The 121896-nt window shown below is 42.5% G+C and overlaps 1 protein-coding gene across 1 annotated transcript; it reads left to right on the top strand.

Moving 5' to 3' along the window:
• Positions 1 to 55906: 55906 nt before the first annotated feature.
• LOC138607115 (neurocan core protein-like) lies at positions 55907 to 121627 on the top strand. The gene is made up of 15 exons (XM_069679673.1): positions 55907 to 55979; positions 61195 to 61424; positions 61543 to 61711; positions 63388 to 63562; positions 64911 to 65038; positions 66293 to 66586; positions 68229 to 69062; positions 73930 to 75039; positions 89890 to 90006; positions 105584 to 105697; positions 112576 to 112734; positions 113429 to 113511; positions 113616 to 113760; positions 119958 to 120140; positions 121052 to 121627. Exons 1-15 carry the CDS (start codon positions 55907 to 55909, stop codon positions 121192 to 121194), a joined length of 3957 nt encoding a protein of 1318 aa, XP_069535774.1. The 3' UTR covers positions 121195 to 121627.
• The last annotated feature ends 269 nt before the right edge of the window (positions 121628 to 121896 follow it).

Here is a 121896-nt window from a genome sequence, read left to right on the forward strand (position 1 = left end):
ATTGGCCGTGCAAGAGTGAGATCACAAGACATGAAGCCAGCGATTTGCCATGCATGATGGGGTCCCGATAGACCTATGTGAGGTGTATGCTGGTCCGATGACCTGATCGCGCCACTAAGGCTAAGTGTTAAAGTTCATGTGACCCTAAGCTGATGGTGGCCGAATAGCCCAAACCTGAGGTGCGTGATGAAACCTATATTATGTGTTTTAACCAAGTGTATGGTGCGTGTATGTGCCCTCCCCCGCCATGAGACCTTGTGACATGACGCAACAGTGAAACTCCACCCATTAGCAACACCGCACATACCATCACCACCAGTTATATGAAAAGCTTACCAGAATTCAGGGTTTCAGAGATCTTTGATTTGCAAGAACAGTGCCGATATCAGGGCGAATATAAGATGTGTAGGCCGAGGAAGACCAACGCCCAAGTTGTTGCAGAGAGGATGATGAGATGCCTTGATTGGCAGCAGTAGAAGCAGCACCTATTCTAAAAGAATGCCCTGAATAATGCTGGGGGGATAAATTGATTTTGAGGAGCACTTGTTTTAGATGAGAATTAAACCAAGATTTTGAAAGAGGGGAGTTCCCAGGTGTTAGAAATAGAGGAGACTTGGCATTAGTAGGGGGTCTGACTAAAAGGTATTTAATCATGGATTTAAAGGGGCAAAAGAGTGTACCTGTGCGAGCCACAGCTACTGAACAGGACCCATTACATTTAGTATCCTTAAGATCTACACAATAGTGACTAGAATGAAAGGCTAAATCAGAGAAAGAAATATTCTTATTGGGATTGAAAGATTGAGAGGAAGTTGTAGTGAATTCACCAGCTCTGAGAAATGCATAAAAAGCCATGAAAATACTGCTTTGAGCAGAGCATCAACATAAGGAAATAAGAACCCTTTTCTAAGTACGGATATCATGCTATGAAGAACAGACAGAGTAATAGGCCTCCTGCGGTCTGCAACAGGAGGGGAGACTTTAGCAATGCCCTTTAACAAAATTTTAATAGCAGGATTCAAAAATAAATTAGGAAAAGAGGGATCATAACATCTGACGTTAAACTTGATTCCTGCAAGTAATCCTCTAATGTACTGAGGTTTAAAATGTCTAACATCCATACAATAGCCTATGAAAGCACAAATGGTGTTAATGTGAACAGGTTTGAGAGGCATACATATTGAAACACAAAACAAGGCAAAAGTACTCCATGCAAAATCATACATTTTTAAAGTGGAAGGGGCTAAACCTTTCCTCATATAATATTTGGCTGACTGTAAATATCTAATCATGGGGCCATGATTTAGAAGAGAGTTAGCTGATGAAGGGGCGGAACTTGAATAGGAAATGGGCTGGCTTCGGCGCAGATGCTCCGATCTGAAGATCTGAAAGTGGAGAGAGAGTCAGCAAGTTTATTATAATGCGTGGCAATCGTACAGCGCTGAGGACTGATCGAATTCGGAGAAAGCGGAAGGCCAGTGATCAGTGAACCACTGGCCTTGAAAGAACCCCCCAAACCCACGGATGGAGCGGCATCTGTGAAAAACTTCAAGGAGTCAGAAGAATGTACCAAGTCATCATAGAAGAAAGTTATGCCATTCCAGTGCTCGAGCAGCAGGGACCAAAAACTCAGGTCAGAGCGGCACCCTTCATCTAATGAGATGACGTCATGTAAATTATGCACTGATGATGAAATCTCTAGTAAACGAGATATGAAAGAACGCCCTTGAGGGATAACGCGCATGGCAAAGTTAAGATGCCCTAGAAGGGAAAGTAACTGCTGCTTTGTGATGTACTCAGCTGCGCAATACGATTTTGAGATATCACAAATGCGCTGTAGCTTTTCGGCTGGGAGCAACGCTTTCATTTCGATAGTATCCAGCATGATACCAAGAAACTCAAGACGCGTGTCGGGACCTACAGTTTTCTCTTCTGAGAGAGGAACACCGAGAACCTGGAAGCAATGTTTTACTTTTCCTAGAGAGGAGCCTGAGCCATCGTGAGGAGGATCTATCAGGAGGAAGTCATCAAGCAGATGAAGAACGGAGGGAACCCTGAATTGGTTTAACAGGATCCAGTAAAGCACCTCGGAAACAAGGTTAAATATACATGGGCTACTTCTACACCCTAATGTCAGGCGCACGGTGAAATATTACTTTGAATCCCACCTGATGCAGAAAAGAGGCCATTGAGACGGATGAATGGGGACAATTTTAAATGCGTTGGTGATATCTGCTTTGAAAAGCCACGCACCTTGCCCTGCTAGCTTTATCAATTTGATGGCGTTATCGACTGATGCATAGTGAAAAGAAAAAGGTTCAGGCAGAATAAGACTGTTAACATTTGCAAAGGGGCCAGAGCACGGCGCGGACAGGTCGAAAATGTATCTTTTCTTCTCTGAATATTTCCTTGTAGCTACAGCTATGGGGCTAGTGTGATATACCGAAAATAGGAAGACTTAAATGGACCTATGACATACCCTTTATTAACCTCTTTCTCTTTTAGTTGCAAGACTATTTCTGGCTCTTTCGCTGCAGACTGAAGATTTTTTGTTACGTATGTAACTGAGGGAGAAGCTATAACTCCAACCCGAAAACCCTGGGAGAGCCCTGTAAGAAGGTGATCCACGAACACTGAATCAGGATGAGATGACAGTTCAGCTGCTAAATATTTAACATTTATTGGTGTAGAAGGGTGAAAGTTCAGAATGTCTTTGAACCACGTTGGTTCTCTTGCCGTGCAAAATTCTGAGACGGAACGATGCGACTTGGGCAGACGGACCGGGGGTGTGCATCCCTGCAACAGCTGCAAACGTGAAGAAAATGGCAATTGGGAAATGAGCCATTGAAATTGTTGCAGATCGGCGTGCTATTAAAGAGATGCACCTGACGGCCACGTTTGTTGGTGAGAGGTAGAGGCGTGGGTGGAGGATGGGGTTTGAAGAGAGACTGCTGAAACGGCACTGAGGGGCACAGGGAGGCGGAATGACCTGAATTCCCACATGAGCTGCAGGTAATGATTTGGTTTCCTCCGGCGAACATCACTAGGAGCTTGGTGTCCAGAATGGGCCAGTCCAGGTGGATGTTGTACTGAGAAATGTTCAGAGCGGCTTTTCTTGGGAAAGATTTGTGATACTGAAAGATTATGTTTTTGCCATACTTGAGATTGAGATCGCTGATAAGAGACAAATAAGCATCGAGTTCTTGTCTTCTCTCAGGGAAAACGGAGCACGTTACATCACAGTATATGCCGAAAGCTGCCACGAACTGCCCGAAACTCAGATCATTATTAAACCCGGGGATCAGCGGATTTAAAGACAGCAGTTAAATTTTCGCTTGTGGCAACACTATTAGCGCACTCTGGTGAAGGCAGGATGAGGCTGACTAGATTAATGTCTTTGCCATCTAAGATTTTAGACCTTAACCGGGGAGATATGTACGCTGATTGAGGAATCTAAGGCCTACCTAAAAGAGGAGTTAGAACAGCCTAGGCGAGTGAATGTGCAGAAGATTCAATCCGAGCGATAGTGGATGGCTGACTTGGCGTAGTGACTGCCAACATTGAAGTGCCTGAATTTGCAGAAGTTATTGCAGAGGAAGAAATGGCAGATGAAGCGTTCTCCAGAGAACAAAGGCGTGCGTCAATATTACTCATAGATTTATTCAGAGCCTGTAAGGTGGAGACTAAGAAACTATCAGAGGATGAGTGGCTTGGATAAGTCGGCTCCATGTGACAGGTGTGACAGGGGGAATGGCAAGACACATTTCTCCTCTTGGGCTGAGGAGCTTGCGAGGGACCTGATTTCCTTGTTCTTTTCCGTCCGCGAGTTGGTGCAAGTGAAGAAATGATGGAAGCAGCCGGTTGCTCGGCGCAATATGAGCATTCTCCCTGTTCGTAACTGTATAATTCCGCCAACTCGCAGAGCTGGGAGAGAGAAATACCTGGTGCTGGAGTGATGCCACGATCATGAAGCTGAGACATAGAGATTCCTGCCTCGCCTGTTGATGAACTGTCACAAACTGCAAGGCGAGCGCTCCTGCGCTGGCTGTCCGGGGAGATGGAAGCTATCTCCGGCAACACATTGCCTCCGAGATCAGGATCCTCCACGAGCTGATCGAGGTCAGAGTCGGACATTGTTGCATCTCGTTGTTTCATTTTCCACCAAAGGGTGAGTAGGAAATGTTCCACTCACAATAATCGTCTGAAACGATGAGCAGACTGCGGAAGAGAGGGGAGCACATTTAAAGTTCACAGTAGCAGTAAGATGATTGGTCCATGTTGCCAGATGGTGAACTGGCGGTATGCGGAGTACTGAAGCTCCCTGTTGTCGGCATCTGGGTTCTGGCTGTCATCAAGAGAAAGAATGTCATTCCACGTCTGGCGAGCCAAACGCCGGATTCCCTCATCCAGACAATAAAGTTCCATATGGGCCCTCCTGTTGAGACGCCTCGCTGGATCCATATGGCAACATTTATTTTCCAGAGGCGTTGGCATGATACGGCAGTTCTGGCAGGTGCACCATGCTGGTTTTCCTCTTATAGGAGGATGTACTCCTGGAGTCGCTTGCCGGTAGTCCATGATGTCTAGAACAACCCCTGGCAGACGGGTGACCACCATCTGCAGTACCTCATTCCTTTTTCTTGGGACAGTTGTTGTAATTCTGACTGGAAATTGAGCAACAATATTTGTTTAGAACAGCAAAATTTTGAATTGAAGTGAGTGTGAACTTATATACTGTGTATATATATATATATATATATATATTCATACATTTTATCTGACCAAAGATGACTTACCAACCTGCGTCACTGCTGTTCTGGCAGCAGTCAGCTCAGTAACCCAGAGTCTGTCCTCTTCAGTGAGAGAACCATCTCATGCTCTCCCCCTTCCCCGGCCTGTCCCCCTCCCCCGTATTCCACCTCTACCTTGGGAGGAGGATTTTTTTAAATTTACATATAGCACCTTTAAAACTTACCCTTGAGCACACAATGTGAAGCTTTTCCTTTTTTATTGTATACCTTTGGTGTTTTGTTAAGCCCTCTGGAAAGCTGTTAGTTTTTTTAATGAGGGTGGCTTCCATTTTTTATCTGACTTCTTTTTCTCCTTTTTTTCTCTTTTCTTCTCAAATCTCTTTCTGCCTACTCCCAACAATGATGCAACTTCCTCATAATTGGGTCCTTCTCCATATGGCTAATTATGTGTGTTTGAATGAGCTGTCAATCAGATCAATGTAAGCAGATGTTGTTCATTCAGTAATATGTAGTATTGTGGGTGTTAACTGTGAGAGACATGAATGAACTCACTGAAATGTGGGCAGTGATGTAATCCTGACACAGGTCACTACAACATCTATTTACTTTCCACATGTCGGCTGTGGTTTAGAGGCAATTGGGAGAATGTAAGAAGTGACCGGATCTGTCGCTGCTGCAGGTTGGTAAGGCTGCAGGCGTGTGTTTCTTTTTCTGGTGTGTGGCACAGAAACTGACTGGGAGTATTCTTGCATTAATCTGCGTTTTCTTCCTTGTAGCTGAGAAAAAATATTGTCCCTTAATGCCCTCCATAGCACCATGTGAGATGTGGGTGGCATTTACTGGTTCAAAGGTTCTCTGTGTAATTGATCAGACTGATGTTTGATCTGTCCGTCTGGCTTTTACTCTGCATAGGAAAATGCTTTTCCTGCTCTGTTAGGACAAACCGACTGTTGCCTGCAACCAACAGAAGAAAACAATTATTCCAACACATAATGAGCTTTCAGTTGCTCACCTTAGTCCTCATGTTTGTGTTTCTGTACATGTGTTTTAGCATAATGAATCCACATCATTATCATACATGTATTCACAGAAACACTCATTATTGGCTGAATGTTAAGTTTTTCCTCATAATTTCTTTCTTTCTTTCTCTCTTTAACTCTTTTTTTGTCTCCTTAACTTGTTTCATTGTTGCTGTCCTCTTCCTCTTCTCACTTAATGGAACTCTGTTTGACAAGGTTATTCACAATTTCTTGAGGCAATTATGTCTGAGATGTTTGCAGAAACAGGACTCTCACTCCTTCAGAAGTTTAACTCAAATGTTGAATAGCTCTGAAAAACACAATTTAAATGTCAGATGTGGAATTAAATTCCACTGCTCCCACTGCAGTCATTACGCTGACTGACAAAAAGCTGCAAGCTGTATCCTCACTATATGTGTAGTGAGCTGTCATCTTTACTCTCTCTGCTGCACTCAGCTACATTACAAACACTTCAACAACAATCACTTATAATCACATTCAGAATGAACCTCATGAGAGGAAATTGTAGCTATTTTTGTGTCAAAGCCAACAAATGCCAAGAAACGAATATTTGAAACGCTTCTTGCTTTGACATTTCTTTTATTTGAATTTGTGGGTGAATATTTATGAGTATTTGGAGGAGAGAACAGGATATTTAAAAATAATTCACTGCAACATGATCAAAAATATAACTGAAAGTAGTCGGACTGCAGTCAGTTAAGTTTAACGAGCAGACGGAGACGGGAAAAAGCAGATATTGAAGACTGTGGCTTTTATCAGTGAGCTAAAAAGGATGTCTCTGTGGAACTAAATATACTTAACATCATGTCCCTGGTATTCGTATATTGACCTCTGACCTCATAATCCTCAAAATAGTTAAAATATTTAAAATTGTAGTTCTGATCATGCCTCATTATTTAACTGTGCATAAAAGTATTTTTCTACTTTGATTACAGTTCATACACATGTTTTCTGAGTAGAATCAACGGATATCCATAGACTGGCTAAGCATGCTGGAGATTTCACCATGTCCTCTTAAAGAATGTAAAGAATGGCTTATAACACCAAACCTGTTTTGCATTCCTCAGACAAATTAGGACCGAGATGGGCCTGAAGGACGCGTTTACTTCCACTCAGATGGCAAAGAAGTGGGACAATCTAAAAAGAAAATATAAGGTATATGTTCATTTTTAATTCTTTGTTTGTAGTTTAGTTAATATTTAATGTGTCTTTCCTCTAATGCTTATGTAGTGAAACACTCCCTTCCACAGAGCCATGCCTTACACTTTTCCCTTTTACAGGAGCTTAGATGTCCTGCCACAGGGACGGGGACAGACAGAGGGGAGGTCACAGCAGCCACATGGCCCTGGTTTACCCCAATGCATGAGGCCATCTATTGCCTCCTGTCCTAGCGGACTCTTTTTATGGGGACTGGTTGATGCTGTGGCCTCTGAAGGCAGTGACCAGCCCTCCTCCACAGCCACTGTTCAGCCTGAGAGCGAGGAGGAAGAGGGAGCAGGGCCGGCCTCCAGTAGGCCTACTCCGACCAATGATGAACCCTCCACTTCAGCCGTCCCCCAGCCACGGCCACGCAAACGAGGGCGAATCAAACTTTTGCAGCTTCTGGAGGAAGAGGGCAAGAGGGAAGATGAAAACATGAAAGATTTTTGGATTTAAGAACTCGTTCAAAAGAAGTTTCTGTACCACCCAAAATTGTAGGTTAGTATATTTTATGTCATTAGGGATGGGTTTTAAGTTCTATTGGGTAAATTTATGTTTAAGTACATGTCAAACCTGAATAAAAATACATTTGTGTTCCTATCTCAGTCAGTATAGTGCTTAAATTTCTCAGTCACACCATTTTTTTCTAATCCCACAAAGGGAAATTAATTATGGAACTTGTTGTACAAACAAGAAAACAGAGACCAGATAAAAACAACAACATACAGCACATACTGAGAGAAAAACACACCTTTTTGTTGTAGGCTACAGTGTGAAATAAAATTGATGCATTAAAAAAACACAATGAAAAGTCAACAAATCCGAGTGCCCGTTTAATTAATGTCTAAAAATACAGACAGGGCACAGAAAAAGCCTACAATAAGGCATCTTGACAATTGAGCACAAGTGATGATTGCAATAGGACGGCTAATGCAGGAGTAGCCACCATCACCCACGATGAAAAACCCTTGGGGAGGGTTTACAGAGCATCCTTGAATATGCCGCTGTTCTTCAGGACCCTGGTGTCGTGGACGGACCCTGGGAAGTCCACGAATGTGTTGAGGAACTTACCCCGAGAGTCACATACAGCCTGTAGCTGGATGGAGGGGAACAGTTTTCTGTTGAAATAGTCGTGGCCATCAGGTGCTGGAGGGGTTTTTATTCGGATGTGGCATCCACACTGTATGTAAGGCCGTGGGCAAGCCAGTCAACAGTCATCAATATCGAAACAAGGTGTCTCCCAGCCACAGCCCCCCTCAGGTGGCAGGAGGGTCATTAAAGTCTCGACGGAGGCTCGGGTGAGACAGTTGTCCTGCATTATCTCCACTTCACCATCGAAGTCCATTTTAAGGACAGGCATAGTCTGGTTTCTCTGCATGTACAGGGGAGCTGGTGGATTTTCAGCCTACAAAAGAAAGCAGTGTATGATTGCAGTGTTTTGAGTATTAACACATTACATTGATTTCTGCTTTTCTTTTCATGCATAAATCAATATTGCCATGAAATGTGTTCTTCGTGTTGCAAATTACAAATTTTTAAAGCGTATTTTGCTGCATTGTAGGATTCATAATATCCATAATATTTACAACATTTTCACAAAATGATGTTGGTTACATTGGAGGCGCTCTTCTGCGCCTGCATGCATTTAAGTTACAAGCCAGTGTTCTTCAAATGATCTTTGAATGGACGATCCGACTGAAAGGATGTGCCACCCTTTATATCCATTAAGTCGCTCATCATTAGAATGGCATAAGCTGGTCCAGAGGCTGGGCAGCTGTTACCAATCAGATGATGCAGGAAGCCTTATTGATCCACCAGCTGACATTTATTGGTATTTCTATTTTTGGCACGATGACTATCTAAAAAACATTTCTCTATTCATATAGTTTATCCTCAAGGGGCTTACTCTGCCGCAGCCAGCTTATAGTGACAGATTTATCTATCTATCTATCTAAAGGTGTTCTGTGAACATTCCTACAGGTCGGTTTGACAGCTGATACAGCTGTGCAGCACGTCATCAGTAAAAGATGAATGCTTCAGAGTGACGCTATTGACTAAAGGATTTCTCATTTGGCAAATTCATCTCCGCCGTCCTCGTGCCTCTTCCTTGCATTTCTCCTTAAATTCCTCGCTGGGAGGTGCTAAGACGCAAGGAAACGACATGAGTGAGGGACACAGGATGTGCAAATTAATGTAATTAAAAGCACCCTATGTCTCTCTCTCTCTCTTTCTACCTTCCACCTCACTCTGTGATGATGATTATGAGGAAAACAAACCAGTGAAGGAGGCATGTGGGGGGAAGGGAAGGAGTATGAGGGTGCAAAGGAGAGTAAGATAAAGGTAGACCAGCAGGATGTGCAGACAGAGGTGGACAGAAAACAACAGAGTTGAGGGAGATAAAGTTCATGAGGATGTGTTAACGATAAAGGAGGTGGAAGAGGGAGGATGAATGTAAAGTGGTTGAGGAAGAGGAAAACCCTTTGGAATAATGTATCCGGTTCATACAGAACACCTTCGCCCAGCTGCCTTCCTCTCTCATTAGGGGACTTCCCCTGTATGAAGGAGGCTGTTCACAAACTGCCACAACTATCAAGAGTTTGGACATCAATTGTATTTTTTTTTTCTGTGTCTGGCTCTGCTTTTGACCACTCTGGTGTGATGTGAGACACTGAGGCCAGAGCAATCAATAGACAGAGGGGTGAATGTCAAGAGCCAACCTGAGCCCGACTGCAGGGTATTTATAGATGGCATAAGGAGTTTTAGCCAGTTCAAACAGACAACATCACATGGAAGCAGAGTAAAACTAAGCTCCAAATGACCTCTTCACTTTACTTTGTGTGCACTGGTCGGTTGGCTGAACTACAGTAGTTTGGTGCAGCAGCCTCCACAGAAACATCAGCTGCTGACTGTTTCTAAAGGTGACTGCGTGAAAAGCTATTTTTATTCATCTCCTTTGTTTGTCTGCACTAACATCTGTTGCTAAACTCTCCTGGCCTGGAATTCTGGACCTCAACAAGGTGGTTTGATACGTGAGAGAGGATTAACTGAAAAGGATGAATGATACATTTTAGACACGTGTGATCTTTCGAGGGGTTGGCTTGGGAATGAGTACTAAATAATAATAAGAATTTACTTCCCCCTCTTCCTCTTTCCACGACACGCACACACCCACACCTACACACATCTCTAAACTCAGCAGGTCTGACTGTGTACATCTGTAGTCTCTGTTTTCTGTTCACTTTTCTCTCGCTGCTCTGCGTCCACAGAAAAAAAGGATTCAGCTGTGAAAAGTACAGTTCACAACAGGCGCCACTCTGCCATTTCAGCGTGATCTCACTTTGATATCCAGAAGGGGTTCTGAACTGTGACATGAACGCTGGAAATGAACTCATTTGTTCCACTGAGGCTTCCATCCGTTTAAATGCCATCCAGTCGCTCTCTCTGTCTAAAACTGTCCAGCTCTGTGCCTCACTGTGTGTTCTGGTGTATGTGTTATAAGCCTTGGATGTTGGGTAGATCCAACTGGATTTTATCTATAACACAGAGCTTTATACTTTTGTATCTTTTATTCATAAAGTTTTCTGCAGCATTTATTTTATTTTGATAGTCAGCACTGTAGTTGTAGCTGTGAAAACAACTGAATTCGTCCCCTATTATTACATCAGTTGTGTATCAGTAATGTTTATTTGTTGAACAGAAAAGACAGTTGTGTTTAGAGTAACAGAGACATCAGTCAGTTGTGTCTCTCTGGTCTCAGCTCTGACTGATTGTGGAGCCGTCCTGCGGTTCTCTCGGCTCGCTGCCTGATCAGTGGAGGCACAAACCAAATCTTTCTCAGCCTGACTGAAGGGAAAAGTGACGGAAAAAGCATCAGCTGCTTTCTTCTCGTCAGCTTCTTTCCTCCAGTCTGTCTGGATTTGTAACTTCCACTACAGTACACACCTCTGTTTTTTTTTCTCTCTCTCCCTCTATGCTGTCACTTCCTGCACGTCTCCCTCTCATCTCTGGTGCTCTGTGGGAGGCTTTGTCACACTCTGAGTGTGTTTGTATCTCTGAGTGTCTGCACAGGCTGCATGTGCTGTTTTGCAGAAACTGTTTGTGTTTGGGTGTTTGTGTGCTGCTTTACTATTTGTAGTCCTGTGAGGTTGGAGATGTTTCAGATATGATGTCCCACATTCCCATGTTACCTTACCTTTACCTTATCTTAAAATCAAGCCTTAACCCTGTGAAGTCATATTTATCCTCACAAAAATAGACGTACACAACACATATTTCCTCTGTTTCTTTTCTTCTTTGCTACCTTACTGAAACATAATTTTTTCCTCATACTCAAACAAACAAAACTCAGACTACCTACCCCTTGTACCTTTCCAAATATCAAAAGATCTTCTCCTCTCTTTACTGAGCAGTAGCTCAGATGGTCGTCTCTCACTGTGACTCCAAGCAGTGAAATAACAGCGGGGTGCAATAACTTGTAAGTTACAAAACAACCAGCTTGATAAAACAATAATCCAATCCACAGGAAATGAGCTCTCTCTCTTGTTGCCTCTGTCTTTATATCTCTGTTTCCAATTTGTAGACTATTTGCTCTGCTGGGAAACAAACAGCTGATGTGAAGGATTGTGTTGTGCTAACTAATCCCAATGTGTCTGCTAATGTTTGGTTATCGGTGAGGAATGTGCTTTAACTTTGCCCTGCTTTCATGCGTCAGGACGACAGTGGTTATTCATCCTTATTCAGCTTTTGGCTTTGTGAGAAAAATCTGTTGAGACTAATGTGAATCCAGTATAAAAACCAATTCTTCCAGGCAGGATGGCTCACTCATTGTACCGGCATGAGGTGCTACTCTAACACATACATTGTAAACAATACACCTACCTGCACAGACACAGCAGTGAGTGGAGTTTGACAGGAAAACAAAAACTAGACAGCGTTACAGAAACCTGGAGCAGAGTAGAGCACAACTTCACCCTAAAGAGGACGGCGGCTGAATCTGGGGCAGACAGATACGGAGAATTTTAAGAACATTGACGCCAACGGCACCAGCAGAGCTTTGGATTGGAAGCAGGCAGCAGATGTAGTGAAGCCGACACACTGAGAGCAGGCTAAGCTGACTAACAGCAGAGGGAAGAGTGTGCAGCACCAGATGAAAGCCTAACGTCACTTTGTCACTGTGGACTATGCTTGTCATCAACTTTTTTTTTTTTTTTTTGCTTACCATAAGCTCAAAACTTCCCTGACATTATCCTTGTATCTAGTTGCCTGACAATTTGCATTTCCTAACATAGGTTATTCAACTTCTACACTATTCTTCCTAACCTTTGGTAAGACTTACACGTACACAGGTATTTTTCAAAGCGTAGCCTTTTCTCCACGTTTTGGCCTTTTGTCCACACACAAACGCCGTTTTAGGTCACTCAAAACGGATCTTTTGTGAAACTCTGAGACTGTTAGAAGACTGTTAGAAAATCCGTCACCGCGGAGACATGTAGATGGGGTAAATGGCGTTTTTGGCTCGTGGCGTCAGGCTGTGCGGCGTTATTGCCTTTTGTGAGGCGTCACAAATGAGGCGACATTCCTTGCAAAGTGACGGCCGTGACAAAAACAGAGATGCTTAACAGGACTTTTTACATGTTTACATATATATGTACAATTACTCGTCTACTACACTGAGGAACAAAGGCGTAGTGATAGATTTTTTCAGATATTTGATTGGCTGCGATTCTTCTTCTTTTTTGCATGACCGGGTTATATCGCCGCCTGTTGGTGTGGCATTCTCATGACAGCCTTTCTAATGTGTTTTCGTTGGGACAGGATTTTTTTGGGAAACGAAAGAGGCACAAACTCAGTTTTCAATAATACCTGTGTACGTGTAGACATGGCCTTAATACCTGCGAAAAAGCGGTATTACCGTAAAATCTGGAATATAAGTGGCACCAGAATATAAGACGCAGTCTGTTTTGGGGGTTTCTATAGCTATTTATTAATAAAACATGTATACAAGTTATTTTAACACTATTTCAATTTATTTTCATTTGAAACACATTCAAAACACACACAAATTATCTGTTTTCACTATGTTGAGTTTGCAATTGTGCCAGCTACCGGTGCTGTAGCTAGCGGTAGCTGGCAGCCTACTATAGCGTTGATTGTTGTGAGGGTGGCGGCTGCAATGACGATCATGACGGTGCATGTCCGTGATGAAGAGTTACCAACAATCAAGTTAGTTTTCCTCGCTTAACCCTTTGATGCACAAGCTATGCAAACCCCTTCTAATGCACAGCATAGGTCAAAAATGACCCATATCTATTTCCTATGTTATTTCATGCGTGGCTGAGGGTTTCTTTGCTATATCTTTCAATTTATTTCATCTTTTAATATTCCAAGCATTGATACAAAAATTGTTTTTATTAAAAAAGTAAGAAAGAAAAAATTAAAAGTATTTGTTATCAAAAACAAGTTAATTGAGGAATACCTGGAATATTGATTAAATTAATTTATTGCAAAGATATAGACAATAAAAACGTACTCGCATCAAAGAAATAAAACAGCGAGCAAAACTCAAAACAACACTGTGGCGTATTGTAAATAGGAGACGTTGTAGCGGCTTGGAAACAGTTTAATGCGGAGATGTGATGTCACAAACAACCGACAACTTTAGCTATAGCGCCATCGTCTGGGTAAAATACAGTAACACAATAACATACCTCTCTCTGCATTTTATACTGATGTATTATTCATTTTACGGTAATTAAGTTGTGTGCCAGAATATGAGGAATTCATGTCCATGTCAAAAAGGCAGATGAGCAATCAATGAAATTCAAACAGCAATGAACGGCACCACAGCATCACACTTGTAAATCTCTGTAATATAAAAACACTTGTTCTTTTTTATCTCCCAGCAGCGAACGTGTGCCTGATTTGTGTCAGAGCTTTGTGTTTACTGTATGACAGAAATTACCTTCTGAGCACAAGATACAAGTATATCGTAACATGCTATTGGTTTGTCACACTGTGGGCTTCTGTATAAAAGTCGCTTCACTTAAGGTCTGCTTTGACCCAGTGCATTCACTGTATTTAGTAAAATGGTGTCATTGCACTTCACTGCATCGAACCTCAACAACAAAATAAATGAAGGAGAGCTGAGTTTCAAGGTTTTCAAGTTTCAAGGCCCTTATTTCATATTACAGTAAAGAAGAGCTTTCATAACAGACTCCTGTCCTCCTCTTCTTTCCACAGCCAAAACTGTGTCTCTGCATACTGAGCAGGGCCCCATATGGCCCAATTTGCACCACCCAATTTACTGGTGTCGCTTCAGATTTGTTGGAGGAGAGGCTGAGGCCTTTTCCCTTATACCGACACTACAGGGAGGGAGGAAGGGACTGGGTATGAAAAGGAAGCAAATATGGGGAATCTGCAATAGGCTTAGCTGCCAGATTGAGCCTGAATCACATCAACTATACATACAATACAAGATGGAGTCACAGTCACACAGCTAGTCCGATGAGGGGCATGAGATGAGACTGAGGAGGGAGGGAGAGCAGACTGCTGACAGCACTGTGACTGCGCTTCATTATCAAGCCAGCGCTGTGCACTGGAGGCTATTTCTGAGGATTGTTGTCACTGGAATAGATTAAAAACCCCTTTCATGGGACTAAGCAGCACCGGTTTGCCTCTGCTGTGGAATTAAAATCAAATCAAAGAGAAGACACGCAGAGAGATGAAGGGATGGAGACAGAGAGGAGGGGCTCAGGCTCTCTTGCGACTTAAGAATTGAGGAATTTGCTGTTTGTGGATTCAAAAAGAAATACCAAAAACAAAAGTCATATCCGGCTCCTTAGTTTGTAATCCATCTCCTACTTTCTTGAGAAATGCTATTTGTTCTCTTGCATCTGTGGATGTTTAAAAATTAAGGAAACCCACATTTCTCATCCCACATGGATTTTCCATTCACTAATCACTGTCTTTTCCACTGACCTCCCCCTTCTCTCCCCGGCCCCCCTGTACACCCACAGACACTGAGGGCTGCAAGCACACATGGAGGAAGTTCCACGGCCACTGGCCGAGAGGAGCTTCATCAGAGTAAACTTTCAGTGAACTAGCCAGGTTCATTTTCAGGTTCATGTTTGTTGTGAGTTTAATAAATTCAAATTCAAATTGCGTTATTGGTATGAACAAAAACATGTTTTGCCAAAGCGGTTTACAGAAGATTTATAGATTCATATTTACGTATTACATATAAGATATGGAAACATACTTAATACAGCAGCTACCTTTTTCTCCCCAGTCCACAAAATAAATGTTCTACACTTTTTACTTTCACCTTTGATGAGGGTTTTCTTAAAACCAACATCAGCTGAAGCTCGTGTGTATTTTAGCCAATAGCCATCCACCACAGCAAATTAACCAGAAAAAGAAATGTATATAGAAAACATATTTCTAAATTGAAAAAAATCGGAATTGACTGCCAGCTTGCTTTCAACTCTTCTATCTTATTATCACTATACGTGTCCACGGCAGCTCTTATGAGTATTCCATAACTCAGTGCTTCTGAAGTGAAGTGGTGCTCCAGGCTCTGACACAAGTGTCTGTGACAGAACATTTAATATACTTTTATATTTTTGAAAGATGTCATTTGTCTTGAAATCCTCACAGTGGGTGAGTTAAGTCAACTTTGTGTTAGGTGCTGTTTAATGTGATGCTGAGTCTGCTTGTTTAGATTTTGAAGCCTGCTGTGCTGAATTATTTTGGCCTGAGAGAGCAGTAAGAAACATAACTACTCTTAAGTTTTACTGCACATTGCTTGAGTCTTCCTCTGGCAATCATCATCGACTTATATATCTGGCCACAGAGAGCAGTTAGTCTGTGCCAGGCAGCATTACCATCCCAATATCCATTCACTCTTTCTTTGGAGCCTCATAAACCTGCATCTCTTCATACTTAGCTTTTCACCCCCTGGCAGTGCTCCACAGCCACATGTGTTGTAATAAGGCCAGATCAGATCAGTTAAAGCAAATGTCTGGAACCTGCGGAGCTCGTTCTCAAGCAGCTTGTTGGGGATCGGTGATCCGCTTGGAGGGAACAGCTAGCGGGGAAGCCTGCACGTACAAGTCCCTGACAATTATGCTGCTCGTGAATCAGCTGGTGCACCAGAGGCTCATCTTACACCGTTATTCGTTCTGGATGCATCACACAGCTCATCATGTCCTACCTGCTCTGCCACAGCCAGCAACACCTCCTCCACCATCACAGTACGGCACTTTCAAGAAAAATCGCATTTTGCAGAACTTTTTTCTCAGCTCTCTGTTGACACCGTAAATAGTTTGGGGCACGATGTGAAGTGACATATTTTGGAATGAGTTTTTGTATAACAGAAAAATAAATGACATACGAACCAAATATTTAAAAACAAAAGATCACAATGTATCAGTAACAAATTGCCGAAAACTATTAGACCTAAAATAATAAGGATTACTGCTGTCACAGCTGGGTCACTTTTGGCCTCTATCAACAAGAACTTATTTCTTGCAGATTTCTAACAGACATTAAACAAACCAAGAAACCAGCTATACGTTACTTCATTCAAACTTGGCAACAGTCAGACAGCAGTCCCATTTCAATCATTATTACACCTTTAACTTATAAATATTTCTAATATTGACAAATGTGAATGTGGGGGTTCAAAACATCTCATGGGCAAAACATTCAGAAACAACATGAGTTGAGAAAGAGCACAAATCTTACATTTGCTTTGAAAAGTCCTTTGGTCAGTGGCAGTCGGTCGTAAGTGAAGGTCCAGATGAAGAAAGTCGTCGTTTGATGTTTCCTGTTTCCAACAAATCGTTGACTTAAGGCAGCTTGAAATGTGTGTGTGTGTGTGTTTCTGTCAGTTTGAAGGTTTGTTTGTGTTTAATGAAGATCATTTCAAAATGATGCACCTGGTAACAAAACGGAATGTTCCGGTCCGTTCTAAAACCATGTCTGTTCTAATGCTCACTTATCTCACCTGAGAGATCAAGTCCATCACTATGAATGACTTTTACATGCTGACTCCTCTGACAGTCTCAATGATGCCCAAATTATGAAATAAAACACTGAAAAAGAGCCTCCTTGATGCCCCTCATGATTCAAGAATAGGTTGTGCAGTGAAATAAAACAAAGGCACACACATTCCCATTGAGGCTGCATTAAATAATAATATAATAATAATAATAATAATAATAATGCTTCTACATATATTTATTTATAATGAACTAAAAGGCAGATGTGTGGTTAAACCTTGAGATACATTTCTTTAAATTATCAGCAAAAAACTTAATACAATAATAGGGTCCTGTGTTGTCCTTTTTGTCACTGGATTTTGTATAAGCCGTAGCATAAAAGCCTGAAAGGCCTCACTGACGTCATTATATTGATGAAGCCAATGATAAGGTTACGCAGATGTTTACTCATCTGAGCCCACAGGTGTAGAAAGCAAACATCCACCCTGATCCTGTATGAAAGGAAAGTTATTTCCTTCACAAACAGGGTGTTGCACCACCTTTGATGCTCACTGTCACAAGTCCCCAGCATCCAGCCCACCTCTGACCGTAATCAGTCAGTTACAATCACCGCCATCTTTTCATCTCCCCTTCTCTTCCCTGTCAGCCTCTTCTTCACTCTGAGTAACCCCATGTAATGTCTCGTCTTATCAGTGGAGTTTGTCAGCTCCATGCTGTGTATTCTCCTCCTGCTCTCTAAAGCTCACAGCTCATGTGATCTGTTTGTCTGCTCAGCAGCGGCTCCTACGTCTGATGAGGTGATAAAAGCACCATGTGAGCTTATCGAACACCTGAATCAGTCACACAGGGACCAGTGAGGGTGATGTGTCAGGCAGATGTGCATGATGATCTTTAAATCTCTCCAGTCACAGACAAGCAGGAAAGAAGAAGATTCACCAGGCCCACCTGAGCAGCCACAGACCTCCGCAGGACCCTGTCAGGTCATTTAATAGACATTGCTGCTACATGTAGTTACACGCTCCACAGGGAGGTGTGTTCAGGGACACAGCAGACGTCCAAAAAGCTGCTTGCTCACTGAACTAAGCTGTTGGCTGACTCAGACAAAAATGTTTGACCAAATACTTTCTGTGTAATCCTGCTGCAAACAGGTAAAACTAATAACTTGATGTCAATGGTATTTTCATTTTTTACTACATTTTGGGGAACAGCTCCTCCCGTCTCTTCTAATGCTCACTAATATTAACATTTTATATTTTGTTGGTTCAAGACCTAAACAAACAGAAATGTGCAAATTGCTACACATCTCTCATAAAACCACAGCTTCACTTGAGTTTAGTGACATTTTATTTTATCTCTACTTCAACACATTCTGACTTTGCTCATCTGCAATGTGAGATATCATTCAAATGTGCAAAGGTGAGAGCTAATGGAAAACTTCAAGCCTCCGTTTGTGTTAAGTAAGAGATTTTCTCAAGAGAAAGAACAATCATGGATGAAATTGCAGTTCAAGGTTGTGACTCAACATATTGCCATAATTTTGTTGCACGTTATACCGAAAGGCGGTAAGAGCTGGAGCCAAAGGACAGCGTTCCCACTCACCTGCTGTCTCCACAGGGAGACTGACACCCTCTGACAGGAGAGTTAATGAATCTGTGAAGTGAGTGAGTGTGGGTCCTCTCCACCTCAGCTTGTGTAAACATTTTCTGATTCTGCCTCTTCGTGTTCACACACTGTGTTATTTGGATGACCGCCCACACATTCACAGACCTGTCCTGCAGAGCTCAATCCACATTTTGATGTTTGTGCTGTGAGAGGTGTTCAAGCTCCTTCTAGCGCAGAACAAAACAATACGTACAGCTGGATGTCCTGGGAGGGAGAGAGGCAGAAGCTCAAGGCTCCTGGCTTTTATGCACTTCTACCCAGGTACAGCCAATCAGCAGTCCCAGGTGGTCGGAGTCACCAAACAACTAGGAAGTCAGAAAGAATTGCATGTGCTAAATAATCTTATATATTTCATTCATCATTTAAGCTACCCCTTATTTTAGATCAGTTTAGTTTAGATCAGCTTTGATTAAGTTTAATCAGTGATAACAGTAATTTATTATGCAACTTCTCAGCACCATCTACTTTGAGCCCTAAAATAAACTTTATATTCCTAAAATAATTTAAAGGACTCTCTCAGACAGAATGGATGTTATGACTTTTCAGCATCATCTCTTTCTTGAGAGGAGGTATAAAAGGTTGGTATGTAAATATTCAACAAACTGCTCCTTGTATTTGATTTCTCTCAGCTCACAGTGTGACAGTAATGATGAAACACTGAAATAATGTAGCCTCTGTTCAAAGTGATTAAAATTATTTTTCTTACGACTCTCCGTCTTTAGACAGCGTTTTTTTTATAGCCCAGAGTTACAGAGCCGTTATCATTCATTACAGGCGACACTTCTTTGTTGGTGAGATGCAGAAAGGGACAGAGCAGCCTCGTTTGGCAGATCAGCCAAAGGAACAAGCTCATACTGAGGCTGTGAGAGGGCGGCTGTGGCTCAGTGTGCTCTTGTTGAAGGCGCGTGAGATAAAACAGATTCCCTCAGAGTGGAGACAGTTAAACCTTCTACAGAGAACATGTGGCTTTGACCTGTTTTTGATCCCTGTTCCCTCGTCTCTTACCTGGTTTCACCTCTCAGTCACTGTCTGTGTACGATACTATCGTCTCTCTCTTACATCAGTTTTACACTCTAGCGTTTATCCCTTTTTATTTATCTATCTCTGACTCATTTCTTAATAAGCCCCTGCCCTATCTTAATTTTGCCACTTCCTCTCTGTTAGCTCCTCCAGCCCGACGAGCCCATGCATCATCACCGGCGCCACCACGGCCAGGGCAGGAGGGAGCACAGGAAGCACAAGCCTACCCCTGAACTAAAAACATCCCCTTTCCTTTTCTTCTCTGCTGCAGACTGAATTTGACCTGTTTCGTACTTGTCTCTTTATCTTGCTCCATTTCCCCCAACAGTACTTCACATCTTACAGCCCAGAACTCTTTGCCCAGGCCCTCTCCCTGCTCCGCACCACCCTTAGTGCCACCCCTGGCTCTCTGAGTCAGCCTGTATCATAGTGAACTCTGAGGCCTGCCACAGAGCTGCCAGACATCACAAGGACGATAACAAAACCCCTTTGTTTTCTTTTACTTTCCTTTTTCTGTTTCACTTTCTTGTCTTAACTTCTCTGTCTCCTATACGCTCTAACTCAACCCAGTGACTCTCCCTCCTAGCTCAACTGCATTACTCAGTGTTTATTTCTTGACTGCTTCCTTTGGTTTTCTCTTTGTGTAACAATGTGCTTCACTTAAAGCTTTCCTGAAACATATTTAGTTGATTTTCTCTCAATCAGAGATGTTTGAACTGACTTATTTGATGACGCATCAGTCACTCTTCAAAAGTCTCCACCAATCTCAAACTGCTCTTTGTGTCAGACATCCACCCATCATTGTCGAGGGTTAATCTGAACCTTTGAGGTCAGTTTGTCTCAATACAGCTCAACATTTACATGTTTGCTCTGCAATAATAATTGTGGTCTCAAAATGTGTGTCGCTGTAAGAAAGTGTGCTGTGAATTAATGAGGGTGATGCAGCAGGGTGAGGATCCTCTTACTCATCTGTCCTCATCTTATTTAGCCTACAGACTGAACTGAAACTGAACTCATACCCACTAAGAAAAACCCTGTTGCTCGCTTACAAAACAACAACAAAAACAGCTCCTGTCTACCTGGTCGATTCACTTGATCTCAATCAGGTCAAAACCAATTAAGAGTCTTTCTGAATGGATTCCAGTGGCAGCCATAAAAGCCGGATTTTCATTTCAATGCATTTCAAACAGTTTCAATTCTCTCCCATCCCAGGGCCGAGCATAATGTGCTCCTCTGCTCTGGTCCTCCTCCTCCTCCCCCAGGTACACCCACCACACAGGAGATGAACTCAGCAGACAGGTGCCACACTGCTCAGAATGACTATTTGCCTTTTGGAAATCAGCCTCTGGCTCCATTGTGTTCCCTGAAATTGAGTTAGGCCATCAGCGGACACTCAGCAACTCCCTCCTGCTCCTCCTCCCACCTCCCCATCTCTCCCTCTGTTTGTCTCTCTGCCTCTGTCACGTCCTTTATAATGTCAAAGCTTGCTGTGGACAGTGCTTCCATTTGAAAGTTTTTATAATAGAAGCACATTTTAAATTGGAAGACCACTGCATGTTATGCAGTTGTGAGAAAGATGTGTGTCATAAAGGTTGTGATGAAAAGAATGGACCAGGTGCAGGTGAGCAGGCGGCAGAATTCAATTTCATGAGAACAAATCGATGAGTGAAGTCTGATTTCAAAGTTGGACAGATACGAGAGCAGTAGAAAAGCTCAGCCATGCTTCTGCAATGACATAAGAACCACTTTTAAAATAATTAAGCTCCACTGCTCTCTAAATAAATGCTCCCATGGTCTCCTGAAGCAACCACCCAGTCTATATATCTCCAGCAGACCCGACAATGAGCAACCTTTGAGACATTATTTATGATCAGGTCAGACAGTATGCACAGATCTTCGGGTTGGCTGAACACACACGCCCTCCTCCTTTAGTTGGCTGCAATCAATCTATCTCAGGTCATCCTGACAGAAACCCTCACAGATTTACTGTACTGCACAGGCAGCACAAGTAACCTAGTCACTGATGCAGTGAGGCTTACAGTAGAGCAGTGATGGCAGGAAGGTAGAAGCAGGAATCTGCTGCACTCAGTTAATTACTCAGCCGAGTGAGAGATTACAATCATATCTTGAAATAAGAGTAGAACTTATCTGTAACTAGGAGCTTTTACATCGGGGTTTGTTTAACACCGCGGTTCTCAAAGTGTGGGGCACGCCCCACTGGTGGGGAATAGAGACGTGACAAGTGGGGCGCGCCAAACGGGAGGAAATTTTCCTTTTTATGCCTATCTTTATCCAGACATCCCAACTCTCCCGGAAGTTCCGGCAGTCTCCCGCATATTGATAGCGGCTCCCTGACACCCGCAAATGAGATCCTATCTCCCGGAATCTGGAGCAAGACCACGCACTAGACTAGAGAGTGACTGCGCGTGTGTGTTTGTGTGACTATAAATGCAGCGCGTGTGAGAGCAAAGCGTCCTTATAGCTGTGTGTTGCCGGTTATTAGACCGATCACCCACACGCCCACCCCCGGGGGCGACACCAAGTCTCATTCTCCCCGCTGCTCTAGACATGGTGTCAATTATGCTTGACGAGACAAGCGCAGCAAAATTAAAAGCTGTCCCCCTGTCAAACGACACAGTTGCGAGACGTATATGCGACATTTCAAGTGATCTTGAGGAACAACTCATAGAAAAATTAAAAGAAAGTCGTTTTGCATTACAAGTGGACGAAGCTACTGACAGCAATAAAGACTGCTTGTTCATCTCGTACGTCCGCTTTGTGAATTGCGAGTCACTGTGCGAGGAGTTGCTGTTTTGCAAATACATAAAAATTAGAGCCACAGCTGATGAGCTGTTTAAGATCATGGACAGTTACCTCAAAGAACACCGCCTTAAATGGGAAAACTGTGTGGGCTTTTGCTCTGATGGCGCACAGACCATGGCAGGGTCAAGAAACGGGCTGCAGGCACTAATAAAGAGGGTTGCGCCAGATGCGCACTGGACGCACTGTGTCATTTACAGCTCGCGTCAAGGCAGCTCAGCCCTGAACTAAATGAGGTTTTGACAGAAGTTGTGAGCGTGGTAAATTTTATCAAAACCCGACCCCTGAAAGCGCGACTGTTCTCCGCACTTTGTGAGGAAATGGGAGCTGATCACACATCTGTGCTGTTTCACAGTGAAGCAAGGTGGCTCTCCCGGGGCAAAGTGCTGTCGCGCGTCTTTGAGCTCAGGGCAGAGATTCGGATGTTCTTGGAGGAGGAGCGCATGTATGAGGCTGCAAGCAAGTTCAGTGACGAACAATTTCTGTTTAAACTGGCCTACCTCAGCGATGTGTTTGGCAAGCTGAATGAATTAAATCTTCAGCTTCAAGGCAAAGACAAGCACCTACCTCACCTGGCAGACAAGATCACTGCATTCTCCCGAAAGCTCGAGGTATGGGGCAGGCGCCTCGATCAGCAAAACATAGATGCCTTTGAGAACCTGAGTGAAGTTGCTGAAACCACTGATTCTGGAGCCACCACAGTGATCCCATGTATTAAGCAGCACATCTCTTCCCTGAGAGGATTGTTTCAAAAATACTTCCCAAACAACAGTGCTCAGTATGCCTGGGTTATGGATCCATTCAATGCAGCAGGTTGGTATTTTGACATTTTATTGAATATTATATTCATATATTATACATGCATTTTATTTATGTTGTATGCTACTTACTAACTGGAATGGATTGTTGTCAAACAGATTTCTTTGTGTTTATTATGCAATGACAAATAAAGTAAGCCTATTTATTTATATTCTGTCTGCAGCACCTGCTGATTTTAGGTCTGCTGAGGAGGACCAGTTTATTGAGATAACATCTGACTCCACCCTGAGGCTGAGGTTTAAAGCTCAGACTCTTAGTGAATTCTGGTTTGGAGTGGAGAGGGAGTATCCGCTCATCGGGCAGAGAGCTGTGTGCATTCTTCTTCCCTTTGCCACATCATATCTCTGTGAGATGGGCTTTTCAGCTGTTGCTTCACTGAAAACAAAGTACAGATCTCAGCTGAACATTGAGCATGACTTGAGAGTGGCAGTATCAAGCCTGCAACCCCGCTTTGAAAAGATGTGCAATGCAAAACAGGCTCATTGCAGCCACTAATGCAGGGATAAGAATCATATGTTCACTTGCTCACCTGTCTTGCCAAATGCATTGCTCTTCTTTTCTTTTTTTTAACAGATTGCAAAGTGGCACTTTTATTTTCTCTATTTTTGAACTTGATGCAAGTTATGACACAGCTGCACTTTTATTTTCTTTATTTTTGAACTTGCTGTTATTTGATGTAGTTAGAATTTAGATATAACATGATGTTACTTGATGTTACTTCAATAAATTGAAACATTTTAAGCTTGCAGCTTTGCAACCACTAATGCAGGGATAAGAATCATATGTTCACTTGCTCACCTGTCTTGCCAAATGCATTGCTCGTGTTTTTTTTTGTTTTTTTAACAGATTGCAAAGTGGCACTTTTATTTTCTCTATTTCTCTATTTTTGAACTTGATGCAAGTTATGACACAGCTGCACTTTTATTTTCCCTATTGTTGAACTTGGTTTAATTTGATGTTATTGAGTTAGAATTTAGATACAACATGATGTTACTTGAAAATGTTAAGCTTGGCGTATTTCATTAGCATTGTGATGGGGCGATGGGGGCAGGTGGGGCTTGAAAATTCCCCTTTGACCAAAGTGGGGAATGACTGAAAAAGTTTGAGAACCACTGGTTTAACACTTGCTGTGAGTTACCAAACAGTGACAGGAAAACACACAGCATAAATTAACATGGCTGTTAGATGTCACATCAAAGACGTATCTGTGTGTTTGTAAGACAGGTCAGGGGGTTTAACTGAATTCTGCTGCTGTCAGTCATTACAAGGAAGAACAGAGACTTTATGCTGCTGTTTAATATTTGATCACACTAACTAACCTCACGTACAGAATATGAAGATACAAATGGCATTTCTGATAATACTGAGAAAAATATTAGAGGAGAAAAATTGTTAATTTTATTGTTTAGAAAATAGACCATCAGCTCAGCAGGTAACTCTAAGCCCATGGCCAGCCGCCCATTCTTGGTCTTTGTCCAGTCCACCATTCAGATGTGTGCATGTATGTGTTTATCATGGCCACTTTCTTCTATTATACACAGCTATTCAAAATAAAAGTTATGGATCTTTGGCATTATTATTCCTTTTGAAGATCAAAGTGCTTATCCTTAAATGACATGTTTCAAGCGATTCTGCTGCTCTCACTAAGTGGTCATCCCGGTTATGAGGGGTCTTTCATGCCAGCTCTCTACATGAGGTTGGAAGAGGATGCTGACGGACGGAAGGGTCTGGGTTGGAAACATCGTATAGATGAAATAAGCTTTGAGACAGTTGGCCAGTGTTTGTGTTTGGGCTTGGGTGCCTTGTGTTTAACCCAGTTGACTGTTATGGTGGTTTGAATCTTCTTCATATTGTATTTGTGTGCTCCTACAGGGCCAGGATATCTGAAGGTTACAGTGTAATGAACCACGGTCTCCACCCGGCTACATATTCCTTATGTACAGGGAGTCTGTAAGACACCTCGCTAAGAAGAGGAGCAGTCTAACGCCAGGGACACACTGGACGCGGAAGTTCCGCAAAGCGCCGAGAAGCGGAGCCAGTTTCCTTTCTGTGCCCACGTTAACCGATTGTGTCGTTCACACCAGACGCGCCGCGGCGCGCACCTCCGAGGCCGGCTCGAGCCCTGCAGTGATCGTTTCGGCGTCTGGTCTAGTTTTTGTGCGAGCTGCGAGCGATCGCGTCAATCCTGGCAGGAAGTCACACATGAAACAACGAGAGAATCCAGCCATTTTTCAAAATTAAAACAATTTTCAAAATAAAACACCGCGATTGACAAATGGATTGTTATATTTGTGTGCTTTTATATATTTGTCAGTATCTAAACAGAGCGCGAGAGAGATGAAGATACATGCACGCACGCACACACACACACACACACACACACACACACGCACGCAAGTATGTAAAAAATCATACTGAAGCAATGCATAAATAAAGTTCAATGAAGACTTTACTGTAACTTTTATACATGCAATTCCTATTTCAAGAAGAGGTTTAATGACAGTGTCCTTGAAATAATGACTAGTAAATGGATTGTCATTCAAATTTATTTCTAACACACAATAAACACAGCAAAACAATGACCAAACTGAAACACACACAATGTGTTCACATACGTATGTGTCCTCTCAATTTCAACTCTATATACATGTAGCTGTGATTGGCCTATCCCTCTACAGCATCTGGTCCTGCCAGGGCACACTGCACTCAGGGGAGATGAAGAATGCACTGAGTTTTTCTCTCACGCTATATGTATCCCTGCATCCTCTGTTGCCACACATGTCTCTGGCATCCGGTAGCAGTTCCCCTCGCTCTTCTGGCTCCTCCAACAACCTCTGATTGTCAGATGGGTTCAGTAAGTAGTTGTGTAGAATGCACACAGCCATAACAACGGCATCTGCATTCTCTGGCTTCATTGAGATGCATGTGTACAGTACTCTCCATCTTGCTGCCAGAATCCCAAAGGTGCAGTCTACGACCATTCTGGCCCTGGACAGTCTGTAATTAAAAATCTTCTTCCATCGTCCAAGGCGTTGTCCAGGGAATGGCCTCATTAGATATCTCTTAAGTGGGAAAGCAACATCTCCAACAATGGTGAATGGCACTGGCCATTGCTGGCCCGATCCTGGTAGAGGACAGTCTGCAGGAACTTGCAGAGTTTTATTTTCCATGCCGATTCCCACGTCAGAGCCACTGAACAGACCTCCATCACTTGCTCTTCCAAAGTCCCCCACCTGGATGTTGATGAAGCGGTAGTCAGCATCTACCAGCGCCAGCAAAACGATAGAGAACGTCTTCTTGTAGTTGAGGTACAGGCTTCCGTATTTGGGTGGTGCTGTGATGTTGACATGTTTCTCATCAATGGCCCCAAGGCAGTTTGGAAAATTCCACTTTGTCCAGAAAGTAGAAGCAATGTCTCTCCACATCTGCTCTGTGGGCCTGGGGAACTAGGTTTCCATCATCCGCCTCTCTATTGCCTGGCAGGTCATGTGTACTGAACTGGCCACATTGCTCTTGCCTAATCTATACTGGAATGCCAGGCTGACAAAGGTTTCCACTGTGGCATGGAATCTGTGGAAATAGGAAAAATAAAGTTTTAAGTCAATTATAAATAATATATAAATATTTAATACAGTGATAAAAGCAAGAAAACATGTGAGCCTGATAAGTTGCCCAGGAGGAAATGTGTGGAATGTACTGAAATAAGCATTATATGACTTAAAAACAGCTCCTCAAACTGTAAGCCCTGTTAATAATAGAAATGTTATTATTATGTTATAATCATATCAATAATTAATTGGATTAATAGGAGGTGGAAGCAATTACGGGACAGTTTTGTGAAAAACAAAAATAAAACTGTCCCGAGTGGGTCCGCTGGTGGCAGCACAAAGGACTGGAAATATAAAAATATTATGTCCTTCTTGCTGCCACATATGCAGCCCAGAAGGTTAGTCATTGTTTTTTCTACATGAAATAGTACCTTTTTCAAGACATCTTTTTAAATATAGTCAAAACTACATATCCATACAACATATAGCCTATATTTGACACAAAAACAATTCCATTGTAATCATAGTTGTATATAATTGTACTATTCATGATTTTGTTGAATCCAATATTTAACAACACACACACACACACACACACACATATATATATATATTTTTATTATATATTATATATACATATATATATATATATATTTTTAAGCTCTAGTTGTTGACAGCAGAGCAAGTGCCAGTACCACCAGATGTCCCAAAAGATGATGAGGAGATGTATTTTTTCGCCCTCAGCCTTGTCCCCAGGTTGAACAGACTGCCCAGCAGTACCCAGGCACGCGCTCAAATACACATCCTGCAAAACCTGACGGACTTGGAACAAGATCAACTCACCAAGGCTTCTCCATCAGTCAAGACCAACCCCACTACACTGGCAGCAGGCAACACAGCCACAAACATCCAGTTTTCAGGCGCACCCATCTACCTCCCATTACCAGCAAGGTGACACCTCACCCCTGACAACATACCAACCGGCACCACCCCCGAAGTCCCACCACCAGCAGGGACAATACAGTGGAATGCAAACCCCCACCCAACATTGAGGTGCGAAGAGGTCTAGGTCAATAGTAAAAGAGCTGGAAGACCCCTCCTCCCCCAAATCATTCCACCATTTTCAGTGACAAAGAGAAAAAAAAAACCTCTTGAGCCTATGTAAATAAATCTTTGTATCTAGTCTAATTAAACAGTTCTTTTTTTATTTTTACATGTTAATATTTAAATAACAGTGTCTTGTTTTGTTAAACTTTATTGTTCTAAATATTGTATATGTAGGTTTTAGATGTATGTATGTAGTTTTTCAAGTTTTGTACATTACTTACTTGTTAATAAAGGTTTCACACTGTACACTATGCTGAAAACAGTCATTGCTTTGTTATCTTGGTAGTCATAATAATTACCTCAGTGAAACTGCAAGCCGTTGTTTTGGTTGGATGGATTCGTGGAAATTAGTTGTTTGCGTGGTCAGATCAGGCCCAATCAGAGAGAGGAGATGAGACAGGAGACATTCTGAAGTATTTCAGATGGCGATCTCTGTCCAGGGACACAAGACGATGGAACGCACCAAATTCCTGCCTTCTCTTGTTGATTGGATGGACCCACATTCTTCTTCTCTGCCGACGCCTGTGAAGCAGTATGTACAGAGCAAGGACTCTCCTCCTGTCTACAACTCGCACTAGGAAACAGGAAGAGAAAATAACAGATTTAATAAAAACTGTTGAATAGATAAACAAACATGTATTTAAGATTTCAGTATTTGAACTGTATATCTACAGACCACAACTACAACTACACAACGTAGTTACATACACTCCTTGTCTGTCTGTGTGTGTGTGTGTGTGTGTGTGCGCGTGTGTGTGTGCGCGTGTGTGTGTGTGTGTGCGTGTGTGTGTGCGTGTGTGTGTGTGTGTGTGCGTGTGTGTGTGCGTGTGTGTGTGCGTGTGTGTGTGTGTGTGTGTGTGTGTTATAATTCTATGAGGTTATTTACTTACCCATGATGAAAAACAGCTCAAAATGTGAGTAAACGACAGCTGAGGAGCAGAGGCGCTTGTCAACTGGCGCGGAGAAATGCGCATCTGGTGCGAACGGGAGTGCTCCGGCTCGTGCGCAATTTTTGTTCCGGGGCGCTTCGCAGCCCTTCCGTATCCGGTGTGTCCCCAGCGTTAGCATCCCGAAACCATCACCAGTGCTCTATCCCAAATGAACTATACTGTATACTTAATGTACAATATTTACAAAACCCCTGGCTTGCAGGACAGTGAGACACTGTTTGCAGATGTTAGGTGCAAGATGCAACGTATAGCCTCACAGGCCCTAGAAAACACAGTCTAATAAAAAAAACAACATTATAAGGGAATGTCATGGCTTGTTATGCATTGTCTTGATGACTTTGTTCATGTGCATTCAGGACGCACACCCAGCCACTATACTTTGATATTTTCACTGAATTTGTGGGGTTGTAAAATGCTATAAATCTATTAAAGCTGGGTTTTATGATTTTGACGCCTTTAGAATTGAATCTTTGTGCAAACAGAAGCACAGCTCCTGTCTCAGAGGAGGAGGCAGGAGTAAACTTTATTTATAATCCCCTCAGGGACAAACACGTCTCTGTGCTGTGCCTCATTATTCTGTTGGGTTTTAGGGCGGCTGGACAGTGTTTTAAGAAGCCAAATCTCCAGGGATTCATTTCTCTCATGGTTTGTCTCTTTAAGGTATTAACAAAATGTAATAAACTACTGTCAGAGGATGCTTCTAAGCAGCTCCAGCAGCACATCAAATATGTATTTAATCTAAGTATAGATTGCTGTAAAGCCCAGGGATCGATATAAGCTGCTTCTTTGTTTACTCTCTTGTTTGTAGTTTGATGCCTTCTGGTCATTCTGTGAGGTGGAGAAGCAGAAAGAGCAGAGAGGTGAGGAGTTAGAAAGAGAAGCAGAGAGAGAGGAAGCACTGTCTCTGTAGTCTTTATCATCATCTCCAGCATCATCATCATCATCAGAAGGTCTCGCCCTTTGAAGAGTTTGTGTGTGAAGAGAGCTCTGGCTCTGTGACGCTGGAGTCCTTTTGGTGTCAGAGGCACTGGAGAACACTTCAGCACACAGCCAACAACAGTTCTCATGAGCTGCTTTGAACAGGACACCTCCAATGAGCTGTCTGCAAACATTACATAATTAAGTGATGAGCTGTGTCTCTAAAAGTCTTCTCCCAGCAGTGATCATTAAAAATGTGTCTCATGTATTTTTTGTATCCCATCTTAAATCAAATAATAGTATTCCCAGTACCACTCTATGATATATATCTGCTGTATGCTTGTACCATTATGGACATTATGTCACAACTGAACTAGAACCCAAATGCACGACTGAATTGACGTAAAGCATAACATGGAAGTGGCGTAGGTTCTCTGACTGCATGGGACAAGACGAACTCGCACAGAACAAAGGGAAACGCAGACAATATATAGACAAGGTAATGGGGAAAAGGTGGAAACAATCAGGGCAGTGAAGACAATCAGACCAGCTGGGAACACACAAGGGGAAGGGGCAAGTTACCTGAAACGAGAGGAGAGTTAGATTTCAAAATAAAACAGGAAGCCACAAGACAACATAGACACAAAACAAAAACTAAACATAACCAGATTTCATGGACATGACACATTATTATTTGGATTTCACAACAATTTTACTACAACAACAACAACAACAACAACAACAACAACAACAGCATAATCAGTATGTTTGGGTAAGGTGACTATGAGAGAAACCTTGAATATATTTTATTTTATTTATGAGTTGGTTCACTTTGATGATCAAAAACAGGTTTGTGCGCTGTGTTCACTAACAGCATTTTTTTTAGAAATTCATCCTAATTTTTATTCCGAAACTGGTTTTAGAAATAGGTGCTTCAACCAGATACTGAATAGGGCTCAACTAAGGAGGGTAAACTGAAGTAAACCCCTTCAGCACCACGGACAGCTCCTTTAGCATTGAGAGGCAGCATTAATACACTACTTTTTCTTCTTTTTTGTGTGACTATAACAATATTCCACATCAAGTTACACCAACATACATGCTACTACTAAAATAGACTCTGCCTATAGAACAAAAGCAGCAGCCCAAGCAATGCTGAAATTATACAACTCCGCTGAACAAAGCGGTGGGTCGCTGACACAATGTATAGCCTGCAGCACCTTTTTCAAGCTCTTTATATGACTGCAGGCATCATTCCCAAAGTGCGCTTTTTACAAGCGCCATGTTAATGATTTTTATGTAAACTGTCAAGCTAAAACTGCAGTAAGGCACCAAAGATTAGGACTAGATTGTAGACATGTTGAGCTCGAGGCTAATCTAATTTAATAATAAAGTCCGTGGCAAGTTAACCTCAGGCCGGGGTCATGGCGTTTATGCAAAACAAAGTAATTTTCCCTCTAATCATGGTTATGTATTAATTACAGCGCTCAGACTAAAGACAAACCCGGAGTATGGAGCTATGAAGCAGAGATGCACAATCACGTCCGAATAAATAAGCCCTCTCCCTCTCTCCCTGTCTCATAAATACATCACGTGGTCAGAACTAATAGCTGTGTGGGTGTTTGGTCCCACATGTGGTCATTTATCACACTGAATAATCACCAACACAACATCGGCGGATCATCTGTCAGAAATATAGATCGGTTTTGTGTTCAAATTTGGTATTTGATGTTCGCTATAGATGCATGAAATAAAGGTCTTTGGGTCACCCCCCCACTCCTCCCCGCGCCTCCCTCTCCTGCTGTATGAATAGAGAGCGGAGCGGAGCGCTCTTTTGTTAAGTAGCGCTCTGGAGAGGTGAGCACCGCTCTGGCGCTCCTCCACTCATTGCGGCTGCTGCCTCGGCTCCTCTCCGACAGAAGCGCGAATACTGCTCGAAATAGTGGCATTCATTGCATGCAAAAGTAAACAGTCTGCCTCCTTACCCAGCATCCAAATCTGCTTCGTTGTCCGCCGCACTTGCAGGGATTTTTACGCGTCGTTGGACGCTTCAGCTCCCGGTCTAGTGGCTCTACCAGCTGCAGAGAATCACAGCGGCTCCTGTGAAGCTGCAGCATCGCTCTACATTCCTGAGGACTGGACTTCGCTTCATCCCAAAGGTGAAGGTGAGTCATTCAGCCGCTATTTTCGACACATACATAATCTACTATATAAAAAGCAGATTGTCTTTGACATGCATCGTTTTGTCCTTCTACAAGCTGGTGTTCACCACAGTCAGAGATGAATTTAAGATGAGCTTGTAAATCCTGTTCAAGATCTGTGGATATTATCAGAATTACAGGTGCACTGTAAGACACACCTGTGTAAGTGTTGTAAGAGATGGTTCATTCAGTCCTAAATTCACTTCATATTGCTGTAGTTAATGTTTATATTGGGCTGATTCAGAAAAAGTAAATCATATTGTAATGTTGGAAATTAATTTTAGTTTCATTCTACAGACTGGCTTAGGGAACGAACAGCTTCTATAATAAACACAGTCTTTGGCTTTGTAATTTCTCTGCCTGTTAGCATGATGTCATGACTGTAAGCTGTGTTTATAACAGGTACAAATCTTAGCAGTCTGAACTATCATTCCCTCTTTTAGTTTTATCTGTAGAAGCTACTTGTGTTGAGCAGCTAAAAGAGGTTCTGCACGTGATTTTTGAGCTGATTTCAAATGTATAAAAAATGATGTTTCATGAGTTGAAAATGGCTTTATAAACTGTCTTCTGTTATTAATCAGCCCTGAACCTTGCTATACAAAAGGGGGCTTAACCTTGTCATGAAGTTTATGTAAGAAAAGAATGTTAGAGTCCTCTAATGTTGCTGAGAATCATCCTGCCTCACACTGCCACACCCCCCCTCCGCTCCTCTTCAGCCCCTTGTCCATATTTTAACATTTTTTCTAAATCATTCAGTGGGAGGAGACTAAAAGGCCCAGACTTGGGGGTAAAGTTAGATGTCACTGTAAAATCTGGATCAGTATGACCATCATCCCTCCTCTTGCAGTAAACAGCCCTTTTCCTGCCGCTGTAATCCCCAGATAAGGCAGATAGAGACAGAGGGAGCTGCCGGATGAGTAGAAGTCGATGGCAGTGAAGCCAGGCTGTCAATGCTGTCAGGGAACCAAAGAATGAAACCAGAGACGTTATCTTGGATGGCACTTACACTCTGCCACACGGGTCTCTTAGTTATCTCTGTTGGAGAAAAGTTTGCAGCCACACAGCAGCACCTCAAGGCTACACAGGGATCAGAATGGAAGAGGTCTTAGCATGGCTGCACAGTCAGGAGTATATCACAGTAGGGTTGAAAAGAAAACAAGGCTGGACTTGGCTTTCTTTCTGTTTGTCTTCATTGTGGGATCGAATGGCAGTGTGTCCCATATTAGATAAAGAATGGCAATGAGAGTAGGAGCAGAGTTGCTAATAACCCCAATGGAGATTAAGCAGAGATTCGACCGAGCAGTTTGTGGAACAGTTACTATTCTCTCTTGCTCTCTGTTAACCCTTTTTCTTGCTCTCAATACATGTGTGTGTATTTGCACAAGCTTCAGGTAACACGCACACACACACACACACACACACTTTCTACGTTATCTATCTATTAGCTGTCCTTGGCACAATTGATTCCACTCTCCTTTTCTCTGATATTTTACCTTTCCTACGCTTGCACCATTTCATCATTCCTGTATTTGACCGCATTATAGGCAAAGTGATCCTTAATGTTGGAGGCTGAGCCGGTACCTGCAGAGAGGCTGACTGATGGATCAGGAGCTTCTGTTTCCCTGCAGAGCAGCTCCCAGCTTCATTTTCATTCTGAATCATACTGTAGATAAAATGTTCCCTTCTCACTGGTTGAGCAGCCGTGTGTGTGTTTAACTTTCTATGTGTCTGTGCATGTGAGCTGCTGGTCACCTCTGTATGCTATGTCAGTGAACTATGACCCTCTTCAGCTCCTGTTGCACTAACAGGATCCGGCTCCACATTCAACTGCTCTTTAAGTCATTCCGCAGCTTCTGCTTCTTCCTTCCTCTCGCTCTCTCTTGCATATTGTAGAAGGTCTCTGTGTTTGTCTCTCTGTCTCTCTCTCCTCTCATCCCTCTCTTTCTTTCTCTCGTCTCACTCTGTTTAAACTCTATTACTCTTGCACTGGATCACAGGCTCTGCTGTTTAACTCCATTGTTCTTAGAAGAGGTGCTCCTGTCTGTGCTATTGCCACTTCACCGCCGCTATTTTCACATTTCCTGTGTGATGAGGCGTTACAATGGATGAACAACATTCCTTCAGAGAGGGGTTCACTGCTTCTTCTGCTCCAACTGTGACAGAAAGACAGGAGGTATCAGACTGGGACTGACTGGGAATTTTCCAGAATTATCTCCTCTGTGCATGAGGTTGCGTCCTCACATATTTCCATAATGTGTCTTCTCTGCGTGGCTGTGCTCAGCTTAGTGCAGACACTTGTAGCTGAAGACGTGAATGGGCAGGAATTCAATTCTGCTCTTGAGTAGTGTCCAAGCAAGTGAACGGGAAACTGTGAATTCTAACAGAGATTTTGCAAACAGAAGACATTAATAATAAACCCTTCTGCCACTCTAAGAACAAATAAAGCCACCCTGGCTCAGGATGGAACAAAGGGAGAGCAGCCAAGTAACTGCTCAGTATCAGTACTGAGGATCTGGCTGGAGTTAGGCGCTTTGACGGGTGAGGGCCTCCAGATACAAATGCTGTAGTTGGAAGTGTGTGGTGCTGTGATCAGCTGTGATCCTGCTGTTGCTTAAAGCTGCTTTAATCCTTGCAACTTTACCATAGAAAATTAGGCTTTAATCATCGTGTGGTATTTTTCAGTGCTGAAGGCCCACTGTACATGTTACAAATGGATGTAATTGTTTTGGCTCTAGTGGTAGACATAGTAATAGGAGTGCTGGAAGATTCCTGCAGAGAGAGACTCATATATAGACTTCTGTTTGCATAAATGGTGGAGAGAGTGAGTGATTTGTGCTGTCTGTAAGGTGTCTTTGCACACCTTTGCCCGCCAGAGGAAGCCAATCTGCTTGATTGACAGCTCGGCATCCTTCCACTTTTTCAGCCAGTTACCTAAGAGAAGATGGACCAATGCCTCAGTGTGCTGCTGCTATCTTTGCCTTGGCTAATAGTCTGGCATTAGTCATATTGAACTAACCACAGCACCGAGAGCCATGTAAATGAGCAGCACAGCTGGGCCTTCGTGAACAGTGTCAGAGCAGACAAAGCCCAGGAGGCACAGAGGCAGAAAAAAAGGTAGATTTCCACAATCCCTTCAGACGCAGCTCATGAATATTCATCAGAGAGCCCCCCTCCTCCTCAAACAAAGCTCTGCACCCCTCTCCCACCAAATGTATTATTCAAAGGAAGCATTTTCCTTATTAAATACTATCAATAAATAATGACATCTGGTAACCGTTTTTTGTATGATGAATTAATGACAGGGAGACATTAGAATATCTTCATTGATTGGAGGAGGAGGTGAGGGTCTGGTGGGTTTCCTTGCAGCTACCTGTCCTCTCCGGGCCTCTCCTTTGTCTCAGCAGTTGGGTGCGATGCTTCCTTTGTTAAAGTCAGGTGGACCGTCAGTAGATCTGAATTGGATTGTGTCTCTATCAGTCACTTCCTAAGACAGCCTGGAGGAGAAGTAAATACTACACAGCTGTTTGTTTTGCCATTATGCCGGTGTTTTCCTGTCTGTAAAGAAAGGCTCTCTATATGGTTTCAGCACCGGACAGCTCCCGAAGCATTGCCGGTTCAGTCTACATGACAGTTTTCCCTTTCTAGTTAACAAAAACTCAGCAGGGTCACATGTTCACACACAGTGAATGACTGAAAGATGCCTCACTGAAGGAGATCAAGTGTCTGATGTTGACATCATTGTTGTTCGAGCTCTATTTGTCAGACTGATGAGCTGCTGAACAGGCAGTGCTTGAGAGGCCAACAGATGGCCGATGTTTTCCACTCATGTGCCGCAGCTCCCAAAGGAGAGGCACATTTTGCTGTGTGTTCAGTTTTAATTTGTGGAGGTACAAAGGAATCATCAAATTCTGGAACTGACGCTAAAGAAACAACACATAAGTGTGAAGAAGAAGAGAAGTGTTAACTATTGTCATGTCTTCACTCTGCCTGCCTGAATGGAACTCAGAGGAGCTGTTAATGAAGCTGAGGCACCAGAGTGATACTTGTAAAGCCCTCTTTGATAACAACATCACAATCACATAGATTTATGTGAGGCTATAGGAAAGTGTAATTATTTCCATTCCTACATCCTCCCTTGTACCCCGATCAGGCTGATCCATGCATGCTGACTTACTAATTGATTAGGTGGATTTGTTCATGTATGTGTGAGATGTTTTTATGTATGTGAGTACAGCATTTGACTTTTGTTGCTATTGACTTAATTAATTTAATTTCACAAAAAAGCCACAATCTGACTTTTCTTCCTTTGTGATTTGCCATCACTGGAGCCATGTGACAAATAATAATAATAAGCACGTCGGTGTGAAATCAGTGGAGCCTCAGACAGATGTGAGACAGACTGAGATACAGACACAGGAGCAGCTGGTCGGCCTGCAGCCCTCACCAGGTGGATTTAATCATGGTGTTCAAACTCAGCCTTTGGGTGACACTGGGATTTGTTGTCCATGTCAGTTTAGCCACCTGACAGATATCAGCAAATCTCCTCCTTCAGAGGTTTTGTCCTGTTTGTGAATATATGTGTCTGTGTGTGAGCACCTTTGTGAGTGTGTGTGTGAGTGAACAGATGAGAGATGTGCTGAGCTGAACAGACTGAGTCGGGAAGATTAGAAAGAGGGTGAAAAGACCAACATGAGAGCTAACATCTACCTACCTGCGTATCTTCTTATTGGTTTGGAGTTTAAAGTACCTCTAGCTAGTCCTCTTTCTGTTTTAAACATCAGTGAAATTATCGTATCTTTAGCAAGCCCAAACTAGACTTTGATTTCCTTCTGCTTTTTTACTCAATCTTTACCACATCACCTTGGGGTGCTGAATAAAAACGTCAGAACACCATCAAATTAATTTTAATATATCATTTATGAGGCTCATATCAGGTCAGATGTCCTGCCAGTAAAGTCCCTCGTCATTTGCAGTCAGTAGTAAGATTGCAAATGCTCCACCACAGTGGTTTTTACATTGCCCTATGAAGCGTGCTGCCTTCAGTGCCTGTGTGTGTGTGTGTGTGTGTGTGTAGGTGTGTAGGTGTGTGTGTATGTGTGTATGTGTAAATGAGTAGCTTAAAACTTTTGCTCAAGGACTGTGCCTAATGTGGAACATTTTGAGGAGAACAGGTATTTTTTAGCCAATGTTTCTCTCCTTGTTTCCAACAAAATGGGATTTTTCAAGTCTAATTTCCATTCAAATTGTTTTCTCTGTTTATTTTTTTGCCAACAAAACTAGCCAATAGCCCGACTGAATACAGAGGTCACCTTATGTGGCTGCAGATTTGAATGCACAACAGTGCTAAACAATTATCATGTTTGTTCAGAAGCTCAGAGAAGAAATTCTCCTCTGTGGTTTGAGAAGCTTTTCTGTTCTGTTGGCGTAGTTAGCGGTTGAGTTTTATAATTTACACTCACACTGCAGAATTCATGGAGAAGAAAATATAAGGAAGGTTACTGCATTCTGTCAATCAGCAATCAGGCAAGAACGATATCAATTAACTGTTGGTCAGTCAGTGAGAGAGCTAGTATTTCCTGTTTTATTCTGAAACGTAACCGTGTATCTGCCTCCTAGATGCCTGCTTCCTGTGTTTTCCCACCACCTGCTTCAGCCCTGCCCTTATTAGTCTCACCTGTGTCTTGTCTTCCCCTGATTGTCTATGTACTCTGTCTGTCTTCCCTCTCAGTTCGTTGTCTGTTCCTTCATGTCGCCTCGTTTCCACCTTTTTTCTTGTGCTTGTGAGTGTTTTCATGTTTTCACCGTTGCCTGTGTTTTTTATTCTGCCTTTTGCCTGCCCCTTTGGATTTATCGCCTTTCTGATTACTCGTGTAATGTGGGACGTTGAACACTGCCTGGTTTAAATCTGCTCTTTATGAGTCATGCATTTTTTGAGTCCGTCATCTGTTCGTCTATTGGTTGTGTCTGTCTTTTTGTATTTCAGTGTGAAAAAGTCTGCACATCTGCCTTCATCCCAATGGGAGCTGTCTGTGTCCTTGTGTCCTCCCAAGACTCCACATAAGATGAACGATTAACCACAATGAAATACGTCACCTTGTGTCCTTTTCTGTCTACTTTTAATTAAAGCAGTCTGTGTTTCTCTGTCTGTCCTGATAATAACTCTTGATGAGTGGTGCAGCAGCCCTCTGGTTTGCTCTTGAACCTCTTTGATAGATTTGGCTGGAGCTCTCAGAACTGTTGCCTGGGCATCCTAGTGACTGTGGATGCCAGAGACACTCTCTCTCTCTCTCTCTCTCTCTCTCTCTCTCTCTCTCTCTCTCTCTCTCTCTCTCTCTCTCTCTCTCTCTCTCTCTCTCTCTCTCTCTCTCTCTCCTCTGTGTGTGTGTGTGTGTGTGTGCGTGATAGAGAGGTTAACCAAGAGCATTGCCTTCCGCCTGTGTCCTGCGCTGTGCTCAGATTGATTGTAGACTGCTGTCTGTGATGGATCACTCTCTGTGGCTGAGCTGTTGATCTCTGACCGCTATCAGTCACTCTGTCAGGGCTACTGTAGCTGCACTGTGTGACTGTTTATGTACGTACCTTGACAACTAATCATTGTTTCAGTGTGACTCTGACTGTTTTTATCTGTGTTTACTTGCTCAGTCCAGCTGTTACATTAGTGTCCCATCAGCTTAGTAAAAAGGAGCAGAGAAACAGAGCAGCTTATTTTTTTTGAATGACTGTCTGCTCATGTGCTTTCTTTGCTTTAATGGACGCTGGGATGTGTGCTCTCATTATGCTTGGCTGCTCCCTAGCTTTTTGATTTTGTCATGCACATACTAAAAGCACACATGCAAAGTCCAAACACATGAAACACACACACACACAAAAGAACACTGGCATATCTAAGCTTTCAGGGCTGCAGGTACCTCAGGCGTCTGAGGCCGTTATTGGGCCTCATCTGAGCGTGACCTTCATTGTTTTGACAGGGAGGAGATCAGAGGGGGCACTCAAAAGCTAAAGTCCTCCTCTCCTCTCCTCTCCTCTCCTCTCCTCTCCTCTCCTCTCCTCTCCTCTCCTCTCCTCTCCTCTCTGTGTCAAACCTCCAGGCTGAACAGTGGAGTCTGCATGTTCCAGCAGCCATTAGCTGCCTCCCAAAGTGTTTCCAAGAGGGTCAAAGCTGTCTGAAGCTGTGGAGTGGATGTTTTAGCTCTCACCTCAGTGGGTCGTCTGTGGGTTTGTTTCTGTGTGTGAACACTCGACTGTATGTGTACTTTGTTTTTCTTCTGGCTGTGGTAACACAAGATGTGCAACCAAAAATTGCAAGATGGTCCAAACAGCGAGCTGCCTCCACAGTGTGTGATGTGATTTAGCACTGAGCCATTAGCAGTCAAGCTGTGTGTACTTCAGGTGCTCTCACAGGGCATGGAGAAAGAAATACTCCCCGCTGCACTGCACGCTGATTTTAAAGCTCCTTGTGATTTATTAGGAAAACATTTCTTTAGACCACCTTCACTGCACAGTCTGAGAACTTATAGACAGAGTTTACACACTCATACACTCAGTGCTGAGGCGGCAGGAGAGCAATTTGGAGTGGATTTAGAGTGGCCACGGGAGATTCACAGGTGATTAATGTAAGAGACTCTTCACTGCAACATGCTTCATCTCCTTCTCTAACATCTCTCTGAATGCAATGTGTCAAAGTCACAATTGAACTTTGGCACAGAGGCCGATCCAGCAATCAGTCTTCTTGATTGTGCTTTTTATTCTCAATCAGGATCTCAAATGGGACAGAGACTTCAAAAACTCATCACGTCTCACTGGAGCAATCGCAGCGCTTGTCATTTCTGATGTATCACAACAAACAGCCTTGATTGGCTCCAGATTCTTCCTCAGCCTCCCTGCTGCTGCTGCTGATGAAGCTGAAGAAGCTGCTCCAAAGTGAAAGCTATTTTAAATAAAGACGGAGTAAATCAATTCTCAAGATTATTAGTCTCATTTATAGATGGCTGCAGTAAATAGTGTTTTAAGATGGAGATGCTCTAGTTCACTCTTTGTTGTGAGTCTGCCTCAGCTGAACTGAGGGGTATGTGATCTAAAATTGCTAGAAGAGCATTCTTCATTTCATGCTGAAGTTTAACTGCCCGCCGTGCCATTGAGAGCGATATGTATCCAAGTATCTATTTCCTCTTCCTAAAGCCAGGAGCTCAGGCTGCTCTCTTCACAGCCACAGATCTGACTGCCAGCTCCTCAGGTCTCTTGAGTATCTGCTCTTTGGCTGCCAGATAAATGAGGTGTTTGCTTTTCTCTGGCAGAGCAGCACCTTTTAGAAGGTCAGAGAGGGCGGCTTCACAGGGGTAAGTGAGCTCTGTTGATGCGGCTCAAAACTCTTGAAGAGGCAGTAGTTTTGATAAGTAACCCTTTCATCAAAATCTTGCAGGCTTCAGGTGATATTTGTCTTTGGTTTGTGATTCATGACTCATCATGTTGGAGCAGCCTGGGCTTTCATGTTCTCTGTCATTAATTATACAATGTCTACGTACCAAAGAGCATGTGAGGAGCTAACATGGGAATCCTGTGCTTCTTAGCTTCTGTCTCATTGCTGCTTGTTTCTTTCTTTGAGTCTCTTTAACACCACGAGGGAGTCATTTTACACGAGTCTGTAACACAACATTAACAAGACATTACAAACAAACACTTTTGTTTCTTACAAATATCACAAATAACTCAATTAAAGGGGGCTGTAACAATAGCACCAAGAACATATCCATAATACTCAGCCTCATCTGTCTCTCCCCCTTCCTTTCCCCAAATCTAAAAGACACTGATGCCATCACGTGTGGCAGGACAGCCTGTGGACACACCGCACCACAGCACTTTGCACCATCTTTCACACCCTTTCCTCAAATCTATTCCTTTAGAGACATAGTGTTTCTCTGCTGTCAGGTGATAGCAGGTTTCTTCTGTGGTCTTGTATCTGTTTATGTAGAACATATCCAGCACATTTCTGGGCCATTGTTTAATATTACAAATAAACAATGTTAAGTTAAAAAGATGTTGCCTGTCAAGTTGTGGTTAGAAGAGGGAGAAATCCAGCATGATAAAAACCCACTCAACTTATTGTGTAAACAGTCTGCAGACGATATTGAGCTTCAGCTGCTTTCACATTACACACACCACAGGCTGTAAAATATGTCCACATGTCCTGCAGTGTATTTTCTTTTTGTTCAGTGCATCCATCACTGCTTTGGGCTTCACCTGTCTCTTTGAGTGTCTCTTTTCTTCCAGCCAATTCCTCTGCCATCATTCACTGAACGAGTCAGAACAGTCAGAGCAGAAGTAGAAGAAGAAGACAGCTAAACTTGTTGTTTGCTCTTAAAAACATAAGAACAGTCGGCCAAATGTTGCTCACAGTAAACCTGAAAGACTTACAGTCCGAACAGAGTTATTTTTTAAGGATTAGTTTAGATTAGATAAACATCTAAATGTGTCTCTGGGTGCAGCTCTGCATCTGTGGGAAAGCAGAGAATGAAGGGGTGAGAGGCAGCCATTGCTGGAACAGTTGGCTGCACTGACAGGAAAGCATCCATCAGGGTTTGATGGGTGCAGCAGGTCACAACAATTAGCTCAATGTTTAACCCATCACTGCTGTGAAATATGAAGAGCAGGTTGTTTTTCCTGGAGGTAATAACAAACTGTGTCTGTAATCTGCCTCAGTTATTGTAGTGGGACCTTTTATTCCATGCATGTCTCTTCTGTCAGAATCCTCATCATGCCTGTGAGGTCCCACTGCAGAGGTAATGCATGAGCACTGCTGAGAGCCTGTGGCTGTGTGTGGATGTGATGAGATGTGTAATTAGACAAAGCAGCTGGACAATCTGCAGGTGCATGAGAGAGGAAGGGAAATGAGCCAAGAAAGAGGTCAAAGGTCAGAGGAGAGGAGAGGAGAGGAGAGGAGAGGAGAGGAGAGGAGAGGAGGAGTTATTGTGTATTTAAGGTTGTTCCAGTTTTATGCAATAAAGCAGTCATATTTTTACATATCTATCTCAGTGTCAGACTCATATCTGAACTCTCTGTTGTTATGGAATGAACAACACACGTCACTCTCTTTCTATTTTGGTATTTCAGAGTAATTGTCTTCAGTCTGGATAAGCAGAGCCTGAAGGAAAGCAGCAGTGTTGAGGATTAATAGTAAGCAGGGCTCAAGGCTACAGTAAGAATTAGCAGGTTTAATCACTCTGCCAAGAGTCCATGTGGAGGAGGTGGAGGTTAACACACCGATCAGGGTCTTTAATCGCTCCAATTTAGTCATTAAGTGTGGAGCTGGAGAGAGCTGACACCTGCGAGGCCTCTGTGAGAGGAACAAAGAGTGAGGGAGAGAAAAGAGAGTCAAGTGAAGTATTGATTGTTATTTAAATGGTTTATAAACTCACCATGAATCAAATTTAATTCTGCCCTGGGAATTTATACTGCAAGATCCATCACTCTGGCGATCACTCTGGGTGTGTATGTGTGTGGATGTTGAGGGATATTCAGACAGGCCCCTAAAGTGAAACCTTCAGTGGGTCCTCTTTGCCAAGACTCTCATCAGAGCTCCCGCAGAGAGGAAGGAACAGGCCAAGAAATTGGATGAGGAGAGAGACATATTTTATTTAGTCAGACTTACTCAATTAAATTGATATATTACCTTAAATATCTGAGGCATAAAGTGACATAAAATCTGGAGTGTCAGTGGTGTAGGATGTGTATGAGTGAATGTGTCCTGTGAGCAGCAGCAGAGACAGAGCAGAGGTCAGTTTGAGTGCCAGCAAGACGACATCACAGGGGTCATCGCGCTACCAACAGTCAAAAGTATTTTTTATGTTAAACACAGTCTCTTCTAACCTCAACCAAACTGATTTAGCCTCTCTAGCAGCACAGCATTGTGGGTAGCAACGTCTCTTCCATTGCTTGATGGATTTCCATCAGATTGAGAACAGAAAATCATGATGTCCAGCAACAAATAGCAGCGACCTTGTTGGTTGTCTTTTGTCATCTGGCGCCACCAGCAGTTTCATTTATCCAATGAAATATCTCTACATGCTACAAAGACTGGCACATAATTTGGTACAGACGTACAAGATCTCCATGTCCTCCAGTGCAACCATGAGGTTTCAGTGAAACATCTCAACAACTATCAGATGGTTTATCACCATACAATTTGCTAAGCATCCATGTTCCCCACATAATGAAGAGAGTCTTCTGTGATTCCTAAACCTTTCATCATGTGGCATCATTAAGTCACTTTGTTCAATACTTTGGTTTCTGGCCGATAAATAATTTCCCAACCCATCAGATTCATCCCTACCTATGGGGCGGCTGTGGCTCAGAGTTGGTCGTCTCTCAATCGGAAGGTTGGGGGTTTGAGCTCTGACTGCTACAGTCACATGTCGAAGTGTCCTTGGGCGAGACACTGAACCCTGAATTGCCCCTGAAGGTATAGCCATGGGGTATGAATGTGCACAGATACCGATTGGAGATTGATCAGCATGTCAGAATTGTAATTCATGGACTCAGTGATCAGAGCAGAATCTGTATGGGTCATTTTGGAAATAATATCATTGCAGAAAGCCAATTTTATAGTTAAGTAGAAGAAGTAAGAAGCAAAGAAGCAAACAGAAATAAGGGCACAAAGATGAAAAAAGGGCACTTTTGAGAATAAGGATTCAGAGGATATCGAGGTATCTCAGCATCGCTCTCCCACCAGGTTAGCCCGATAAAGAGGAGAAAGATGGTGGTAACTTAACATGCAGACTGTCCTCCTTTATTATCTCTAACTTCCTTTACTTTTCTTGCACCTGCCTTGCTCTCTTTTTCCTTTTTTTTACTCTCCCTCATCCTTCCTTTCTCTCATAATGCTCCTCACACTCGATTCCTCTTGTTTTCTAGTGTTGAGTAATTACTGTACAGGCTGGAGGAGGTTACTGTTGCGTCCTTGTTTGTCATAATTTCTATGTTGTGTGTGTTTGTGTATGAGTGTGCATGTGGCATCTAATCTCTTATTTTGAGCATCATAAGGAAAAGGCATTAACATCGGTCATGTGATAAATTACAAACCGGGCTGATGAATTCCTGTCTAAATGTAATGAAAGGCTCTTCTCTGCCCTGGTGTTTGTTGCGGGAGCAGGAGTTACCTGCAGTGTGATTGAAGGCGGCTGCTCTGCTCTGACTCTGTCATTAATAATCAGCAGCCTTCAGGAAGATTCATGCTGCCATGTGCTGCTTCAAAACACTGAACCATTACACATGACACTGAGGGCTTGATATATGACGGGCAAATAGCTCTGCACTCCAGCTGCAATGCTGAGGAACAACAATAAGAAGCATTAAACTGTTGTCAAACAAGATTAGAAGAACAAGGAACAGGTTAGTATAAATGGCAGCTTGTTGTCAGGCTGATTAACAATGAGTGACTGTAATGAACAAGTAACAGTTTGTTTCTGTTTTATTTTTTGGTTTTTATTTTAAGAATTTAGGGACTCAGCAGATCCGCACCTCTCCTGGACGTTCTGTGTTCATATGGTGTGAAATACTTTTTGGGGAAAAAAACAAGAAACAGAATACCTGAGTGAACTGGTTTGAGCTCTAGATGCTGAAATCATGAAATCAATTTTCAGGCTGCTAACTTGAAAATGTGTCCTCTGCTGTAAAGCCGAGAGATAAGAGAAGATAATTAGCTTCCAATAAAGCAGCAGTAGAAACTAAATGACTTTATGACTTTACTTTCAGGCTGCAGCGCCTTCATTTTCTCCCTGACTTTCCTTCTGAAGGTGGATTCAGCAGAGATGAAGAAGCACTTTATGGCTGCCTCTAATTGTCCCTGCTCAGGAGTTAGCTGCAGGTGCTAATCTATTACACTACATTAACTCGTGTGATAAAGCCATGAGGGAGATTGTGTGGCAAAGAGGACCGTGTAACTCATTCTTCTCCCAAATATCTTTCATTTTTACATACAAACATAATTATATTGCAGTGATATATTTAAAGAATACAGATTCTTTGCTGCCGTGGAAAATCCTTATTTTTAATAAGGGTTTTCAAGTTTTTAAGATAAAGACTCCACATGGAAATATTTTTAGCATTTCATGTTGTGAATATAAAAAAAAAGACCATACAATGTACGGGTGCCTTTTCATTCTTTTCATTTGGCATGTTGAGGACAAAGCCTCAGGGATTCGAGGGCTTTAAATTACTGATAGCAACACGATAGAGCTGAACTGATCAAAGGCCTCCTCATGTAGTCTGAACTCTTTGTTCTTGTATTAAGGGATGGAGGCAGGGGTGTATCGATGCTCTGCTTCATCTGGTTCACACTCCAATTGCTTCTCATCAAGGCCTGCACACATACAGACATGCGCACACACTTGTCCAGATCAGAAAGCAAACATAAATTGAATGCACATGAGTGCACACAAACTTCATAAACACGGATGTATCAACTCACTCACGCAAACATGACAATGCACAGTGATTCATCACACCATGCGTCTGTCACAGCTCTGCATGAAAGCTGCTAGAAAAGCTTCAAACTGTGTAAAACTGATATCATGCATTTTCCTGTCGCGCTCCCAGAGAGACCTGCCAGGTCAGAGAGATGATCACCGTGCCTGAGATTGATTCCAGTTTGTTGCTAATTATATTATTCCACCGTTTGAACCGTCTGTTGAAATCCAATTATCAAACCGTCTGTGTAGCTTACAAGGTTGGGGCGGCGCTGAGGGGAGGGGAGGATTGGAAGGGCTCAGTGTGAAACAGCAAAACGCAGGGAAACACTGTCTGGCTGTGAGATATGAGGCATTTCATCAAAGGGAAACCTTTGTACAAGACGCTTAGAAACACTTGTTGACTTTGAATGAGAGCTGTGCTTTCTCTGACTTTCTATTCACCAGATAACCTGCAGTTAGACATTATAGGAAACACTTATTATATTTTCTCTTTCAGAGTTGTGTAGGGTTAACCTGGTTTTATGACCCGAGAGAGAAAGTCAACATGAGAAGAAGCCACTTTTCAATCTCAATATAGATGAAGAACACAGATGATGTCAGAGTGTAAACTTGCAGGAAGTAAAGCACAGAGCTTGTTTTAAATGGATCCCTCTGGTAGCAGGCTGACTGACTCATAATGATGCTGCAAAAACAGCCTGAAAGCAACAATCAGGTGCAGCTCAAATGAAACTACGCCCCTCTGTGAAATGTCAATTTGTGTTTCTGCCTCCTGTTGATTTATACACAGTGTAGGGGTCCTACTAGCTGTTTAGTATTGTCATATTTTTCTCTCTCTCACGCACACTCTGAAATTAGTTGTCCTGCCTGGACGTTGGGAGCTGCTGGGCCTCAGCAGGTAGCCCCATATTCTCAGACAGATGGGGCCGGGGCCAGAGCAGCAGCAGATACATCAGTAAATAAACCTTGGCCTCGGGCAGGTCTCATCAATTCTGATTCTCCCAAATGAGGGTGTCTGAGAGTCGGTATACCAACGGGATCCCAGTCTGTCTCCATCTCAGACCAGGGAATTGAACTGAGACAGGACTGCAGCTCTGAAGCTACAAACTGCCTGGCTGCACCATCAAAGCTGCTCTCTTATTCCCTTCCTCAATCTCCCTGTTTTCTTCCTTTCACAGAGGTGTCTTTGTTCTCCTCTTCGGGCGTTCCTCTTCTCTGCATCTCCAGCTTCTCACACTTTCCTCACGCTCCTTATTTACACTTTAAAAGCGCTCTCTGTTTGCTGCTCCTAACAAGACCCCAGAAACATCTGCAGACTCTAATGACTCATCAGCCTAAGCATTATTATTTAATAAGTACAGAGCACGCTGAAGCTCCTGCAACTGTCACCATGTCTGCTTTTTATTCACTGCCCCTTACGCCCCTGACCTTTCTTTTCTTGGAGCGTTCGATTTCTTCCTCTTTTATTTTGAATATATGTTTGTGTCCTCCCGCATCAGATGGATGTTGTGTCTGTCACTGTTTTTGATGCTGTGATTGTGATGAGATGCACACTGATTTCACTGCACATCAAAGCATTACATTACCCCACCAATGGGATTGTTGTGTGTGTTTTTCCATGTGTATTATGGACACAGAAGCCACAGACGTGTCTCATCAGTTTGAGAGATTTAATGAGCTGCATAAGTGGATTGGAAGCAGTTTGGGATTTGAAGAGCTGAGATATTGGAAAAGACACACACACAGTGACGGGGTGTCATACTGGGGGAATACATACCTCTCTAATTGTTCACTCACTATCCAACTCTCCCTTTTTCTGCCCTCCTCTTCCCCCACCCTCCCTCCCTCATTACCCAGACTGCCTCACAGCTTAGTTGTAGAATACAAGAGAAAACTAGACTAGAAAGTTCCCCAAATGAAAGGCAGCTCTGTTGATCAGTTTGGTCTCTCAGTAAGGCTGCATGGCGCGACGCGAAGGAACAAAGGGAGGGAGAGAATATGGCATATGCTCAAAACAAGCAATCTAATAACTCACTTTTTTATTTTATTATAGATTGCTTTACATTATCTATTAAAAAAAACATAATTTTAAAGTGCCCATGGGTGAACAACAGCCCACAAGCTGACCCAAAATTAACCACATGAACAGACATAACCCACTGGATTTTTTAAAAGACACACAAACAACCAGATGATCAAATACAGACAAACTAAGGACAAAATAATAAAAAACAACAACACAAATGACCTGGGGTCCGTTTCACAAAGAAGGTTCAACAAACTCTGAGTCTAACCCTGAACTCTGAGTTGATCTACTCTGAGATAGGAAACTCTGAGTTTTCGGTTCCAGAACAGCTGATCAGAGTTAGTTCAATGAACTCTGAGTAGGTTCAGCCAGAGTTAAGTGCGTGCACGCTGACTATCAAAAGCCAGCATTAATGGAGCCCCGATACCACGATTCACCATGGCAACGGTACACAAAAAGAGGTCCTCCTATGTCACACCAGTGGAGCTCGAAATCCTCATGCGGACGTTCAGCGAATACGAGCATGTTTTTAGAAAAATAAAATAACACGGCTGCAGCTGCAAAAGAGAGAGAAGCAACGTGGGAAGAAACTGCTGCTCGAGTAAATTTGCAAGTTGAACTGGTCTATTTATATAAAACTTAATCACGACCGCAAGCTAAAATTTATATTAATTTAGGAGCAATCCAGCGGGAGAAAAAAACATACATGGAAGCAGTTACAAATAAAATACCAGAACATCATTCAAAGGTGCGGCTCAGGCAGAACAGGCTCATGGCTGAACCTCACTTCAATCATATTTTCAATATCAAACTAATGAAATATCATTCAGTGGCTGTTTTAATGTGCATTAGCTTTATCCCATGATGCTGACTTCACATACATTATAATTTATGTTGATTAAACTGAATTGTGTTAGTTAGTAACACAGATTTGTCTTTTGATTTTTTTTATCATAATTATAAAAGACTTTTGCAAAGGGGTCAGAGCAGCACAGAGACGCAACATTTCTTTTTTTAAAATTTGTAACCGCTCAAACACGCGTGAGACAGGCTGAATGAATGAGGAAGTCGAATGAGGGTTTTTTGTATTCTAGAGGGAGGAGACAGAGCGAAACTCTGAGTTTCCTGAAGAAAACCTGCTCCCGACCAGGTTAGGTTCATAGAGTCTGTTACTAGGGTAACTGACCGAGAGCTTAAGTTACCTCTCTCTGTGAAACTGGCTAGAGTTACCCCTCTTTCTCTGGTTTGAGTTCCCTCCCTTTGTGAAACGGAAAACTCAGAGTTTCCCTCATTTCAGGGTTAACGGACACAGAGTTTTCAATAAACCTGCTTTGTGAAACGGACCCCTGTCTGAGAGTCACAAGCCAGCAGTCCCAGCTCAAGAAGCCTCTGTCTGTCTTCTGAGGTCAGCGCTGGGCTTTTAACGACTATTCCAGGTGCACCTCGTTAAGCAATCAACGTCACCTGGGAAGAGCTGGGAGAGACTACAGGAAGGGAAAAGGGACAAACAGAACACTCACCTTTTCCACAATTTTATAGATAAAAGAACCAATTAAATAATTATTTAATCTGCTGATATAATGTATTTATGATTTCATGTGCAGCCTTAAAACCGTTAACAATCAAAAATCTGCTGTAATGAAACTGAAAACAAAAGCACAGAGCATCTTATATTCAGACTTTATCCAAATCCACATAAAAATGCATCGACAAGTTTGTTCACTTCAGCCCTGAAGGTGTTTGTCACTTTGCCTTTTGTGTACAAGGTGTCTAAACAATTTATTTTCTGTACCCTCGTCTCAGCCACATTTACATTCCAGGCTAAGATAAGCAGGCGGCCGAGGGGATCTTGATGTGCCCAGAATTTACTACAGTATAAAGTGGCTTTGCAGTGCTGAAAATGAAAAATCCCAGACATATAAAATTTGCATTCCACCCCTTCTGCACATAAAAACATCTCTGCCAACTAATTTTTGAGGGCAATCACTTTCTCCGTCCCTTCATCCCTCTCTTCCTTTACTTTGTCCCTTCCTTTTTGTTCAGGACAGCATCTCTTTTTTTACCTTGGCCCCTCACATGTACTGTATATGACTATTAGCCCTTTAGAAAGGAAGGGATGATAGTCTGCTTCCAGCCAAATCCTTAACAGGGTGCCTGGATGAGTTGGCTGCAGGCGTGTGTGTGGGCGCCTTGTGTGAATGAAGGAGACCTGTGTGGCTCTCAGCTGTAAGTAATAGGTTTCTGTATAGTTCTGGGCAGCCCTGAAGCTCATTCCCACTCTGCACCATCAGGCTGCTCAGCAAAGTCAGCCACACTTTATGGAGCCTGGGCAGCATCATGTGGTGCAGTCTCTCTCTCTTTCTCTTCTCTTTACCATTTGGACCATCATGTTTATTTAATGTTAAATAATTAAAGCAACAGAGCCTCGGGATATGCCCCTCTTTTAGTGATAAATGGTACTTCACCAATTGGCCATATGAAATAACTTTTTAAACATAAATCAGAGGAAAGAGCTGCAACGGGCTGACAACAGTGAGCCCAGGCTGGATGACAACGGTGTTATTTATGCTGCAGCTGCTTTATATCCGTCCAATTGGCCATCTGATGAAGACGTGCACATCCTATATGGAGACGACAAACTTCTCACTGTACTCAAGACTCTTGCTATTGAGGCCGCAACCACTCCCATACTCCCATAGGAATTCCGCAAACTCAAGTGTCATGGTGTCACGGGAGACAATCTGTGCAAAGTGCTGACCGCTGTCTCCAGAGGCTCCCAGAGTCAACAGTCGAGTGTGAAAGAGGATTCAGTGCCATGAACCATATTCTCACAGGCAATAGAAATAGAATGTCTTCACGCTGAATAGCTGAAAGAGGGGCGACATGCCGCAGATTTACCCGCCACAAGAAAGGAGAAAAAGAATCAAGTCCGTCATCAGGGCAGACTGTTTTCTTAGCCTGATAAGTCGGCACACACTCAAGCCTTTTTAATTGAATGTTGACAGCACGGTATGCTAGCTTATTTCATTTTGATTTAATTCTATTCAATATTGACGTTTGTATATAAGTGTTTTGTCACGCCTGACCAAGTGGCGCTTTCCATGGTGCTGAGAGGAGGATTTCATTATTGTTGATTATGCAGCCCCTGCGCATGAGGAAAGAACAAAGGTTTGATGTCCGTTATCTAAAAAAATTAAAACCTTTCTGAACCCCCCCCCCCCCCCCCCCCCACACACACACACACCCACTCGTCCCATTTGTGGTTTTGTGCCTATGTGTGCAGGCTGTGCAGTGAAACGCTTCACTGTTATTGACAGCACCTTTCAGCTCCACTGTGATAACGCTGGAATACAATCCCATCCTTACTCCCCTTCCCCCCTCCTTTCTTCCTTCCTTTTCTTCCTCTGTCCCTCTTTTCCCAGCTGCTGATTAACTGCACCTTTCCATTTGGGCTTGAGTAGCTCCTCATTCATTCACAACATAGCTATTAATAATAATCTGCCTTTGCAGAGCACCTTTCAAAATCACAATTTCCATGTGCTCTATATGAATTACAACGATTAATTCATAGCGTAAAAACATGAACACAAGAATAGAAAAACACCAGAGTAGAAGCTCTTGCACATCAGTTGCACACACACGCGCAAGTTCATTTACATCCCATAGGTATTTTGTAAATGACCTATTCAATTTCCTATTGCAGACTTCATTATAATGCAGAGCTGTTGCAAGTTCTCCCTCATAACCTGTGTCTTTTTCAGCCTCTGAAGCTGTGAGGAAAATACAGCTGCCTGAGTGTGCGCTGTGTGTGTATGTGTGTGTGTGTGTGTGTGTGTGTGTGTGTGTGTGCGTGTGCGTGTGCGTGAAATGGCATGTAACTATCTCCAGCATTTGCAATGTGTCTAAGACCGTACAGTGCGCTTCGAATCTGATGGCAGTTTCCCCTTTTTTGGGCCATATTCCCTGACTTTGGTCTACCAGGGGCCTGTGTCTCTTTGTCTTTACACATTCTTCCCCTCAGTGCTTTCCTCCCTTTTTCTTTCTTTCCTCTCATCACCTCTGCCTTAAGCTTCTTTCTTGTATCTCTGGACCCCTCTTGTTTCTTTTCTCTTGTTAAATGTAATTGGGCAGTTCAGTGAGTGATCAGTGTTTCATCTCGATTTCACAGCATGTTCTCCTCTGGCCCACAGATCGTTCCCTTTTTTGTGTCCTGCCGTTCACCTCATACAAGTCTTTAAGCTGGAATAAAGCTGCTCACTCCACCATTGTTTTCATTTTGGTTCTTTCATAGTGTAACTCCCAAGCTAAACTCGTTATATAAGAATAACATGTTAGAAGACAAACTCAGAACTAGCCCAAGATAATATGAACCTCTAAAACCATTTATGTCTGACACAGTGTGACAGGTTCCTCTCTGAAACATTGCTAACATCCTCCTTGAAGGCAAACACTCTTTTGTCACTTGAAGGCTATTTTTTACACTGTAATGGTCTTATACAGCAACACTGATGGACACTCCCCCTGTGAAACCAGCACTATTGTGTGTATTGTGAATTGTGTGTGTGTGAATGTGTGTGCTGCAGGATGGAGTGACAGACAGGCAGCCTGAGTGAATAATGAGCCCTCTTAATAATGCAGCACGGTGAGGAAAGAGTGACGGGACAATTTAAGGCAAGCAAAGAAAAGAAAACACAGACTTACATACATACATTCATACCCTTTTGTTATATAAATCTGTATCCATACTGTATACATGTTGCACGAAGAAAAATATTGGATACTCAAAGATCCTGTAGACTGGCTGTACAACTTGTTCTCATCCCAGGTCGTCAAAGACTGACGATCAGTCACAACCGTTTGGTGTCTTAGTTAGAAGAACTAAGTCCTTTTACATTTCATACTGATGCCAAGAGTCTGTTGCCTGTCTTACATACACACATGGTAGTGTCTGTTTTCTCTGTCTCTGTCTAACATGTGGTCAATGATAAACGGTCTGTTAGATTTAGGTACAAAAACTACAGCTGTAGTAGGTAACATTATTAAAACTAACTTTTTGTCATATTTGCCCAAACTGTCACTTTAAACATGCAGTAGTACACGAGAGATAATCTGTGAAAAGAACATGTTCCTCTGGCTCCTCCTACTGCTCCTAATGCCATTTGTAAGAATCCAACGCTCCCGAAAAACAACAACCAAACAGAGCCGAGCAGTCACTCGGGCTACTGTCAATCACACCCTGCGCAGCGCATGCTCACACGGTCAAGCTCAATTTCTCAGTGTGCGCAGCGTCAGTCGGTTTGTGTCCACAAAGGCTTAAAAACAACCATTAGGAATGAAAAAACTGCCCATCCCTCTATTGCCAACTAGGTTTATACTACAATGACCGTTACACCGAAGAAGTGAAATGAGGAAAAGCAAGCTAAAAAGAAAGAGTTGGACCGAATCAGAAACAAAACCAGAGTACACATTGGAGCAGCATTTCCGATGGGAGAGAGCTAGAGAGAGAGAAAGCGATGCTGAGTTTAGACAGTTCTGCTTGACAGGTAATTACCCCAGCTTAATTTCTGCTGTATTTGTTTCACATTGCTAAGATGTCTGCGGTTACTGTGAAGTTGTGTTAAGTAAGTGTAGCAGTCGGGCTAGCGTTAGCTTGTTATCAATGTGGCTACTGTTCAGCGTTGTTTCATGGCGGTTTGGCTGAAAATATCTCTGTGAAGTTCCCAGGCGGTGTTACTGTTTCACACTTTCTCCTGATAGTTATGTGTGCCTGTGCTCTCACAGCTAAATGTTCACAACATCAGTGAGATACTGCTTAGCTGGTGCTGATTTTTCCACAGTCTCTGTTAGCAAACTAAGTGCTGGTGATTTTGCCGCTGGTGTGATGTGTGTCTGCTTCGATAGTGTTGGTGGTGTAATACAACGGCTGCGGTTGTTGTCATTTCACGTTTTTACATTGTATATCTGGCCCCTTCAGTTGCTGTGGTTACTAGCCTGCGCGCGCATGATAGCCTCCTCTGCCGGGAGGGTTTTGGAGGCAGGACTGAGCGCCGCGGAGAGAGAGGGGCAGGGACCTGGAGGTAATAATCTTTCAGATTTTGAAGCAAAGTCCTCCCTCTTCTCCATTTTACCTACTACAGATTTAAGGTTCAGGAAAACATCATGGAGTAGGTTTACAATCACACACTGTCACTATTGGTTTCACGCCTGTTCCCACTCAGTAGTCAAATTCCCACATAAGTTCTCTGCCATTGTCCACTTCTCATCATCTACATCTGTCTGCAGCTGCTTGTAGACTCTCTGTGGGTGGGTAATGTCAGGTCTGACTCAGGTGAGCTGATGTTCTGAAAGGACAGCATGTTGACTGTTCCCACACACACACACACACTCCAAGAAAAGTTGAAACTACATGAGCCTTTTGTAGAAAATACAATGACAGATAGCTGGCAGTTGAAATAGGAAGTAGGGCACACAGCTAGAGATAGAGAGGTGAAAGCCTTAAAATTACCTGCTGTCAGATAGGCAAACCTTAAACAAATGTAACAATAGCTCCTCTGAAATCAAGTGCTGTACCACCAAAAGTAAAATGCAAAGTGGCTTATCTTAAAATGCACTCAAAAACATGTAAGTTATTCTAATAAAGGTACATGCAGTAGTTCATTTTTAATTGTTCAAGGTCTAAATAATTTGAGCAGTGGTGTTTGTTGGTTCACATTATTTTTGACTGATAAAAACAAACAAACACACAGACACACTTGCGTATATCAGCTTCCATTCAGCCTCAGCCTAGCAGAGGTATTTGATATGAGGTCAGTGCTTTTGTCCTCGGCTGAACCTTTGAGATTGAATCGAAGTGACCGGCGCTGCTGTAACTGACACCAGCTGTCTGTGTCCAGCATCTCCTCTACCAGCCAAATAATCCCAACCTCCTCCTCCTCCTCTAAACCCCCCACCAGCTCCTGTTTGGCTCCTCAGGCCTTGTTCGGCCTGCCACATCTCCAGAGACGGCATATTTATTATTTACACTCGGGCTTTCTCTGTCCTCACAGCAGGGGCTGACCTGCCTCATTTGGTCTCTGTCCTCTGGCTTTTGTTACACACATATCGTATTTGCCAGTAGTAAAACATAGATGCGCAGATTTGAAGTTCACACACACACACACACGCACACACACACACACACACACACACACACACACACACACAGGATGTTATTTGTCTTCCTACGTCTCTTGTTTGCTGGCTTGTTCTTGGCTGCTGTAAACCCTCTGACAGCTACACAGATAACACTGAATTGTTGTGCTGCACTGCTACATGAGGCACACTGAGGTAGTCACTTCACAATATACTGTATTTTTATTTTCTGCACTTTAACAAAAGAACCCCCTGCTGCCGCCACCCCACAAAACTTTGTCCAAATAAACTCATGCAGACGTACAACAGAGGACTCTGTGTTTAATGTGACATCATCAACACCGCTTTGATACAGTAGAGTTTTCCTCATCCCATGTCAACAAGGAAACACAAAGGTCCATCATGTTAGATTCGGCTCCACTGCTCTTATCTGGCTCTCTCTATTGTTGAATTGCATCAGTATCTTTCCCTGTGTTTTTGCCGAAACAATCTCTTGTTTTTCTACGCACACATGCGTCTGTATTCTCTGTTAATCCCACAGCTCACACAAACAAACAAGCTTTTACTGACGAGGTAAATCAAGGTCTGTAGTGAGCTTTACTACCAGGGATTTAAGCTTATACGTTGCAGTTGCCATTTTGTCCAAAATGTAACCTTTACATTTTATCTTTTTCATTTAGTCAAGACCATTTACATTTATATTCATGATCACCTGGATGACTTTAAAACAGGTTGATCAGTGTTTAGCACCATTGGCTTCAGTTTCAGTCCAAAGACCAAGCATCTGCATCCATGAAACATCCTGGGGAAGTTGCCAGTTACCTGGAGTCAGTCTGGTTTTTCTCTGCCTTCTCCCCAGTGCATGCTGGGATAAAACTAACCATGCTGTGATCCTCATTAGAAATTAACAGGATAAGACAACAGAGGAATGAAGTCTTTTTTTAAATGACGCATGGTGGTCACATTAAGTCAAGTTTATTAGTATAGCCGTTATGTATTACATCTTGTCTCAAAGACTTTATCACGACCACGTTATGGCACCTGAATTAAAATGAACATTCAACTGACAACCTTGTATCCTTTGGCTCTTTCTAAGAACAGGGAGAGAATACAGAGAATTGCACCTGTTGAGTCATCCCAGCATGCAGTGTGTATCAGACGAGCCTCACAAGGTCGATGTGTTGATCTCAGCTTCCATTGTGTGCTCACATTCCCTCTCTCTCTCTTCCTCTGTGTCTGCAGGTGCAGCAGGATGCAGGGCGGACTGCCTGTGTGTGGACTGCAGCCCCTGCTGGCCCTCCTTCTGCTTCACACTGTGGGCTGTGGTGAGTCCTCATTACGCTGTAGGCCGTCCCCGTCACCTGACCTACAGACAGAACATCACTGCACATAATCATGTTCACAGACAAACCTTTGAACAATCTGTCTTATAATTAAAGTAGAATCAATGTTAAGCTTCTAAACTGTGTGTTTGACGGACAAGCCGGACAGCCCTCCTGCACGTCAGAGTGTTGAACTCCTCTATAGGTCAACACTGTGAGTTTGGATCCGCCTCCTGTCTCATACCAGCTTCAATGCACAGGATGTGATAAATGATTTTTCCATATCCTGTTATCTTCTGTCACAGTAAAGCTTAATAATCATTGGTGGAGAGTTCAGTATTGTACTTGTAGTAGTAGTATTGTTCTTTTCATGCTATTTTAAGATATCAGAAGAATATTACTTCTCTATTTTACTTTATCTGCTCTGGGCGCTGAGCAGCATCCTGTCTCTCTCAATGGCAGTTTATGTTTCCATTCCACAAAACTCTGCAGGGAAGAGAATACAAAACAAGCACTCGCATCTCTGAGTCCTTCTCTGCCCTCTCCACACTCTCCCTGTGCTCCCCTGCTGTGTGTCTGTGTGTGTCTGCATGTGTTTGTGAGTATGCGGGACAGACTGCACGCCCCCTCAGTGCTCTCAGTGGCCTCCCCGACCGTCTGCTCCTCTCTGTATTTCATTGTTTTTTGCCTTCTGTGGAAGTAAAAAAAATCAACTCAGGGCTCAAGTTCTCAGGCGGAGAGATGACGAAAAATGGAGCCAATTCAGCCCGAAGACTTCATATAGGAACCCTGCATGATGTCCGCCCGGCACAACTCCTGCTAAGACAGAGGACATGAACGTGCACACACACACACACACACACACACACACACACACACACACACACAAACATAATCAGCTGACTTGCCAGCACCAGGAATGGTGTGGTGACGACAGGAGAGGATGCACTCGATCAGTCCCAGCAGCTCCTGAGTGGCAGGCTGATGGCTCTGATGTGGGCAAATTAAAGACAAAGAAACCTTTGGAAGACCAAACCAAGAAAAAAAATACTCTATGAAATAGAGGGAGAGAACAAGGAATTGCCATTGAGATGGATAAAATGCCATCACCGCCCACCCTGTGTCTGTGCAGCTCTGTGGCAGCCACATAAAGCCTCTCTGACTGTGTTTAATAATCTGAGAGCAAAGTGAAGACAGATGGGCCAACAGTGATGATCACGTAGACGCCACTGTGAACCAGCAGAAAGAAAATAAGAAAATCTGAGCTCAATCTGCGAACTGTCGGAACATCCAGGAGGAGGTGGAGGAGGTGTCCTCTCACACTTTGCCCTTCTCAACCCTCAGACACACACAGACAGGTCGATAAAAGATCACCTGTTAACATTTAAAGTGGCACTGTGCTGGCTTGGACTTAACTCTCCAGTGTTTTACAATGTAAGACTTTTAGGGAGCTCTTTTTTTCTGCACTGTTCTTGCTTTGTGTTGACATTCAGCTTCAGTGTTTCTCTTCTCTTTATCACCAGCAGCCAGGTGAGCCTTGTTTAGAAAAGAGAGACAAAGAGCAAATGAAACACGGACAGATATCCAAACAAAAGACAGTCTCTCGGGGGACATGCTTGTGATAACATTTCCATCTAAATGCAGATTTGATTCAGCAATGGCATCAGGTACCCCAGCTAGTTTACATTCATTACCACATAGGAAGAGGGCAATGTTTTCATTTCACCTGGTCTGCTTCACTATGTAATCCAGTCTTTTAAAGAGGCGCCTGCACTTGATTTCATTTGATTCAGTTTTTACAAATTGCAGCAGCAGGTGAGAAACAAAGATAAACATTAGTCTGAATAAAATGGTCAGAAAGAGGAGAGAGGATGTGAATGAGATTGTGATTGTAAAGGTTGGTTGGCTTCATTTGTGCCTCTGTCTTGATTTTGGCAACATAAGGAGCATAATGTTCCACAAATGGTGTTTAACCAGGAGGAACCTGGAGAGAAATTGACAAACAGATTAAGCATTATTGATGCCTCTTAGCTGAGGAATAAATTTGCCTGTTTTTGTTTCTAGTAAGCTCTCGGCAAGGGGACTGTCCTGTGGGATCGACTTGTGTCTCCATGTGTGTATGTATGCGTGTTTGTGCAGGAGGGTCACGTGTGTGAGTGTGCAGTAATCAAAGAAGAGTATGGGCAGAAACTACATTTGTTTTATTTATATTTGAATTTGAATTGAATGTGTGTCACAGCAAACTCAATTTGAATTGTAAAAACTGAATTAAAATCGCAGAATTAGAATCACATCATTTGAAATTGAATTGATCAGTTAGAAACTGAATTCCAATAAACTTGAAACTGAATGTAATTGTCTGAAATTGAATTCAGATTATCTGAAAATTCAAATTCCACATTCAGTTTTTACAATTCAAATTCAGTTTGCTGAGACACACATCTGGTTGACAAGGAAGAGCAATCGAGTGCAGATTAACAGCAGCCAATCAGCAGCACCTATGTTTTTGACCATTTCCTTCGCTACATGGAGCTTCTGGTAGCTTCCAGAGCTAATGATAGTTAGTTATATTGTTACGGCCACAACAAAGGAAATGTTTGGCCCCCCATGTGACCAGTAACACATGAAGAAGGACACCATAACCGAGTACAAATTTTCAAAAAGATAAGGATTTTTTTTTGACAAAGAAAATAATGTCATGATGATCACCAAAACTATGGGAGTCTGGAGGTCCGGCCAAAAAGAACAAAAGGAGTGAGGAAGTCTGAGCCAACCACGCAATGGGCCGTAGGACCTAGCTCCTTCCCCCTTAACCTAGTAAAAGTTATAAATAAACTAAACTAGAAATGAAGCCGTGAAAACTAGACTACCAGACCTCCAGCATCAAAAGATCCAGATCTCGTCTGGAACCAAGAACAGGGAATACCAGGACCGTCTCCACCGACTGGACGCACTTCACCCCGGCCCACTACTTTTCAGTTTTCAGTTTCAAGTTTATTGGAATTCAGTTACAAACTAATAAATTCAATTTCAAATGATGTGATTCAAAATCCAATTTTTACTTCAACTATTCAAGTTGAGCGTTTCAAATTCAAATATAAATAACACAAATTCACTTTCTACTGACACATATTTCTGCCCATAGAAGAGTGACACATCCTCGAGGGGGATAAGGCAAAGAGATTGACAGCAGGGAGGGAATCTCATTCTTTTATAAAGGAAGTCATCTTTGAGTGTGTGTGTGTTTGAAATAGACAGGTCATGAGTGTGTCACTGTGTCAGTCTGTACACACAACCTGCTGAATCACAAAATTGCATCTCTACTTTTCCATCATGTCCTCTTGGCAGCTTTTGCACATCACAGCATTCCAATTTATCGTTACACAAACTCTTTACCGTTATCCTTTTCCTCCTCAGCTTCTGTTCATGACTTTTCCCTTACCTGTTTATTTTAATTGACATGAATATTAAATATAATTGAAAAAACTGCATATCTTTATAAAAGGATTAAAAAAAAGGATCAGATGAAACATTAATTGGTGAGCAGAAGAACTGTAGTCAGCAGGTGGTCTTACAGCTGGGGAGGAAGAGGACAAAAAGAGTGACAGGAGGCAAGTGAAGAAAATGACAGAGCAGATAGAGGGACAGGGTGACCTCTCATGAAACATTGTTCCGCATTGCTATTTTAGCGGCGTTATTAATAACAGTTTTTACCATTAACATATTATCTTATTTTTTCAAGTGCCATGAGCTTTTAAACTTTTAACACATTTTATAATAACATTTCATACTTTTAACCATCTTAATCAAAACAAAACAACATATTTGGCAAATATATATATAAAAAAAACTAAAGACGGTATTATGACCTCACATGATCATGAACGCGCAGCATATCGGGATATTTAATATCCAGAAATTGGACGCTCTATTTCTCTCACCAAACTCGCATACGGCGCATGGCGGCGTTAATATGCAGCGCACCTCGAAATAAGGAAACATAAAGCTGTGTAAATGTGTGCTGAGGTTAACAATAGAACTTCCAAGTGTGCACCCTTGGTTGTGTTACAGAAACGGAGAGGGGAAGAAGGATACTGCTGAGTTTTACAGGCATATTAGAGACACTGATGGAGAGGGAAAAGTTTGGTGTGTGTATGTGCATATGTGTCAGACAGGAGGGGCTGTCCCTGAAACATGAAGAACTTTAACATGCATCCAATAACTAGCCATGATATCAGGTTTGTTAGACTCTATTGAGGCACAATGGTGCATGTAGCTTAAAGCATAAATGATCACATTAGTAATGCTAACATATTGATATTAGCACATAATGTTTACCATGATCAACATTTTGGATGAGGCTGAAAAGAATGCGAAAACATTCAGGTAAACGTTGTTGGTGTTGCAAGAAGAGAAGTCAAGGGATCAGCAAAGAAAGTAGGATTCCTCCTCTGCTTATTCAGTAGTGAGAAGACATGGAATAGTGACTTACAGGGGAGTTGGAAAAGAGTCTACATGAGGCTTATGGCTTTACAGGTAATCATTCACATACTTTGCACGCTGGATGAACAGAAGCAGATAAGTGTGGAATTACCTCTCCAGTAGAAATGAGCCACCTCTGTGATCTCTTAAGGTGACACAGGATTAGAGTACAATGATAATGTTTGATATGACTCGACCAGTATGAAACTATTTTAAAGAAAATTGTAGCTGAACATTGCAAAAAGTTGCAAATTCCGATACTAGAGCTCCCTTGAATGCACCACACTCTAAATTTCTTATTATGATACCCTTTCTCTCTGTCATCAACTGTTTAGATGAAGGTAATCTTTATATCCCTTTGGCCTGGGTGGTGCTTCAAGCTTCAAAGAGGTGGTTGATATCGATCTCATAAGGCATATCCAGGTTTGATGTACGGCTTATGAAAGGACTTTTGATATCTTCCCTACACAGTCTGGCCCCGCCTCCCACTGTTCAGGTAGCACAGTAATGGTTTGTTGGATCAATGACCAATAATCAGAGAGACACAATGAGCTTCTGTTCTTTCCCTTTTACTCCACTACCAGGATGATCTGATGGAACAAAAGATCCTGGAATGAAAGCACATTTTCCTTTGCAAGAAGCAATTAACTAATGTATTTTCTATGTAATGAGAAATAAAGTAATGTGGCTCATTTAGAAGATAACACTGATTCTCTCTCATCTCCTCTCCTATCAGGCGTAACCATCGCAGACACTGTGGTGAACATGCGGAAGGTGACCCATCAGACCATCAGTGAGGAGCTGTCCAAAACTGTTCTCCTCCCCTGCCTCTTCACCCTCCGCCCCAGTGCCAGTTCATCCCACGAGCCCCCCAGGATCAAGTGGACCAAGGTTTGGGGCCAGAGAGGCTCCGATGGCCTGCAGAAGGAACAGTCGGTCCTGGTGGCCAAAGACAATGTGGTCAAGGTAAAATAGAGGATGAAAGGACCTCTGTAAAAAGTTTGGTTTTAAGATTTTGGGAATGTATGAATGTCTCATTGGTGTTTTAGTTGTTTCCATGTCTTATATTCACCATTCACCACAGGTGAAGAAGGCCTTCCAGGGTCGTGTGACGCTGCCTGGTTACAATGAGAACCGTTACAACGCCAGTCTCGCTCTGTCAGGGCTTCGCTCTAGCGACTCTGGTCTGTACCGCTGTGAGGTCGTGGTGGGCATCAATGACGAGCAGGACACGGTTCCTCTGGAGGTCACAGGTGAATAAAACAGACCTTTGATCTTGAAAGCTTTAAGTTCACTCATTTTTGGTGGGAAATTTCATGCTTCAACAAACGTAGGTGCCTGGTCTTATTCATCGTATGCATTTGTAAAAGATTATGTATTAAGAGACACATTAAGCATCATTGAGCTGGGCCACTCACATGCTGCTCATGCTCTGAAATCCTAATAAAACCAATCACGTAGGACCCCAGCAGCTTTGTTAATGTCAGATAGTGCTTTGTGTGGCTCTAATGGCCCAACTAAATGGGCAAACCATTACTGTATCACCCTATCTGTATCCAGGACACCCATATTTGTGGAATTATCAGACTACCTGGAGCTCTCTCACTGTACTAGAACCATAATTACTGTGTCAGAGTCGTTTATCTCAAGAGCTTTCATCAGATACTTTCCAGGTCACTCACTAATTTTAATATTGAGCTATTATTATAATGACCACAGGGAATCACACTATGCAGTAGCCTCTGTACACTTGGTTTCCACAATCTATGCTGGTGCTGCTAACAGCAGCTCTTAAAGACCACTGAGCCTTTATCTTTACTAAGATACAGCACACTGCAATAGCTAGCACTCCATCGCCTGCTGCCTCTGTCTTTCTCTCATCTTGTTTTGTCTCCATTTGTTTTGTCTTTGCACATATTGATGGGTCAATTTTCTGTCTCACTAAGTGCAATTGATTATGTGTGTCAGCTGTTGTCTGTGGTGAGATATAGCTTCCTACTCTTGCCTTATGTGAGGACTATAGATAGTGTATCAGCACTGGGCAGGCTGAAGAGCTTATGTTGCCACCAGCTCTGCTTAATATAGTTCAAAGCAGCAGTCAGAAAGTTGTATCTAGATATGCCAGATTACAAGCTGTCACATTTTGAGTTCTCCTGAAGGTTTGATGTTACAGATGGCTTACACTGTAAAATGATGATAACCAATGGCATGCCTTTTGGGTATCCCATACTGAGAGGACCCGATTTTTGTAGATATAAGCCAGCAAAATAGCGTCTCTATTTGGACAAGATCCCACAGCCTCAAAGGAGAAATGGGAAGTAAAAAATTAGGATAAAAGAAACACAACAAAACATGAGGTGATTTCTGTTCGACATTACAGAATGGCTCGTTGGACTGCTGGGATTGTGGGCAGGCCTCTCGCAGAAATCTCTGTCACTCTCCCAGACAAAGTCAGTGGAGATAAAGGAGCCGTGTTGGTAGCCAGATGCTCACTGGCTTTCAAGTGTCTGGATGCTCCTCAGGGGAGCAGCACTGAGTGAAGGCAGGCAGATGTGGGAGGTGGGGAAGCGTTACATAGACACTTTAGAAGCCATTTCTTTCCTATTAAGTGGAATATATGCTCCTTTTGCAGCTAAGGGATTTGTGTCTCACTTTATTCCCTGACTAAGCCGAGCGCCTGATGCAGATGAGACTCACGTACGCAGGGTGCTGAACCTGAACGCTGTTGTTCCTCCTGCACAGATGGAACAAAGTCAGAACATGATGGGGTATCTAGAGGGCTTTGTGTTCATGTATCTGTGAGCGTGTTTTAATAGTCCAAGGTAGTTCATGAATACCTCTGTGACACAGACTTTGCAGGTCATTAATTTGATTAGTTTCTGCAGTGTCCTCTCTACTTGCTATCACACGCTGCTTCTCTGTGTTCCAGGTGTGGTGTTTCACTACCGGGCCCCTCATGACCGCTACGCCCTGTCCTTCACTGACGCCAAGAGGGTGTGTGTGGAGAACTCAGCAGTCATCGCAACCCCAGAGCAGCTGCAGGCGACTTTTGCTGATGGATATGACAACTGTGATGCTGGCTGGCTGTCTGACCAGACTGTACGGTGAGGTTTTACACTCTGCAAACAAAGGTCGCGTAGATCAGGATGATGGAGGCAGTTTTGGCCTCATTTATCCTGTAGCTTAATTTATTGACCGTAATTAGGAGTCTTGAAGTAGTAATGCTTGTTAACCTGCAGCACGCCTTCCCTCCCTTTTCTTTCTCTCCTTCCGTCCAACACTCCTGTTGTTTTCACTCGGGAATCCTCTAATTGGTCCAGATCCAGAAAGCTACGACTGCACATGAGCCAGGAGGAAAGAGTCTTATTAATACCTTGGAAAAAATACAGACATCAGCCATCACTTCATGAGGCCAAGGACTTAGAAGACCTAATGAAAACAACCTGCTGTTTAAAAAAAACATTGCAGGTTTATGGTTATGCGCGGGCATGTGGGCCTTCTTCATGAATGTTTAGTTTACACCTTAATTTGTGTGTGTCTCTTCTTAGTACTTCTTAGGTCCCTGTATGCCCAGCTTTATCTTTTAATCAGCCTCTTTGCCTGTGCCCTCGTGCTGCTGGAATTCATGTTCTCATGGCATAATTAATTTGAAGCCTGAATATAGATCGTTTTCTCAGCCCCACAGGCATGCCAAGAAACTGAAAGGAGCGCTCCTCCGGGGGATTTAGTGAACCAAGCAATGACGCAGTTTATTTTGCAGATATATCTGGGAATGCGAATTTTACTTTGCTATTAATCTAAACACACTGTCGCTTCTCAAGTTGCCAATTGGACTGTTAACCATGCAGCCCATGGAAAAGGATGTCTTGGTTGGAAGTCGTTTATTGCTAACCACTTGCTAAACCAGAAAGACAGAGAAATTGCCCAACGTTCCCAGAGGCATTTATCGTCGTCAGACAATAGCCAATGAGTTTCGAGATTGATTTCTTACTTACTAAAGCTGTAGAAATTGTTGAAATTGTTGTATTGCCAGAGCAATAAACACACTTCAAAAAGATTGAATTTCAATAGGGTTATTATTTAGTTAAAGTCACAGTGAGGGCACAATGATTAAAAAAACAAGATTCTCTAGCAAAGTGTTTCCTGATGTTGTTATGACATATAATAAATGTTATACCTTACCTTGACATTTCAGCCAGTTTCAGGGGGATAATAATACTTTTACTTCTTGTTAGTCTTTTAAAAATACATTTTGGGTAATCTTTCAGCGTAAGTTACACCTAAATCATTGTGTTCAGGGCAGGAGATTAAAGTGTAGTTCAATTTTCATCTAATTCTATATGCACACTGACTCACCCCCGAGGAGCCAAGTTTGTTTTCAGCTCCCTTTTTCATGTCCACACTGTATTTATCTCTCTCCCTCTCTGTCTTTCTCGTAATTCTTTCCGACAGGTATCCCATCCAGTCGCCTCGACCTGGTTGCTATGGCGATCGAGAGGACTCACCTGGAATCCGTACCTATGGCAATAGGTCCCCTGATGAGCTGTTTGATGTCTACTGCTTTGCTAAGCAGCTCCAAGGTAGGAGTCGGGAGCTTCAGCCATAAAGGTTTAGTCCTGCAGTGTGCAGCACGCAGGAACACTTAAAACTCTGCACAGAGAGGAAGAGGGCAGAGGGAGAGAGGAGCTTTTGAAAGTGAGTCTAGCTGTCACGTTTAGACCTCCTGCAGGCATCAGCTAAGTGGATCAGTAGTGTCATCCTAACCCTTCTATTTAGTATCCCAGAGCAGTGGTGGCAAATAACTTACAACAGGTGGACAATAACCCTAACCCTCGGATTTTCTTATATTTGACTAACCTGTCCCATGAACAGCAGCTGTTCAATCATAGATTAGAAAACTTTATCAGGCACAGGAAGGTTGTCAGACTTTGTATTGCTCCTCATGCTGAAGCAATGTGTATGGGGCTTGACTGATTAATTTTCTTCAGCTGCAGACTTCGGCATGTCCAGCTTACTTCTGTAGCTTTATGCATACAGTGGTAAACTAATGGAACATTACCTTCGTGGGACAATGCTGCTACCTTAATTTCCTTGTTTCCTATATTGTCATTAGCTGAGGTTATAGTGACTCTAGCTTCAGTCTTTCAGCATTACGTCATGTGCAGTATGTGGCCATCCAGTGCATATTAAGGCTCTCTTAGAGACCTCACGTTCTATATTGAGCCTGTTGGCTGTTGGAGAAAAAAATTTAAACCAACAAATAAAACGTGTTTGTTAAGTTTCTAGCAACATTTAGCAACATAAAATCAAATATAACATCTTCATGTTATGTTGTGAACTTTTCTTATGGGTCCCCCCTGAAAAAGAGATGGTACATTTATCAAGGGGTTTATCCTAGTAAATAAAATTCAAAACCCCATTACACTGACGTCCAGCAGTGCGAGGATGGACACTCTATTTAATCTAAAGAATGTGCACATAGCTAGAGGTCAATGTCCCTCCAATTATCAATGTTTAAGATTAATTCTGTTGTCAATTCCATATTTGTTATGACCTTGCTCAAGTGGCCACAGCAAATAGGGAGACACACAATGAGAAGTAGTTACTAGAGAAAATTTAATGAATAAAATCAGACCAAATTGAAAGATTACATTTTTAGGGCATATAGTGTTAAAATCTGTCAGTGGTTTAGAGTACGTATAAGTACCAAATAGTACTGGGCCAAGTAGTGGGCCAAACCCTTGTCATATTATATCAAATAATACACTTTTTTACTTTTTTCTACTAGAATCAACAGAGCTCTTCTGTCTCTCTCTTCCTTCTCCTCCTTCCAGGTGAAGTCTTCCACTCTGCAGTCGCGGAGAAGTTGAGCCTGGCCACAGCCTCCACCCACTGCCATTCCCTGGGAGCCCAGCTGAGCACCGTGGGCCAGCTCTACCTGGCCTGGCAGGCCGGCCTGGACCAGTGTGATCCCGGCTGGCTGGCTGACGGCAGCGTCCGCTACCCCATCAACGTCCCACGGAAGAACTGCGGCGGAGACGAGCCCGGGGTGCGGACCGTCTACAACAACCCCGACCGTACTGGCTCCCCCGACAGCACAGCCCTGTTTGACGCCTACTGCTACACAGGTACTGACTAACTTCATGCAATGGGATTACCATGGCAACACCGGAAAGTCTGGAGACCTGCTTTCTATTCTGGTTAATAATTAGCATGTCTGTGTCACGCATGAAGTAGTTGAGAGATTGTGTGACATTTGTGTCCCCCCGGATGGATTAGAGGGCTTAATTGTCGTGAGTAGTAGAGAGAGAGCGATTCCACAGATAGGGGAAAAAGAATGACGTGTTCATCTTTCACATTGTCAGCTCATGAATTTTGAATTCAAACAAAACATCTGCACAACTCAATCATTTGAAGTGAACAGCATGAGAGCAGAGCAGCGGTGCACAAAACTCACAGCTGATAGATGAAGCTCTTCATTGCACCAACAGTTGTATTGCACATTGACATTAATATTTATTTCATGATTTATTTATTTGCATTTATGTATTTTTTAAAATTTTATTGTCCAAGGGAAGTGAAAGGAATGATACGTCGACATGACTGATAATGTGTACAGATAACAGCAACAATGACAAAGATAAACAGACAGACAAAGAGACAAAACAAAACAAAATAAAAGCAAACAAACAAAAAAGAGTCAATAATAATAATAATAGTAATATTAGTATAAATATGTAACAAAAATACAAAATAAAATAGAAAACTAAAAAGGTTTGAGTAGGAGTATATTAAAGGTGTCTGGGGTTTTTTCTGAAGACACACGAAACTGAGCATGCTCAGTCTCGGAACTCACCGGCTCTGTTTACTTTTCACTGACGAGACATGTTCATTGACTTTTGTCCATATCATGCTGACCGGCATCATATCCAAAATCAACACTGTTTGTCATAATACCTAAGTTAGTATCATGTTAGGTGGCAAAGTTATTTGTCAAGAGACAAGACAACACTGACATCCACTCAGATAGTATTTTGTTTGTCATAACGTTAACGAGCATGCTAAGGTTAGCCAACTAGCTCTAACATAACTACACTGCATGGATCTGGCATTGTGCTTCGTAACCAAACGGCAAATTACTCAATTACTCACTTGTGGGTCTGGTTTGATCCTCAAAAGCAATCAAAGGTCTCCATGATTCGCATGCCCTGCCGATGTTGATACTAGTTTTCCCCCTGAAGTCGATCACGTTCCTGTTTTGTCAGACGGCCTTCACTAGATAAAACGTATTTTTGTTTTTTATTCTTGTGTGTACTTTGTGTCTTACATATAGCCCCTTTAAGGAATGAAATTCACCTCTTTAAAAAGGTGTCTTGTGATTGAGGGTTGAAGGCATATGTTGTGTTAAACAAGAGAAGGAAAAGAAAAGTTAAAAAACAACCATAATACAATGCTTCGTAATAAATACATTAAAAAGAAAATACATTCAAAGAAAAGGTAAATAAGCAATACATATAGACAGTAGTGGTCAAAAACAAGGTTAAAATAAAACAGAACATAAAAAAACGAAATAACCCTCGTGATGAAACATTTCAACCCTACACAGTGCAGCTTGCTCTGAATTTTTTCTGGTTGTATAATATGAGTTTTAATTCAATAGCAGGAGGGAGGTAAAGTGAAGTTCAGTGCTGTGTTGTGCAGCAGATAAAACAGGTCAAATGAAAATCATAGCTGTTCCCTTTGTTGAAATGTTGCTGTCATGTGTTGCAGCCCACCAGCCAGCGGGGGTCCAGGCTGCAGAAACTCAGACTTTGTACCAGACCACCAACCCAGCAGCAGAGGCCCTCTCCTCAATCACTGAAGCCCAGCACAGAGCCCCTTTCTCCAAGACTTCTACCTGGACTGGTCTAGTTGACTTGGACAGCGCAGGAGTCAACTCCATTGCTGGAATCAACGACTCCTCTGAGATCTCTGAAGAGCACGTAGTCATCCACTTAAAGCCAGCAAGAAGCAGCCAGCCCAGCCAGGAGGAATCTGATGGCCCAAAGAGAAGCAACACTTTGGGCCTCTCTGACTCAGGGAGTCATGGAGGTTCTGCTCATGAAGAAGAAGATGGAGGCTTTGTTGGATCATCTGACACAGCTACATTACCCTCCATAGCTTCTTCCACTCCCCAGGCTCAGACTAGTAACAGTGTGTTGGCTGAGTTTGTTAACACTCTGATGAAGCCCTTTAGGTATTGGAGAGGAGGTGAGGGGGTGGAGGAGACAGAGGAGGGACCTTCAGAGCTTGAGGAAATATCAAGAGAGAACCAGACACAGGGAGAAGCATCCAGCAGAAACCAGAGTGAACCAAAACCCAGTGGAAACAAGGGCACCATGAAGAATGCCATCATGGAGCACAGGAGTGGTAGTTTTCCCTTCAGGGCTCCTACCAGTGGACTACAGAGTCCAGAGGAAGGTCTGTCTGAGCAGGAGAAAGAGGTGATGCCGCTGGTTCGATTAGTGCCTGCAGTCCAAATCACAGGGCAAAGTGACACCAGCACTGAGCCAGGAGAACGAGCCTCCAGCACATCTGCTGACGAGCCTCCATCCACTGTTCACGGTATGAGCTCATCATTAACTGTGTTTGTATGTGTTAAGCATGTGCTTTTGTTACACCTTTAACCTTTTGAGACAAATAACTGAGTGAAAAATGAACAGAAACTCTTCTACTTCAAATAGGTGTGGCGCATTTAAATGCCCCTTGTAGATATAGGATCAGTTTCATGCTTCTTTCTCTCTTTTCCAACCTCTCTTCTCTTCCCTTCAGTCTGCTGTAATATATTCCTCTGAAGGGCAATTTGGAGTATCGCTGTAGATTTAATTAAACAGTAATTGCAAACAAACATAAGGAGCAAACTACAAACACAATGTATAAAGGAGGAGTGGAGACTGTTCTGCTTTCACTCTCATATTTACAGACTACACTGAGTTTGTAGTCAAGTTTTAGAAAGAGTAGAAGCTAACTTGAATTTTAATGTACTTCTTTTATTAAAGGTTTCCTCACAGATGTACTGTTTGTTTAGAACAAAGCAGACCTGCATCACAAATGACTGCTTGTTTAGGAGTCAAAGAATTATTAGATAGAACACATTTCTTGTATTAGCTAAATAAAACATAACAAACAAAGTGAACCAGACATTGTTTAGGAATTCTCTGTTCAGACAGGATAGAAATGCTCTGGGGAGTAAGACAGGGCCTGAAAAATGTAATGGTCGATTGTTAGTTAGTGTGTATGTGCTGAAGAACCTGGAGGCCCCGTCAGACAGGTAACATCCACAGTGGAGTGAATTACCCTCAGGAGTGCTGCAGTACAGTACAACACACGCAAGGACAGAAAAGGTCAGCATTCACCCTTTCAGCCTGCGTCTTCCTGAAAGCAACCTGATACCAAACTGAACATATCTTTTTCTAATTTATAACTGGAAGGTGAGTGTAAGGTGACGGGACAAATAACTGCACCTACTGAAAAGACAAATTACAGCTGAGTAACTGATCAGCAGTAAAAAGTAGAGAAATGTGTGGACAGAAGCCAAAAGGAGCTGAGTACTGAAACCTTGGCTTGAAGAACTTTTCTGTTAATGGCCGCCACAAATAACACATCGTTGGCTTCAGCTCAAGAGGAAGGATACAAAGAACGACTTTAGTCTCTCCCACAGACAGCCAGAGGAATGGTTCAATAAAGGTGAGAGGCTTTTCTCACCCAGCAATCAGCAGCTTTATTAATATAAATACTCACTGCTGTGCAACCTGAAAGTCGATACCATCCCACGAGGTATTGATGAAAATCCAAGCTTTAGTCTGCACGCATTAATCACAGCCGTATCCAATTAACGTGGAGGTTGGGCTGCTCTGCTGTTCGCTCTCACCTCCATCCACGTCTCTGCCAATTAAGCCCCAACTCTCTGAAGGTAGGCTGTAATGATCACTACAGGGAGGACGAGCAACACAAGAGGGGGATGAGTAGAGTAAGGAGGGAAGAGAGGGGAAGATGGGGAAAGAGGGATGAGGAATAGTCGTTTGTTTCTTTAATGTTGCTGTGATGAAAAGCTGCCTGACTGATGTTGCTTCTTAATCAGTGAACTGAATTAACTCTGTTGCTGCACACCTCAGGCTATGACTTGGATCTCAACACTTCTTAGTAACTGATGGAGCCATGTTGCCTCTTTGACTGAAGGAGATGCAAAGCTTTGCACTGCAGACAGGAAATCAAATAAGGATCAGAATTGAAGTGTTGAATCAAATTATTTTGAAACTTTTAAAAGATCTTTCAATGTAAAACGATTCCTTCAATTATTTCCCTTGCAAATCTAAATATTTTGAACATTTTATTGCATGTAGTATTTCTTTAGCTCCTAGTGGAGCCATCTGCCTCCAAACAATCCAACGCCACTGACTGAATATTTCTGATAGAAGACAAAGGGGTCTGTGCGCTGACACTCAGTGTAGATGCTCCTGACCTGATTCAAACAGCAGGGCAGTAACCTCTCTTTTATTACACCCCATATCTGCAGATGACCTGCAGTGGCATCAGTACCATCTCTCGCTCTGCCTCTCTCATGCCTCCACTCTCACAATTTAATATCATGTCTGTCTGACCCGAGAGATTCTCTCAGCCCGTTTACTCCAGTAAAGTGGAGTCAACACAGCAGAACCACTTACAGTGGAAGCACACAATTACTGTCTGAACAGGGTTTATTATGAGTTTGTTCTGCAGCATTTCAGTGTTGAGTTCCTGCTTTTCCATCAACAGATTCACAGCATCAGAGTGAAATTTTAAGTGTGTTCTAAACAGCAAAATGAAATCTCCAAACCTGTGTCTAATTGTCTCAATTTGTTTATTACATGGCTCATTACATAGATGATCAAACCAGGTTAATGTTTTAAATTATTCACACTTTCACCAGTCGTAGTAAAAGTATGTAATTAGCTATTTGTATTATTAATAGAACAGTTAGGCCGGTCTACATGACTCTTATGGAAATGAACCTCAGGCTCATAAACCTCATTTAGGCGTAAGGCAACGACGGACCTTCTGAATAATTAACATACATTTTAATATTTTATGCATTGACATATTTGTGTATGTTCTCCCTCTCAGGGTGATTTGTTGTGCTGGGTTGTGTTGCACACCTGCTGCTGTATCACTGTACATTTCAGACATGTTAACTGAACTGAGGACAGCCAGACTGAGCTGAGTGATGATGGCGGTAGCAACACTAGCTGGGCCTCTCAGTAACACCACTGCACTGCTGCCCTAAAAAACACACACCAGCCGTGAGTCACACATGCAGACACAATGAATTATTGATGCTGCAGACAGTGTTTGGTTTAAAGCTGTAAGCTGATAAGGCAGTGGACCACTTCATCTAAATAAACTACGATGGGAGCTTGTTGTGGAGCAAGTCATTAGCTGATTGTGTTGCAAGTGCTTCTGTGTTTTTCCACATGGCTTCTCTCATCACAGGAGAGTGTGTTCCTGAAGGAGGCTGTTTGAGGTCAAAGAATCCAGAGGGAAAAAGAAAACAGGAACACAAAACACAAAATTACTTTTAATATATTCCTCCAATCTTTTGGTGTGTCACGAGGGATGGTTGCCATCTTTGTCCACAAAATCCAGCATCTTTAGTAGCTGTACAGATCAGCTCCACTGGTGAGGAAAGAAGCCCAAAACATCCAACATACAGTCAATTAAAGTTAACTGCTACTTTCAGATCGTTTTTTCTTCAGCTTAAAAGCACATAGAGGCAATATTTAACCTGATTCAATGTCTTTACTCTGTATTTGCTCATAAACACCTTCAATAAACCTCAAGAAGTTAGAACTTTAGACACAGTACAATACAGTGGAAATTTGACAGATTATTACATAAAAAGCTGATGACACCTGTAAAGAAGTAAAAGTTTAATTTAAAGGTGTTATATGTAACTTTAAGAAAATCCTCATTCCTAGCGACATAGTTGGCCGTTGAGGGAACTGCAGTTAAACTTCTTGTACACGCTCGCATGGACACTCAAGCATGAACGAGCATCCAGGGTTTTTGCCGAAGACACACGAAACAGAGCATGCTCAGTCTTGGAACCCATCGGCTCTGTTTACTTTTCACTGACGAGACATGTTCATTGACTGTTATCCATATCATGCTGACTGGCATCATATCCAAAATCAACACTGTTTGTCATAATACCTAAGTTAATATCATGTTAGATGGCTAAGTTATTTGTCAAGCTAGACTGACAACACTGACATACACACTTGGATAGTATTTTGGTTGTCATAATGTTAGCGAGCATGCTAAGGTTACCCAACTTGCTCTAACATAACTACACTGCATGGATTCGGCATTGTGCTTCGTAACCAAACAGCAAATTACTCAATTACCAGCCAGATCAACCCCTCGTCTGCAATAGCAGACAAGCTAACAGTAGCTTGTTGTCAGCTTACAGCTGGATGGCTAACCTTAGACTAGGCAGGTAATGCAATGATATTGGCTAATAGAAAACAATCGGTAGTTATACACATTTGCTTTGTTCTGCTACATTATTTACAAAATCAACACCGCTTGTCATGTTAGCTGGCAAAGTTATTTGTCAAGCTAGATAACTGACATACAAACTCAGATAGTATTTTGGTAGTCATAACGTTAGCGAGCATGCTAAGGTTAGCCAACTAGCTCTAACATAAATACACTGCATGACTCTGGCATTGTGCTTTGTAACCAAACGGAAAATTATGCCAGCGAACCAGCAAATCATCACAAGCATTAGCTAATATTAGCCTGGCAGGGCAGCTGGAGAGAGCTGGGATGAAGCACTTGTGCTGTGAGAGAAAAAACACTAAATCCAGTGAGAGAATGCTGCACGCGGGTTTTGCTTCTATGACAACAATAGATTGTAGGTCTGTTTTGATCCCCAAAAGCAATCGAAGGTGTCCATGATTTGCATGCCCTGCCGATGTTGACTCTAGTTTTCCCCCTGACATCGATCACATTCCTGTTTGGTCAGACGGGCTTCACTAGATCAAACCTTTTTATGTTTTTTAGTCTTGTGTGTACTTTGTGTTGGTGTTGTTTTGGGTGCCAGTCATTTGTTGGCATTATCCATCTCCATTTCACAGCTTGCGTTGTCTCGTGTTGGACACTGTTGACTGTAGTGGTGTAGAATGAGCTCTCGGCAGAGGTACTCGCGAACGCGCAGAAACGTCACATTCTCTTGTTTCCAGGAAAAACCTTCCCAAGTGCTTTACATAAAAATCAGCCCTCAGGTTGTTAGGGCCAATGGAGGAAGTTGGGGAAGGTCTCAATTTATCAGTTCGTCTACTATCCCTTCACACATTGGCAATAAAAAATGATATATGATTGATGAATATATGGAAAATCTTAGATATAGTGTTGTATTAATTATTATTTTCTGTATCTTTGTTTTCTGTAGAACTCACTGCATCAGGTCCCAATGAGAAATCAGCACCCAGTGAACATGTCAGCTTATCTGAACCTCAGGGTCCCAGAGGAAGCTCAACCTTTGATTCAGCCCCCAGCAGCCACTGGACCATCAAGTCAATGCATGGTTCCAAACTAGGCCGGCCTGGAATTGTGGCCTATGTGGGCAAACAACACACCTGGGAGCCTATGGAAGCCAAAGCAGTGCCACAAGAGGTGATGACCCTGCCCACCTCCATTCAACAAGACAATCCCGACAACTATTCAGGCCAGGAGAGGGACCAGGATGAAGACAATGCTAACAGTCCATCAGCTGCCAGAACTTCATCAGGGGAGGAGAGGGAGATGGAGGGGAGCAGTGAAGGGAGCAACTTCCCTGCTGGGTTTGGATTGAAAGCCAACAACTTGGACCGCAGTGGTGTCAAACTGAGTCCTGAAACAGAGACTTCACTCAGCCAAAGTCAGACTGAGCTTGTGACTGTGGCAGAGCACACAACTCTGTCCCATTGGCAGCTATCTGAACAACCCACCACCCCACCTCAGGGCTCCCAGGAGCCAGACACAGCAGAGGAGGCCAGGGGAGAGATCCTCTATGTCCACAGGCCTACCGAGAACCTCTCCCCTGCCTCTTCGCAAGGAGTAGAGAGTAGTTCAAAATCAGGTTTCATTCCTGTTTTTAGAAAGCACAAAAAGGGCATGAGCAGAAAGGAGGTGGTGTCTTCTACTCGTGAAGCCCTAATGGAGGTGTTGACAACCCCTGAGGTGACCACAGTGCAGCTCCTGACTACCAGGGACTCACAGAGGACGGATCCGACCATCACAGAGCCATCTATTTCTATTTCATGGGTTCAGGAAGAGAAGGAGAAAACAAGCACAGACAACTCACAGGGACATCGTTCAGCTACTCCTGTACCCAGTGAGGAATCTCCTGCAGTGTCTGAATCCTTCGTGGTTGGTAGTCGGTGGACACCTTTCAAGGACGTGAACACAAAATCAGAGGACATCAAATCTTCAGTGACGACAGACAACAAGGACACCAAAGAAACAAACAACCCCTTTGGAATTCTTTTACCAGACTGGGCTTTTGGACTCATCCCATCAGGTACGTGAGCTCCCTGTTGTTCTTAGTGAGTTAACTTTGCCATTATTGTCTTCATGATTATGAGCGATATTCTAATCAGAAGTTATTTATTTAATTATGTGTGCAGCTCAGTGAGAGTCAGAGACATCACTCACATTAACACTATCCTGAGCTGAGTATGTTAACACTGATGTGTGCCCTCCACCTGAGCTCACAGCCTCTGCAAACCATCTCTAACAGATACACCTCTATGTCCTTACTCTGTCTGTCTATTGTTTCATTCTACATCACCCCCTCTTTCCCACTCTGACATACATCATGCATTCTTAATCCAGGCTTTTTCTTACTTTCTTACCTTTCCTCTCCCTTCCTCCCACGTTGGTACAGACATCTGCAGACAGCAGGGCAGTGCACTGAGGTGAGACCAACCAGGTCTTGGTGAAGTAATTAGCAGGTCAGAGTGAGTGCAATTTGGTCAACTGTGATTTGTTGGCTGCTAGGATCTTTGCCTCTCCAATGTCAACACAAACTACAAGATGGGACTGGTAATTGATTGCGGTCTTGTCCTCACTCATTTTCAACTTTGTCCTACTTCAGTAGAATCTTTTTCTGGTGTGTGACTCAAATGTATCTTTATATCTTTTTATGTGTGCTGTTTGTTTCAGTGATCTCATTGTGATTTCTTCCGAAAGTTAATGAACCTGCTGCTGTGGCAGAAAACCAAAGAGTTAATGAAGAGTTATTGGGACACTGGTGTCCGTCCAGTCTAAATCTGTAATCTTAACAATCAAATTGTGTATATATATTCCAGTATAAACATTCCTCAGTGTAACAATTAAATAATACAGTCAGAAATTAAATTCTGTCACAACAAGTGATGTGAAATTTTGCAATTTAATATAATATAGCACCTTTAAAAAGAAGAGTTTACAAAGTGATTTGACAGCCAAGGAATCAAATCAAAGCAGAGAACAAGCAGATCATAAAGCCAGCAAATCACACAAAACCCAATACCCAATAGGCAACAGGAGAACCCACACAACCAAGACCAAGGGGACGAAGCAGGAAGAAGTAGAAAGAGTAAATAAAATAAAAGGAGAGAAGGGAGTTACAGTAATCCAGTCCGGAGAAAATGAGAGCAGGATTATTTTTTCGAGGTCCGGTTGGGTAATTATTGCTTTAGTTTTTGAGATGGTGCGTACCTGGTGGAAGCAGGACTGTACAACTTTCTTTATATGTGGGTAAAAGGTAAGGTTGCGGTCGAATATTACGCTAAGGTTTCTGGCAGTGAGCTTTACATTATCAGATAGGGCGCCAAGGCCGCTATCGATATGGAGCGTGGAATTATGTGGATTGATTAGTATTATTCTGTTTTGGAGGTATTTAATTGGAGAAAGTTCTCAGCCATCCAACAGCTTATGTCACTGAGACAATCTTTGACAGCAGCTAGGCTCCTAGGGTCCCCAGGTCTCAGTGGAAGGTATATCTGTGTGTCGTCTGCATAGCAATGACAGGAGACATTATGGCGCTGGATTATTTGGCCAAGTGGCAGCATGTAAATTGAAAATAAAATCAGACCTAAAACTGAACCTTGCGGTACACCACAGGTAATTGTAGTGGTAGAAGACGAGTATTTACCAATGGTGACTGCAAAGGTTCGTTCTAAAAGGTAAGAATAAAACTAACTAAGTGCAGTGACCCTGATACTAACCCAATTTTTAAGACGATCAATTAAAATGGCATGATCCACGGTGTCAAAAGCTGCGCTTAAGTCTAAAAGGATTACAATTGTGCCCTCCCCCCTGTCGGCTGCTAAAAGTAGGTAATTGGTTACCTTGCCCACTTAACAACATCAGATATTCTCCTGGGAAGATTCACCATTTGATTGCCTTGTCATTTACAAGCATTTCCAAACTAAACTGACCATTGTCTGAGTACATTTACTTTCCCAAGGTGAGCATCTATGGTCATATTTACAGCAGATTGTGATGCAGGAAACTTGCCTTCTTTCATCTAATAAGAGCAGCAGGAGGATATGCAAATAAAACTGTGGTTTTATTAGAAAACACAGCAGCAAACCAATAACAGAGTGATGATGTAACACAGGATCATCTTGTTTGCCGGAGGTGGAGCGCTGTTTTGAGTGCTTACAGTGGAGCATGAGCACAACAGTTATCTTGTAACTTCAGTAACTTGTAGACTTCAGTCAGAAAATAAAAAAAGACAATGTTATGAAATGGTCGTTCAAAGACATTGCTTTCATCACACTGAATGGAAGTTTTGGATACACAGTTTTTACACCCATGGGGATCATCCTGCTGTTTATCTGAAGGAAAATAACACTTTAGAAATAATTTATTGTTGTGAGTATTTCTGATACAGTGGCATTTAAATGAATTTCGGGGCCCTGCTCTTGCTGAGTGATTAGAAGCAGGAGATCCCCCCTCTGAGTGACCTTTCGTAGATGTCAGTTGTAGTACAGAGAAAATTACAGCAATGATTGTCTACACATCTCACCAGAGAGACAGAGGTGGGAAAGGGGGGGACAGACAGCTCTTGGGAGGAAGAAAGTGTCCTCTACGATGCTGCAGGTGGGAGAACATAAACCTCTTTAATCAATGATTAGACTTAGACTTAGACTTAGACTCAGACTTAGACTCAACTTTATTGATCCCTTTGGGATGACTCCCTCTGGGAAATTCAGTCTCCAGCAGCTTATACAGTACAATACAATAGGAAAGAATCAGCACACAGAGGGTAAAAAATAAAGATCAAAATATATATATATCTATCGATATATATATATATATAAAAAAGTACAAAATTAGATAAAAAAATATATAAAATATACACTCTTAGAAAATGTACAAGTAAACAGTGGGTAATAGTTCAATTAAACTAAATTAGGTTATTGCACTGTGGTGAGAGATTATTGCACATTGACAGATTTTTATTGCACATATGACCCTTTGAGAAATAAATAGATATTACTATTGAATAAAAGAAGTTAACTACTATTAACTTTGTGAGGTGAATTAGTGGCTACCGCTTGTGAGAGAGTCTGTCCCTGTTACCTCCTCCCCCTAAGTGAGGAGTTGTACAGCCTGATGGCATGAGGGACAAAGGAGTTCTTCAGTCGGTTAGTCCTGCACTTTGGAAGGAGCAGTCTCTCACTGAACAGGCTCCTCTGGTTGCTGATGACGGTGTGCAGAGGGTGGCTGGCATTGTCCATAATGTCCAACAGTTTGTTTAGTGTCCTTGTCTCTGCCACCGTCACCAGAGGGTCCAGCTTCATGCCGATCACAGAGCCGGCTCGCCTGATCAGTTTATCCAGTCTGGATGTGTCCTTCTTGGATGTGCTGCCTCCCCAGCACACTACAGTGTAAAAGAGGACACTGGCAACCACAGACTGGTAAAACATCCGCAGCAGTTTGCTGCAGATGTTAAAAGACCGCAGTCTCCTTAGGAAGTACATCCTGCCTTGTGTCTTCCCGTACAGGTGGCTGGTGTGTGTTGACCAGTCCAGTTTGTTGTCCAGACACAGCCCGAGGTATTTGTAGGAGTCCACACTCTCCACCTCAGCTCCCTCTAGTAGGACTGGTCTCGGCTTCGGTCTGGACCTCCCAAAGTCTATGACCAGCTCCTTTGTCTTAGAGGTGTTGAGCTCTAGGTGGTTTGTGCGGCACCAAGCAGCAAAGTCCCCCACCAGACTCCGATACTCCTCCTCTCTGTCGTCCCTGATGCATCCAACGATGGCTGTGTCATCGGCGTACTTCTGTATGTGACACAGCTCTGACTTGTGACAGAAGTCCGAGGTGTACAGGGTGAAGAGAAGAGGGGCCAGCACTGTGCCCTGGGGGGCTCCAGTGCTGCTGACCACAGCAGCACTGATTAGAAACTACACTGACACAGTTGTGTTTGCCTCCAGAGAGACATCGTCCATCCTCACCCTTTTCCCCCTTCCTTCCCCTCCTCGTCGTCTTTCTTCCTTCATTTATTACTTTGTTCCAATCTTACATTCCTTGTTTGTTAACAGAACAGCCTCAGCCCCTCTACGTCCTATATAATGCCACATCCAGCTTTGCAATTCCCCATCACTCATTGCCTCCAGCTATACCCACACAGATGTGTGGACACACACACATAAAACCTAAATGTATGTGAAGAGACACCAGCATGCCAAGATTACTCAGGAATAAACCTCCATAATCCATCCCACATGTCGCACCATCACATATAAACATACACACAGAATATATCTTAATCCCTCACTGTGAGAAAACGGAAACATTTCATTTGACTTATTTTTTATTAACTCATATCTTAATTTCCATATTGTAAAATCTCAAAGACAGGATTTGTAGGACTTTGTAACACCACAAAAAAGTTTGTTTTCTAGTCCAGAAAATCTCAACAAGAATTGAAGTTCGGAGCAGTGGCATTGAGCCATGAGAGGTGACAAAGCAATGCAGGTGAATACAGTGATGTCGGCCGTCTGTCCAGCTTTTAAATTCCCAATGCCAGTCTGACACACTGGCACGCAGAGAACAGGATGCCTCTAATTAAAGTCGTCTCATATTTAATACCCCACTGGTCATTGTTATGACTCTTTCCTGCATGATGCTTAGATAGCCTCTTGAACTCCAATGGGCGACGATCAATTGGCAGTCAATTGCTGTCTAACAGTATCTGTCCCCTAAACGATCCTCCACAGCAGCAGGATCCTCCCTTAAATCCATCCTCTGCCTAAACTGCCACCCTCCTACCTGCTTCTCATCCACTAGTTCCTCTTTTTCTTTTTTTTTTAATGGTGTAATTTCACCATTTTCCCATATCCAATATTCTGCTGCATATTAAATGAATGGGATTTGTTAAGAACAGCCTTGAGGGACACTGCGCTCCATGGTGGGGAGGGATGAAACTGAGCAGAGGCTCTTTGTATCCAGTTAACCAGGGGAATAACGAAGCAACCAAAGTGTTGGAAATGAGCTTAAGTACTCTGTGCTGAGCAATCACACTGAGCCCTTTGTGAACATCACTGACTGCTGATAATGATAATACGCAGCAGTTTAAAATCCACTCAATTTGCTTAATGTCTGTAATGGCATGAAATAGTGATGGACTAGTGGACTGAATGGTGTCCACTCTCAGCAGGTCGGGGCTGCCCAAAAAGAAGGCCAGTGATAAAAACAAAACTATGCTCATAACAAAAAGCACCAAAAATAACTTCCTCGCCTCTCACAGGTTAAAGACAAGTCATCAGTACTAATTCATCCCCCTGGAGAAGTCAATTTTCCAAGTGAGGCTTTCCTTTGTGACCTGGGGCCACTTTATCAATAGGTTTTAGGTGCATACATTGATGGAAAGTTTGCTAAAGTTTGTCACATTCTTCACCCGTAGTGCCTGATTCTAACTACACAATAGCAATGCTCGCCGGCTATTGCCTTTCTTTAGACCAGATATCAACACATGCTAGTACCAAATAGCATGGGTTGTTTAAATCTGTGGAGCATGCTGGGCAAAGGCACAAGTTACCAAAAGAGCTATTATTGGAAAACCAGATTTGCAGTTATGATGGGGATGGATTTCTCTTGTGAGTCTTCCCATGCCAAAAAAAAAACAGGAATAACTCTGCATCAACTATCGGTTAAAGGTTTTTCTTGTGCTATCGCTAACATACCTGGCATCTGGCCAGGGCTAAAGTTATGTGGAGAGACATTTAGAGTAACTCGAGCAAAGATTAGCTAGTCGAGCTTAGAAGAAGGAGAGAATGCAAATAGAGAAGTTATCAGGAGGTCAATATGTGCATCAAAAGGTTATACATCATGTCCAATTTTCCATTTCAGTTAGCATTGAAGAAGTGTTGTCTACACATGTGTGTAAGAGCAGTAGCTCATGAGGCTCAGTCTGTCCATAGACCAAAGGTTAACTGGTGCTGGGAAACAGGAACAAGAAAAGGTCATAACAGCAGACAGGCAAATATCTGAGGTTATGGAAAGGTGGATTTTCTGTTTAGCAGGTGAAAATCTCAAGCAAAACACTGCTATCAATGTTTACTAACACTTTGTGGAATAGAAAGTGTTTATGTAAAAGTTATGAATCAAACTGCTTTGTGTTCAATGCTAATGCCCCATCAAAGTCTGGTTTAATATTCTGCAGTGAGCCTAAACAAATACATGAAGTTTTCTTACACAAGCATTTAAGAGGCATCATGCAAAAGGTTTATTATTTTTTCCTGCCACAACAAACCCTGCTGATTATTCAGCCTCGAGGAGCCCCATCACAGGCAACTGTATTTTATCTCTACATTGTATGGCCCAGAGCTCCTTTATGGCAGATGAATGACTGAATCTATTTACTGTTACTGGGATCAGATCCACAGCAGAAGTGAAGTGTTGTTGTTTTTATGAACATTTTCTCGTCTCACAGCCTCTAAAGATCAGTCGGGCTACAAACCAAAGTGCTGTTAACTTCAGTCACACAGTAACAATGGATGCTGAGCTGCAGGTGTTTAGTTTGTTAGCTAATCCCATACCTGCATATGGTAAACCTTTAGATCTCTTTGCTTTTCTACAAGATACAGTCAAATCAACTGTTACACCGAGGCTATTTAAAAAAATTTAAATAGCCATAACTGTAAAGTAGATAAGAGAAGACCTCTGCTGAGCCACGTCACCCCATTAACCCCACAGTCAGGGATTTGCTGAGCCATTTGTTTTATCATCAGGTACAACCTGAGGGCCCCTGAGGATGTGTAGAGTTTCATAAAGCAACAAACATCACCTCTGTTTGGCAGCAGTTGGAGGGATGGATGGAGACAGAGATGTTGGCAGGCTGCTGTCAGAAGGAATATAATCCCTTGTGTGGAGTCATTGTGAGGCTGTGCAGAGCGGGAGAGTTTAACCTGGTCGGGTTATGTCAGTAGCTGTTACAATGCTGCATTCAGGCGCTATCAGATGAGACGACAGGAAACTGCTTCCTTTCACTGAGAGAATATTTCACCTCACTATCTCTATCTAACAGGTCTGTCCTCCTAGAGGACAAAGGATGCAAAAGAAACAGCAGAACACAGCCTTGCTGTTTTTCAGATCTTTTGGCTTTTATGACGTTTAATGAAGAAGAATGTGGAGATGGATTTATTATGATGAGAAGTGCTCAGCAGACACAGAGGGAATGGGACGTCTATTATGCGAGTATCACACCTAACAAGATATGAATAGCAGCATTCCTGAGATGTTACTTTCACATTTTTATTATCCATCTGCAGTCAGACAAACATATCTGTCATTGACTCAGCCAGTCACTCATGCAGACACACGCCGTCAAAAATGGAGCCGCCTGTCATCAAGGTTAATGGTGAGATGTGATTTCAAGTTGAGGTATTTTCTGGCTACAGAGGAGGAGGAGAGCACCCAGCTGGGGTTTAGGAGCGGCCATATTGCCTGAATGACTTCACTCCTGCTGTCGGTGAAGGCAGAGTGGAGCAGTGGTGATTGGCTCCCAGCGTCAGTCACAAAGCAGCATGCAGCAGCCCCCAGTGGGTGGAAGGGTTAAGGGGTCCTTTCATGTAGGACTCCTCAGACACACCCACAGATGCGTCCAAGCGAGGAAAAGGAAAATTTGTGAAAAGCTTGGTGAAAAGTCTAAATCCACCTGTTGTGGTTTATGCAGATACGTGTGTGGTTGTTCTGCAGCCTGGTTTAGGTTGTGTATGGATTTTTTCAAGCACCACAATGGAACATGAGAACTTTTCAGTGAGATGTAGAAAAGGCAGAAACTGTTTGTCCTGGTGCTTTCAGCTGTAGGGATTAAATTAACTAAAAGGGATTCTTTTTTACATCCTACATGCGGTGGAGGAGATGACAGATAACAGATTTGTTGCACAGCTTGTTTTACCCACAGTCTGGCTGTACAGTCATCACTTTACTTTTTTATGTTGATCCAAATCTGAAGAGTGTTTTGAGAGAAGGTAACTAATGTGTTTATGTTCCTTATGTATTATAATGCTGCACATATCACACATAATATTGCATAGGTGGTAACACATCATCATCAGAAAGACTTACTGACCCAAATACCAACACAGCTGTCATCTCTATTTGGTTCATCTCACCTCCCACTTTCTCTTATCACATCTGTGAAGGCACAAAATGACAAACTGATAGGAAAAGTGCATTTAAAGGTCAAAAACATACCAATCTGTCACGGTGCTTCTTGCACCACTTTTTGTGTCACTATGAAGATCTCAAGGAAATGTGTCCTGTAGGTGTGTAAGAGACAGGAAATCCTTATGAAGATCCTCGATTCATTGGAAGCATATCAATCACGCATGTTCTATTTAGTGTCCTCGTACTCGCTCTTTTTTGCCTTCTTACGTCCAGTCTTGTCTGCTTATTGTTGGATAATATTAAAAAAAAGGATGTGTTGATTCAGTATTGTCATTTCACAAAGCCCTGAAAATGAGAGCAAAGACAGACTGAAGAGAAGAGGAGACAAATTCAAGGAGGATAGAATTTGTTGCTGATGATTAACCAGGATGGATTTTTCCCCCCCACTATGACAAACCAGATCATGCAGTTTATTAATGATGACCGGAGATGCCACAAGTGCCACTCTTATAACAACAGACCTTCAGATTCATTATCTCTGTGGCTGTGCGTTCCTGCTGAATCGGGTTGTATTGAATCTCTAGCATGTTTCTCCTCTCTGCTCCTCTCTGGGCTGATTCAGTGAGACACTCGGTTCACGAGGTGCTCAGTAATACCCCTTTTCCACCTATTTTAAGAGTGTTGACACAGGTTTTTCAGACCCGGGAAGTCCCACTTAAATGCTGATTGTCTCCGTTCCCACTGCCAGTGGAGTATACTCCTTTTGGTCTCTTTTCTGCTGTGTCACCACCTGACGTCACAAAGACACCCGAAACAGGGTTAGTAAACAGTGAAGATGTTTATTGTATCCATTACTCATTCAGTCTGTTTATCAAACGCGGCTGCGACAAATTTTGAATGATGTTTGAGCGCTGCTCAGACGGAGACGGGCGGAATTTGTAGCTGAGATGACAAGGAGTCGCAGAAGTTACCGACGGAGCATAGCATCATGCCGGAAAGGGGGCGGAGATGTTGACACGGGTTTAGTGTTCCCATCAAATCTGATGCGATAATTACCCGGGTCTACTGCAGAGTCATTTGACCTTTGGGTCTGAATGCCGATTGTAACCTTTGCCATTAAGCAAAAAAGCCCGGGTTTTTTGACCAGTGGGAAAGTGCTGTCTCACGCTTCTGGCACTGTAGCTGATTGCAAGTGTCATGCTATTTCATAGTGTGTGTGTGTGTGTGTGTGTGTGTTTGTGTGTCTATGTGTTGCTTGTGCAGGGAGGATGAACACATTTTATACAGTTGAAATAAAGTGAAGCTAAGTGTTTTTTATCAGAAGAGTTTATTAGACTTCTTTTCTTCTTGCTGCTCTGTTATGTCAGATTGACTCGCACCATAAATATACCCTTGAATATTAATAACCCCACCATGTAAATAAATAATAACTTGGATCATTGTGATACGTTGGCATGCTCATCTGAGTCATTTGAGTAATCCAGAGTTGATTGCATCTCTCAGCGTGCTCAGAAATAATTGATGTATTCCTGTACTTGCCTACATATTGAATGTTTAACGTCACACACTGTTTATGTTGTTTTAACCGTTTCGCCTTTTCACCTACGTGTGAGTCCTAGGTGTATATTCATCCAGCTCACCCTGCATGTGGTCAGACAGACAGAAATAGCAGCTCCCTCCCCTGCAGACCTCACCAGTCCTAGTTTGTCAGAGGCTGCCATGCTACGGTCATCACATCGCCACACCTGCTCCACCTGCAACCTCCACTGTAAGATATAAGCACACTCCCAAAGGATTCAGGGTGGAGTCTGCAGCCTTTCAAGTGGTCAATCTGGGTTCAAGCCCTGATTCAGCAGGTACCTAAGATGTGAGTTGTCCTTGAGCAGTGACTTCCTGTCAGATTGGGGACGCTCAGCAGCTGCCAGGTGCTCTGGTCTACCTGGGATTTGCCATGGATGACTTTATACTGCAGGTGACCTTTTGGATAAAACGTTCCGTAGTCGTGGGGACGTTTTTACATCCTCTCGTCAAGATTCATTTTCTTACACACACATGCACTTTAAGGTCCTTAAAATGACCTTTTAAGCAATTTATAGACTCTGTAAGTTTTCTCTGAAAAACCCGACTGTGGTTCCCTCCATTTTCTTTTCAAATAGCTTCTTTCCCTTCTGAGCTTGAATTCTTAAGTTAAGATATTAGACAGTAATGTGTATAGAGACCATGGCTTTCTTCCTTTTATCCTATTATTAGTCCGTGACCCTGGCCATTCATGTTGTGCACCACTGATTCGGACTGACAGTTGGTGAGGTGGAGGCTTGGTGTTATGGAGGCGAGGCGCGATCCTTCCTGTATGACCTCATGATCTGTATGGATGAAGAGATTGGTGTAATATAACGCTGCAGACGGTCAGCCTCTGCACACAGTAGATTGTCTGACTCTGCAGACTGACTGCTGGGGCGCTGACATCATCAGCAGAAAGCAGAGCAGATCCACCAACAAGTAAATGTAACCTCTGTCCGTCTCCATTACTGCTTCTTTCCTCCCACATGCAGCTCACCTCTGTAAATGAATCCCTTTGAAGTCATCCGAGTCTTTGTGCTGTGAGAAAGCTACTATCTATATTTCAGCTGAAATAGGTTTTGTTTTTCCCCCCGATGTGGATTGAGCTTGCAGTTGTAGTAATAGAAGTGAGTGACTTGTCTGGCCTGTCTAAGGACACGATGATACATTGATCGTATTCCCTCCTGTGAGTTTGTTTTCCTTTGTGTGTCCATCCTGACATGGACGAGATGGAAACTTGGACTCAAACCGGTCACAGAGATGACTCTGGCCACACTTTGGCCAAACAGTCATTGCAGCTTCTTATTAGCTTTACCGGGATGACCTTGTAACACTTCTCTGTTGTTTACATTTACGCAGCATTATAATAAGGGGTATTTCCCCATGGCTGGATATTGTAACATGGCGATATAGCTTTTAATAATCACCCACACAACAAATGAAACACGAGAGACGAGGTTGGAATAGTCAAATGGTGATGTTTGACCTGGTTTGACATTCAGCATACAGGGCTACTTATACTGTTTTATGTATACCTTTTCTTGCTCTGTCATCACTAAACACATAAAACACTTGAGCCATCATGGAAGTGACAAAATTAATATTTCACACCACAGACTCATCGAGCCATTACAGGGATGATGCAACGACTGTATTTAAGGCCGTACTTTGCAGTTTAGCTCAGCCGTCCATATGTCTCTAACTGCTCTGTGAGCCTCAGCACCTTTTAGAGACGTACTGTAGCTTTAAACTTTAACAGGGGAGCTCTTGCTGGGCCCAGGTGATGGCTCATCAAGCTCATTGATGGGGAACACTTGAACAGGCTGAAGCATGATCTATGTCTTGGCAAAGCTATTACAAGCGTCAGTGAGTCCGAGCGCAGCAACATGCCGGGTGATAAGCAGGTGGATATACAGTGAATGCAAAGTGTGTGTGTGCGGTTTGCTGTGTAAATGTGCATCTGTAAATTTGTTTTTGTGCGCAGAGTTTAGTGTTTCTGTCAGCATAACCTTTTCTGAAGGCTGATGTGATGTTGAATTTGCTAACTACTCAGACTTCACAAGGTGCAGCAAATTTCTCTTATCACAATCCTCTTTTTGGTTTATTTATCTTAATCCTGGGGTATGTATGAGATGTCATCGGGGAGTAGCTTCCCAAATATGCCAAAACACTCAGATTATCGCCCTCCTGAGAGGCTTAAAAAAGTCTTAGAGAAGAGAAGTTAAATGTCACACAGGGGAACGCATCTCTGTTCTGCACCAGACTAAAGATGTCATACAGTATCCTCTCGGATGACGTGTCAAGAAAATGACTTAATATCTGTATTGTGAGTAGCTGAGCTTTGAAAGCTTAATCCATGAAAGGCCAAATCAGTCAATCTCCATGTGTCAGTCTCAAAAAGTTGAGGGCTACACAGACTCTCTCTTCCCTCCTCTTTCTTTTGGACTTTTGCTTCCTCTCTTCCTCGTTTCCTGTCTGTTCCTCACACAGAAAAAGACAGACTCGCAGTAGGAATGGAAGGGGCGACCTATTTTAGGACCAGTGTGTAATTAATCCTACACTAGCAGCGAGCATGAAGAGAGGAGGAAATGTCTGATAGCTCCCTCTGTGACGTTCTGTCCATCCCTAGCTTTTCTCCCATTCGTGTGCTGGTCTTCGTGTTACTTTAACTTGTTTCCTCTCCTTCCGTTTCTCTCATAAACCAGTGCGCCTCTCTCTCTCTCTCTTCTTCCCTTTTCTCTCTGTCATGGCTTTATGAATATGGTTTTTACTTGCATATTAATTCTTAGCTTCAAGTCTCCGCACACACTAGCCCATTGGTAATTATGAAAACAGCTAAATGTCATCCACAGAAATCACTGCCCTGACCTTCATGTTTAAATACCAGACCAGTCACACAACATCATACGTTTTGCTTGTATGGCTGCTTCCATGTGTGTTTATCCATTCTTGCAGAACATTTCATTAAAATGATATGTTACTGTAGTCACACAGTCCATAACTGCTGCTTCATGCCTGCACACTGTACATGCAGTATGACGTCAGCACTGAGACTGCAGGCCTCTGTTTGAGAACAGATGGTGGAGAGTCTCATTTGTGTGTAATAAGTCGTTACTAATTGTCTCAGCTCAGCACTCAGTCTGTGTTACCATAGTTTAAATGCTGGTAGTATCTGAGGAAATGTCCCTCTCATCTCAATATTAAGGTAATTTAGCAGTTCTTCTCTTTTTCATGAAGGAAATTGTACCAATAGGGATGAATTTTTACAGTTTTTACAAGGCATAAAATGCACGCTCAAACACCTGAAAAAAACAGTTGCAGAACTCTAGCATTGCTCTATTTTTTCCTATCAGTTTGTGATGCCATTCACTGGCTACTTGATGACCCGGTCCTCAGCTGTCAGTTACACTGTGTGCATCACTGCCTCCTCCTCTGCAGGGGAAACATGTCCGCCGGAGCTGTGATTCAAAGTGATTCAGCTCAGATTTAAAACCAGAACTTCATGCACTTGTCTTACTTGTCTCTAAAAGAAATATGGATGAATTATGTTCTCAGGTAAATTAATATAGGCATAGAATTATGAAAAATGATAAACTCCTCTTAACTGGCGCCCCATGTGAAGTCAAAAGAGTGAGTGAAAGCGAGAGCAGTCATTAAACAGGTAGTGAACAGGTGAACTCAATCAGGCTAACGAGGGGAGACAACAAGTGCAAACAGGAGCCAATCAGTGATGAGGAGAGGAGGGGCTAGGAAGTGAGGTAAATGAGATGGGGAATCGGTAAAAGGCAAGAAAATTTTTACGACTATGGCTGCTTCTCAAGTCTCTTAAATTGCAACCATGCATCTTTAACCCGTCTTTAACTTGCGTCTTAGTCCCTCCCACCAGAGATGCATGGAGAGATACGAGAAAACCAGACAAGGAGAGAGGAAACGAGGGAATATGATTTAAGAAACATGATACGTCCTTTCTGCTGAAGCGTCACGTCCGTTTGTGATTGTTGATCAGACTTTTTTTTGTAGCCCCATCATGAGGTGTGCCTTAGACCAACCTCCCAGAGCTGCTAGCATGGCTTTGGACTCTTATTTATTGACATGTCATAGTGGGAAGCACTTTTTTTACATTTCATCTGAGCACATCCTACAGTTTAATTTACATGTCATGCACTGCTCAGCATTTTTAACCATCTGTACATCATTAACCTTGAAAAGTAATGTTTTAACTTTACATACAGTGCTGTTTTTTCCTCCCCACTGATGATTGATGATGACAAATGAGTCTGTCTCTGATGGTTTTCTTCTGTCAGTGAATCACTTTTCTGCATCTTCAAAGTCAGTCTTCATCATCTCGCCTGCCCGGTGTCTCTGCAGCAGTGGTCTGTCCCCCTGTTTCACAGGAAATTGAACACACACTGACGTTACTGTATCGGGCTTCAATGTGTCAGGGTCACACAATACCAGAAATACACACACATACACTCAACATCTCTCTGCTCATACATCATTAAGTGAGTGTGGCTGTTATTATGGAGAAGATGCAGTGTGTTAGACGGCCTGACAGATTGTGTCAGGGGCTGCAGTCCTATCAGGATTGGATAATAAAAAGCCAGTTAATCTAGCAGGTCCCTACAGTCCTGTTGTGCACACAGAATAGAAATTATGACTGCTCTGCGCTCTGACTGTCCTTGTCAGATTCTCCTCCTCGCTCTGTCCCATCCTAAAATATAAGAGCAATAATTGCAATTTTATCTCATCAATCTCCACAGTTCATCTGCCAAAACTTTTCCTTCCAAGTGGCACAGAGTTAAAGCCCAGCAACGTAAAATATGTTTATTACCTCCTCTGCACAGTAATATACCATAAAAATAGGTGCCTGTGCCAGTATGCACGAGTGGGCAATGATCAGCTGATTAATGAGGACCTCGGCTCATCAGGAGGACTTGGAATGAGAGGCAGGAGAACGGCAGGAAGGGGTCGACTCAGCTTTGTGCTTGGTGGGAATCAGCCATAACAGGAGAAAGACAGACGCAACAGCCGATCTGTCACCTTGGAGAAAGCCATCAGGGACGAGACTACATATTGCTCTAGTCTTTACCTCGGTCAGGAAGCAGGGAGGGAGGGAGGATGGTCTATTGTTATGGTCTTTCTCTGTCTAAAATAAAACATAAATTCACAACTGGTTAACTTTCCTACTCTGTCTCTACAGTTGACAATAACCCCTGCCAGACCAGCCCTTGTCTCCATGGAGGGAGCTGCCTGCAAGAAGGTGACGGCTACAGCTGCTACTGTCCTCAGGGCTTCTCTGGAGAGAGCTGCGAGATCGGTGAGTCACCGCCGGGTCAGGGAGACCTCAGAGGTCACAGCATGCTGTGTCACAGTGTGGCATAAGAGGAAAGAGAACAGACACATGCTGGGGTAACATTTACTAGATGTACTAATGCTGTGCAATGAACTCAGGAAGAAAGCACCATGGAGTTTCCCTCTGTATATGTGGGTGTTTTCCACATCAATATGCTGTGAGTTGTAATAGAGGTTTTTGATATTGTTTCACTGCGTCGTTCTAGTCTGTGTTCTCGAGCTCTGTTTGCTCTGTTCGTTCCACATTCAACACCAACAATACGAGAGTCATCCTTCATGAAAAGAGGTTACAGGTCAGGGGTCAGGGGTCATGAGAGGAGCATTGCCGTGTGTCTGATTATCAATAAACCTTTAGTGCTTATACCTAAAAGAACACATTATGCAACATTTAGGTGTGTCCGTGCATTAACACTATTGGAGATCAATCAACAATCTGCTGTGGGGTCAATAATTTGTGACTAATGCATGTTAACTGCATCAATTACAGTCGTGTGGTTTGTAATCATCTTCTGCAGTCGATTTGTTATTGAATGAGAGGAAACTTGTTGGTTTAATCGAGGTAAATGGAGTAAATTATCACATTTTGTCCTCACTGATGGGACAAAGAACATCTATAGAATATTTATTTACTCATTACTTCTGCTCTTGTGTGTCTTTCCTTCAGCTTTATTCTCTGAGGAGTTTTTAATCGTCTTTCCGAGTGTGGTGATGTTGCTGAGCTGCATGTCTGATAATAATAATTACAGCCAAAGGCAAAAAGGTTAATTGCCTATGTAAGAAATGCTTGACCACAATTTTACCAACTACCACAGCACCAGAAGAAACGTGTGCTTTCAATTCTGTTACACTTTTCACATCTGCGGCGCTTATTTCTTTAGTTTGTTGTTTCTGGTTTACAATCTTATTGAAGGTCTTTTTTTCCCCCTCCAGTTGCAAACAAGTTTATTTACATCCGTACAGCCCCCAGAGACGCATGCAAACCAATACCCTCTGCGCAGCTTCTGCTCTCTATGTAAAAAGAACAGGGGAAGTGACACGACTGCGAGAGGCTGTCTCCAGGACCTGGCTGCTAGATGCAATTCGGACTGTACTTATATAGCGCTTTTCTAGTCTTACAACCACTCAAAGCTGCTTTTTACATTACATGTCACATTCACCCATCCATACACTCATTCACACCCTGATGGCAAAGGCTTCAGTGCCAATCTCCAATCAGATCTATGCTCTTGCATAAAGAGCAATTTGGGGTTCAGTGTCTTGCCCAAGGACACTTCCACATGTGACTGTAGCATTCAGGGATCGAACCCCCAACCTTCTGATTGAGACAACCACTGAGCCCAATTGTTTGTGAAGAAGTGTTTTGGGGAGCTGCATTATGGATGGTCTGTGTTTCTACTGTGGGCGTGTAGTTATTATTATTTATGAGGAAAGGAGAGAGAGGGAGAAGAAGCTGTGGACATCTCAGTGTCCCCACTCCTCCTCCATCTTCAGAGAGTCCTTCTCTTCAGCTGTATTATTAACTTGATCTAAGCTGATTCAGGGCTGTCAGTAACAACACATGGACAGTTGCGTGCAACACACTTGTAAAACACTAAGCTATACGTTGAGGCACAGCTCAGCCTGTCAGTTGATGACCACAGTGACACAATAATGGGTTTTCCTTCAAGACAGCTGGATTTAACATGTTCTTTTTTCCTCAGACTATAGAATAAAATACAGCCTAAACTAAAATGTAACAATGCACCTCTGTCAACTGCACTAATAGTGTCCAGATAAAAGGTTTAAATATTTCAGTGTAATGTGTCCAATGCATCGTTTGTGTGACACCAGCGTGTCAACGCATGCATCTGTAAGCCACACAAGGGGAGAGAGTTCAAGTCACAGTATTTTCTGTCACTGACATGTCAATGAACGTATAAGGAGACCTGACTTATTGCTCTTAAATGTGAAACATGTTTCCCTCTATAAGTTTACATTACAAGATAAAGTGGGTTTTTAAGAAGAGTAGGTTTAATTTATTTAGATTTAAATACCCTCAAATAGAGTTATACTGTTTGTCAGTCTTGGGTGATTTGTTTTAAAGGTTATAAGATAGAAGAATGTTTTATATTTATATTAGGTCTTTCTTGCTTCGTCGTGGATCTTATGAATCAAATCTTATTCTCTTCGACAACAGCATCTTTTTCTGTTTCATTTGAACACGGTGTGTTGTAAAGGAAGTGCATGAACCTGTCTCAGTCTGTCTCTGAACACAGGTCAACAAATCAGTGTGATTCTAACTGGAGCAGGAGATAGAGGAAATTATTTCTGCCTGACTGAGAGAGAGAGAAAAGGTAAATGATTTGGAGCAATTATGCTTATCTAGATTAACCAACAAGTAGAGTCAAAAATGCAGTGTCCTCTTAATGGCTTTAGCTGGTAGACGTGTGCAGTTTGGATAATAAATGCAGTGCGTGTTTTGGGGTCAAGAAGGTAAATGATCCTCTTAAAAGGAGGAAATTACGCTGATCACATGTTTCTCTCTTCCTGTCTTTGTTGGATCAGAAGAGAAACAGTAGCTGAGCTGCTTCAGAGACTTGACGTGACCCACGCCAGAGGACATCTTCTTTTTACTTTTTACTGCACTTTATAATCCTTATTAGAGTTTCTGTTTTATTTATCCCAAACGCCTCAATCACAAAAAGCACACACATCTACACCATTCTATAATTAACCTACAACCTACAGTAATGTTCAGACACTTTCACAGGAGGTTTAATCCAGGGTGTATTTCAGCAAAATAAATTGAACAGTAACATCCTCTATCAGTTCATAGATCATGTTCCTCAAGTTGGGTTTCTGCTCTACAGGAAGCACACCTGATGCTTTTTTAAAATGACTTTGCCCCTCCCCACACCGTCTGGCCTCATTTCAAATCATGGTGATTTGATCTGAGTTTTCTCCCCCACTCCCTCTCCCCCTTGGTCTCCATGTCTGCTCCAACCTTTCTTATCAAATGTGGCTTTTCTTACCCTGATATTTATTTCTCTCACAGCATCCTCTTTAACCAATCTTTCATCCCCTTCCCCTCATTTAACCCCCCCTTTTTAATATCCCTTCCTTTTCATTTCTCCATCATTTTCCATATCCTACCGTTCAGTCCATCCCCTTGCCCTCTTCACCCTCCAGACCCACAGTACAGTGCTGTAGTGGAACTGAATTAAAAAGCCTGTACCCTCCCCTGACAATCGTCCCAAATAACACATTTAATTTCCTGCCATACTTGTTCTCTTCTCCCCCTTCTCTATCTGACTCTGTGCTTCCATTTCTCTCTCCCTCTCTCTCTCTCTCTCTCTCTCTCTCTCTCTCTCGCTCGCTTTATTTTCCTATCAAAGGCCAAGCCAATCATTCATAGAGAAATGCCTCTGTACTCATGCATAAAATGAGACTTATTCAAGCTCACACGCTCACTCACCTGCTCACTCCATATTGCCTAATGTGCTCGCAAGTGTGTGCACGAAATATAATTTTCTTACTTTCTCTCTTCCTCACTCTCTCACACAGATATGATCCCCCCACACACACTCACACACACACACCTGTTTGGGCCTGTCTTATATAAAACCAAGTACCCAAGACTGTATGAAGAGCTAATGCATAAGTCATGTTTAAAGAGGCTGAAACGCCCCGCTGGGCTTCTGCATTAATTCATCCTCTGAGACCCACTCCTCTCATGTGATTGAGCTTTAAAGATTCATGAGGTTGAAGCTATTAATATCATCATCCACTAACCCACCTCACCAGTGTGTCCACACATCTGAGCCATGAGGTCAAAGAGGATGGGATGGGTAAGACAGGCTGTGGCTGAGGATAATGGATCTTTTATGGTAGATACACAGGAAGTTAAGATATTTGTTCAGGTGGTTTGAGGTAAATTGAGATTGGAACGCTTCGAGCTAGAGGTATAGTGATAATGCAGAGCAAAGGTGCTACAAAAGTGTAGGGCAAAGAAAGGAAGTAATAAAGCTGCAGACTGATAAACAGATTGTCAGTGAGTTGCAGGGTGTAAAGGTGGAGACAGATGGAATGGTCTGCTGCCATGCTGCTCCCCTCAGGACATTCGAATCACTCCTTCATTAATGATGGGATGGATTTATGTGTTTGGCTCCAAATCCTCCAAGTTTTAGTGCTCAGGTCAATATGTTGCTCAGTTTTACTGCTGTTTCTTAGCTTGAACTTTTCCTGCAGTTTTAATCCATGCTGCCCACAGGGTGAAAGACTGCACCATCAGAAAATGATGATTCAGGTAATGATGAACACTTTGGTTGCTCACATGTGGGACAACAGAACATAACATAATAGGGCTGTTTGAAATATACATTCTGGATTCTTTACCAAAAAATCTACATTAGGGTGTTAGCGGTGGTTACAGGTCTGCTGCCTGGAGTTTATGCACTTTGAAGAGCTCCAGATTACACCCGAGGCATTTTACAGTGGACAGGCCTCATCTCTCTCTCTGATGAATAGTATGTGACACTGTAGTCCTCCATGTTTGTTTTGACATGCTCATTTTTCAGCGTTCAAATTGAATTACTCCTGCGATGTCCCGCCTGTCTAGCCTCGTTGCCTTAACAATATGTCACTATGCGCAGATGCTAGATACGAGAAGACAAGAGTCAAGATGAAATGCTGTTTTAACTGTACTTTACTGCCACCCTCATAGCTACATACTTAAATCTAACCCTTAAATTCTGTAGTTTTAGCATCATAACTGACCAATTTTCAGCTACAGTAGTTAATCACTATCTGCTGAACCGACAGAGTCCTGCTGTGTGACCAAAGCTATTTAGACAAGAATCCCTCTCATATCTGTTCCGTAAATATAAAGCAAATGTCAGTAGACTGATAACTTAGCTTAGCATAAAGACTGCTACCTGCTGGTCGTCATCATGGTGACAACAAGTCTCCAAGAAGTCACTCCTCAAAGCCAAGAAATCTCACTGTCTTTATTTGTTAGCTGAAGCTTCCCCTCATAGACATGAAAGTTGTTTCTCTTTATTAAAAACGTAAGAACATAAGAGTGTTACCCAAAACGCTGAATTATTCCTCCATGTGCAGACCTCCATCTTCCTGACAGCTAAAACAGCCTGACAGAAATATAACAACACACGACTCAGTACAGTGAGTCAGATGAAGCATGCATGAGGCTGGATGGGACAGTCAGTGTGTAAATGATGCAGTGTGTGTCTGTGGTGTGACTGATGAGCAGCAGTTTGTCAGCAGCTGAGGAGCTCTTAAAGGGCTGTGATTGGCTGGCTCAGCCCGTATCCACATGCCTCATTAATTCATCCACAGCCCTGGATTTCTGGATTTCTTATTCAGCATTATGATGGGCTGCACCCTCCCCACCACCACCACCTCCCGTTCTCTTACCTCACACCTTACCAACACCACCAGGAGAGCCTGATTGGAGCTGCTCAGCCTGCAGCTGACTCAGGCACTGATACACACACATTTGCATATAAAAGTAGTGATACACACAATGAGAGACACACAAATACACACAACTGCAGTCATAGAAATTGCAAATGAAATATAATAAAATACATTTCCACCAAAAATACATAGAAGCACACTGATACAGTTTCACAACAATAAAACATTAAGCAACAACAGGTGTGCAGTTAACCTCTGTTCACACTCTATAGGAGTTGCATTAGAATGAGCTGCAGGGTTGTTTGTGTGTACGGGCGCATGTGTGTGTGCGTGTGTGAGTGCCGCATGCAGTATCTCTGTGATATAAACACACCTGCTGGACAAGTTTCCACGACTCACCTTATCTCTTCCTCTCTCTCCCTGTGACACGAACACACGCACTTTCACACACACATTCACTCCCTTGTCATAGGCCGTAGTTTTCATTGTAACATCGGTGGGGACGACAACTGCCCTCTCCCTGCCTTATGAAGGATTTATAAATTCACTAACAAACAGGCCAACTACTATCAGATGAGTATTGCTTCATCACTGCTTGAGACTGAAAAGAACAAATAACTGAAGTATATGAACTCTGATCTCTGTTTCTTTCTCTGTTCTCTTCTCAAAGTAAGGTGTCTCGCGGCAGGTTATAAGTTTTTTTTCAGTTTAGAAAAGTGTATGAACTCAGCTGTAGACTGGAGTCCTTGTTGACAGTGACAGACAAAGTGACGGCTGTCTCATATAAACGACTCCGCTGTTGGTTGTAAGCGCAACAAGAGTAATTTGGACAAAATTATTGGTGGGGACAATCAGTCATTTTTTGCGTATTGGAAGGGACACGTGCCGACCGTCCCTACCCAATTCTACGCCCTTGCCCTTGCCCTTGCCCTTGCCACCTTCAGTTGCTTCCTCTTTACTGCTCTTCCTTGTAATTTACTCGTCAGCTGAAGTGTCGGTGCAGTGGATGAATATGTATGTGTGCGCCTGATAAGTGTTTGGTTTAGCACAGCGTGTCTGTGTGTGTGTGTGACAGCTGTAGGAGGAAGTGAAGCATATAAAGGCCACGTAGAAAGCGGGACAAATTGATTTCCCATGAAGACCAGGAACTGTGTTTTACACAGAGGGGTCTTATCAGTGTTACAGAAACACACTCACAACAACACACACATGCAGACACACAAACATCTGCAGACTGGCACACTAACTTATGTAATCCAGTTTAAATATGGATCACATTATGCTACATGCATGAGAGTGCACACAAACATGAGAACACCTGCATTCATGCTGGATTATGCACATGATTGTCTTAGCTAGAATGACCCGCCAACTATATTCATTAAATGACCTCAACATTAAAGGGACTAATTACTAAAAGAACAAATAAGAACAAATCTGTATTTTTTTATGTTAATATTATAAGCAACATAGCTAACAAGTGCAAATAAAAGACAGATCAGATACAGAGCTGTCAGACTAACAGCTCAACTTTTCAGTGCATGATTTCATATTTTGATATTATGACCCTGATCTGACCTTTGTGATGATTCAGACCTGCGTTGTACTTTTCTCTGACTCATTGATTTATATAAAACAGAAGCGTGGGTGGACCTCAACAAAGAGCAACCTTTATGCTGTGTTCACATGGATTCAGGCAGACGATAAACCGGATGTCATTTTATTGGATGAGAGCAGGACAGTAAAATGTGGTGAGGCTGGCAGAGATGATCGGCAATGGAAACGGTAGGCAGCATTGCCGTCCTAAGTTAAAATGAAAACTTTAATTGCAACATAATTTACAACCGGATGTGACGTACCTCCCTATCACAACAAGAAAACATGGGCGATCTTGACAACGAGAGGCTGATCATTTTGGTTCAACAGCACCCCGAACTTTATAACATTTTTTTTCAGACGCAGATAAACAAGGGTTACACAAAGTGCAGTTCTCCTTTCACTGTCCATATTGTAAAAGAAAGAATTAGCTTGTGTTTTAAGGGAAAAATAACAATAATCTTCTGTTTGCAAAAGAATATCAAAAATAATAAGCAATAATTACATCAAATGAAATAAATTGATTATAGTTTATTTAACATCACCATAGCAACATCTCGTCATGCGTGTTTTGTTTTGCCGTCTTGTTGTTCCGTCGGAGTGTTTGTTTACTTTTCCCGTGACGTGCTGTCCGTCTGCCATCTATTGTCTGCCTGAATCCATGTGAACGCAGCGTCACAAACCTTAACTGACAATAAGTCCACAGGTCTGTTTCTTTAATTCTTGTTAAATTGAGTAATGCATTTGAATCAGAAGTCAGAATAATCACAATTATATATTTTCATCAAATCATTCAAATCAAACTTTAACAACGTCATGTCATGTCACGTTGATCATGGAAGTCCTCAGCCTAATGTTCCTTTAATGAACCAGTTCTTCTCGCTTTGCCTTGATGTTTCTCTCTACTACATACTGTACACACTGTAGTGACCTAACCCAACAGTACAAAGGGTTCTTTTTTCCTTATCTCCATGGCAGCGGGCAGGAGATTTCACAGAGAGATGGAGGAGGAAAGCATGAAAGAGACAGACAGAGCAGAGATGATGGAGGACTGAGCTTCATTGACTGTCAAACTGTTTTGGTTGATTGACTAGATTCTGTTTACTTCATGGACCATTTCTTTCTCTTTCTCTTCTCTCAGATTTAGATGTAAAGATTCCTCATCAGAGCCCCGTCCTCTCAGATCCTTATATAGTATGTCACCGACTCACTGATTTTGATGGCACTGAGGAAGAAATAGAAATTAGATCATGTGATTCTACTATTTCCTGAGAAAGTGTGTCAGAAATAGCAAAAGGAGGCAGAGAATAGCCTGTCGTTCACCCCTCTGGGGAACTGCTCTACTTTAAGGAAGAGGTACTGTTATTTTTAAATGTGACACAAGTAAGGACCAGAAGAGAAGGAAGTGAGGATGGAAGGATGGACTGTAAAAAGGAAGGAAAAGGAAGCAATCATTAAAGTCTGAGGGATGGAGGAGAAAAGAAGGGAGAAAGGACACAGAGAAGGAAGCCAGGAGATGGACAAAGGAAGATAGAAAAGGAGGAGGAAAGATGGTGGACTCAAACAGTCACAGCATTAAGCAGTCCTGCTGCTGTAACAGCGGGAGGCCTAAAGGGACACCTGTAAACCCTCCTGACTCAAAGGAAATTAGCCTGCTGAGACCCACAGGGGCCAAGGAGGATAAAGCTGCCATTTAGAGAGCTGCAGAGGGACGGAGAGAAAATAGAAGGTGAAGAGACTCGGAAGTGAGTAATGAAGGAGAATAATGGAAGTGGAGCGGAAGGAAACGACTGTGGAGGAACTAAGAAAAGAGAGGAGAAAGGAAGGGAGAGTTAAAAAAGGAGGGCATGTCTGATGATTCTCTGAATCTGCTCTGCATTTCATGTGAAGTCCTCCACTATCTCCAGCTCCCTTCTCTCCTTCTGTGAGGAGACAGAAATAGAGAGTGAGGCTGTGATACTGGAGGCACTGTGGCAGCTGGCTCGGCTTCACTGTCTCTTTCCACTGGCCCCCTCCCACACTAAATATACTGTATACAGACACTGAAGATGGAGCCGGTGGACACACACACACACACGTGAGACAGGCTGTCAGAACTGAGGGCTAGCAGAGCGATGTGAGATGTTGTGACACTTTACCTCATTACATTTTCCCAGGCTGTTCTGAATGTTGCTGCAGCGCTGTCAACCAAAGACCCGTGTGAAACACACTGTGGACACACACACACACATGCTCACACACATTCATCCATGCACATTTAAATGTCCATGTTGCATCCCATGAATTAAGATGCATCTCTTCCTCAGGATGTGACTGTTGGAAATGTCTACAGGCAGGTTTAAGGCTCACTTTTGCTCGTTTCCCCTCGGAGCACTACAAAGTCTGCTAAACTGCGACTGTTTGGATCTTTGCCTGCGCGGCTCTCAGTACATCGTGAAGGCTCCAAGATGTAATTGCGTCTGGGGCGAGTGGTGAGGTAACATATCCCTGTTCATCCCAACATCTTAGCAAAGTGAAAGGGATGAGCATCTTCTCTGTTTCCAGCAGACAGCAGGATGAAGGACTTTTCTCCAGACGCTGGAGCCTCTGATGGTTGATCAGCATCACACTGAGCGCTCAGGAGAGCAGCACAGAGCCGTGGGCTGAACCAGAGCCGCTGTATTGTCTGTCTGCTTCCTCTCCCTGCTGATCCTGATCCCTTTGTAATCCACCCGCACCCAAACACAGCTGAAGGTCCAGGACTATACAATATAGTGCTGATTGCACTGAATTCAGCTCACGTCCTGTGATGAGCGTGAAGTATCTCTGAGATTAGAATCATAATTCTATACAAACTGGATAATGAAAGATGTTAAAATGAGCTTGACAGAGATTATTCTCCCTCGTTTAAATCAATCATTTTGCCTCTTAAGTCTACATTATGTAACTAAAGAATTTAAAGAGCACAAAATGTGCAAGGTATTTAAAGTAAACAGCTTTAAATGAGCACCTGTTAAACTTTGTTCTCAAATCCCCCCCGGCAGCTGGGCGGCTCCAACATCTTTTTTTCCTGAGATAGCAGAAGAAATTAATCTTCAAAAAAGGCATAAATCTGTTAATACACAGAGAACTCATGTATTTGTAAAGCTGCTTAAGGAGAAGGATGAGTAAAGGAACCGGTACATGTTCTTACTTTAAATGCTGGGATAAGTGTTGGGCACGAAGCAAACAGTGGGGTTTGTTGAGATATGCCTTTAGAGCTTCTGGCTGAGAACAGCTTCTTTCTGCTAATGAAAACAGAGTTGATGAGAGCTGTGTGACTGAACCAGTTACAGTGACGCCTTTCACACAACTTAATTTAATCCATTGCTTATATTTTAAAACGTACTGAAGTTCCTGTTTCACAAAGGAATCAACACGTGTGGAGGCAGAATGAAACTCTTGCCAAAAACAGATAGAAGTGGGAGGCATAGTACCACATGTTAAGCAAGCAACTTGACATTCACATGCATACTAAAGCACATACATTAAGCTTCCAGCAATGAATATCCACATCAAACAGTTCACATTTGCTGCAATAGCTCACACACACAACTCTTTCTCTCCCGCACTGTTCACCAACATACAAAACATACATTCATAATAACACATTACAATACAAGCACAATCATATTAAAGCAGCTGTACACACTCAGCACACACGGGCATTATAGTTATTGACACAACACAGCACGGCCCATTGAGTGGGCCTGCTGTGAGGACGAGCGGCGGTTCAATACAAAGGTATCCATCTCTGTAGAAGGGCACAGAAATGTCAAAGCCCCTCAGCTAGCTAAAGGAAGTCAGTCATCCAGAGTCTCACACCATGAAAGATGACAAACACAAAACCTTTGTGTGTCAAACATTTCCATTTCAAAGACGCCGTTTTACAGGATGTCACGTCTCTTTATTTTACATAATGACGGCTGTGGTTCAGAGGTAATGAGGAGAATGTAGAAAGAGAGCAGACGTGTCTCTGCTGCTGGTTGGTGAGGCTGCAGACCTGCACACACTGTGTTTGTTAGACGGTGTTCTTTCTGCTGTGTGTCACAGGAAGACTGATTGGGAGTATTCCTGCATGAATTTGCATTTTCTTCCATGTAGCTGACAAAAAAATCTCCCTGTCTCACATTAATATTGTCCCTTCATGCAATCCATAGCACCCTGTGAGATGTGGAGTCTCTGGGTGGCATTTACTGGTTCAAAGGTTCTCTGTGTAATTGATCAGACTGAGGTTTGATCTGTTCACCTTCAATCCTCTGCTTGTGTGTCTTTATGCATAATGAAGCATCACCATTACGAAACATGTACTCACAGAAACTGTAAATGTGTTCACAATTATTTCCTAAATTCTTTGTATCAGTCTGTCCTTCATTCATGGCTGAAGGTTTAGTTTCCTAATTAATGCTTTCCTTTCTCTCTATAACTCTTTTGTCTGTTCAACTTTTCCCATTCCTGCTGTCCTCTTTATCTTCTCACTTAATGAAACTCTTTTTGACGAGGTCATTCACAATTCCCTGCAGCAATTAAGTCAGAGACGTTTGCAGAAACAGGACTCTCACTCCTTCAGAAGTTTAACTCAAACGTTGAATAGCTCTGAAAAGCACAATTTAAAAGTCAGATGTAAAATTTAATTCCACTGCTCTCAGTGCTTTTTCAAACACTCATGTTGACAGGAAATAGATTGCAATCTTGATCCTCTCAATATATTTATTTTAGTTTTGACGTTCCAAATGAGCTGCTGGCATCTTTTCTCTCTATCACTTGGCAACAGACGCCAAGTAACAAATAACTTAAACGCTTCTTGCTTTGACATTTCTTTTATTTGATGTTGTGGGTGAATATTTAGTATTTGGCTCTTTGGAAGACAGAATAAGAGATTTACAAAATAGCTCACAGCTACACAATCAAAAACATGACAGAAAGAAGTCAGACTGCAGTTTAACAAGCAGAGGAGGAGAGAAAGCAGCAGATATTTAATACTGTGGCTTTTATCAGTGAACTTAAAAAAAGATTTCTCTGTGCAACTAAATATACTTGTAACATCATGTCCCTGTTATAGTGACCTCTGACCTCATAATCATCAAAATAGTTAAAATGTATGAAGACAGTTATTAGTTTTGATCCTACCTCAATATCTGAGCACAAGCTGTTTGCCTTTTTGCTTCGTCATTATTGTAACGTTATTATGACGTCTAATTTGTAATGTTATTATCGTGTGGATGGCAGCATAAAGTTATATGATGGGACGTTCGATCTCCTGTAACCAGGAAGTTCTTTATATTCGACCACTGAAATAATACACCATGTTTTAACAGATGCCAGTCCTCAGCTGAAACATCGATTCTTCTCTTCCAGCCTCTGACTGGTCTTTCTCTCTCTCTCTCTCTCTCTCTCTCTCTCTCTCTCTCTCTCTCTCTCTCTCTCTGCTGGACTCCTTCACCTGCCTGATTAAACCCACAAGAACTCACAGCCATGAAAGTTTGAGGTCTCATTTATCAGTATTTTAACAGTGAAAGAGCTGTTTACTTTTTATTTAGCCTCAACATTTAGTGCAAACACTGTGGCTGGTGAGAGAATTGAAAGCCATGCAAAGTCATAGAGGGGACAGAAGGACAACAGTCTTTTGGGGACGATGGGCGGGATGTGGAGTCTTGGGCTGGGCGTAGCTCTGGTCAGGTACACAGGTAATAGAAATCTAATCTGATATATTGAACGCACAAATAATCCCAAAAGGGACTACCCTACTTCTGTTTGCTCTCTTTCTCCGTCACTTTTCAATTATTCACACCCTGGTTTTGACACACGCCTGCAGTGAGCTTCCAGACATTCTGTCAACCAACACCACCCCCGGTTTGTCTGGCTGTTCTCTCACAATCCTCCCTCATATTCCTCCATGTACATTTCTTCATCCTCTGTCCTCACACAGGCCAGCTATCCTCAAATACACACAGAGAGGCAGCAAGAGCAGCTGACAGATTTATTCTGCAATCAAACCTTCTAACAACCTCAGCTTCATATCTGCTTGTCTGCTGCTGGTTTGTTAAACACGTAAACCTTAACATTCTCTTCCTGCCTCTCCTGATGGATTCATACTAATGATGTGGGCTCAGAGAAGAGCTTATAGTGCAGCTTGTGTGTTTGCTTCTCCCAGCAGTTAGCTCTGTGCTCCACCTGTTTATTCCTCCATCCATTTCTGTGCCAGCAGATAAGTGGAGCTCTGCTCTCCTCTACTCTCCGGAGACCGTGCTAGTGCCTCGGCCTGATTCTGTTGTACTGGGGAGTGAGCCAGAGAGAGATGGATACACAAAAATGCACAAATACATATGCACAAATATGGTGTAACGAACGCAAACACACACACGCACACACTGCCACCTGTCTCATTTAGCCGGTTGGGCAGAGTGGGCACTGAGTGGAGTTTGAGTGGGAAGGCTTGCTGCACTCTGGTCCTCATCGCTCTGCTGGAGTCGAGGTGAGGAAGGTCGACACTGATATACACAGAGGGACAAAGTGATGTCACAGACATATAGTACACATTGTCTAAAGTATAATTACATGAAATCTTTTTTTTTAGATGTGGCATGAATGTTTGACATTTGATGTGCAGAGTGATGAATGCAAATATTTTGACAAATTTGTCTGCTGAAGGGCGAACGTCTTCTCTGCTCAGGTTATATCTGATCAGTTAAAGGTGTGTCTGTATGAGCATGTTTATGTAACACTATAATGTAGAAGTCAATCATGGTCCTGTACGCAACTGAAACCAGTGTGAGGTAGAAACTTAAAGCCACAGACACTGATAATGGACTTTTCAGGAGACTGATGGAGTTATGCCAAGCAGCTAATGAAATGAGTAATACTTCCATTATTTTTCAAAGAACCTTTGAATGAGGAGGAATGACATGACACATCTGTAAACTTAACAAGATAAAGGTCCGTATCGAAAAATGTCTACAGCACCACTATGTTTGTTCCTATGACATGTCGACCTGCCCACACCGGCCCCTCTGAAAGCTGATGTTCAGAGCTTTACTTTATTGACCTCAGTGCTCCTTATATATCCTCCATCCTTACCTCAGTGCTGCGGTTTAATGAGGCCAGATGCTCATGTTAGGCCGAAGAGCTGTTTGATTTTTATTTAACAGCAGTTCTGGCAAACTGCTCATCTGTCATTTCACAGTGTCGAGGGAGGCGTATTTTCTTATTTTAATGACATGGAGTTCCTCAGAGGTTCATTCAGGAATCTGTATTCGTGTCTTACCTTTTTAATCAGTTACTGTTAATGGCTTTATGAATAATCCTGCAGTCTATCAACAAGCGTTTACTTTAAGTGTGATGTCATTTTGAGGCAAGTATCTCCAACCTACAAGTAGAGTATAGCTTCTAGATCAGCATCTTAATGTCGTTTATCTGAAACAGAATTATCACTCCTTGTTTATTTTCTGTGGCGTTGGATGTGTGGGACTCTCTTTGGTATCCCGGCTTTGTTTTTTTGTTGTTTTATTTCCTTTTTATTTCTCCTCCCCATCATAAGTCAGACTAACAGACTGAATCATAAACATGGACATGCAGAGATATGCTGGATCTCTACTTCCTGCCTCTATTTCAGCCTTTAATATCAGCCAGCTCAAAGCGGGGTGCCAACAGTGAAGCTGTCACGCTGTTTTATCCAAACAGACTCTTCGGCCCCAAACACTGTCTGCCTGCAAAGCCGCTCCAATCCAACCCTGAAACCTGGCAACTTCCCAAAATCACAGCATCATATCACTCCTGTCTTTCTCCCCCTCTTTTGTTTTTATTTCCTATTTTCAGATTTTGAGCAGATCTCACATCCTCACATATTTTTTTACTCTTTAGAGTTTCCGCAGCTCCTCATCGCACATTCGCTCCCCCTCCCCTCTCATGACCCGTTGCCAAAGCCCAGGGGAGTCACTCAGTTGTTGGATACCAGCTGCAGTTTTTAATGATTTGCCCCCAGGCCCAGATCAGCCAGAGAAATACAGTCACCATTTTTCACCACAATGAGAACTCTCACCTCTCTACTGCCTCTGCAAAATATGTTTGCTGTATGTGTGTGTGCATGTGTTCAGTATGGACGACCTTTGGACTTACATTTTGAGTGGTTTCAGCTTTTTGGTCACTAGCTGATATTGAAATAGATGCCCACTTTCTCTGCATCTCTCTCTTTCTACCTTCCACCCCACTCTGTGCTCTCCCCGCTCCTGCAGCTCAGGTTTGACAGCAGAACTGCAGCACGTCCTGCAAACACATTGCAAACAGCATCATGCGCTTCACTGCATCCCAAACCGCTCACTGATAAAGTTTAATCATTTTGCTTTCATTCTAACTTCATCAGTAACGCCTCTAATCTCTCCAAAAGTTTGATCTCTCAGGGGTTTGTTCAGTAACAAGCTGTGGCAGCTAGTTTAAAAAGTAGCTGTTTGAAAAGTGCTGCTCTCGTGTGTGTGTTTGTATCTAATCTGACTCACCCCCTCTCCCTCTCTCTCCAGACATTGACGACTGCCAATCTAATCCGTGCCAGAATGGAGGAACCTGCATCGATGAGATCAACTCCTTTGTCTGTCTTTGTCTGCCCAGCTACGGAGGAGCTACCTGTGAGAAAGGTAACGCTGTGCATGAAAACTCTGAAACTAATGAATGCGATTTGGGTGGAGGAAGAGAGTGACAAAGGAAGAAGCAGGAGAAGGAAGTAGAATGATGGAGGGGGAAGAAATGTTCAGAAGATGGCAAAAATACAAAAAAAACAAGAAAGTTAAAAGGAAAGGGGATGAGACAAAGAAGGAGGAGGAGGGGGAGGGAAACCCTAATGTGTCAGGTTCATACAGAACACCTGCGTCCAGCTGGCTTCCTCTCTCACTAGGAGAATTCCCCTGTGAGAAGGCGACTGTAAAGGAGGCTGTTAACAAACTGCATGTTATATGAAAACATGGCCGACATGTCGGAACAAAACAACACTGAGGAAAACAAACAATTTGTGTAAAAGTTAGAGCCGACTGTTTGTGTTTTCGCCCACTTTAATGGAAAAAATACCCTCATTTTAGACAAAAAAAACCTTTTCTGTCCCTTGCTAAAATCTTGCACGCTCTCTGCTGTAAGAAGATGCTGATCAAAGCAGTTTATAATAAACAAGGGTGTTCACATTGGAAGGTTAGAAAATGTGTCGAATAATAGACATTGAAGAAAACAATTTTAAATGAGGGTTAGAATTATGATGCTTTGAGTTTCCTTTCTAGCAATGCAATACTGAATTATGCAAACTACATCTCTTCAAACACAAGATTTAAAAAGCATACTCAATAATTGACGAACGAAAGCAAAGACAAAGATAAAGAGAGCGTGAGATTTAAGGAGACATTTTTAGGAGACACGTGAGAGGACGGCAGAGGAGAACAGATTTTCTCTCTCTGTCTGCCTTCCAGTGTCTGCTCTGGTCTGATGTGGGACTCTGAGAGCAGAACAATCAATAGAGAGAGGAGAGAAACAGGAGAGCAAAAAGCAGGAAAATTAAATGTGTTAGAAACTACGGGAGCTTTTACAGATAAAATCACGTTTGCAGTGAGATAACTGAACCCATATGATCGCTTTACTTTGCTGAGCTACAGTAGTTTGGCACAGCTGCACCCATAGAAACATATTATGACTTAAACTGTCACATTTCTGCTCAAGTTGGTATAAACAAGGATATTTCCCAGTTAGGGAGGTTGTAGCAAGCTGTTGAGTTGCATTAATTAAAATGTTTTACGCAGGGATTCAGGAGCTGAACCTCTTCTGGTTCACTTTGATCATCCTTTAAAAAATCTGTTTCATGAGGGTCCACCAAATGTATTAAAGTGAATACGCCCCTTTAATCTTAGCTGCTCTTATTGATCTTTCACTACAGCAGATTTGACTTTCATAATTTCCCTGTTGCCTTTGATATTCATACATGAACAAACAAATAGAATAGACTATATGGTACGTAAACATTAGCTGCTGTGTTCAAATGTCACTTCATTTAACAAACCTTACATGTGAAGATTCATCTCCAGAGCTTCATCTCTTCTCATTGAACATGTATTCTCGCTGTGTATATGTTTCTTTTCTTGCTGCGTTTCTGCCTATGTCTGGTTGGGAGCAACAGGTCTGTGTAAACCTGAAGTCTCTGTTTTCTAGTGTTTTGTTTTTAATCTCTAACTGCTCTGCGTTTGCAGAAGTAAAGACTTCAGGGTGATCAGTTTGATATCCAGAGGGGGATCTGAACTGTGAGATGAACTCATTTGTCCCACTGAGGCTTCCATCCATTTAAATGCATCCAGTCGCTCTCTCTGTCTAAAACTGTCCCGCTCTGTGTGTCCCTGGTTGTGTGTTCTTGAGCGTGTGTGTTGGTGTATGTGTTATGAGCTAATAGCCTCAGATGCTGGGTACATCCAGACGGATTTTATCTGTAACACGGAGCTTTGTACATTAATCATTTTTATTAATACGTTTCTGCAGCATTTATTTTATCGTAATAGTCAGCACTGTAGTTGTAGCTGTGCAAAACAGCTGAATCCATCCCCTATTATTACAACAGCTTGTGTTTAGAGTAACAGAGACATCAGTCTGTTGTGTCCCTCTGGTCTCAGCTCTGAGACTGATTGTGGAGCCGTCCTGCGGTTCTCTCGGCTCGCTGCCTGATCAGTGGAGGCACAAACCAAATCTTTCTCAGCCTGACTGAAGGGAAAAGTGACGGAGGAAGCATCAGCTGCTTTCTTCTCATCAGCTTCTTTCCTCCAGTCTGTCTTTAAACCCATCATTCACTCCATGTCTTGTTGTGTATGTGAGAAAAACACATGTAAAAGTGGATTTGTAACTTCCACTACTGTACACACCTCTCTACATCTCTGCTGTCACTCCCTGCACGTCTCACATCTTTTTGCGCCTCTCATCTCTGGTGCTCTGTTGGAAGTTTTGTCACACTCTGAGTGTGTTTGTGTGTGTATCTCTGGGTGTCTGCACAGGCTGTGTGTGGATGTCAGAGCTTTAGAATTGGGAAATAGCTCTGCGAAGACTCATGCCAAAATGTCATCTCTTTTTCAAGAATTTCTTTCTATTCAAGTCTAAACCTCAGAATTGTCCACATAGAAATAGAAGTACAAAGGCACCACACACATATCTTGATTTTTCTACCGTAGTCACATCCTGATACAGTATTTGCCACATATTTACACAAATACAACCTAGTCTACCTACCTGTGCACCTTTCCAACTATCAAAAGATTGACTTCCTCTCTTTTTATCCAGCAGTAGCGTAGTAGTCTATATCACAACTCGGACTCTACTCTACTCTTCGACTCCAAGCAGAGAAATTACAGCATGGTGAAAAAACTTGATAACAGCAATAATCCAATCTACAGGAAATCCTCTCTCTGTCCTCTCTCTTGGCTCAGATCTAGGAAGATGTTCTTACAATGAAAGGTGTTCCTCACTTTGCCCTTATTGCTTCTCTGCTCTGTCTCTGACTGCACCGCTGCTGCGTGGGAAACAGGCGACTCTTCACAAAGTTCAGCATAACATTTCATGTTTGTGTATCCTCCAGGTCTTTAGAGGCTACAAGTTAAGTTTCATTAGTTCTATTAATTAATAATAGGAACCTGGAGCTTCTTGGTTTACCATGACAATATTGGTCTCCTGAAGAAAAAGACACAGGCGCAAACTTAGGTGCACAAATACACACAAACACATTCACAAGACATTACATGATGCAGTTTCTAAACCTAGAAGAGGCTATTCAAATAACAGCCAGGCGTCACTGTCTCCATATGCTCTTGTGTTCAACACTTTCCAATTCTCCCTCCTCACAGTTCCCGAAGCAACTGTTACTGTGCTCTCTTCTCCTGAGCAAAGGAAGAGCGGGCAGGAGGAAGGGAAATGGGGAATAAAAGGAAGAGTGGTTGTGACAATAGATGAAAAGACAGGTACAAAACAGCACTTTGAGCTGTGCTAGTGGCTTAGCTTCTCTACTTAGCTACTAGCTACTCTTTCTAATGTTCCCAAGAACACTGAAAAAGTGCTCTGATAGCCAAGTATAATTCCACTCAGGATCTCTACCTGCATTTCAACCACCGGAACCTTGTTTCGGTTCTGGTTCCTGCCAACCAAAGTGCCTGCTCCTGTATTATAAGTTTACATTAGCTCAGACTGCAGCATTCACTCAAACCTGCAAACAAACAGTGGCTGCATGTCACACGTATCAATATGATGGCATGATGTCCGCAACTAAACTAGAATGAAGTCAGAGTGCAACAGAAATATTTTAGCAGTTACTGATGAAACTCTATGACTGTATTATTGCCTGGTCATGTGCAAAAACCAAAGTCATTGCTTTCTTATACTTAGTTTGTGTAACATGCTCACTGATGTTTGAATACTGCTATGGCCCTGAGCTCCTGGATAGGTTACTTGAAACATTTCACCATTGATTAAAAAACACACAGAGAAATAATTTACTGTAGACTAACTTACGACAAAATAAAAAGAACAGCACAATACAAAGTACCTGTCTGAGAGACACAAGCCAGCAGTCCCAACTCAGGAAGCCTCTGTCTGTCTTCTGAGGTCAGCGCTGGACTTTTAACGACTGTTTCAAGACCAGGTGCACCTCGTTAAGCAATCAACGTCAGCTGGGAAAAGCTGGGAAGAGACAACAGGAGGGGAAAGGGGACAAACAGAATGGGGTAAACATACTGCAGTAAAACCAGCAGAAAAAAAGCCAGTCTGCAGTCTACTATATTCCCTGTGCACCGATAAACCTTCACCAGGCCCCCTCTTTCTATACTGGCAAAAACACAGACAATGAATAGATATAAATATGATGATTGTGTGTGCTGTCCTCACCTTACACTAATTACACACTGTATCCATCTGAATAGACTGGAGCAGCTTTTTGTCTGTTTACTGTAAAGCCTGTGCAGCACTCACTTTGACCTCCTCCATCAGCATCAACCTGCAGAGACACATCTGTGTGCTGATGAGAATGCAGAATGAGCCTTCTGACTGACATCGGTCATTCATGTAGCTCTGTAGCTGTTTTACTGTAACATCCATCACTCCTAACTGCGAGAATCACACTATTAGGATGTTCCATTAATCAACACTGCACTCATAATAACCATAATAACCTCTTCTCTCTCTCTCTCCAACTTAAAAAGCCGAGCAGTAGAAATATCACTTGCTGATGTGGATAAACGACCCAATAAATCAGCTGGAAGTGTTTGGCCTTTATTTCCTAACTGCTGCTCACTAAAGTCTGTGGGGATATTAATCACTGAAACATACCTCCTCTCACTAGCCTTATCAACATGCAGATTCTGGGCCAGCTGCCAGTCTGGACCCCATAGCAGGCTGTGTGGGATTATGAAAATGCGAATGTTGCATGCATGTGTATGTTAGTGTCTCTGTAACAATACACTGACCACCTTCATAATAGAACGCACCAGCTGCCATGTGGGCAAATATTTAGGGAAGGTAGCTTCCAGGTCTGATGACAGAATGAAAGAGTAAGTCAGCATCAGCTGTGAGTGATTTTGTTCCCATCAGACCAGAGATAAAAGGAGCAACATCGTTCTACCTAATGCTGATCTACTGTTCTCTGTGTGTGCTACATGGAGGAGTGTAGCTGCCAAATGCTGATTCTACAGTCTAAGAAGTTAGATAAACCTTTCAACTCGTATGGCCAAGGTGGAGAAATACGTGTAGCAGACAGACACTGTGCTCATATTTAGAAGTAGAGTGGATTAACATCCCCGCTGTGCATTGTGAGAGTAAATCTATAAAATGAAGAGCACAGTCTGAATGGGAAGTTAAACCACGCTCATCCTGTTGTTGAGGCTGCGGTTGTAACCGCTGAGCCGCCCAGAGGGGGCTGCAAGTGTTAAAGTGGCTAATTGGGTTTTATGTCATTAACATATTTGGGGTCGTCAGATTAAATCCCCAGACAACTTGAAATGAAATTTGAACGGGGGAAGAGATGAAACAATTTCCCACATTTATAATAATGGACTTAAAAGCTGACATCTCTGCTCTGAGGACATGACTCATGTAGATCAAGTTAGAACAGACGAAAGGCGGCTGTCCAGGGTTTATCTTGCCTAAAGTTTAAAGGGGTACTCAGGCAGTAAACTCTAGTAGTAGGGGTCCAACTTACTGCTGCTAAAAGCAGTACTCGTTTGTGATTCACTTGTGTAGTTTGTGTTTGTACCAAATCTTGCTCCTATAAAGTTTGTACTGTAAGCACATGACAGGAAAGTACTTAATGTCAGTTTGTCATATTTTTCTGTGACTGATGCGGATTTATGTTCTGTATTTCCTGTGCTGTGATAAACCTCATTTCATATGTTAAGGAGGCTAAGAAGTGTTAGTCGATGTGTTGTATAATGCATCAGCCTCTTTAGCAGATGTTGTGAGTAAGCCGTTAGACATTAAGCACAGTGAAATCCATGTTTGCTTTACCAGGACTACATCGTTTAAATTCTTTAACACTTGTGTGAAAGTAGAAGCCAACCGTTACATATTGGAAAAATTTAAATTGTTGTTCACACTGTATGTATTTGCGGAAATGCATACAGTGTACAGTGAATGAAGGAGCACTTACACTCTCAATGCAGTATGGAGATTTCAAGGCCCTTGTTTCATATTACGGTATAGAAGAGCTTTCATAACTCCTCTCCTCTTCTTTCCACAGCCAAAACTGCATCTCTCTGCATACTGAGCAGGGCCCCATACGGCCCAATTTGCACCACCCAATTTACCGGTGTCGCTTCAGATTTGTTAGAGGAAAAGCTGAGGGCCTTTTCCCTGATCCCGACACTGAAGGGGGAAGGGAGGGAGCATGAAAAGGAAGCGAACGAGGGGAAACTGCAATTGCTAAAAGTCTTCAACATTTCCAGATACACACACATCTTTGCACACACAGACAATCCAGAAATGGAACTGAAAGCCTTACACACACACACACACACCCACACGCACATCACATTTTGCAGTGTACAGCTCACAGTCGCACAGCCAACCCTGACTCAGAAGAGGGGCCAGAGATGAGAGGGATGAGGAGAGAGAAGGAGCGAGGGATGGGTGGCGGTAAAGCAGATTGCTGACAGGACTGTGACAGGGCTTCATCACCAAGCCAGCGCTGTGCACTGGGAGCTATTTCTAAGGATTGTTGTTATTTAAATAGATTAAAATGCTATTTTACTAGACTAAGCCACTGCTGTGAATTTGAAGTAAAGAAGGAAAGAGATATGTAGATCATGTGTGCTGTAAGACTGAAGGAAACTGCAGTGTGTTCATGGTCTTGCTGTCCTAAATCCTCCTCGTACTTTTCTGTGCAGTGCCATTATTTCACTGCATCTGTGGGCTCTGTATGTTTAAAGATTAAAGAAGCCTACATGGGTATTCTATTGCCTAAATACTGTCTTTTCCACTACCTCGCCCTTCTTTCCCCGATCCCCCTGTACACCTGCAGACACTGAGGGCTGCGATCACACATGGAGGAAGTTCCACGGCCACTGCTACAGGTACTTCAGCCGGAGACACACCTGGGAGGACGCCGAGAAGGACTGCAGGGAGCACAGCGGCCACCTGGCTGGCATCCACAGCCTGGCCGAGCAGAACTTCATCAGAGGTGAGTGGATGTTGTGGAGAAAGTTGGCAGTGATAGTTTAGTTTAGTTTGCCATGGCAGCTTTTGCCTTATGTGTTTAACTGAGTAATAAATGAAAAAGAAAAATTCAGATTTTAAGACTGATTAGCTTCATTTGTTTAATGTGTAGCAACTTTCACCCGTCTGGTATTTTAAGCATGCTGTCCTGAATTATTTTAGCTCAGGAGAGCAGCAAGAAACGTAGTGAATCTTAAGTTTTACTGCAGGTTTTTTGCGTTTCGCTTAAGATCATAACAGACTTAAATATCTGGCCACAGAGAGCAGTTAGTCTGTGCCAGGCAGCATTACCATGCCAATATCCACACAGTGTTCCTTTGGTGCCTCATGAACCTTCATCTCCTCTTTCTTAGCTTTTCACCCCCTGGCAGTGCTCCACAGCCACAGTGCCTTACATGTAGAAGTTGTCTTTCTTCTACACCCACACAGTTACCAAAATATGTGTTTAATTGCCTTGAAAATGGACGTCTCCACCCCTGCAATAAGAAGATCAGAGCCATTAGGAGGATTGATGGGCCTGCTAATGATGTGAATCAGATACAAGATGTTTGAAATTACATAAGATGTGCGCCCACACACACACACACACACACACACACACACACACACACAGTTTAACTAAAATGTATTAATTCCTCAGTGTGTTACCTCCTCCTCAGGTCTGAGCCATGACAACACCTGGATCGGGTTAAATGATCGCACAGTGGAGGACGACTTTCAGTGGACCGACAAGATGGACCTGGTGAGGAACAGCTGTGTGTGTTTTGTCTTTCAGTCAGCTCTCGATCCCACAGGAGTTTAAGTTTCTTTAACTGTGTATTTTTTTGTGTGCGTTTGTGCGTGCAGCAATATGAGAACTGGCGTGAGAACCAGCCAGACAACTTCTTTGCTGGAGGAGAAGACTGTGTGGTTATGATCGCTCATGAGAACGGCAAATGGAACGATGTGCCCTGCAACTACAACTTGCCCTACGTCTGCAAGAAGGGAACAGGTGAGAAGAGGAGAGGAGAGGAGAGGAGAGGAGAGGAGAGGAGAGTCCCTTTACTAACCAATGCCAGGTTCTCCTAAGCAGAGTCAGCACCCATAAAGCTGAAAGCTTCAGAAAGCAGTCTACTGTCACATGTCTGACAGCATTTTAATGTCAAACTCAGAAAATTCAGTCAGAAACTACTTGTGAAAATAAATTTTACTTATCCCTTATGAAATAAACCTCAACCAAATCATTACTTTTAATAAGTAATAAGGGATATTATGAAGGATTAGTCTGTATTTCATTGTCATATTATTTGTAGATAGATAGAGTAATAGCAGCCATAAAACATCAGCTTACATGTCATTAGCCCTATACCAACTTTTGCCTCAGAATAAAATGCATACATTTATGATGATTTAACATGACTTGATTTGACCATGTTAATCATTTTATTTTCCTATCTGTGCTATGCTAGTCTGCAGACAGAACTGCACAGTTTTCCTGCTGATTAAAAAAAAATGTATGCCCACTAAAAAATAGGATTGTTGATACTTAACTCATTAATAAAATCAGCACCTTTTCAAATGTGCCACAGTTTCTAGAAAGATCTCATTTTGCACAGTCTAAATATATATATAAAACACATTGCGCCAGTAACCTATTAGGCCCAGTTAATAAGGACAACATACTACTCTGCTGCTTACTAGAGTTTGGCAAAAATCACTAATAAGGACAAAAAATATAAATATAATCTATGAAAACATTATTTTTAAAAGTAGTCTATTTTTCAGCATGCTCCTTTGTTCAACAGATTTCCAACTGTCCACATAAAACAAACCAAGAAACCAGCTTTTGGCTTCTTAATACAAACTTAACAGTCAGACAGCAGTACTATTTCAATAATTATTACACCTAAACTTGCTTAATATTGCTAATATTGGTAAATGTGAATGTGGGGGTTCAAAACATCTCATGGGCAAAACATTCAGAAACAACATGAGTTGAGAAAGAGCACAAATCTTACATTTGCTGTGAAAAGTCCTTTTGTCAGTGGCAGTCGGTCGTAAGTGAAGGTCCAGATGAAGAAAGTCGTCGTTTGATGTTTCCTGTTTCCAACAAATTGTCGACTTAAGACAGCTTGAAATGTGTGTGTGTGTGTGTGTGTTTCTGTCAGTTTGAAGGTTTGTTTGTGTTTAATGACGATCATTTAAAAATGATGCACCTGGTAACAAAACATAGCAACCATGGAAACATAGCAACCATGGAATGTTCTGGTCTGTCCTAAAACCATGTCTGTTCTAACGCTCACTTATCTCACCTGAGAGATCAAGTCCATCACTATGAAGCACTTTTACATGCTGACTACCTGTCCTGTCCTCTGACAGACTCAATGATGCACAAATGTTGAGCTAAAAACAGTGAAAACGAGCCCTCCTGGATGCCCTTAATGAATCCTGTAGCTTTGTTTCACAAACTTTTTTTTGAAGTTGTGTTGGTCCTTATTTATCAAACTGCTAAAAGTTTAAATTCTAAACTTTTATTTCTACTCATAAACTGAATAATTCAAGCTATGTATCATCGATAACAGATGACTGCAGAACAAGAACAGATCTAACAATCGTTATTGTGTGTCTTGTCAGAGTGGTAACAAACTTAATCAACAATGTATTCATCAGATGCATACAAGCAGCAAAATTTTCTACCACTTTCTGTTGTTTCCATGTCAGACAGTTTGCTGTTTTTTCATTGCAGCTAATATATTATATATAATGAAAAATGGCAGGTGTGGGGTAAATCTTCGTAAAACAACAACAAAAAACTGATGGTTTGTCATCAGAGGCCACAAGTGTAGAGAACAAACTTCTGAAGCCTCAAACATCCACCCTGATCTTGTATGAAGCACAGTGTTACACCACCTTTGATGCTCACTGTCACAAGTCCTCAGCATCCAGCCCACCTCTGACCGTAATCAGTCAGTTACAATCACCGCCATCTTTTCATCTCCCCTTCTCCTCCCCGTCAGCCTCTTCTTCACTCTGAGTAACCCCATGTAATGTCTCGTCTTCTCAGTGGAGTTTGTCAGCTCCATGCTGTGTATTCTCTGCCTGCTCTCCAAAGCGCACAGCTCATGTGATCTGTTTGTCTCAGCAGCGGGGTTCCTGAGATAATTTTGGGGGGTCGCCAGATGGTTGTAGAGAAAAAATAAAAGAACATATTTTACATAGTTAACACATCTTAGACTGGGGTATGGTTTTAACATACATGAAATTTGCCTTAGAATAGATTTTATCTTGTGTTGTTGTTGTTGTTGTTGTTAGAGTAAGTGGGACCTATTTACATGGTGCACATCCAATCCAATCCACTTTATTTATATAGCACATTTTAAAAACAACAAGGTTACCAAAGTGCTGCACAACAGATAAAAGCAGTAAATAAGTCAAATTCAAATATTAAAATAAATATATAAAAAGTAAAAAATTTAAAAAAAACACAGTAAAATAAAAGCATATAAAAGCACTAAAATATACATAAAACACAAAAAAACAACCAATGATTTAGAAACAATAAAAGACAAACAGAGACCACACAACTCTCATGCTGGATTAAAAGCCAAGGAATAAAAATGCGTTGTAAGACGAGATTTAAAAGTATCTAGAGTGGGGGCAATTTTGACGTGGGTGGGTAGCTCATTCCACAATTTAGGAGCTACCACTGAAAAAGCACGGTCACCCCTGGTCTTATGTCTGCATTTCGGGATGACAAGACGCAGCTGATCAGCAGACCTCAATGCTCTTGAGGGGGTGTAGGTGTGTATGAGGTCAAAACAAACAATAAAATCTTAAAATTGATTCTAAAATGGACAGGGAGCCAGTGGAGGGAGGGGCGAGAACGGGGGTAATATGTTCATGCTTGCGCGTTCCTGTTAAAAGACGAGCAGTCGCGTTTTGGACTAACTGTAAGCGAGCGAGGGAGGCCTGGTTGATGCCAGTGTAAAGTGCATTACAGTAGTCCAAACGGGTCGAGATAAAAGCATGAATCAAGCACTCAAAATCATTAAAAGATACAACAGATTTAATTTTAGATAAAAGCCTCAGATGGTAAAAACTTGTTTTAACTACTGAGTTTATCTGTTTATCAAGTTTAAAATCACTGTCCATTTTGACGCCGAGGTTCGTGACTATGGGTTTTACATATGACTGCAGGGAGCCCAGGTCTATAGGAGGGACATCACAACCTCGACTGGGTCCAAACACCATGACCTCAGTTTTGTCTTCATTTAAGTTTAAAAAGTTAAAAGCCATCCATGCCTTGATGTCCTTTAGACACTCTAGTAGGGGTATCAGGGAGCTCTTATCGTTTCTCTTAAGCGGCAGGTAGATTTGGGAGTCGTCCGCATAAAAATGGTAAGAGATGCCATGTTTTTTAAAAATTAAACCAAGGGGGAGCATGTATAAAGAAAACAGGATGGGCCCAAGGATTGAGCCTAGGGGAACTCCACAAGATTGGGTGGCAGAATAAGATGCAGAGTCACCAAGCCTCACTGAAAAGCATCTCTCGGACAGGTAAGACCTGAACCACTCCAAGGCAGCATCCCTGATACCCACACAGTGCTCGAGACGGGAAATGAGAATTGTGTGGTCAACCGTGTCAAAAGCAGCAGTAAGGTCTAAAAGCATAAGAATGGCAGAGTCACCGGAGTCAGTAGTTAATAAAAGGTCATTAAAAACCCTTAAAAGTGCAGACTCAGTGCTATGAAAAGCTTTAAAACCAGACTGAAAACTCTCAAGAATACCATGTACTTCTAAAAAGGACTGTAGTTGTACAAGTACACTTTTCTCTAAGATTTTTGAGATAAAAGGAAGCTTTGAGATCGGTCTATAATTTGATAGAACCGAGGTGTCCAGATTTGGCTTCTTCAATAGGGGTTCCACAACTGCTTCTTTAAAATATGTTGGGACAACCCCTGAAGCAAGACTGCTATTAATAATTTTTTGGACACAAGGTCCAATAGTCTCCCAGACCTCTTTAAAGAGGCGAGGAGGAACAATGTCTGTGGGACAGGATGAGGGTTTAAGTTGAGTGACGATTTTTGTGAGAGATGAGAGTGACACAGGCTCGAACCGATTTAAAACAGTTGAGCAAGTGACGGCTAAGGAAGGATCAAAAGAGGGGGGTGAGATATGAGTTCTGATGGTTACAACCTTATCAATAAAAAAGCAGAGAAAATCTTCACAGACTTGTGATGAAGCTTCCAGACAGGTGGATTGGGGAGCATTTAAAATTGAATCAATAGTTTTAAAAAGAACACGTGGTTTATTAAGATTTTGGGAAATAATATCAGAAAAATAGGCTGTTTTTTCTGCTTTGACATTTCTCTGATATTTTCTCCAGCTTTCTTTTAGAATTTCATAAGACACATCTCTACAGCCTATCTTTTATCCACCTGCGCTCAGCTCTCCTGCACTCGCGCCTGGCCGCACGGGTGGTATCATTGAGCCAAGGCTCAGATTTGGGTCTGGGGGGCATCATTTTTTGTGGGGCGACAGTGTCAAGAGTGCCGGAACAGGTGGAAAGAAAGGTTGTAGTCAATTGTTCAGTGTCAAGGTAGGCAGAGGGTATTGTGTCGAACTGATTTGCAATGATAAATGCAGAGGAAAACTGAGCAGAGGTGGAAGGTTTAAGCATGCGACAGTAGCGCACAGAAGCACACGGTTTAAAACTATGACAGGGCAAGTTAAAATCAAATAAAACAGGCATGTGGTCAGAGAACACTGCGTCACATACCTGAACATTTAAAATAGGCATGTCATGTGATAAAACGAGGTCTAACGTGTGTCCATGTTCTTGTGTGGGTCCAGTAACATATTGTACAAAGTTAAAAGCATCAATCAAATCTAAAAAGTCTTTAGCCAGTGGCTTAAAAGGACAGCAGACATGCACGTTAAAATCACCAACACATAAAATCCTGTCATAGTTTGTCATAATGCCAGCCAAGAAATCAGAGAGGTGTTTTATAAAGTCTCTGTTATATTTAGGCGGCCGGTAGATCACCGCACATAGTACCGGGGCTGACCGACCTATTTCAAACAAGCTCAGTTCAAAAGAGGAGAAAGACATTGGCGGTAAAGGCTTGCAATATAAACTGTTTTTAAAGACAGTCGCTATTCCTCCTCCACGACCAGAGGTCCTCGATGTATTAATAAAAGTACAATCCGGAGGCAAAAGCTCTGTGAAGGCGGCTGACTCACCCACATTTATCCAGTTTTCCGTCAGAAAGAGTACATCCAAATCGTGCGAGGTGAAGAAGTCTTGGAGGATGAAAAAAAACACATGGCATGGTCTAAAGCGCATGGCACAAAGTGGGCGACCCATTTTTGCTCGTTACACGGCGCACAATCTGGGTGAGGCGTCTCCAACCTATTTTCATCTGAGAGCTACTTTAAAAAAATCTAAGTGGCCACTTGCATTACATTGCTGTAATTGCTGGTGGCGCCCCATGTTGAGTCGACTGAATCGTTGTTACCACAGATGAGGCACACACACTTGTCCTTCACATTCATAAATAAAATCTCGCTTTCCCACTCCCCGTGGAGACAGTATGTTTTCTGCTTTTTTTTGGTGTGGTCACCTTCATTGACCATCATAAATGTGGCTACACAGGCTAATAGCACCAAACTCCTCACTTTAGCTCAACTAGCGTACAGCATAACTGACCCAACCTGTCGATGGAGGTTGCTGCAACATTGCTGTGAGTGGTTAGGTTCAGATGTTGACATAGTTGCCAGGAGCATCACCGTTTTTTATTGACAGCTGATAGGCCTGTCCTATTATTTTGTATTGGAGGGGGTGGGACATCTGTGTATTTGATTAAATTGATGTAGGAAGAGGCTTATTAAGAGATTTATTGTCGTCTGACTTTTTGTACAGAATCTGTGAACCTCGTGGTGAGCTACTAAAATCTAAAATCCTGGAGCTACCTGTTGGGGACCCTTGCTCCACAGGGAGACTGACACCCTCTGACGAGTTAAAGAATCTGTGAAGTTTGAGTTATCAAGTTAACTAAAAGAGTGAACTAAAAACAGATAAAAGTCATTATTCTGCAGTTTTTATGGATAAAAAATGTAACACTGGATTGAAAATACAAGTGAACACATTTTTTAATTAATATGTGATTGATATTGTGTCTCCTGCTGTGTCTGTCCTTGTCTCCACAGTGCTTTGTGGAGCCCCGCCCACTGTGGAAAACGCCTTCCTGATTGGTCGAAAGCATTCCCACTATGACATCCACTCTGTGATGCGCTACCAGTGCGCTGACGGCTTCCTGCAGCGCCATGTGCCCACTGCTAAGTGTCGAGCCAACGGCAAGTGGGACCGGCCAAAAATCATCTGCATGAAATGTGAGTTTTACACGACAGCATTTTCCCAGAGCAGGACGGCAGACAACAGCAGTATTTTCATCTTCACGTTTACAGACTCTTATTTTTAGCACACACACCAGCATAGGTCTGTAAGATGAACCTCCTACATTAACACTGTGCAGACTCAGGCTCTCCATCTCTGCTCTCATTACTAATAATTGACAGCCTGTTCAGACTGAATCATAATCCTCTGGGTTAATTTAAAAGTGGTAGAGTCTCCTTTGAAGTGCTTCTGCTTGAGGTGGGATTTTTAAGGCTTTACAAAAGTAAGGCATTTGGTTAACCATTCATTAAATACGAGGGATTTGTGCAAAAATACAAAAAGAACAATTTAGTTTAATCATAGAAAACAGTCATTTATTAAGCAACCTTTTAACATCATCTCCTTTGAGCCTTAAAATAAACTTATTTTCCTAAAATAATTTAAAGGACTCTCTCAGACTCTGACAGAAAAGACAGAACAGATGTCATAACTTCAGAGGAGGTATAAAGAGTTGGTATATAAATATTCAACAAACTGCTCCTTGTATTTGATTTCTCTCAGCTCACAGTGTGACAGTAATGATGAAACACTGAAATAATGTAGCCTCTGTTCAAAGTGATTATTTTTATTTTTCTCTTTATCTTTAGACAGCATTGTTTTTATGGCCCAGAGATACAGAATCGTTATCATTCCTCAGAGTGGAGACAGCTAAACCTTCTACAGAGAACATATGGCTTTGACCTTCCTGCTTATTGATCTCTGTTTCCTCGCCTCTTACCTGGTTTCACCTCTCAGTCACTGTCTGTCTGAATGTTTCTGATGCCTGTCAGTGATTCATCTCTCTCATCCATCAGTTGTTTTTTTTTTATTTCCCTGTATCTCACTTACCCTCCGTTTGCTCCACCAGCCCAACGAGCCCACCGTCAGCGGCGCCACCACTACAAGGAAAAGAGGGAGCGCAGAAAGCACAAGAGACACGGCCACAGAGAGGGAGGGCATCACGGAGTGAAGGCGGGCCAGGGACACAACAACAACCACGGACACTTCTGAAACAAAACAAAAACTTCTTTCCCGTTTTCCTTTGCTGCTGACTGCAGTTTTCCCGTTTCCCTGTCCTGCCCAGAACTCTTTGTCCTAGCCCCCTCCCTGCACCGCACCGCCCTTTGCTCCACCCCTAACTCTCCAAATCACCCTGTACCCGAACTCTGAGGCCTGCCAAATGCTGCCAGGCTTCACAAGGACGATGACAAAAAACTCTTTTTACTCTTTTCTCTTTCCTTTTTCTTGTGTTAACTCACTCGACCTGTTTCTCTCCCCCCTAGACCCAACGATGATGTGAAACATGGGGCTCTGGCCTGTTTTTGAAAAAAGATATTTGATCCACCCTGAGCATTCTTCAGAGACAAACCATAAATCAGAATTATATCCCTGAAAATCCTGTTTCGAAATCAGATGAGTCGAGGAAGAGATCAGTGTTGTTGACTTGAGCCTTTTGTCCTTTGAATAAACTTTATTTTTTCAAAAACCCAGTGTTTATTTCTGTCATCTGTCATTGGGCGAGAGGCGGGATACACCCTGGACTGATTGCCATTCAATCACAGGGCTGACACGTATTGACAGACAACCTTTAACGCTCACACACAAAGTACGAAACTTCATTACTCTAGTCAAAGTATAGATACTCCTGGTCAAATGTTTTCTCCAATACAAGTGAAAGTTGCTCAGTCAAATTATTACTTGAGTTAAAGTACC

This window comes from Semicossyphus pulcher, unplaced genomic scaffold (assembly GCF_022749685.1).
Source record: "Semicossyphus pulcher isolate SPU_LCO1_2020_fin unplaced genomic scaffold, fSemPul1.0.p SCAF_4, whole genome shotgun sequence".
Classification (NCBI taxonomy): Eukaryota; Metazoa; Chordata; class Actinopteri; order Labriformes; family Labridae; genus Semicossyphus; species Semicossyphus pulcher.

Coding starts and splice junctions, on each gene's coding strand:
- LOC138607115 (XM_069679673.1), top strand. CDS start 55,907: ATGCAGGGCGGACTGCCTGTGTGTGGACTGCAGCCCCTGCTGGCCCTC. Junction 61,712..63,387: donor GGTTCCTCTGGAGGTCACAG/GTGAATAAAACA, acceptor TCTGTGTTCCAG/GTGTGGTGTTTCACTACCGG. Junction 90,007..105,583: donor TGGAGAGAGCTGCGAGATCG/GTGAGTCACCGC, acceptor CTCTCTCTCCAG/ACATTGACGACTGCCAATCT.